Source organism: Ceratotherium simum, chromosome 12 (genome assembly GCF_057802395.1).
Source record: "Ceratotherium simum simum isolate JZ-2026a chromosome 12, ASM5780239v1, whole genome shotgun sequence".
In the NCBI taxonomy this organism is placed as follows: domain Eukaryota; kingdom Metazoa; phylum Chordata; class Mammalia; order Perissodactyla; family Rhinocerotidae; genus Ceratotherium; species Ceratotherium simum.
In genome coordinates, this window is record NC_141911.1 from 69224748 (window position 1) to 69337170 (window position 112423).

Sequence of the window (112423 nt, forward strand, 5' to 3'; positions counted from 1 at the left end):
TATAAAAACCTATTAGTGTATCTTCTTAGCTTAGTAATAAAACACACTAATATGTTGATAATTCAGAATCTCCATGGTTCAGAGATACTGATGCAAACAGCAAGTGAGCACTGTGTGCTGCTCTAGTTCAGGTGCAGGAAGTTTGAATCTTTTTTTTTTTTTTTTTTTAAGAATTTTATTTATTTATTAATTTTTATTTATTTTATTTTTTCCCCCAAAGCCCCAGTAGATAGTTGTATGTCATAGTTGCACAGCCTTCTAGTTGCTGTATGTGGGACGCGGCCTCATCGTGGCAGGAGAAGCGGTGTGTCGGTGCGGGCCCGGGATCCGAACCCAGGCCACCAGCAGCGGAGCGCGCGCACTTAACCGCTAAGCCACGGGGCCGGCCCAGGAAGTTTGAATCTGATTTGGTTCAGATATACCCTGAAATGGTGGGGGCTGTTTGTTTATTTGTTTTTAAGCAGATTAATATCAGGAGTCATCATTACCTTTTCTGTCCCACAGTTAATGAAACTGAAATCCTGGATAAGAGATTAAATACGATTAGGTGTAAATGTACAAAGATTTATGATCGCCTATGAGTAGATGCTTAAATCTTATTATAGCTATGTGCATTGGGCAAATTAACCTCTCGAAGCCTCAGTTTCCTCATTATTAAATTGGGAGTAAAAAGAGCTACCTCATAGGATTGCAGGATTACAGATAACATCTATGTAAAGTGCCTAGAACAGTACTTGACAACACAGGATAAACAGTATCTGTCTCAGCCCTACAGGTTTCGTATGGCTTTAAATATTAGTTAGTATGAAGCATTTCCAATGACATTTTATAACAACTTTAGCTATATTTAATGATAAAAATCTTCCAACTACTATGTATTAAAAAGAAATGAATGACAAGATGATTTTAAATGAAGCCTAAGAATGAAAATGAGTGCCGAGCACAGTGACCACTTCACCTCCGCATGGGAATGAACAGGACAGGCTGATGGGGACCTCAGCTGAAGTGACGAGCTGCAGCAGCAGCCACTGTGATTTTCATGGATCATCTAAGCTCTTTCCAGCATTAAACCTCAAGTCAGGAAAATCCACAAACCAAAAATCTCAAGTGAGAACTTCAAAGCATACATGTGTTTTGCAAACATTTTATTAATAAAAATGACTGAAACAGTCAAATTCAAATGAACTATGGGACTCAAAAAGTTCCAGTTTCTAGGTTGCAAAGTCAACACCTAATGGAAAAATTCAGTGACATTTAAAAATGTAAGATTAATTCTTTTCATCGAGTTCCTCTACTCGCATCCGCAAGTAGAGAGCGTGGCGCACCCGTTCCAGGGATTCGTTAGCCTGTGGAAGAGGGAAAGGCACGTGATCAGAGGAGGAGGGACACTGGCATCGTGCTCGAGAGGAATCCCATACATTTCACGTCTCCTTAGGGCAATACAGACATTTAAACCACACTAGTGGCAAAGGCCTAACATATTTCCATTCATATGGATCCTTTTTTAAAAGACGAGTTTAAGGTTTCTAATACAGCCTTATAGTTCTTGTTACATTGGTTTTCCCCTTTATAATGGTTTTTCCAGTTTATATTAAAAAAAATAAAAACACTCTCATCTATCAGTTTCCCTTTTTCCTCAACTATTAAAATAATACTTTACAGGGTGCTACTTTAAATCTTAAATGCCCAGTGCTATAAACCGGTTGGAAGAACATTCCTTAGCATTCTTGGATTGGATCATTCAAATGTAAGAATATCCACTAAATTAAAAACAAAGTATCATATTTTTCTTATGTAGTGATTATATTAAATTTTTTCAAACCCTCTATCTCCAATTTTTGGATTAAAAATTTAATTCTAGTAATACCTTTTTTTTAATTTGAGGGACGGGTAGAGTTTAGAAGGTACAGGTAACAAAAGATATGATTACTGGCTAATAAATGAGCATGCATTGAGCAATAGAAGATGTTTTTACCAAAACTTTTTTCTTATAAAATTACTGAGAAATATTCAAAATCTAGTTACGTGTTGAGAAGTCACCATCTGAACAAAGCTAACGAGTCCACTGGGAGGCCAGAGACAAAGGCTGTGGACGTGCTTAAGAGCACCGGCTCCAGGGTCCACCTCTGGGTGTCCAGCATGGTTTCCCCACTTCCTACCCCTGTATACCTGGGCAAGTGATAAGCACCCCCGTTTTCTCATCTGAAAGATGGAAAAGGTGAAGGAAGACTACCATATGGATTCTTCTATTTTTAAGGAGAAGAAACTTGAACTGCCTTTAGAAGGCTTAAAATTCTCTCCGAGTGTTCCCCTTCCTACAATTTGACTTGCTTGTCCTTTCTCACTAGTTACAAATCTGCAACTGAGCTAGCTGTTGGACTTTTCTCTCTAAAAACATACTCATGTAGAAACAGATTTCTGTTGGAAACGTTTATGGTACTCTCTCAGCCACTCACGTTTTCACATACACATTTAAAGCTAGCCCCATGTAGGAGACCGAGACAAGGATAAACTGTAGGATATGAAATTACTATCAGACGTGTCAACTATTTACTGAACAAACCACCACACACACAGGTCTATCTAGGACCAAGACTCATCCTGTCAGGATGAGCCACAACCGTTTCCTGACACAAGGTTCTGGCTCCCAAACAGGACCAGCTCTCAGATGGTGTATTGGCAACAAGGTACCTTAGCAAGATCCTCCTTTAACTTGTTGTACTGTGCCACATCGAACTGCTGCTGCTTTGACTTCTTATGGAAGAAGTGAAGACACTGCCTACTCCTAACAGCTGAGAAAGTGTAATCCTAGAAAAGAGAACAGGACGTGTTCCGAATGAACGTGATGCCTCTGCAGAAAGACACCTGCCTTCGCAACACCAAAGCAAGGGAGGGTGGGCAGTGAAATGCGTGCCACGGCCATCAGACGGCACAAGGCCACACAGGAGCACAGCCTCACTGGAGAGGAGTGGCTCCCGCCAGAGGCACGCAAGCTGGGAAGAGAAGTCACACGTACTGGGACGGAAGGGAGAAAAGGGAAATGGCGATTTTTGGCAAAGTAACCACGAGATAAAGCTAACGTTACTGGGTGTCTTGCAATACAATTCAACTTGATTTATAAGTGAGGCACAGAGAACATAAATTTGATGTATTTATCTCAGTGGAAGAATCTCTGAGTTGTACTATTTATTTCTCTATAGAGGTTATATATAGTTTCTCTGCGCTGTATATAAATCTCCCTCCAGCCTTTTGTTGTGAGAAACAACAACAAAAGTTAATCAGCTTATAAAAACCCAGAGAGCAGTAACTCAGTAAATAAAAAGGCTTGACTGCTCATTACTTGCCTTGGACAAGGTATTCTTTGCACAAGATGCTCTAACAACCCTTTTCCTAACAAACTACTCACCTGTCGAGTGACTATAAAGTATGCAAAGAAGACCATGGAGTTTGCAAACGTGATGAAGTATGTAACTGGTTCCATGATATCCCAGGAGTACACCCACCACGTGAGCCAGGCCAGCGCCCCGCCCTGGACAGACAGCAGCGCTAACCCAGCCCACAGGAGTCCGCTGGTTTTGGCTTCTGAGCGACCTTCGATTCTTGCTTTCATCTGAGGGAAAAAACCGACTGTTTTTTGCCCATCTGCATTACTTTAAAGAGCTATGATTTAAATTATAAAGGTAATACTTGCTTGTGGGAAAAAAAATTTTAATAGTATAGAAGGGTATACAATGAAAAACTCTGACATCATCCTCTGAAACCTAACTAAAGTCACAGGCCTGTTTTCTCTGGCCCGGCAAGCCCACCTCTGGGGCTGCCTCCTACAGGTACACTTGCACACATGTGATTCATTACAGATTCATTCTTAAGAGTAAAAGACCAAGAATTATCCATATATCCATCAAGCTATTATGCAGCTGTAACGAGAAAGCTCTCTGTGTACCAACGTGGGGATCCTTCCAGGACACACCGTTAGTAAGAAAAGGTGAGAAAAGTATGGAATACTGGGCACCCCTTTCTGAAAATGGGAACAAAATAATAATACTGTTGTATTTCTTTGTACCTGAAGACAATCTGAAATGATTCCTAGGGGTGGGGGGTACAGTAACTGGGGGGATAATGGGAGGAAAACTTTCCACTGGACACTTTTTTAGATTTTTAAATTTTAATAGAAATATATTACCAACTTTTTAAAAAGTAAAGAAAAAATAAAAATGTGGGTACATAATCCAGCAATTAAAAAGTCCCTCTGCCATCCACTAAGTACCCTTAGAGGCCATCACTATTAAAAGTTTTTTTTATCTCCAGAAACTTTCTATTCATATAAAAGATATACATCCACTGACCCATTTTTAAAAATCACAGGTGGGATCGCTGGCTTAAAAGATGCAGTTCTTTCCTTTAAATTAAGACAAACATACCCCTGACCCTCCTCCCAAAAGAAAGTCCTTTTCTCCTCCACCACTGACTAACTTCAGGTGTTAGGAAGCCGTGACTAACTTTCCAGCTGCAGTCGCGTTGCGCAGAGCTGGGGCCATGGGCTGCCTCTAAGAAAGACACTGGTCGTGCTCCAGCTCGTGGGTCCCAGCTCAGGCTCTGCTCATTCAGAGATGCTCCGGCCCATCCGTGCAGAGGAAGCACAGGGCCTGAGACGGCAGCTCTCGAGTCAGACCTGGAGTTCACATTTTGGCTCTACCACGTATTGTTAGCCACGTGCCTTTGCTGTCTGTTTCCTCACCTGAGGAAGGAGGAAGATAACTGGACCAAACTCATGGGCTTGCCATGAGGATTGAAGGAGAAAATGAGCATCTGTAAAACGTTCAGAAAAACGCCCCCGTGGAGTCACTCAGTAATGCTGGGTGTCACTTTCAAATGCCTCACCCGGGAAGCCCCTCACCTGTTCCAGGGGCTGCAGCTGTCCCGTCAGCCCGTCGATTTTCTCCAGTAAACAGCGCTCTCTCTTTTTCTGAAACTCTTCTAAATGCAAGGCTGTAAACAGTCTGTGCACCAAGGATTTCACGTTTTCCATCTCGGTAGTGTGCTCAGGACTCAGTTTTTCTGGGAGGAGACACAAGGGAAACGTAAGGCAGTCACCACACTTTTTCCTCCACAGTCTGGAAGTCCAGGGACCAAATCTGAGCACCTGTGGTGGCCACCTGAGCGCTCCCAACCCTCAGGGAGGCATTTGGTATTGATCTCTCTTCCTGGCCCAGATGATTCCATTAGTCTCTCTCATGTAGAGACGATCTGGAAGGATACATTACCAAACAGGTTTGAAATTCATTATGTTTTTGTCTTTTTTCTTTTGTAATATAACTATTACTGTTTCTTCAAAAATCTTCATACAAGAGAAGTGGTATCCATCTACCAGAATCCGGGTGAAGACCTCACCTTAGTTTGCAACACATTAGTTCATGGGTTCATTTTTATACCTAAGTTCAACCTAAGATCCCCTTCCCCTCCAACCATCTATCCAGAAATTATCTCAGGGACCAGAGGGGAGGGAAGCTTGCATACAAACACGTAAATCAAAGTCTGAAAAGTGACTCAAGTGTACGTTCTTCCCAACAAGGGGGATCACAGTCAACAAGATGTAGATCTGAAAGGAGGTTCCTATTGAAAGGAAGGCAGTCACGGTTTCTGAGTTTTTAACATTAAGTTCTTTTGATTATGGATTTCTCTCATCCTTCTGCCTCTGTGGATCTATAAATTCACATGAAATTGGGCTGGAATGATACCTTCCCGAGGGTTGTCACTGTTCCCCACCTGTAAGAGAACTTGACAGAGGGCCACAAGGGGAGGGAAAGAGACAACCTCCCCGCCAGGCAGCAGCAAACAACTGCGGATAAGGGAGATCTGTCATCCTAGGATCATATTGATCCCGGCTCAACACAAGGCTGACATGAGGGAAGCCATATTGTAGAAAAAGAAACCCTACTGTAACTTTGAATGACCTCTGATTAACTGACATGCTCTGTGGATTTTATGGTCCCTCCAGCTGAAATGAGTCGATAACTTGGTTCTTTTGAGTTCCTTAGAAATGTGATGACCTGGGGCAGAAAGTCTATGCCAACAGCCATCACCAATGACAACTGAAAGACCAGGGTATAGGGCGTTGCTCCAGTCTCTGATGCATATCCAGTAAAACAAAAGACTGTCAGGAACTGGGACCAGATGTCTCCGCCACCTGGGACCAGCTCCCTATATAATTGGCCTGTAGTCTTTGTTCTGTAAGATGGTTCTTTTGGACATGAGTCGACCATCTTCCCTCTTGCTAGCAGGTTGTAGTCAAGTCCTTTCCCTCCTACCTCCCTGCCTTTTGACTACTGGCGTGTCTTACGGCCGGCAGACGACCCCCCCTTTTGGGCAGTAACAGTATTAGCCCAGCGACACTCCAGTTCATGCCAGCAGCCCGGAGGTTACTTCTCCATCTCCACCCATGTCTTCAAGACTCCACTGTCTTTAACCCTTTCCACACTCTAGCTTAAAGCTGCCACAAAGAGGTGAAAACTAGAAGTTCCCTTCTAGGCTTCTCAGATTTGTACGTCAGTGCGCTTTTGTTTTGATGTAAAATGTATTGATATTTAAAAGGCCTACGTGTAGAAGAAAGGTATAGATGGGCACGATTTTGTCCAAAGCTATGGAGTGTATCACAGATAAAGCCAGACACCAGTTGATGTGGTAAGGACAGGTTTTATTCAGTAACTATGGCACTAGGGTAGGGGTTCCAGTGTGAAATGAACTCAATTCCTACTTGTTCAGAGTAGCCGAGCATTTGAAAAGGAGAATGAGGGAAGAAGAAGGGGGAACAGCAGGGCTCAAGGGCAGTCAGAGAAGTAGAAATTTACAAAAAGTGGGAATGGGGTTGGTTAATGTGACCAGGCCTTTTGGGTTTGTTAACAGAACAGAAACAAGGGGAAGTCAGCGGCACAAGTCAGAGCAAGGCCCCACCAGGCTGGGAGTGAGAGCAAGAGTTACCTCCTGGAATGTTTGCATTTCAAAGAGACAGCTCTCAGGTCCTTGAGGAGACAGTTCTGGGTGGTAGAAGATTTGCACCTCAAAGGAGTAGAGAAAGGATTTATAATTGTAAGCTTTCTAAAGTAACTGTTGGGAGCGGGTTAAGGGGGCGGGGAGGGGTGGTCAGAGACCTATCTGCCTATCACCAGGTTTTCACTGGAACAAACAGTAAACCCTCCTGGCAGTGCTGAGATTTCCCAGGCAAGCATTTTACGGGGGCTGGACTCATCATCGATGATGTTAGAAAGTATGCTGGTGTTTGTTCACATCTCTTTGCAAGGGGGTGGTGGGGAGGGCAGGGTGCTGAGAGACTGCAGGTTTTATAGGCCAGTGTTGAGGCCTAGTTGAGAAGAGGGCTCAGAGGAGCCCAACTAGAGTTTGGTCAAGGAGAGAGTCTTTGTCAAGTGACACAAAATGTTTATCTGAGTTCAATGACAAGCTATGCTCTTTCAGAGATGTGGGCCCCACAGAATTCATATGTCATATTACCAATCTGAACATTTATCTGTGGGATCTCCTAACAAAGGCCAAAAATGAGAGACAATATTCTTTTTCTTTAGAAGCTGTTTATTCCTTTTATACGTGTCTTCCATGTGGATTTCATTTTCATACCCTGAATTTTCAAGTCCAAATTTGCCAATGCTTTAGGAAAGAAATGAAGTTTAAATAAACGTTTAAAACTCCAAATTTTTAATTTTATAAATTTCATTTTCTATTAATCCTGTACAATTTCTCTGTCATCTTCCTTCCAACCATGCCTACTGTGCCCCTGTTAATTTAACTCACACTCTGAGACTGGGCAAGTCTGATCCGGTGCTCAATGAAGCACCTTGTAAAGCCTCCTGTCTCTAGGGTAGGCCCTGCCCCTGGGCTCAATCTCAGTAAACAGCCCCCCAGGCAGGCAGGGAGAGGGGTCTCCTCCTAAGGAGCTGACAGCAGCTGGAGGCTGTACTTCAGTCCACCTGGACCTAAGGCTTCAGTTACATGTTGGGGTTGGGGGAGAGGAAGGTCATGCAGAACAATGAGACGCCCTGAAAACGTTTATTTCCACTTGTTCCCTCTGATGCTCAACCCCGAGAACAGGAAGTGCAAGACCTTCCAGAGTACTGGGGACTCACTGACATGAAATGTGTATCTTAACAGGGGTCTCCATTTTCATATTTCTCAACTTCTGCCACCCTTTTCTCTTTGGGGTTAAATACTGATTGTCCTGATTTTAAAGAATTACGAAAGGAGAAAACTCATAATTATTCAAATGACTAATTCATTTTGATTTCTCTATACATGTGTTTTAAAATTCCATAAAGTTTCCAAACATACAATTATAACTCAAAACAATATATTTTTCTTTGAGATCTTCAGAGAAATGGCTGATACCAATGCTGGGGTACAAAATTAGCCTGGATCATCTGGTTATACCAGAAAATAAGAAAATGCTTTAAAAAAAGGGAGGCAGGTCATAAGGACAAAGGAGCCAATGGTATTCAAACAGTACCAGTTAAGGCTAGTGGGAGCCCCCAGAAGCTGGCTCTTGAATCCTTGTGACTTCCCATTTTTTTTTTTTTTTTAGCATTTTCTTATTTTCTTTGTCTATCTACCCACTCCACCCCATTTAATCCTTATTGATGACTCTTGCCACATCCAGAATTTGACTGCAATATGATTTTTTCAGCTCCAGCATCCCTCCCACATTTACCAGTCAAGCACTTGGCATTCTAACAGTGAACAAGAGTCTTATCTTTTTTTAATGATTTATTATTTTTTCTTTTTGGTGAGGAAGATTGGCCCTGAGCTAACATCTGTGCCAATCTTCCTCTATTTTGTATGTGGGAAACTGCCACAGCATGGCTTGACAAGCAGTGTACAGGTCTGCACCCAGGATCCAAACCCACAAACCCCAGGCCTCTGAAGCGGAGTGCACAAACTTAACCACTACGCCACCAGGCCGGCCCTGATTTATTATTTTATCACCTATTTATTAAGGCAAGGACTCATGAATTCCTTCCTCCTACCCTGACAGTCTACAGTCACAGCTTCCCGGGAGCAGAGCCTCTGGAGCCAACAGCAGCAGGAACACTTCAACTATAACTGGTGAACTGCTGGAGGCTCAGCACTGGCCAGTTTGAGAAATGAAAACTCCCACACATTCATGGGTTTTCCCTCCAGGAGCCCCAGCAGGTTCTCACAGTGCAGATCAGAGAAAAATAGGCCTCTGCTTCCAGCAGGGAGTGGGAAAAGTAACCATTTTGAAATATCCCTGAGCATTACTCTCTCCATAATAAGGAAACTACCAGAGCATTCTCTGACCTGGGGGAGGAGCAATTAGCTGACTCCAGCCCCCACTAGCCTTTGTGTCTCACATAGGGAAAAAAAGGCTAAGAAACTCTCCTGAAGGTTACAGCCCAGGAACTCTGGCCCAATAAAAAAAACTGAGATTTAATCATAAGATTATAGAATGCACCCCTCCCCTCCTGCAGTGTATTAACGTGAAATCTACAGGGCTCTGGTTCCATGCAAGACACAGACTCTATTAAAGAAATAATTTCTAGGGAAACTCAAAGACAACAGAGCAGACAAAAACAAGGACACTAGAAGAAACTGCAGCCTCGGATCTAAGCTACAGCAAACAGAAACAGCCCAACTCCTGGCGAGACACACATACAACCTCACAGTAAAGACCTATTTGCTTCAGTTTCTATTACCCAGTACATCATGTCTAGCTTTCTGCAAAAAATTACAAGGCAAGGTAAAAGGTAAGAAAGAAACTATCTGAAGAGACAAAACAAGGAACAGAACTGGAATCTGATACAGCAGAGATTTGGGAATTATCAGACCAGGAAATTAAAACAAATATTATTAATATGGTAAAGGTTCTGATGAAAAAGTTGACAGCGTGCAAGAACAGATGAGTAACATAAACAGAAAGATGGAAACTCTAAAAAAGAAGTAAAAGGAATTGCCAGAAATCAAAAACACTGTAACAGCAATGAAGGATGCCTTTGATGAGCTCATCAGTAAACTAGACACACGGGACGAAAGAATCAGTGAGCTTGAAGATATGTCAATAGAAATTTCCCAAATGAAAAGCAAAGAGAAGAATGGAAAAAGGAATATCCAAGAACCGTGGGACAATTACAAAATGTCTAACATGCATAATAGGAATACCAGAAGGAGAAGAGAGAGAGGAACAGAAGAAATATCTGAAGTAATGATGGCTGAGATGAAAGAAAAACTCTCTTTAAAAAAAGAGGTAGGGGGGCCGACCTGGTGCATAGTGGTTAAGTTTGCGCACTCTGCTTTGGTGGCCCAGGGTTCACAGGCTTGGATCCCAGGCGCAGACCTATGCACCACTCATCAAGCTATGCTGTGGCAGCGTCCCATGTACAAATCAAGGAAGATGGGCACAGATGTTAGCTCAGGGCCAATCTTCCTCAGCAAAAAGAGGAGGATTGGCAACAGATGTTAGCTCAGGGCCAACCTTCCTCACTAAAAAATACAAAAATAAAGAGTTAAAACTTCTGGTTTCAGGTCTGGCATGTAATGAGCTTGGAAGTCATCACTCCATCCTAACAAGTAAAAGGCTGGACAAACTGAAAATCAATACTCTTCTTAGATCTGTAGGAGAATTGAGGTCACAGGGCAAACCACTGCCCGCAAAACTGGAGAGAGAGACAGGTCAATACAGAGAGTCACAACCTACCAGAGCAGAAGCCCTTGAGCAGAAACTTCCGCGGGAACCAGTGCTGGGGTAAGGAAACCTGAACCGTAATTGACAAATTGCTGGAGGTCCCGTGGACAAGTCAGAGTTAAAAAATCCAGTGGGACCGTTTTGGGGGACATACCCTCTCTTTTTTGAGTTTTACCTCTAGCAGTTCTACCAGGTTCTCACAGTGAATACTGGAGAAAAATCCCCTGTGCTTCCAGCAGGGGGAGGGGAAAGGTACCCATTTTGAAATACGCCAGAGCATTCTGTTCTTCTTAACAAGGCCTGCACTCAGAAGTTACTTTACCAGAGCCTAACTTATTGGGGTTTTAAAGAGTCTAACTGACCTAGGAGAAGGAAAATACCCAACTCCAGCTCCCTCTAGCCTTCCACATTGGGGAAGGGAAATATTCAACTCCAGTATCCTCCAGCCATCCCGTCTCACCTAAGGAGGGGATTAAACTGAGAAGCACTGGTGAAGGTCACAGTCCAGGGGCACAGGCTCATTGAAGACTGAGACCTAATCACAGGATTACAGAATGCCTCCCCTCCACCCCATACCTTACAATCATATTACTTATTTACCACAGTTCCCTTTACTCAGTGTATCATCTTTAGCTTTCAACCAAAAATTATAAGGCACACTAAAGGCAAAAAACACAGTTTGAACAGCTAGAGCAAGCATGTGAACCAGAACCAGATATGGCAGGAATGCTGGAATGATAAGACCAGCAATTTGAAATAACTATAATTAATATGATAAGGGCTCTCCTGGAAAAAGTAGACAACATTGCAAGAACAGATGGGTAACATAAGCAGAGAGAGGGAAAGTCTAAGAAAGAATCTAAATGAAATGCTAGACATCAAAAACACTGTAACAGAAATGAAGCATGCCTTTGATGGGCTCATTAGTGGATGGGACACGGCTGAGGAAAGAATCTCTGAGCTTGAGGATGTCAAAAGAAATTTCTCAAGCTGAAAAGAGAAAAAAACACTGAAAAAAAAAAACAACAGAATATCCAAGAACTGTGGGACACTAAAAAGGCATAATATACACACAGTGGAAATACCAGAAGGAGAAGAAAGAGAGAAAGGAACAGAAGAGATATTTGAAGCAATAATGACCAAGAATTTCCCCAAATTAATGTCAGACACCGAACTACAAACAGATCCAGGCTCAGAGAATATCACGCATGATAAATGCAAAAAAAAAAAAAAAAAAAAAGACAGAAAACACCCTACACCTAGGCATAATATACACACAGTGGAAATACCAGAAGGAGAAGAAAGAGAGAAAGGAACAGAAGAGATATTTGAAGCAATAATGACCAAGAATTTCCCCAAATTAATGTCAGACACCGAACTACAAACAGATCCAGGCTCAGAGAATATCACGCATGATAAATGCAAAAAAAAAAAAAAAAAAAAAGACAGAAAACACCCTACACCTAGGCATATCATGTTCAAACTGCAGAAAATCAAAGAAAAAGAAAAAATCTTGAAATAGCCAGAGGAAAAAACACCTTATCTATAAGGTAAAAATTACATCCAACTTCTCAGAAACTATACAAGCAAGAAGGGAGTAGAGTGAAATATTTAAGGTGATGAGAGAAAAAAAAAACACCAACCTAGAATTCTGTATCCTACAAAATTATCCTTCAAAAGTGAAGGAGAAATACAGACTTTCTCAAACAAACAAAAATTGAGGGAATTTGTTGCCAGTAGACCTGCCTTGTAAGAAATGTTAAAAGTTCTTAAGAGAAGGAAAATGATATAGGTCAGAAACTCAGATTGATAAAAAGAAAGGACTTCCACATTAGAGAAGGAGTAAGTAAAGACAAAAATAAAACTTTTTTTTCTTATTCTTAATTGATCTAACAGTACAGTTTGTTCAAAATAATAATAGCAAAAATGTATTCAATGATTATGGCTTAGGTGTAAGTGAAATGAATGATAGAGGATGGAAAGGAAGAATTAGGAATACTTGGTTATAATAAGACACTTGCCATGCCCATGAAACAATATATATATAGTGTTATTTGAATGTGAACTTGGATTAGCTGTAAATGTATATTGCAAATGCTATGGCAACAAGTAAAAAAGTAAATAAAAGAAATATTACTAATATGCTAGGAAAGAAGAAAAAATGGAATCATATAAAATGCTCAATTAAAACCACAAAAGGCAAAGAAAAAGTGAAAGACAAAACTAGGAACAAAGAACGAGGGCAACAAATAGAAAACCATAACAAATATGATAGATATTAATCCAACTATATCAATAGTCACTTTTAAATAACAATGGTCTAAAAACACCAATTAAATGGAGATTGTCAGACTGGATCAAAAAACAAGACCCAACTACAGGTTGTCTACAAGAAACTCTCTTTAAATATAAAGACACATATAGATTAAAAGTAAAGGGATGGAAAAAGATAATACCAAGATAACACTAAGCAAAAGAAAGCTAGAGTAGCTATATTAATTTCAGACAGAGCAGAGCATACTGCAGAGCAAGGAAAGTTATCATGGATCAAGAAGGGCATTACATAATGATAAAAGAGTAAACTTTCCAAGAAGACATATCAATCATTAATGTGTTTGTATGCACCTAATGACAAAGTGTCAAAATATGAGAGGTATAACTGACAGAACTGCAAGGAGAGAGAATTGAATCTACAACTATAGTTGGAAACTTCAACACCTCTGTCAAAAACGGAGAGATCCAGCCAGCAAACAAATCAGTAAGGATACGTTGAATTCAACAGCACTATCAATCAACTGGATAGAATTGACACCTATAGACTACTTCCTCCAACAACAGCAAACTGCACATTCTTCTCAGGTTCACATGGAACATTCACCAAGCTACACTGCATTTTGGGCCATAAACCACACCCAAACAAATGCAAAAGAATAGAAATCATTCAATGTATGCTCTGAGACCACAATGGAATTAAAGTAGAAATAACAAAAATTAAACTAGTAAATAACAAAAGGATAGCTGGAAAATCTCAAAATGTTTGGAGATTAAACAATACACTTCTAAATTACAAATGGATCAAAGAAGAAATCTCAAGAGAAATTAATATTTTGAACTAAATGAAAATAAACACACAACTTACCAAAATTTGTGGGATACAGTGTAAGCAGTGCTCACAGGAAATTTATAGCATGGAATGCAGATATATTTGAAAGGAAGAAACATCTAAAATCAATAATCCAAGTTTCTATCTTACAAAACTAGAAAAAGAGCAAATTAAATTCAAAATAAGCAGAAGAAAAGAAGTAATAAAAATGAGAGCAGAAATCAATGAAATTGAGAACAGGAAATCAATAAAGAAAATCAATAAAACCAAAAGCTGGTTCTTTGAAAACAGCAACAAAATTGATAAGCCTCTAGCCAGGTTAAGAAAAAAAGAGAAGAAACAAATCACCAATATCAGAAATGAAAGCAGGGCATCACTATCGATTAAAAGGATAATAAAAGAATACTATAAATAACTCTGTGCCTCCAAATTTGGTAACCTAGATGAAATGGATTGCATTCTTTGAAAGACACAATCTGCCAAAACTCACACAAGAAAAAACAGATAAGGCCTATGCAGATTGTCTATTAAAGACATTGAATCAATAATTAATAACCTTCCAAACAGAAAGCACCAGGGCCAGATGGGTTCACTGGTGAATTCTACTAAACATTTAAGGAAGAAATTATACCCATTCTCAACAATCTCTTCCAGAAGATAGAAGCAGAGGGAATACTTCCTAACTCATTCTTTGAAGCAAGCATTACCCTAATACCAAAACCAAACAAAGACATTACAAGAAAAGAAAATTATAGACCAATATCTCTCATAAACACAGATGAAAAAATCCTCAACAAAATGTTAACAAATCGAATCCAACAATGTACAAAAAGAATTTATACACCACGACCAAGTGGGATTTGTCTCAGGTATGCAAGATTGGCTCAATATTCAAAAATCAATTAATGTAATCAATCACATCAAGAGGCTAAAGAAAAATCATATCAATAGATGCAAAAAAGCATTTGACAAAATCCAATATTCATTCACGATGAAAACTCTCATCAAACTAGGAATAGAAGAGAACTTCCTCAACTTGATAAAAACATCTACAAAAAAACCTAGAACTAACATAATATTTAACAGTGAGAAACATGAAGCTTTCCTGCTAAAATCAGGGAAAAGGCAGGGTGTCGCCTCTCACCACTCTTTTCAAAATTATACTGCAAGTCCTAGCTAATGCAATAAGACAAGAATAGGAAATAAAAGGTAAAGGGATTATGAAGGAAGAAATAAACTGTCTTTGTTCACAGATGACATGATTATGTAGACATCTGAAAGAATCAATCAAAAAAACTCTAGAATAAGGGATTATAGCAAGGTTGCAGGATACAAGGTTAATACATGAAAGTTAATTGTTTTATTACATACCAGCAATGAACAAATTGAAACACACTACCATTTACATTAGCCCAAAAAGTGGAAAGACTTAGGTATAAATCTAACAAAATATGTACAAGATCTATATGAGGAAAACTATGGAACTCTGATGAATCATATCAAAGGAGACTAAATAAATGTAGAGATATTCCATGTTCATGGATAAAAACACTCAATATTGTCAACATATCACTTCTTCTCAACTTCTTCTATGGAGTCAACACAATTCCAATCAAGATCACAGCAAGCTATTTTGTGGATATCAACAAACTGATTCTAAAATTTACATGGAGAGTCAAAAGACCCAACATAGCCAACTCAGTATTAAAGAAGAACAAAGTTGGAAGATTGACACTACCCAACTTTAAGACTTAACAGAAAGCTAGAGGGGTCAAGACTGTGTGGTATTGGTGAGAGAACAGACAAATAGATCAATGAAACACAACAGAGCGCCCAAAAATAGACCCACATAAATACAGCCAACTGATCTTTGACAAAGGAGCAAAGGCAATACAATGGAGTAAAGACAGCCTTTTCAACAAATGATGCTGCAAGAACTGGACAGCCACATGCAAAAACATGAATCTAGACCCAGGCCTTACATGCTTCACAAAAATTAACTCAAAATGGATCACGGACTTAAGTGTAAAATGCAAAACTATAAAACTCCTAGAAGATAACATAGATGACCTTGGGTACAATGATGACTTTTTAGATACAACACCAAAGGCACAATCCATGGAAGAAATAACTGATAAGCTAGACTTTATTAATATTAAAAATCTCTGCTCTGTGAAAGATATTGTCAAGAGAATGAGAAGACAAGCCACAGGTTGGGAGAAAATAATTGCAAAAGACACATCTGATAAAGGACTGTTAACTAAAGTATACAAAGAACTCTTAAAACAAACAATCCAATTAAAAAAATGGGCCGAAAACCTGGACACACACCTCACCAAGGAAGAAGGGATGAATAGGCAGAGCACAGAGGATTTTTAGAGCAGTGAAACTATTCTGTGTGATACTACAATGGTGAAGACATGTCATTATACATTGGTCAAAACTCATAAAATGTACAACACCAAGAGTGAACCCTAACATAAACTACGGGCTTTGAGGGATAATAATGTATTGATGTAAGTTTATGGATTGTAACAAATGTACCACTCAGGTGCTTGATAGTGGAGGAGGCTTGGAGGCGGGCAGGAGCATACGGGAACTCTGTACTATCTGCTCAATCTTGCTGTGAACTAAAACTGCTCTAAAAAATAAAGTCTATTTTAAAAAAACTAGTTAAGAGCTGTACAACAATGTACACCTGAGTTCATGACTTTCAGGCCCACCTCTTCTTAACCCAACAATGTCAGATTAAGCATTCAAGATCCTAAAGTGAAGAGTATATGAAACTAAAAGCTCTACCAGGCAATTTCTCCTTATCCTTTATAGCCCTGATAGAAAAGCTTAGACATTGGTTCTCCAAAGCCTTCTTGGTCATTTGGTTAATTTACAAGATTCTTAAGATAAGCCTGCTCCCTGTGAAAGTCCCACAGCTAAAGGCGAATGTTGAGATGGCTGCATAGCTGTCTTTCTTACCCTTCTTGGGGCACTGTACATCGTATGTCATTTCATTAATGACAAGTTTAAAATCATTCATTAGCAGAATTTCCATCAAGGTTGAAGCTGGAATCTCACTGCCATCTGAAAGAGAAAACATAATGCAGAAATATGTCCTTGCTTTAGAACAGTAAGAACAATTTTCCAACACACAGAAAAATACTACTAACCGAAGTCTTTACAACACAGTACAATCATGCGTTGCTTAACAATGGGGATATGTTCTGATACATGCATTGTTACGCACCATGATTGTTGTGCGAACATCGCAGAATGTACCTACACAATTCTAGGTGGTACAGCCTACTACATACCTAGGCCATACGGTACTAACCTCATGGGATCACCGTCGTATATGCGGTCTGTCATTGACCGAAACATTGTTATGCGGTACATGACTGTAGTGGCTGTTTGCCTTTTGGGGAGCTCCCCACTACCCAAGGCCATTCCCACTGGGAGGACGCCTCTCTTGCTGCTCTACTTTCCATTACACTAGACGAAGCCCAGCAGGCAGGCGCTCCCTCTCTCACCCTCTGTCAGCTGGACTGGGATCCAGACTCATGTCCCTGATGAGACTGTGTCTGCAGAGGGTCATGCAAAGACTGGGCGGGGAGATCTCCTCACAGCACAGCTAGAGAAGTGGAGGTGGAGGGTGGGGGTGTCAGCAGCAGACCAATCCTGGGCTAGCCTGGTCTTCGCTCGTGCCCTCCCTTGGTTCCAGCCCCCTTCTGAGCCTGGCTTTGTGTCAATTCCAATCTCAGAGCCTGCTGACACACTCCTCTGCTTACCAGAGTCCGCTTCTGCTGCTTACAGCCAAGCCTCTGACTGGGTATGTGTAGGCACACAGGTCGTAACATTTTTAAAAGCCTGCCTTTCTCTTATTTTTAATGACTAAAGGTTACTGATTTGCATTAGTTAAAAACTTGGTGGCCAAACACCAGAAACCACCACCACGCAGGCCTCCCTGCCTTTCTAGCTTGGGAAGGAGGAAAAGAGGCAAAATTTGAGGGGGTGGTGGTGGCAGGGACAGTAATGACATAATGAAGCCGAAGGAGTAAATCTGCATTTGTGTGGTTTATTTTGTGGAGGTGGAGAGAGGTAGGAGAGATTCTAATAGTAATTTCAAATATCCTAGGAACATTTCAGAAAAAAATCTGGAAAATTTTAACCTCCGTGTGCTTCGCACAGCTTCTCATTTGGCCTAGTTTTTGTTGTTACATTTTTGAACTAAACTTTAACGTAACCCAGGTGTTAAGAAGGCAAACTCAATGAACAATAAGCAAAAAACTGGCGCTGGGTGGGGTGTCTCGTTTTATCATTATTCCCTCAGAACAGCCCACATGTAATTACATGACACAAAGTCCAGGATGTGTACTTTCCCCCGGCCTGGCATTTGCTTGGCCACGTTCGACCAGCGCTACTTCCACTACATTAATATTTGTGATGACAGGAACACTGCTAGTAAAAGCAGGAAGAACTGGATGCTGCCTCCCGTCTGGCTCTCTGTAGTTCTTTTGTTCCAGAAGGCAGCAATCAAGTCTGCACCTGGGTCTGCTCCCAGACTCTGGCTGTTTGGGTTCCTGTTCATCAGCTGGGGCGAGATCATTTTCCCAGGAATTGCCAAATAATTCAACCCACACCACGGGCAAAACTGTGACAAGCTTAGAACACTCTTTTCAAGCCCAAATTAAATGCAGGCAAATTCCGCCCACAGAGCCTCTTTTAAAAAGATCAGCAACACACCAATCGTTTTATCTGACTTTGCAAGTGTCATTTAAAAATTTACATTTAAATGACTTCAAACCAGCTCCTTAAAATATTACTATAAAGAGAAATCAGCTGAGTGTGACTTCTCCACTAAAGCACCACATTCTCCTTTATACTAACACACGATTAGCAAAAGCCTGACGTGAGACACCAGGAGGGAGCTGCTGACACCATGCTGAATTTTTCACGTATTCTTGGGCAAGTATTGATTTAAACCCCAATAAAGTGTACTCCCTCCATCCAAAGAGCTCCTTTTCTCTAAGACTTCTAGTCTTTTTCTCTGTGCTTTACATTTCAAAGCTACTCACATTGTTTATAGAAATAAGCAGGGTAAACGTCAATCTTTGCGTTAACCTCTCTTACTTCATTCATTCAACAGACGCTTACTGAGTACACACTTCCAGGCACACACTGCGCTCAGGGCCCTCAGAGCTCCGGGTCTGCATCTGAGGCTCCCAGAAGCTTAGGAAGGCAGGCCCTGGGCCTGTGGGGAGGGCCGTGGTGTTCAGGGCTCCCGCGACTGGGGGAATGTCTGCCCAGTTCAGGGACGAAGTACTAGGTCATTGTGGCCATAGGCCTGAAACCTTCTCTGATCCTGGTTTCACCAGGAAGAAAGCTCCCTCTCCAGTTAAATCCCAAGTCCTTACAACAACCCACAACAAGGCTTTCCGCAGTCTGCCCCTCCCTCCTCCCTCCGCCCAGTCCCTCCCAGGCAGCTACAGTGCAGCCAGCTCCCACCTCAGGTCCCTGCCTGGAGACTCTTCTCCAACCACAAAGCCCCCTGAACTCTCCCAAGTCTGCCTTCAACCGCGACCTTAGCGAGCACCTCCCCCCGCAGCGCACACACTCCCACCTCCCCACTCTGCTTTACGGTTCTCCTAAGGCTTCTATCTAACAGGAGATATACTTCAGTCCTTTCTCCGCTTACACATAAGCTCCACAGGAGCAGGAGGTTTTTTTTGTTTTTTGTTTTTTTTTAATTTTATTTATTTATTTTTCCCCCAAAGCCCCAGTAGATAGTTGTATGTCATAGCTGCACATCCTTCTAGTTGCTGTATGTGGGACTCGGCCTCAGCATGGCCGGAGAAGCGGTGCGTCGGTGCGCGCCCGGACTCAATCCCGGGCCGCCAGTAGCGGAGTGCGCACACTTAACCGCTAAGCCACGGGGCCGGCCCAGGAGCAGGAGTTTTTATCCTGTTCTTCATCTCCCTCCAGCACCCAGAGCAGGGCCTGGCATATGTTAGGTGCTCGGGAAATACTTGTTGAGTAAATAAATCCTTTAATCTCCATTTTTCCAACTTCTATATCTTTCTCTTAATTGGTTCTGAGCTTGGACAGGGAAGAATGTTTATTTCCTTTTCAAAACAGCAACAGTAATCACTAACGTTTGAATAAGTTTATTCTAAGCATGTAATACTACAATAAAATAGTGCAGATTTATTCATTTATCTATATTTGTAGCCTCCATATGTTGGGCTGGGGTGAACAAGTCCTTATTCTCTTTTAGGGGCAGTAGGTCTAAGACCATTGCAGACCATAAAGACATAACAGCTATATCCTAAATTTAAAATGTCTAAATGATTAACCACCTCTGCTGGTATTAAAAAACATATACCTATTCTTCCTGAGAACTAATTCTGTCAAAAAACATACTAGGCTGTAATTGCTTTATAACTAAGTTTAATGAACTATGTGTGTATTTTATTTATTCACTGGCTATTTTAATCACTGAAACTGCATTTCATTTTCTAATTATTCAAATTTTTCTGAAAATTACATGCTAATGACTATGTTAAAATTTTCTCAGAGAAAAAATTTTGTGGCTAAGAATAAGTAACCAAAACTTGCATTAAACTTATTTCATTAATTGTTTACTCAACAGAGTTAATTTTATTATATTACTGATGTATAAAAATGAAGGACTCAGTAAGGGCCAACCATTTATTATATAATGAATTAAAGAAGAATCAACTTCTTTCTAGAAAAGTAAAGAACCAAAACAAAGGTTGAGAAGAAGAGACACAGGCACAGTTGAAAGCATGTCTATATACCTGCTGTGAGGATGGCCGCAGCCTTGACGCCCTGATCCTCATTTCGTAGGTCCTGAAGGAATGAACCGACTGTTGACAACAGTGGTTTCACTACAAACCGACAGCGCTCTTTTCTGGATGGCAGAGTAAGGGTTATCAGGGGAAGGCCATGTCTGTAATTAATTGTTATTTCTGTTAAGGAAGAAAAATATGATAATATAGGAATGGATAAAATTTACTTTTTAAAAAATAACTTTAAAATACAAAAATTCTAAAAGAAATGCTTAAACACGGAATTCATAAGCCTCTGAATTCCTATAACCATTTGCATCGCTCCTAGAGTGCCTTCAACACACTACAGCTCACAGATTCTATAGCATTGTCTTTAGCGCGTGCCACTCTTTATTATAATTATCCACTTAGAGTCTTCCTAGGGAAAGAAAGCAGAATCTCCTAATTCATCCATCACCGCTCTGATGGCTGGGGTGGGGGTTTGCCAAATGACATCAGCGACATTACGGGAGCAAAAAAGGGAGAAACTGAACTCAGCCAGGTATAAGGTGGGATGGGGTCGGGGGAATGCAAGAAAAGCCTGTTTTGCTCAAAACTCATGCTTCTCACTTTATTTGGAAGAACGGAAAAAAATTAGCATAGAGTCAAAGAAGTGCTAAGACAGCTTACCATCAGGTGGCACCAGGGTACTATAAAGGTGTGGTTGATGGTATTTCAGATTTCCACACAGCTTCACACACAAACCCTGTAAGAAAGAAAGATGATGTTTTCTTTTAGAAAAAGTAGGAAAGTTGAAATAAGTGTCTTTCCCAGAGATTCCTTTTAACCTTACATGATAAGCGTGATGAAAACTTCGGTGTCCCACACATCCTGGGGAAGCCCTAGAGACGGTCACTAAACCTCTCTGGCAGCCTGCCTGCTAAGACAACATGCCGCAGCAGCGACACTGGGACAGGAGTCTCAACCTGGGGCGAGAACTCCCGAAAATGCTAGAGCTCTATGAGAATTTTCAAATTTGGTCTTTCCTTTTAAATGATAATCTAAAATAAGTGGATACAAGCATATTAAAGATATTTGCTTCTCAAAGTGTGGTCCCTAGACCATACTTTGGGGACATCAGCATCCCTTGGAGCTGATTAGAAATGCAGAATCACACAGGCCCAGCCCAGACCTACTGATCAGAATCTGCACTTTAACAAGCTCTCCAGGTGGTTCTCACGCACATTCGACTTTGATAGAAACTGCTCTGGGTCTGTGTTGTCCAATACCGTAGCCATGTGTGGCCAGTTATTTATTTAAACAATTTACTTAAATTAAAAAAAACAGTTCACCCATTTATTCCTCCTACCCCCGCCTCTGGCAACTACCAATCTGTTCTCTGTATCTATAAGCTTGTTTTTTTGTTTTCAGATTCCACGTATGAGAGATCATATGGTCTTTGTCTTTCTCCGCCTGACTTATTTTACTTAACATAACACCCTTGAGGTCCATTTATGTTGTCATAAATGGCAAGATTTCATTGTTTTTTATGGCCAAATAATATTCCATTGTATATATACACAATAATTTCTTTATACATTCATCTATCAATGGGCACTTAGGCTGTTTCCATATCTTGGCTATTATAAATAATGCTGCAATAAACATGGGGATGGACATATTTTTTTGAGTGTTTTTGTTTTTTTCAGATAAATATCCAGAAGTGGAATGGCTGAATCATATGGTGGTTCTATTTTTAATTTTTTGAGGAACCTCCATAGTGCCTTCCATAGTGGCTGCACCAATTTACATTCTCACCAACAGCGCACAAGGGCTCTCTTTTCTCTACATCCTCGCCAACTCCTGTTATTTCTTGTCTTTTTGATAATAGCCATTCTAACAGGTGTGAGGTGATATCTCATTGTGGTTTTGATTTGCATTTCCTGGTGATTAATGACGTTGAGCATCTTTTCATGTACCTATTGGCCATCCGTATGTCTTCTTTGGAAAAATGTCTATTCAGATTTTCTGCTCATTTTTTAACTGGATTGTTTTTTTTGCTATTGAGTTGTATGAGTTCTTTATATATTTTGGATATTAGCACCTTATCAGATATATGACTCGCAAATATTTTCTCCTATTCAGTAGGCTGCCTTTTTGTGTTCCTTTGCTGTCCAGAAGCTTTTTAGTATAATCCCACATTTATTTTTGCTTTTGTTGCTTTTGCTTTTGGTGTAACGTTCAAAAAATCATCACCAAGACCCATGTCAAGGAGCTTACCACCTATGTTTTATTCTAGGACTTTTATGGTTTCAGGTCTTACGTTCAAGTCTTTAATCCATTTTGAGTTAATTTTTGTGTATGGTGTAAGATAGTGGTCCAGTTTTATTCTTTTGCCTATGGCTGTCCAGTTTTCCCAACACCATTTATTGAAGAGACTGTCCTTTCTCGATTGTATATTCATGGCTCCTTTGTTGCAAATTAATTGACCATATATGCAGCAGTTTCTCTCTAGGTTCTCAATTCTGTTCCATTGATTTCTGTCTGTTCTTATGTCAATATCATACTGTTTAATTACTATAGATTCATAATATAGTTTGAATTCAGGGAGTGTGATGCCTCAAGTTTTGTTCTTCTTTCTCAAGATTGCTTTGGCTATTTGGGTTTTTTTGTGGCTCCATACAAATTTTAGGATTATTTGTTCTATTTCTTTGACAAATGCCATTGGAATTTTGATAGCGATTGCACTGACTCTGTAGACTGCTTTGGGTAGTATGGATATTTTTAACAATATTGATTCTTTCAATTCATGAGCACAGAATATCTTTCCACTTATTTGTACCTTCTTCAATTTCTTTCATTAATGTCTTGTAGATGTCAATATACAGGTCTTTCACCTCCTTGGTTAAATTTATTCCTAAGTATTTTATTCTTTGATGTAATTGTAAATGGAATTGTTTTCTTAATTTCTCTTTCTGATAGTTTATTAGTGTATAGAAATATAATAGATTTTTGTGTATTGATTTTGTATCCTGCAACTTTACGGAATTTATTAGTTCGAACACTTTTTTGATGGACTCTTTAGGGTTTTCAATATATAATATCATGTCATCTGCAAATAGTGACAGTAATACTTCTTCCTTTCCAATTTGGATGCCTTTTATTTCTTTTTCTTGCCTAATTGCTCTAGCTAGGACTTCCAACACTATATTGAACAAAAGCGGTAACAGTGGACATCCTTGTCTTGTTCCTGATCTTAGAGGAAAGGCTTTCAGCTTTTCACCTTGAGTATGATGTTAGATGCGGGCTTGTCACATACGGCCTTTATTACGTTGAGGTACATCTTCTCTATACACACTTTCTTGAGAGTTTTTATCATAAATGGATATTGAATTCTGTCAAATGTTTTTTCTGCATCTACTGAGATGATCATATGATTTTTATTCTTCATTTTCTTAATGTGGTGTATCACACTGACTGACTGATTTGCACATGTTGAACCATCCCTGCATCCCTGGAATAAATCCCACTTGATCATGGTGTATGACCCTTTTAATGTATTGTTGAATTTGGTTTGCTAATCTTTTGTCGAAGATTTTTGCATCTATGTTCATCAGGGATATTGGCCTGTAATTTTCTTTTCTTGTGGCGTCCTTGGCTGGTTTTGATATCAGGGTAATGCTAGCCTCATAAAATGCGTTTGGAAGAGTTCCCTCCTCTTTTATTTTTTGGAAGGGTTTGAGAAGGATTGATATTAATTCTTCTTTGAAAGTTTGGTAGAATCCACCAGTGAAGCTGTCTTGTCCCGGACTTTTGTTTGTTGGGAAGTTTTTGATTACTGACTCAATCTCCTTACTAGCAATTGCTATGTTCAGATTTTCTATTTCATCATGATTCATGATGAATCATCACAATCTCATGTTTCTAGGAATTTATCCATTTCTTCTAGGTTGTCCAATTTGTTGGTGTACAATTGTTCATCGTAGTCTCTTTATGATCCTTCGTATTTCTGTGGTATGAGTTATAACATCTGCTCTTTAATTTCTGATTTTATTTAAGTCCTCTCTCTTTTTTCTTGGTGAGTCTAGCTAAAGGCTTGTCAATTTTATTTTTTCAAAGAACCAGCTCTTAGTTTCACTGATCTTCTCTATTGTCTTTTTAGTATCTATTTCATTTATTTCTGCTTTAATCTTTGTTATTTCCTTCCTTCTGGTACTTTTTGGACTTCATTTGTTCTTCATTTTCTAGTTCCTTGAGGTGTAAAGTTAGGTTGTTTGAGACTTTTCTTGTTTTCTGTTTTTTTTTCTTTTTTTGTGAGGAAGATCAGGCCTGTGCTAACATCTGCCAATCCTCCTCTTTTTTTGCTGAGGAAGACTGGCCCTGGGCTAACATCCATGCCCATCTTCCTCTACTTTATATGGACGCCGCCACAGCATGGCCTGCCAAGTGGTGTGTCGGTGCGTGCCCCGGATCTGAAGCAGCGAACCCTGGGCCACCACAGCGGAGCGCGCACACTTAACCACTTGTGCCACCAGGCTGGCCCCTCTTGTTTCTTAAGGTAGGCATTTGTTGCTATGAAGTTCCCTCTTAGAACTGCTTTTGCTACATCTGACAAATTTTGGTATGTATATTTCCATTTTCTTTGTCTCAAAGTATTTTTGATTTCTTCTTTGACCCATTGGTTGTTCAGTAGCACGTTGTTTAATCTCCACATATTTGTTAATTTTCCAGTTTTCTTCACATAATTAATTTCAAGTTTTATATCATAGTGGTCAGACAAGATGCTTGATATGACTTCAATCCTCTCAAATTTATTAAGACTTCTTTTTCAGCCTAACATATCATCCTTCCTAGAGAATGTCCCATGTGCACTTGAGAGGAATGTGTATTCTGTTGTTCTGGATGGAATATTTTATAAATATCTGTTAAGTCCATCTGGTCTAATACATTGTTTAAGGCCAATGTTTCCTTATTGATTTTCTGTCTGGATGATCTATCCATTGACATAAGTGCAGTATTCAAGTCCCCTATTATTATTGTATTCCTGCCTCTCCCTCTAGGTCTGCTAATATTTGCTTTATATATTCAGGTGTTCCTATGTTGGTTGCATAAATATTTAGAAATGTTATATCCTTTTGTTGGATTAACCCCTTTATCATTATGTAACGTTCATCTTTGTCTCTTATTACAGTCTTTGTTTTAAAGTCGACTTTGTCTCATACAAGTATAGCTATTCCAGCTTTCTTTTGGTTTCTATGTGCATGGAATATCTTTTTCCATCCCTTCATTTAAATTTAAACTCATTAAAATTAAATAACACTACAAATTCAGTCTCCCACAGTCACCTTTGCCTCATTTCAAGCACTCAATAGCTCTGTGTGCCTAGTGGCTACCGTATGGGCCAGCACAGAAATAGAACATTTCCATCAGCACAGAAAGTTCTATCGGGACAGCGCTGCTGGGTCTAGAACATCTGAATGGCTACCTTACTACAGAACATGTTTTTAGAGTTTGCATTGGTGTTTGTGTTTACACTTATATTGGCGCTTAACAAAGGCCCAATGACATCATGGTGCACTGTGCAAACAAAGATTCCACAGTGGTAGAAAGAAAGGGCACTGAAGAACTGGTTCATGGTATTTGGAACTCAAAAGATCTTGTGCCAGAGGAATTAGTGCCATAGTCACAACACAGCAGCTGTTTCATATTGATCCAGTTTTTTTAATGCATCACCTTGTAAAAGTTTATTAACAATAAGTTGCCCAATAATTATGCAATGAAGAACTCTTTTATAAATTGTATTTTTCAGGTTTTCATTTTTGTGAGGGTGTACTATTAAAATAATAAATCAGTTAAAAATGCGTTCACTGCTACAAAAAAATAATACAAATAGTGACATTGACTCAAATGGTGCTCCATCATGCTCAAAAACAAAACAATCTCATCTATAAGTGAAACAAAATATTCAAATACATATTTCTAATATTAAACACAACATAGGCAATTTGTTTCAACAAAATATCGTCACATTAATTTAAGGCTGTTGTTAATTTGAATTTTATTTCTAAAAATATAACTCACTACTAACATGAGAGGGAAAAAAGCTGATTATTTCTTTAAATAGATGCAACTCTCAATAAATAAGTATATGTAGTAAAAGTTCTCCAAGCTTGGATAATGGATATTACAATACTGTCTATTACTTTTAGTGAAAGTATACAAAACTGAGAAAAATGTATCCACTTAAAAACATGTCAGAATTAATTCTCCACCAAAATACTTCTTTTAAAATATATAATGAGGGCCGGCCCCGTGGCTTAGTGGTTAAGTGCATGCGCTCTGCTGCTGGCGGCCCGGGGTTCGGATCCCGGGCGCGCACTGACACACCGCTTCTCCGGCCACGCTGAGGCCGTGTCCCACATACAGCAACTAGAAGAATGTGCAGCTATGACATACAACTATCTACTGGGGATTTGGGGGGAAAAAATAAATAAATAAAATCTTTAAAATATATAATGATATAAATGATTCCCCATGTATAAAAGTCAAACATAAAATTGTAGGGGGTAAAAGTTAAAGCCCCTCCCTTTATTTCTCCACAGTCCCACAGTGTTTCCTAGAGGGACTCACTGTTAGTGGTGACGAAGACTCTCTCCTTGACCAAACTTCTGTCAGGCTCCTCTAGGCCTGAGTAAGCCCCATCCTTGGGCATGTCCTCCAAGAGTCCAGGTTTTAGCAAAAATCCTATCAGATTGGTTTAGCTAGAATCCCCTACCCTCGATATCTGATCAAATTCCTCATCCTCCACCATCCCCCAGGTATTATCTGATCACACTAGTCTGCTTTCAGCAAGAATCCTGTTAGGTCAGTTTAGCAAAGAATTACCCTGCTCTCTTATAATTTTCCATCCACCGATCCCCCCACTCTGCTCTTTGGATGTAAATCCCCAATTTTCCTGTTGTATCTGGAGTTGAGCTCAATCTCTCTCTCCTACTGCAAAACCCCACTGCAGCAGTCCCCTGAATGAAGCCCACCTCACCGTTCTTTAACAGGGGTCCTGAGTAAGTTTTTCTTTAACAGTGGTTTGGTGTGTATCCTTCCAGACTGTTTTCTATATATTACCACCTTTACAGACAAGTTAAATTTTATGCTAGAGTCTATATAACACTAAACACAGTTTATAAGTCAGGTTCCTCGATGCCACTGACGACAATTCCTGATCGTAAAGTACTTGTCACTTAATGTACGAATGAAGTTTCTGGTGTACCATTGAGGAAATCATTTTAGAGGCAACCACTTGACAACCAAGACATGCAGAAAGAAGGCAGAGTGGCCAGAGAAAAGTATCAGAGCTTTCTCAAGCTTCTGCACCTCTGAGAATCACCTGGACAGTACAATATTATCTATTGTTAAACAGATAGGGCTTATTAAAAACACCGATTCCTGGACTCCACCCCCAGAGATTTTTGATCCAGTAGGTCTGAGATAGGGTTGTGAGAACCCGCGTTTTTAAGAAGCCCCAGGTTATACTGAAGTCACAGGGGTGAGGACCGCTCTTGAGGAGCCGCTGGGCTCTAGCGGATCCTCCACGGCTTTCAGGGCACTATGCCAAATTTCTGCACACAATCATTTTGAATTCCAAATTTCAGTGCTGGGTCATGGGTTAATGCCTTCAAATGATACTTAGTATCAGCTCAAAAGATAACACAGGCTTCTCTTTTTTCACATATTTTTCCTAAATACAATTTTAATCACTTCACAACCTCTTAAAACCCCATAGCCTTCAACAGGCCATATACAGTACAACAGTGACCCTAGAGTTGAAAAGACTGGGGTTCTAAACTCAATTCAGCCACTTAACAGCTGGGAGACCACAGAGAAGTCACAGGACCGACCATCGGTGCTTCCAGCTTCTCGAGGGTTAGGCGGGGTAACAACATCTACCCCGCAGCACTGACAGAAGGACTAAAGGAAAGAAAGCACTAGTCAAGTATGAGGAACGGTCTGTGAGCCCAGCGCGCGCTACGAGCCGTGTGTCATCGACTTATCATTGAAGTGCCCTCTTTACTCACTTCTGCCCAACAAATCCTGTCACCCCCTCAAGGTCCAGCTCAAATGCCATTTCCTGCTGAAGTCTCCCCGAGGGTCATGCTGGTCCACTGGAAAGAGCACACGCTTTGCAGTCAGAACCAAGCTGGAATCCCAGCCTCAAGATACGTCAGCTACGGTGATCTCAGACAGGCAGAGCATTCAGGAAGACAAGGGTTGTGAGAAAAAGAAGAGGACAAGTTTGGCAGGAAAAAAAGAGGAGCCCAGGCTATAGTTAGAAGAGGGAAAATATCATTAATATGGAAAAGACCTGTTTGAGCTTCAAAGCAAAAGGGAAGTGGGCGTTAGTGGAAAGGAGATGTGGAGATGTGTAATTATCACACGGTGGGGCCAATCAACAAGATCAGGCTGCTCCTAGAGCTATGTCATATTTTAGATTTAATATCTGTATTATGATTAATGAAACAAAGATGCAATTTCTATTCAAGATGGTGGTGTAAGTTCATTCACACTTAAGGGACCCCTCTGCTCCATGTTCAACAGCAACACATGTATCTCCTTGTGGCAAAAACAAAAGAGAAACACAATGTGATAGGCAAGGCTCAGTGGAGAGTCAGCCAGGTCCTGGCTCCTGCAGAAAAGTGTTCAACGGGAAGTTATGCATGGCCTACAGCACACTTTTCAAGTTACCACATTCCAGCCCTGTTCATTGGTTTGGAGCCATTTTGCAACTACTATAAACTGTAGGTAACTGATAGGTACGTAAATTCTGTCCAATCTGGTTGTGATCTAATCAACCTTCCCACCACTGTGGAAATACCAGTTTTATCTCTATTTGCAATTCATCTTAACACTCTTTTCTCCATATAAATTTGTGCTGTTTCAATTTTTCCTTTTAACTGGATATAACATCTGCCTGGCACCTTAATATCATGAGAGTAAAATAAATTCTTTAACGTGTTCATTCTCATAAGTGTATAAGAGCGGTGCTTTTACCTTTTCCTGAAAATTAGCTTTTAATAGTCCAGAACAGAAGCAGTAACTGAGAGTTTGACTCTTCGGGGGTAGGAGAGACTAGGAGTAGCTGTGGCACGATCAAGCCACACCTTCCGGTGATCTGACGACTTGACCTGTGGTTATCTCCAGTATCACTGCAACATCCCAGGACAGGGACCTTAACGTAGCAATTTAAGAACCGATTCTGGGTTTGGGCCACAAGAGCCCAGCTGGAGGCAAAAGAAAACTACAGAAAGAGGTGAGGACAGAATGAAAGATAAACTCCTACTTACAGTCTGCAATCCAAAAATCTAACATATGAGAAATGAAATGCTAACAAGGAACCAAACAATTTATTTTGAAGATTAATTCCATTTAGGGAAAATAAAAATAAGAGAGTCATCAAAACTGACTGTAACATAAATTACATTTAGGGTCTTCAAAGAGATAAAAGGGAGAATTGGCTTCCAGGAAATGAACAAGAAATTATGATACTAAAACTGGTAGAAACAAAACAAACATCAGTTACTGTAAGCAAATTAGGATTCCTGGAAATGAAAAAAATCTATGTACATGTAAAAAACCCAGCCTAATGGACTAGATAAATTCTAGACTGGATGAAGTCAACAGAAAAGAAAACTAATGAATTAGACAACATTTCACCAGGTACAGCACAGAAAAATACAGCAACTTTAAGAATACAGAAAGCAATTAATTCTCCGTACATTGCTGGCAAGAATGTAAAATGGTACAACCAATCTGGAAAACGTCTGGCAGGGTCTTACGAAGTTAAATGAACACTTCCACGTGACCCAGCAATCCCAATCCCAGTTGTTCACTCTACAGAAACAAAAACGTCCGTTCACACAACCCGTACAAACGTTACTGCTTTCCTCCGCTACCGTGCGTCCTCATGGGGAGCAGGGAGCCACTCCGTCTGGCTCACTGCTGTGTCCCCAGCACCTGACACACAATGCAGAGGCTCAGGACATACATGTTAAATGAAGGGAGGTGCTAAGGGAAAATAGCGATCAACCTAGAACAGTATACTCACGAAAATTACTTTAGGTGGAAGGAAATGAAGAGATTTTCAGATATACAGATATCCTAGTTTCCCACAGCTCTTTGCTGAGAAACTTATTCAGGAAGAAGCGAACTAAACCCAGACAGAAGTAGAATGCAAGAGAACACTGTTATGGGCTGAACTGTGTCCCCACCAATTTATATGTTGAAGTCCTAACCCCTAGTAACTCAGAATATAACTGTATTTTAAAGAGGTAATTAAGTTAAAATGAGGTCATGAGCGTGGGCCCTAATCCAATCTGACCGATGTCCTTATAGAAAGAGGAGATTTGGACACAGACACAGCACGTGTAGAGAAGTGACCGTGTGAGGAGACAATGAGAAGATGGCCATCTACAAGCCAAGGAGAGACGCCTCACAAGAAACCAACCCTGACAACATCTCTACCTCGGCCTTCTGGCTTCCAGAATTGTGAGAAGATAAATCTGCTGGTTAAGCCACCCACCCTGTGGTACTTTGTTATGGAAGCCCTCAGAAACGAATGCAAACACTAAAGCTGTAAAATACGCTGGTAAATAAACTACTTACTGTAAGAAATTTTAAATCATTTTTTGCGTTAAAATGAGTAGAGAATGCTAAACAAGACTTGGTATGTTATATTCAGTGGGTTCTTAGAACAAGTGAAGATCCTTGTCATGTTCAGGAGGAGGGCAAAGATAACAAAAGACTTAAGACTGTTAGAAAAGTTATAACTAAGTATCTGTGTATGTTAAACACTTAAAGGAAACCACTCAATCTAGTTTCTACAGTGGTAAAAAAAGAAAAAAGAACAAACTTTTTCAAGGAAAGTAGAAAAAAAGAAACAAAAAGCCTATAGACACCAGAAAACTTAAAAAAAAAAAAATGAGAAAAAGAAATGTAATACAAGTCACTGTGGAAACTTGGTAAACAGAGAAAACAAGCACCCACAATCCCATCGACCCCGGACGTCTTTGCCAGCCTTTCTATGCATCTGTACAGGACCCCGCCCACTCCCCAGCCAGCAGATGCCTGAAACCACGGCCAGTGCTGGACCCTATATACTACATGTTTTCCTATACATACAGGTCTGTGATAAAGTTTAACTTATAAATTAGGCGCAGTAAGAGATTAACAACAATAACTAATAATAAAATAGAATAATTATAACAATATACTGTACTAACAGTTACTGTAGATCTTAGCAACCTCAGCATACAATTTTTTTCCTCTCTTTATTAAGTTGAGAACTTTCACCTTTTCACTTAAAGGAAGCACTTGACGGCTTCTCTTTGGCGTATCCGAATTGCCAGCATCACTACTCTTGTGCTTTGGGGCCATTATTAAGTAAAATAAGGGTTCCTTGAACACAAGTACTGCAATACCAGACAGTCAATCTGATAACCAAGACGGCTACCAAGTGACTAACGGGCAGGTAGTGGATACAGCGTGGATCCGCTGGACAAAGGGAGGAGTCACGCCCTGGGTGGATGGTGCAAGATTTGATTATGCCACTCAGAATGATGCAGAATTTAAAACTTATGAATGGTTTACTTCTGGAATTTCCCATTTCATATTTTTGGACCTCGGTTGACTGCAGGTAACTGACCTCAAAAAGGGAAACTGCAGACAAGAGGGGATTCCTGTATGCTCATATAATCATATAGTCCATGGAGAGCTGATCATCAATACTCTACAAGTGTCTACCTACCTCATTAATAACTTTTCATAAAGAAAACAATTAGGGGGCCGGCCCCGTGGCTTAGCAGTTAAGTGCGTGCGCTCCGCTACTGGCGGCCTGGGTTCGGATCCCAGGTGCGCACTGACGCACCGCTTCTCTGGCCATGCTGCGGCAGCGTCCCACAAACAGCAACTGGAAGGATGTGCAGCTATTACATACAACTATCTACTGGGGCTTTGGGGAAAAAAAAGGAGGAGGATTGGCAATAGATGTTAGCTCAGAGCCGGTCTTCCTCAGCAAAAAGAGGAGGATTAGCATGGATGTTAGCTCAGGGCTGATCTTCCTCACAAAAAAAAAACAATTAAATAGCTCCATAACCACTTATCCTATGGACATAACAGAATTTACTATTTACCTATTGTTGGACATTTCCGTTTCATACACTCTTTCTACATTTTTCCTTGTTAGAGAGAATGCATGCTCATTTTAGAAAATCTATAAATCACAGCCTCACAAAAAGAAGACAATAAAAGTCACTAATAATGCCACCATCTAGAATTCTCACAGTTAACACTGATGTACACCTTCCCGTTTATTTTCTAGGTATTGTATTCAATTTTTCACCATTAGGACTAAACTGATTCTAAATATCTTCGCACGTAACTCTTTGCATTTTTTTTTCTTTAGGGTAGACTGCAGAATGACTGGATCATAAGGTAGTAACAGTTTTAGGATCCTGATAATGTATTATCCAACTTCTTTGGGGAATATTTCTTTGCTTCTTGTTGTTTTACTCAGTACAACCCCAGATTAGTAGTAGTCTGAACCCAAACAAGCAAATCTTCATAAGGTTCCGAATCAAACAATAACTGACACATTGGGGCATCTCTGGAGCAACAAGCTTCCCAGTGGAGGCTCACCCCCAGACAGGCTTACCAGATGTCTTCATTGAGCCCACAGGTACCTGAGGCTCAACACCTCCTGACCGGAGCTCTTTCCTCTTCCTCCATAGACTTGATCCTCTCCTTTATTCCTTATCCTGATGAACTCCCACCACCCATTACCAGCCATTAGAACTAGAGGCCGGGGAGTCATCCTAAACAACTAATATTTCATAAAATCAACTGGTAGACCAGTAGGTACAAGTGACCTGTCACGAAGGCCTACTGGTTCTACTTCCTACGGAGCTCTCAAATCCATCCTCTGCCCTCCCCCTCCACCTCCACCTCCACCGCCCTCATTGAGAGCCTCATCGTCTCACCCAGATCACTGGGACAGCTTCCTAACTGGCTTCTACCACCAATCCACTCCAGATCCACCCCAATCTTCTAAAATCACATAAACCTATTTCTAGCTTTAAAAACTTCTGTTTGCTCTTTATTGCAAAGAGAAACAATTACAAAGAAAACTTTCCACGAGCTGATTCTTGTCCACTTCTCCAGCCTCACGTTATCATCACCAGCACCCCCCCCCCAACCCTCTATCTCAGGTAGGCAGAATGTAGGGCACTTTCCTGAATACGGCACACTGCAGCACGCTTCCTGGTCTTTGCCCTTATGCCCATCCCTGCCTGGAAAGCCCTGCCAGTGCACTTACCTCACACGCCAACTCTTACTCTTACCACTCTCATCTCCCCACCATGAAACCTACAGAACTCTCCACTGCTTCCCTCCTACTGCAGTCAAGTCACCTGCCTCCTCAGAGGCCCATCCCTCCTCAGGTGCTCTCTGTCTTACATACCTCAAGCTTTCTCAAAATCCTAACTCCCTCTCATATATCACTACCTCTCGTACTCTACAGGTTCAATACATCGGTAGGCAAATATGCTCCAATACCTCTCATCTTTAAAAAGTTCCAACCCCTCCATTCACCACATATCCCTCCAGCTACTGGCCCACTCGTACACTTTCCTCACTCAAACCGGTCCTTGTGTCTACACTGGTTCACTTGCAACATGCTATTCTCAGGCTTCTATCTCAGCCCCTCAACCCTCTAGCCAGACCTCTCCTGAGGTCCAGACCAGGACATCCAAATGCTTGACTAACATCTCCCCTCACACAATCATGTACATCTGAAACGGAATTTATCCACAACAAAACTCTTGATTTCTCCCCTGAAACCTCTTCCTCTGGTTCCACCTCCCCCACCGCAATAACTAAGCCACCATCTCCCTAGCTGCTCAAGTCAAGCCCAGGAGTCATTCTTGGCCCCATCAATTCCATCAGCCCATCCCTTCTACCCGCATAGTCTACCCTCTTCTCTCCACGTTTACCGTCCGTGCTCTGGCCTGGGCCACCATACTGATTGGACTAGTTTCCAAACTCGTTCACTCGCTTCCACCCTTGCTCTCCTCCTTGCCATCCTCCTCAATGCAGCAAAAGTGATCTTCAAATATGAATAGAATCACCCCATTCCTCTGCCCGCCTTTACACTTCAACAGAAGAAAAGCTTACTGTGGCCAATGAGACACTACATGACGTAGACACTGCTTGTCTCACCCATCTCGTCCCATTCCCCTCTCTTCCTTGCTCACGGTACTCTGATCCTAACTGGTCATCCCTCAATTCCTAGAACTTGACAAGTTTCTCGGATCTCAGGGCATAGCACATGCAGTTCCCCGTCTAAAATGTGCTTCTCCCCCTCTTTATATAGCTAAATGTTTTATATGCAGTATCTTACTGAATCTTTATAGCAACCATATGAGGCACATACTATTACTTCCCTTCTTTTTAAAATGTATTTATTTATCACCTAATTTAACAAGAAAATAGCTCAGCACTGATATAACAGGAAGTAACTAGAGAACTTGAGTTGGTAAACAACAGCCTGGGGGCTGATCCAGCATGCCCCTCCCCCACTTCTTTTTTGTAATAGACTTTTTTTAATTTTTACTTTTTTTGCTGAGGAAGATTCGTCTGGAGCTAACATCTGTTGCCAGTCTTCCTCTATTTTGTATGTGGGCCACCGCCACAGCATGGCCACTGACAAGAGGTATAGGTCTGCGCCTGGGATCCAAACCCAGACTGCTAAAGTAGAAAGTGCTGAACATAACCACTAGACCACCAGGGCTGGCCCTTAATAGACTTCATTTTTTTAGATCAGTTTTACAATAGCAATATTGAGCAGAGAGTACAGAGAGTTCTCATACACTCCCTGCCCCTCCCCCAATGTACCTGCACCAGATGGTACATCTGCTACAGTCCATGAACCTACACTGACACATCACTAGCAACCAAAGTCCATAGTTGACATTAGGGTTCACTCTTGGTGGTGCACTTTCTATGGGTTTGGACACATGTATAATGACTTGTATCCACCATTGTGCTATCATACAGAACAGTTTCACTGCCCTAAAAATCCACTGTGCCCTAATTCACCCCTCTCTCTCCTCTAACCCCCGGCAACCACTGACCCTTTTACTGTTTCCATAGTTTTGCCTTTTCCAGAATGTCATACACTTGGAATTATATAGTATGTGTGGCCTTTTCAGATTGGCTTTTTTCACTTAGTAATATGCATTTATGTTGTTCCACATCTTTTCATGGCTTAATATCTCATTTCTTTTTTTAATTTTTTTATTGAAATATATTTCACATATATATAACATTGTATAAATTTAAGGTGCACAACATGTTCATTTGATACATTTATATACTGTAATATGATCGCCATTGTAGCGACAGCCTCTCTAGCGCATCACATAATTATTTCTTTTTTTGTGGTGGGAATAATTAAGATCTAGTCTCTTGGGCCGGCCCCGTGGCTTAGCAGTTAAGTGCGTGTGCTCCGCTACTGGCGGCCGGGGTTCGGATCCCGGGCGTGCACCGACGCACCGCTTCTCTGGCCATGCTGAGGCCACGTCCCACATATAGCAACTAGAAGGATGTGCAGCTATGACATACAACTATCTACTGGGGCTTTGGGGGAAAAATAAATAAATAAAATTATAAAAAAAAAAAGATCTAGTCTCTTAGCAAGTTGGATTATTATAATACAATATTGTTGTCTATACTGCTCATTGCTTTTTAGGGTGGAACAATAGTCCATTGTCTGGATGTGTACCACAATTTATCTATCACTAACTTACCGAAGGACACCTTGGATGCATCCAAGCTTCGGCAATTATGAGTAAAGCTGCTACAAACATCCATGTGTGGGTTATTTCCCATATTTTAATTATTAGAATACTGAACACAGGGAGATTAATCTGTCTAAAGTCGCACAGCTAATAACCGAGCACAGTCAAGCAGTTAGGAGCCCCCGCTCTTCACTGTGCTGTCACCACGTGGGAAAGGGACATGGTTGGAACTGCACCTGGCTCAGGTTATCACGTGCTGTGCCCACACCTGTGGGGCGCAGTGGGCTCTGTTTCAGATGAAGAGAAAGGAAGGGGTTCTGCGAAGACAGAAACAGTAGCTGTTAATACCAGCTCCGCACTTCTGAAACCCAGGTAAAAGAAGGCTTCCAGGCACAAGTGATCCGAACTAGAGGAAAAAATATTAGGTGCTTCTATTACAAACAGATCTTAAGAAACTGCATGCACACAATGATTTTCAAACCAATTTATTAATTGTAAATAACTTATTTTTAAGCCAATATACTCTAATATTTCAATATGTTTTGTAACAGACTAGAGTGAGACAAGTAAATTAGTCTAGTATTTCTCTCTGGGTTCTAATCCTTCATTGTTCTCAAAAGCATTTCCTTGTTGAAAGGAAAGAAGGAGACAAGGGAAGGAAGGAAGAATGAAAGAAATACACACACACCCACACACACACAAGAATTTCAGGGGTCCTGCCGAGGTCAGTCCAGAGAAGGAAGGAACGACTGGCTTAAACGCCAAGTACGCAGAAGGGATATAAACGTGGCCTGGCTAGGGGGAAGAAAGCTGAGACACCACAGTCAATATGTGAAAGTTACTGCTGGTTACTAGCCAAGTGCTGCATGCTTCACTTCTGTTTCTTTTCTGTTTGAGTCATGTTCAAACCTGATGTTCAAACCAGTAGTTCATACCTACTCTTCTTGGAGTGTCCAGATCAAAAAGAAAAACTTATTTTAACAGCGATGATTCACGTAGTACCTGAGAGAGACTGAAGTATTAATTAAGCTAACTGCCTAGTGTGTGCTACAAAATCCAAGTTTTATCAGGCAGCTTTACAACATAAATCTAGAGACAAGGCTCAAAAAAGAGCCAGTATATAGCAGTTTGATTTTTTTTTTCTGGTACAGAGAAGCAAAAAGAAATCATGAAAGCTTGGCGCTCAGTGTGAGGTTCTATAAAAAATCATGATGCACCACAGGGTAGAAAACTAATGAACCTAAGGACAAGCTTCAAAGCAAAACAATTATCTAACCAAGGAGTGTACCTGCTTGCGTCACACGTTCCACAGAACTCCACATTAGGCAGTATAGAAACCACGGTTTTAAATGATTGAGTTTTATTTATTTTTTTATGGTTATATTTTACCCATTTCCTTGTTCAACATTTCTTCTGCATTCTTATTCCTTCTCTCCGTGTTAAATTTTGCTCAGTAGAGCTTCGGGCAGTGCTTTCAATGGGAGCCTACACACGGGTAGTAAACCCTCAGGCTATGTTGTTATCAATTCCAATTTCTGTCCTTTTCACTACTGAGTTTAATCTGTTTACATTTATTGTTACTTCAGATAAATCTGGATATCTGCCATCTTATTACGTGCTTTATTTATCCTGATTTTCCCTTGCTTCTCTTCTCTTTCTTGTCTTCTAATAACATAACTAATTGGTTTTTTCACTCCTTTACCCTCTCTCTATTATGTTGGAAGTATGCAGTTTCTCTATTCTTTTAGTGCTTGTTTGCCCTTTACATTCTGAGACATTCTTACTTGGCTTAGAGTGTAAAGTTAATCTCTCCACCCTACGGCTGAGCAATAATAAGGATCTTGGACTGTATCAATCACAATTAAGAAGGAATTATCTCCACTTTATTTTTTAGAACCCCCATCATTACTATTGTTTTATATAGTGTCTGTTTCTTAGATTCATCTGTCAGTTTTCCAACTACTTTGCTCTCCATTTTTGCTTACATCCTGTTTTCTTATGTGCTTAATGTTATTCCTCCTGAGAAGAACTTTTCAATAATCTTTTAGTCTCTCAGACTTTATTTTGTGGAAAATGCAAGTTTACTGGATATAAAATTCCAGGTTGATTGTTATTTCTCCTTAGAACTTTGAAGATATTCCTTTGCCTTCTGGCCTCTATTAACATATCTTCTGTCAATGTAGGATTTTCTGTAAGATTTTCTTCCGTCTTTCTGCTTCTGGGGTTCTGCAATTTCACCACAGTGCGTCAGGTACAGATCTAATTTCATGTTTTCTGCTTGGGACTCATAATATTTCTTCAGTCTAAGGATTCATTCTGAGAAGGGCACTCACGGAGAAGGAGTCTGAATCCCAGTGTGGCTGTAGGGCACCCACGCAGAGGAGCAGCTCCATGGGGGCATGGGAGCCTGAGCATGGCGAAGGGAAGGGGGATTAGTGTGGAGGGGCAGGGCCTGAACAGGGGTAAGACAGCACTGGCATGGAAGGTAGGCTCAGAACAAGGTGTTAGAGCCCAAATTGGGTAAGGGAGGTATCTGTGCAGGCGAAGGAATGGTGGGGGAGATGAGAGGCTGTCATACACAGGAAACCTGACCAAATAAGCCAATACATCAAGAACAATGGAAGCCAGGTTTATCCTGCCAAAGCAGGGAGCTACAATATGGAGAGGGAGAAAACGAGAATGAACCCTGTAGCGTTGGAATGAAGTTGGAAGTATTTTTATGAATTCATGGTTTTTAATATGTAAAAACAGAAATAAAACCAACAAAATATATAACTTTAAAAAAGATGCAAGTGTTTAATGTATATGTGTGTATATAAATATGAGATTTAAAATTTATTTATATTTTTACATTTGTGTGTGTATAGGTACACATAAATGTGTACCCTCTCTTTCTGAGGGAGACTGTGAGCAGTAACACTTCCAGTGACAAGCGTATCTAGCATCCAGATCTTGGCGTCTAAACACCCTTCTTATCCAAAAGGAACCAGGGCTCCTTGGAGGAATGGCTAATTCCAGGGCTAGGGCATGGGAAGGATAAGATGAGCCTGGAGCATCTTGCTCTACTAGAAAGCGAGGAAGTGTTCACGGAGTGATGGGAGACATATCAAAAGGAGGCAGAAGTCAGCATGAAGGGAGTCTCGATGGTCAAATCTGGGACAATCTGAGCACTAAAATAATGATAGTGACAGACTATAGTCCACCGAAGAAAACAGGAAACCATGAGTCCATTCTGATATAATTAAATGAATAAATTTAAAGTTGATAAGGAACAAGATGTTTACATAGTTTTAATATGCCTCCACACAAAAGCATTAATACCAAAGGAAAAACAGTAACCTCATAGGAAAGAAGTCTGGCAGACACCACCTTAATCCAGTGATCTAAGCGAACATTACCAGCCACGGGGCAAACTGAAATCATGCGATGAGAGAATACATGCAACACTTTTGTGACATTCCTGACAAAGATGCATAATCTGAACCAAACCACGAGGAAACACAGACTAATCCAGAGACATTCTACAAAATAACTGTAATCTTCAAGAGTCAAAATCGTTGAAAGTCAAGGAAAGAATGTGATACTGTTACAGATTGAAGGAGACAGCAACTAAATTCAACTGTGATTCTGAACTTTTTGCAATCAAGAACATTATTGGGAAAACTGGCAAAATTTGAATGGGGTCTAGGAATTAGATGGTAGGAATATATCAATGTTAATTTTCTGATTTTGCTGGTCGTTTTGTAGTTAAGTTAGAGAATGTTCTTGTGTTTGCAGGAGAATGGCATCACGTCAACAACTTATTCTCAAATAGTTCAGCAACAAAACGTTCTTCCTTCTGTATTTACAACTTTTCTGTAAGTTTGCAGTTGTTTCAAAATAAAACAATGCTAACGATAGGTTTAGACAAACACTAAAATGACCACTTAGAGAGAGAAGTGAGCTATTAACAAGGAGTCAAACGTTCAGTAAAACTTTTTTGCATGCCAGTAGGAAATTATGGTTACTTAGGGAACTGAAAATTTTTAAAAATTAAAAAATAAGAAAAAAAAGGACAAAAATTCATGTACCCTTTACAAGTTCTTATTCAGAATCTCCAAGAATACTGGCATTCTTCTGACATGTTAGTAAAGCTTAAAAGAGAAACTATCATACTTACCCCACGACAACCCTTCCTTAAAGGGATACTATCAAAAGACCATTCTGAAAACCTTACACGAACCCGCCACACATGCTGGGTTGAACTATTTCAAAGCTGACTCACCCAAACTCACTCCTTCCTTCAGTTTACAGCCCACCTGTGACCCATCTTGAGAAGCCCATCAGTTACTAACCCATCAGGGGTTCACATTTGCAGGACAGCATCAGGCACTGATAAAATAAACTTACCTACACAGTCAAACTTGACTACCACTGCTTCTCTTGGGTGTAGACAAATGATAAATTATTTTCAGTATTAAAGTCTAGTAGAGAGTATATCACAATACTCCACTACATGCCATTTAACTAAAAATAATACATCCAGGAGTGTGACAAGGAAAAATTTAGTTTTTTTAAAAAATTCAGCATTTTCATCCCTTTAAAGTAGGAATAGCAGCTTTTTGTGATCCAACCTTACATTCTAGATGCATCAGGAAGATGTCAAGTATCAAGAAATAGAAAGTATGGCCTACAAAGAAGTCTAGCTCATCTGAAAATGAAAAAGGTGCAGCAGCATGACTACTTCAAAAAGGAAATGGAACTTCTGACGGGGGGGTGAAGAGCCGCTAATGTACAAGGGACAACAGCAGGAACCAGCACAGTCTGCATCATGAACACAAAGCAGAGAGCAGCAGTTTACATTTACATTTCTTAGTTGAAAGGCAACAGTGATACAGAAAAATAAATAAAAACAGAGTACTTCTAAATATAACCCTTTTTGGGAGGACTTTAATTACCCTGCTACAAAAGTGCTCCACGTGACACCAGTCTCAGGATGAGGCCTTCACAATAATACGGTGCTGTGACTCGCCCTCTCCACACCCACGAGCGAGCGAGAACTCCCTGTGATTACTGCTCTTGGGGCTCACTCCATTGTCTTCCACAGATAGCATCAGGTCATGTAATTTACTTTAAAAGGATTTAAGACACAAGCTAGAAACTGGTTAAGAAAAAGCAACAGACTTGGTTCCTAATAACATCTGGCTGTTCAAAACTATCAAATTCCCCTTGAAAGGAGGAATTCTGATCACCATTAAGGATATTCAAAATAATGTGGCTCAAGGTCTGAAAACAATTCCAAAAACGCAGTCATCATACTTTGCAAAGTCAATACAATTACTACCTGTTTTCCCAAACCAAAGATATTTATTTAGATATGTGTGGTTTAATGTGCATATAAATATATACATATTAGAATAAATATATATACACACACATTTATTTAAATCAGTGCATATGTTTATCGTCACAACATTTATGTACTGTAGAAGTAATTAAAGGCGTTTTTGTGACAAAGGTGGTGGCTCCCCACTGGGCAACAAACGGGCACTGTATCGATAAAGGGAACACAACTGGATTTCTTTAGCAAGCACATAATCCCAAGCTATTACACACTCCGTTGTGGTGGACCTGGAAGGTGCCCCCCTGGGGAACGTAAGCTCTGCAGAGCATCCCTTTTCCCGGAGATCTGGATGTGTGGGGAACCGATAAATGGAAGAGCAATATATAGGCCGGAAAACATAAAGTCAATCAGTCAACAATTAATTCGACTAATATTTCCTGAGCACCTGCTACATGCTGACTGACCAGACTCTTTCAAACTGCTGCCACCAGCCATCCTTCCCTGCTCTCTTACTGTTACAGGGATGAAGTCTTTCTGCGTCCCCCTAAGGCTAACACATTTCCCCTGAGCTCGGGGTCGAGACCCCACTCTTCTGGACATCCTCTCCCTCAGATCTCTCCCATCAGCAGGAGAGCATGCTCCAGCCTCTCCTCCTCAGACCGCACTGTCTCTGTCTCCACCCTCTCGCCTTCCTGGCTAACCTACTTGAGAGGGTTGGCCACATTTGCTCTCTCCGCTTCCTCAGCTCTCACTCACTCTTCACCCGCGCAACCGGGCTTCTGTCCCACCATTTCACCGAAACTACTCTCAGAAGGCCACTGCCCTCCTTGTCTCTAGATCAAATGAGAACTGTCTAGTCACTGACTTCGCAGAAGCACCTGCCACTTTTGACCACTCTCTCCTTACAATATTCTCTTTCTTAGCTCCCATGACACCAAATTCGCTTGGATCTCTGGTCACATCTTCGCAGTCTCCTGTAGAGACTCCTCTCCTGCCACCCTTTAAACGCTGGTGTTTTCTCGAGTTCCACCACAGGCCACCCTTTCACCTCGCTCTGTGAATTCTCCTTGGGCAATCTCACCTGGTCACATGGCTTCAACTACATCACCCCCCTGATCACTTGAAGCTTTATGTCTCTCCAATTCAGAGCTTGTCTTTGTGCATCTAATTTGCACATATGTTGAAACCTTTTAGGATATCTACTCAGCTCAATCTCCCATTTTCTAGAAACTCTCATTACCTAGAGAGTAGCAACGGTGGGCCCCCTAAAACTATGTCTGTATTATGTGACCCCCAGTCCCCTCATTGTAATGGACCAGACATCTGCTCCAAGTTGGGCCAATCAGATTCACATCCCAGGAATCTGATCTTTACTAAATCTGTGTCAAACTGGAACTCTAGTACACTGTTGGTGAGTGTGTAAATTACCACTTTGAAAACCGGCCGTATCTCCAAATACACACATACCTAATGACCCAGCAATTCCACTCCTAGGTATAAACCAGGAGAAATAATTGCATATGTGCTCAAAAGACAGATATAAGAACATTCATAGAAGCACTCCCTATAATAAGCAAACACTGGAAACTACACAAATCTTCATCATCAGTACAACAAATAAATTGAGGTATACCCATGAGATGGAATATTATAGCAATGCAACAACATGGATGAATCTCTTCACAAACATGTGAAGCAAAAAAAGGACAAAAGACTATATGCTCTAAGATTCCATTTATCTAAATTTCAAAACCAGGTAAAAGTAATCTATGGTGTCAGAGGGCAGGATGGTGGTTATACTTCACGGTTTAGGTAGAGACTGAAAGGGAGCATAAGGGGGCTTCTACGGTGCTGGTAACATGCTGTTTCTTCTCTGGGTTCTAATATCACGGGTATGTTCACTTTGTGAAAATTCGTTAAACTTATGGACGATGCACTTCCTATATGAAAGATATTCTTCAAGATTCTCAGGGGGCCGGCCCCGTGGCTTAGCGGTTAACTGCGCGAGCTCTGCTGCTGGTGGCCCGGGGTTCGGATCCGGGGCGCGCACCGACGCACTGCTTGTCCGGCCATGCTGAGGCCGTGTCCCACATAAAGTGGAGGAAGATGGGCACGGATGTTAGCTCAGGGCCAGTCTTCCTCAGCAAAAAAGAGGAGGATTGGCATGGATGTTAGCTCAGGGCTGATCTTCCTCATAAAAAAAAAAAAAAAAGATTCTCAGCTAAATCTGAACTGGACTCGAACTGAGATTGAATTCTCCTTTATGAGAACTCTTTACAATAACAGGCTTAGGACAAGAATAATGAGACAAAGTATGAAAATGGAGAGAACAAACAAATATAACAGAACCCCAAGAAAGAAACAATTTAGGAAGGAAAACTTTATACGGGAGGTCCCTTTCAGTTAAGAACATATACCAATTTTTGCTCCTAATTATAAGCCAAATAAGCCAATTATGTCAAGAATTCTCTCAAAGGAAGATAATCGAGACTTTAGAGGTCTAGGCAGACGGTGCTAACAAAGTTGTCTTCCTTGCCGTGATGATGCCTGGGCGTCTGAGGTGACAGGTGGCTAGGGGCTACATGGGGTAGTGCAGCTGGCAACCTGCTCACGTCCTGTGAACCAACACATAAAATGCTTTAAATTTATGCCACTGCAGCCATGTTTAACGACATGCTTACAGTTTCTTCTAAAAAATTCCTTATAAAATATTATGTTCTATTCAAATAAATGCAAAACAAAAGACTTCAACTGAAAGGCAGGATGATTTATGTTTTATAACAGATATTTCTTCACTTCTGTCATTTCTAATGTTATGAATTTATAATTACATATTTCATTTTGGACTCCTTCCTAAAATACCACGTATGTATTTCTATCTTATGTCTGCGCCTTACTTCTCTACTTCCTAACCTCACACCTTGCCACCTACATTATGGTTTCACAGTCGTTATTCTGGAGGATCAGCCTCAGGGTCTGCGTTCACTTGGCCAGCACACTCTGACACACTCTGCAATGGCAGAGACTCAAAGGGACAAAAACAAAAGCCAACTCAAAAAATCATCACTACTCTGCTACCTTTGAAAATAACTATACAGCAGAACATATTTGTGAAAAGACGCTCTTTTAGGTCTACTGGCATCCAATAATTTTTTTTAGGAAAAAAAGAAAGCAAAAAGGAAACTGATACAAAGATCTAATTAAACACAGAAAAGATTATTCTTTTAAAGAAGGTGGTTCACTGTAACTATAACATGCAAACCAATGACAACTAACCCAGCACACAACGGCACAGTGAATGAGTCTAGGACCACAGTAGGAACCACAACAGGAACAGAAGGACAATGCGCCCTCAAGAAGCCAGCCCTTTGCTGTGAAGACACCACCACCTCAGACGGAAAAAAACTGTGTAACTGGTTGCTCAGGGACATGGGGCAGATCACACTTTCCTTCTCGTTCAGAGGAGAAAAAATTCTTGGACCACGTTGGAGGCCACTGTGCTGGGCCTTGAAGGCACTGGAAGTGGACAGGCAGGAAGGCAGGGGGACGATCAGCAGAGCCAAGAGATGGGAAGCCGGTGTTCACACAGGGGGGATGCAGGACAGAGTTGTGGGCTCGATGCAGGAAAAGATGAAATAAAGTAGTCAGGAAAAAATCACTGAGTTTAATTTTGATCTATCATAGGTCAAAACAGCATATTTAACAATAAAAACATTATTTTCAGTATAGTAAAAGCTCAGATTTAGATTCATTTTGAATTTAGCAAGATTCAGTTAAAGTTTATTTAAATGCAATATAAGATTAAAGAGCTTGTAAAGGAAAGAATGGCCAAAAAAAAGAATTCTCTCATAAACTATTTAATCTAGTGAGGAGACAGAGCACAGGGAAGCAGGAAGATACCGTGGGGCAACAGCTCACCGAGGCATGTATGCTGTTGGCTCTCTGACAGACTCTAGCTACGTTCTCTTGGGCAAATCCCATAACTTCTTTCAGTATCTGTTCAAGGGCATACTTAAGAAGCTGAATTAGGCAAGTGGCTTCAAGTATTCGTTTAAGTGTGAAACCCTTGAATGTCCAAATATATTCCTACCCAGAAGGAACATATAAAACAGCCCCTGAGGGCCGGCCCGGTGGCGCAAGCGGTTAAGTGTGCGCGCTCAGGCTGCCGGTTCGGATCCCGGGCGCGCATCGACGCACTACTTGGCAGGCCGTGCTGTGGCGGCATCCCAGATAAAGTGGAGAAACATGGGCATGGATGTTTCTCATCCAGGGCCCAGGGCCATAGCCAGTCTTCCTCAGCAAAAAAAGAGGAGGATTGGCAAATGTTAGCACAGGGCTGATCTTCCTCACAGAAAAAAAAAAAAACAGACCCCTGAGAAGCTGCTCTGGGAGACCACAGCTCCCATGACCAGCCTCTAACTCTCCCTACCCATCCCACCACTTCCCCTCCCCATAACACGTGACCCCAGAGATTATCTTCCAAACCCCTAGGGCCCTCTGGAACACCTGTTACAAATCCCTGGACTACACACTTTCAAAGGCCTCTCTAGTTTAAGATTGTGGGTTCCTCTTATCAAATTCAATTACGACCAATACTTAGTTGGTAATGAGAAGAAACATGCTAAGTAATACAAACATACATTAAACATTTTATTTTAACCCAAAATGTCTAAACGTTCATTCATTTGCCAATATTTTGCTGTAAGTTTAAAGTCTTCTCTTTGAGAGGGAATCCATTGATTGGTATTCTGCAAAAAACATTTCCATAAGACATCACCTGAAATCTCCAGTTTCTGTTTCTTTAGAGAAGGACCTTTAAGACATTTGAGAAGCAATCTGGGTTTAGAATTTTTCTAGATTTTCATGATTTTTGTTCCTGGCTTGCCCACATCTAATTCAACAGCAAATTTGAGTAACTCATACTTATCAAATTATCCAAAGTAGTCAACTTAATTTTCAGAAATATAACTCTTATATTCATATTTCTTTGGTTTATATACTATTTAGTTAAAGTACCTAATTACAATAACAAATACAACTAACATACAGATGCTTGAGAACAAACAGTTGATTCTTGGTAAGCCAACAATTCAACTGATGAGAACAGCCCCAGAATTCAACCTGCTGAGGTGTCGATGGATGAACGGATAAAAAAAATGTGGTGTACACACACACACACACACACACACACACACACAGGAATGTTATTCAGCCGTTAAAAAAGAAGGAAATCCCGCCATTTGCAACAACATGGATGGACCTTGAGGGCATTATGCTAAATGAGATAAGTCAGATAGAGCAAGTCAAATACCATACGATCTCACTTACATGTGGAATCTTAAAAGACAACAACAACGACAAACAAGCTCATAGATACAGAGGACAGACTGTGATTGCCAGAAGCAGGGGCTGGAAGGGGAATGGGGGAAGGAAAGCAAAAGGTACAAACTTCTAGTTCTAAAATAAATAAGTCCTGGGCAGAAAGTCTGACAGTGGGTTGAAATGGACCTGACAGACTCAGAATCAAGCAGCACTAAGCACAGGCCTTGGGCAGATAGGTAAACCTCTCCGCCTGTCAGTTTTCTCATCTGCCAAAAGGAAATTATAACTCCTTCCTCATAAAATGTGATACAGATTAAACAAGAATTCAGAAATTCTTAAACTACATGCAAAAGCAAGCTGAATGTTTTAATATGTGACCACATTTAACGAAATATGTTTTAAAAAGGAAAAGAAACAATTATGTATTAAAGGCCTACTATAAGAATAAAGAAAGAAGTCCTGGGGATGTAACGTACAGCATGGTCACTATAGTTAATAATACTGTACTGTATATTTGAAAGTTGCGAAGAGAGCAGATCCTAAAAGCTCTCATCACAAGAAAAAAAAATCTAACTATGTGTGGTGACGGAGATTAACTAGATTTGTGATCATTTCACAATATAAACATATACTGAGTCATTATGTTATACACCTGAAACTAATATGTTATATGTCCATTATATCTCAAGGAAAAAAGAAAACTAACAAGATATTTTAAAAAAAGGAATTCAGCATGGCTGTATGTTTTATAGATGGAAGGAAGAGGTTTAACTGGAATTTGGTTAAGAGGAACTTGGTTAAATGGATCAGAGAGAGCATTTTTACTGTACATAATTCTATCTAACTTAAGCATTTTAATCTTTTTTTAATTTTATTCATTTTTTTATTTTTATTTTTCCCCCCAAAGCCCCAGTAGATAGTTGTATGTCACAGCTGCACATCCTTCTAGTTGCTCCGCCAACAGCGGAGCACGCGCACTTAACCGCTAAGCCACGGAGCCGGCCCTAACTTAAGCATTTTAGAAGCTGCTGTTTATATGTAACTTTGTGTTAACTATACATTATTTCATTAGTCGAATTTCTACAGCACTGTGCTTCCAAGATTCTCTACTTGTCAACACTTGATTAACTTAGTAAGCCTCACTGAATACACTGAAAAGCAATTACGTGTAAACGTCTTGTGGCAGCCAGCTTCCCAAATGGTCCCCAACAATCCATAACTCGTAGTAGTCACACCTTGTGGAATGTCCTCCACACTGAACTAGGGCTCACCTGTGTGGCCAGCATAAAACCTGTGAAGTGATGGCGCGTGACTGGGTCATAGAAGGCGTTGTAGCTTCTGCCTAGTCTCTTGGATCACTCTCTCGGGGGGAGCCAGCAGCACATTGTGAGGATATCCAACGAACCCAGCGGAGAGGCCTCCAGCCAACAGCCGGCCATGTGAGCCTGCAGCGATGGCAGCTCTAGCAGCACCTACAGCCTCACAGCGGACACTGAGCTGGAACCGCCAGCCAGGCTGCTCCCCAATTCCTGCCGCACAGACACCATCAAGGTTAATAAATTATTACTGTTCTTTTAAACCATTAAGTTTTGGGGTGATGTGCTATGCAACAATCTATGATCAAGTCTAAATTTCAGACTTCTCACTGTTTTAGGTTAGACTTCTCTAGTTTAAAAAAGCGAGAATTTACTTTACTCACACCCTAAATCGAAGGGTCAGCAAACGACGGCCCAGGAGCTAAGAATCTTTTTTTACATTTTTAAAAGGTTATTTAAAAAATAATGAAGACTATGCAACGGACACCATATGTGGCCCACAAAGTCTAAAATATTTACTATCTGGCCCTTTATCAAAAAAGTGTGCTGACCTCTGCTCTACAGAAACGCCAGTAATGGAGGGAGGGACTGCTGCAAGTTTGTCCCTTGGATTCCTGTGGTCTGGAATCACCTTCATCCAGGCCGAGGAAGAGTGGAGGACTTAGGAGAGGTGAGATTCAGACACTTTCGAAAAGGGTGTGGCTGTCGGCTACGGGAGAAATGCACAGAAGCCTGCAGGAGCACCGGCTGGGCTGCGGGCTGCTGGTTAAGGGGTAAGTGGCCTGGAGCCCAGCTCCCACCTGGGGCGCGGCTGGAGCCCCCTCAGACACAGCCCGCCGGTGTCGGGGAGAGAGGCCTGCGAGTGCTGCGTACGCCGGTCCGTGAGGACCACTGGGCCCCGCAGAGAGGAGAACCAGAGCCGGGAAGGGGAGGATTCCCACTGTGTCACCTGGCGGCGTCTCCCCGTCCCTCTACCCACAAAGCCCAACGCTGCACCTGCTGGAAAAGGCAGACGTTTAGAGTCCAACTCCACTGTCACAGAGCACGGACGGGCAGACCTGGAGCGGAGATTTAATCAATTAATAACTGACACCACACTTCCTCTTTTCGTCTCATCCACTTGGTCCTGCCTTTCTTTTTTTTAAGGAAAAACGTGTTGTGTCCAAAGTATATGATGATATTCCATATTTATCACTATATTTAGTAACCATGCCATAGGCACTCAATTTCATTGTTATGTAACTTATTTTCTGAGTAAAAAAGACCTCGAGTGAGTTGAAGGAGTTTCCCATTCCTATCTACTTATCCAATGTTGGGAAAACAACAAAAAAGAAGTATGATAGCTGAACATCAAATTCCAAGTCCCAATGCACTGGGTGATGCTCATAAACTGGAAATGCGATGTTTCATCATCAAAAAGCACAAATCGAGTGCCTGTGGGTGGGGTGGTGTTAACACCATACACACAGAACTGTACAGACGGGGGATGTGCTCAGTCACTTCCCAAGCAGACATCATTGCTACAACTCACTTCCTCTGAAAGACTATCCTCTACGGCAAATTAGACCAGCCTGGCCCGTCTGTGAGGCCACCGACCTCCACAGAGAGTGAATATTTAGGCAGAAAGATGAAGAAGAGAACAAGCTAGTATATGAAGAATTAGGAGGAATTCTATGTGCCCTGAACTCTGTGACACGGAGAAGCTCGGGGACTCTTCAAATACAAGTCAGCTCATATAACAGGAGATCCAGGGAGGGCGGGTCACACAATGCAGGAGAAAAGGGGACCACTTTTGCAGCTGAAAATTAGATCCCCTGACTGAAAACAACTCTTAAGAAGAAAACTTTCAGAAGATTCTTCTTTAATCTGATAAAAGCAGCAGCAAAGCCATGTTCCCCAAATCTAGTCCAGGCTGGAGGAGAGCTCTAAGGTAAGTTCTTAGAAGTTCTCAGGAGGACACATTGGATTTTTATTCAGGGAGCTCAGGAGGGAAACGGGACCCAGGTCTCCGAGACCACAGATAACCCTCCTCCAGCAGCAAGGCCCAGGCTGCTGCTCTGAGTGGTCCACGCTTTGTTGGCTCCGCGCCTTTGCCCACGGGTTCCTCTGCCTGGAAGGCCCTCCTCCTGGACTCTATCCTCTTCAAATGCCAGCCACGAAGCCAAACAAGGTGCAAAGGTCAGAGCCGGTGCCTGAATTCGAGTCCCGCCTTCCTCTGCAGGACCCTGGCCCAGGCTCTTAGCCTTCTGAACCTCACTCTCCTCTCCCTCTCCCTCAAGAATACCCCAATTCAGCAGAAGTGCAGAAGTTATCTTCTCTCCCCTCCGTCTCTGCCCCGGCTCAGTAAATGGTACCACCATCCACTTAGCCCCTCAAGTCAACACAGGGACTCCCTCTTCATTCCCTTCTCTCTGTTCCCACATACATGCCTCAGCAAGTGCTGTCTGTCAGCTCTGCTTCCAAAACTAACTCCAAACTGATCAAATTCTATGTCCCCAGTCGCCGCCCTTCTCCAAGTCGCCAGCACCTCTCCCGGCCACTGTAAGCAGCTCCTCACTGCTCTCCTGCTGCCACCCCTGCCCTCTGCAATCCAGTCTCCACACAGCAGCCAGGCCATCGTCTGAGGGCGTCAATCAGATCTTGTCACCCACCCCCTACCCCGATAAACCTCAGTAGCCCACCACTGCACTCAGAATGAAATTTAAATTCCTCCTGTCTGGCCTCTGCCTGCCTCTGACTTCATCCTCTATTTCCCTTTCCTTCTTCTCTGTCCTCTCGAGGCACACTGGCCTCCTCTCTGTTCCTTAAATACATCCATCTCACTCCTGCCCGGGGACCTGGCACCTGCTGCTGCCTCTGCCTGGAACACCTTCCATCAAGTCTTTGTACCGCTGACTCCTTAGCATCAATGCCTCCTCTTCAAGCAGGCTTCCCATCACCCTGGCCAATGCTGCCCCTGCCACATGACTGCCCCAAACCCTCCCTGTTTTACTTCCTCCTAGTTCTTATCTCCATCTGCAGTTAAACCAGTTCTTGGTGTGTTCACGTCTTTACTGGCCTCTCTCCACTAAAGCTTCAAGAGGGCAGGGACCTTGACTCTTGTGTTCACCACTATATCTCCGGCACCAGGGGCCATGCCTGGCACACAGCAGACCCTCAAAAGTCTGTTGAACGAGTGAATGATTATATCCACAACTACAATACGATGTGACAGCTCTTCTAATGAAGTTAGGAAACATGCTATGGAAGCACAAGGAGAAAGTGTAGGGAGGAAAAAGTTTCCCTCGACCCTCTTAGGGTCCCTGGCTGGGTCTGAAAGTTAACTAACAAAGACAGATCAACAGGAGAAAAGAATACAAACTGTATCAAATTTTTACATGTCCATGGGAGCCTTCACAAGAGAATGAAGACCCAGAGAAGTGACCAGAGCAGGAAGTTGTTAATACCTGTTAGATAAAGAAACAATAAACTTGTGAAGAATTGACAAAACAAAGAGTTCTGGGCTAGGGTGATAATGTTAGCACTGCCTAAATAGCTATGGTAGATATAGCCAAAGGTTAGCATAAGTTAGCATAAGGGAAGCCATCTTGTAGAGGGGAACCATGTTGGAGCTATAAATAACCCAGACCCACAGGCACCCCTTTGTTGAGTCTGCAATGCTTTAGTTTACATGTAGCCTGGATAAGTCCACATCTGCTTGCGAGCAATATGCATGCTCTGCTACTTTCTCAGCCTTAGCTTACGCACAGACCTCCCTACTGTGATAAGACAGTAACTTTTTGTTCCTTAAGTTTTCCTAGGAATGTAATGACCTTCAGAAAGGAGCCCCTATGCTAGTATCCATCGCCAGTGACAAGAAAAAGGGATGATCCGGTGCCTCAAGGATTGCACCACCAGATGGTCACATTCCGAAACCCCCCCTTTCAGCCCGTTTGCCCTATATAACTGCTTCACAATTTTGTAGTTTTAAGATGGTTCTTTAAGGACACGAGCCCGCCATCTTCCCCCTTGCTGGAAAGCTATAATAAAGACCTTTTCTCTCTTACCACTTTGCCTCTGGACTGTTGGCTTGTCTTTGCGGTGAGCAGAGGACTCCTATTTGGCAGGGACAGTAATGGTGAAGAAGTCACCAGGAAGAGAAGGGTTACTTTAGTAAGGTTTGTTTGTACAGATCTCTTGCCCCCAATTCCCCGTCTCAGGTGGTAAGAACGTCCTCCGTCCTCCCTCTGGTGGTAAGAATGTCCTCTGTCCTCCCGAACAGGGAGGGCACATTTCACAGGGGAGTTCTGTGACCTGTTTCAGGGAAAAAGGGGGAGGAGAGCAGGTCAGAGTGACCTTCCTGCTTCTGCCATTTTTTTTTTTAAATTCCTTCAGCTCAAGATACTTAAGACACCAAGATGCCATATTTGGGGTAGCGTGTCCTGAATCCCATCAAAAGCTATTCATTTCCTAAATTACTTGGTGGATTCCATTTGAGGAGGCAAAGCTGGACCCTCTAATTCCCCCACATAATGCAGCACATCACCTTGTACTCAAATCATCACTGAGACGAATTTGATTCTTCCTCGACACCCTTAGGATTTGTTATTTATGTCTAATATTTCAAAGAAAAAATAAACTTCTTTTGTCATTCCTTCCAAAATGCTTCCAGATACATGCCAGTAACCAATAGTCATCTTTTATCCGTCACAGAAAAATCTGAAAAATTAAGATTTATTTGGGGATAAACAGTATCTTTTGAAGAAATTTTTTTAAATCTCAAAAAACAAAATTTGGTAATAATGGTCAGGAGATTAGAATTGAAAGCTGCAGTGCATCCTGAGCATCTTGAGTTAATTTTATTAGAAATTAAAAAAAAAAACTAATCTCCCTAAAGTGCATAATAGAATCATTCATCCATTACTCTAGCATGTAATATTAGCATTATTTTTCACAAATTAATCTCCACAGTTCTCCCTTCTTGTCTCATCTTTACTCTTCAGTGTTTAACAAATAACCCCAAATAAAAAATTTATTTCGTGGTGGAGGAAAAAAACCAGCCTGTTTTAATTGTGATATAATAAAACACAGCTAATGCACCTCAACTTGTTCAGTACATTCTCACAAGTATGAACGTTACCCAGGCTTCCTCCAAATAGAATTCTTCTTGTAAACACAAATAATTAACAGCAAATTCCTAACACTTCCGCCAGCTTCCATTTAACTTTACATTAAAACAATAAAACCCAGCTCTAACTTCCAACAGCTACAGACAACAGCATCTACCCTTTTTTTTACCTGAGCTGTTTCTTTGAAATCCAAACTAGCTTACAAAATGAAAACAAATTAGCCAAAGCACTAGACACCACCTTGGGAGCATAATTAATTCCAAATAGCTGAACTGATAACTATGCATTTGTTCGATAAACAACATAATGTCACTTATGTATTACAGCCATGATTTCTTAAAGAAAATATCAGGTATTAAGATCAAAGTTTATATTAGTAAAAAAAAAAAAATGAGGTGATCATGTAACGATAATAGCTAGGTACAGTATAAGCATTTTCCCAGAGAAACTTACATCTGCTGTAACTTCCTATTTCAGAGGCCCTTCACTTCTGCTCCACATATCTTTATCCCAAACGACAGTCACGCATTGTGATTTCATGGTTGTGTGGCCATCGTGCAGCGTCCTTACACCAACCCAGACGGCACCACCTGCTCCACACCTGGGCTATATGGTACTAATCTCACGGGCCCACTGTCGTATTCGTGGCCTGTCGTTGACGGAAATGTTGTTACGTGGTGCGTGACTATATTTGAAAATTTTCGTACATGAAGGAGAAAGGACTGGATTTCTGAAAGAGACTGGATTGAAATGAATACCAGCTTGAGCACCAATCCGGATTTTGAGGCAAAATGCATGACTTTGACAAGCCACCTACCCACTTCGGGCCTTAATCTATTCATCTGAAGAAGACAGAATGGGACAAGGTGATTTCTACCACGACTATCATCCTTGAAATTCCGTCGTGGTGAAAAATCATAAATAATTACAACAATTAATACTACAAATAGATGCAGAAAACAGAAGAAAATAAACACAGTCATCGCTTACTAGAGAAGGAGATGTAGAGTCCTACACGACAACTGGGGTGCTGGGATGGTGGGGTGCTGGGATGGTGGGGTGCTGGGATGGTGGGGTGCTGGGGTGGTGGGGTGCTGGGGTGGTGGGGGGAGTGAAGAACAGATTGTGTTGGGGGCCCATTTGCCATGAAATCAAAGTTACTCTGCTTTTGTCTCTGAAGTAAACTGCAGAACAGTCAGACTGCCACTCACCGCACGTCTCAGACCAGACCTACATCCTTACTCCTTTGTGAAATCGGGCACAAGGAGTGGCACATGGTGATGACTCAAAAACCCTCTGTGGGATGAACAGACGAGTGAACCAATAATAAACACACTTTTGCTCCCTAACTCAAGAGCCGAAGATTTATATGTTAAAATGAAAAAATATTTCAAAAATACTTCTGATGTTACACAGAGGAGACAAATTGGGCAGCAGTCCCGTCTACAGTGATTTCCCAATGGCCCGACTCTCCCGCCTTTTCAGCTGGCCGGCGCAGACAGACCCCAGCGGGGCCGATGGGCTTCTCCCAGGGATGTGAGAGCTGGAACAAGCGAGAAGTGATCAGCGCTGCTGCGTGATCTTACAGCGGGGCCTGGAGAGAGCACGAGTCCCTGATGCTGAGTTCACCGGGCTGCTCTGCCTCCCGTGCTGGGATGGTGGGGTGCTGGGGTGGTGGGGGGAGTGTCCCGCCCTCCAGGACAGGCACTCAGCTCTTCCTTCTAGAGGCTACTAAAAGGGTCTTCCCACAGATTTCTTGTTGTTTAAGATGATCCGAGTTGGATTCTTTTATTCTCAACAAAATTAACTTTAACTAATACAGGAAAAGTACAACACAATATAAACGCACTGTATTGCTTTAACAGTAGAGTTGAGAAAGGAGCTGCCACCTGTTGAAAATCTACAGAGCAGCAGTTCACAGTGCTACATGATTTAATCTCCAGTAAAGCCCGTGAGGAGGCGTTTTTCTTCCTAGTTCACTAGTGAGACCCCAAGGGTTAGGTACCTGCAGGGCGCAAGTTCACGCAGGTGAGTCTGACTTTAGAGTCACCAGGCCACGTTGCCTTTAATATTTTTTTTTGTTTTTAAACTCTTGACTTTCAAAGGACTTTTCATAAGTCTCCCTACTCAGTACTAGAATTATAATTATTTATCTGTGTAGTAACTGATACGATATCACTTACGTACTAGAGTCATGATTTCTCAATATTAAATTTCTAAGTGTTAAATTTACTAAATCTCTTCTATAAAGCCTTTATACTCTTCTTAAAAGTAGCTTATCACTGGAGAAGAATTGTGATAAAAAAATTTTTCTTGTAAATTTTCTCTGCTAGAAAAATCTTCAAATTTTACATATTTTCTGTAAGAAATTTCCAGAAAGAATTTGAGATGGGTGAGAACTGTAAAACTAGCAAGGAAGGAAGTGACGTAGGACAGAATCTAGCGCTAAGTGCAAACAGTGTTGAGAAGTCGGTATTGGCACAGTCTCAGACATCTAAATTTCATTTGGGGTGTTAGCTCAGAATGTAGGACATCGGCCAATTGGAACCCTAATCTAGGACACTCATTTGTAACAAAAGATAAAGGTTACAACTCAATCTCTTCTGAGCTTTAACACTGAGGACCGATGCATTCTTGGAAGATTATGAAGGAAATGTCTAGGGCAGAATCTGAATGGAGATTTTTCTGACCTACCCAATGGTAAAACTGTATTCTGTTCAAAATGAGGAGGTGCCTTATCTCATCCTGCATCCTCTCTCCCTTTCTTCCAAAACCATGTATTGAGCACTTATTTTATTTGCTATATAATGTACCAGACCCTGGAGATATACTGGCAAACAAGATACAATTCCTACCCTGTAAACAGACAATTATAATACTGTGTGATGAGGTCTAGGATGGATTAAGTTTAGGATGCTGTGAGTCCATCCATCAAGGCCAATATATTATTCAATCTTGCAGTGACTGGAGAATATTTTAACAAAATTAAATAATTGGTTTTAAAATGCCTCAGATGATCCTCAATTTTAAATCATACTGACATTTCTATTAAAAAATGAAACATCCTTGAAGTCATACTTTTCAAAATCCTCAAGTTCCTTTAAGATCTTTCCTAGTAGGTTTTAACTTTTTAGTTTCCATCCATTCAAAACTCCTTGCCAATAAATAATTGCCAAACCAATAAATAATTGGTTATTTCACAGATTTCATCCCAAATTTCAGAAACACTAGCTTTTATATTCCTTATTATATATTCTTTTGTTTAAAATAAATAAACATGTATTATTACGTTACTCCTGGGTGTGGGAGGGAGGGGGAATGTGGAGAATGGACTTTTGTCTCCCAATTCTTTAAGTTGTTTACAATAAGCACATACTCCTTTTGTGACTGAGAAACATATTTATTAATAATGCCATAAACTCCACACATTGTCTTATGTTCGTGTTTTCTATGGATCAACTACAGATGTGCAAGTACACCAAAGTCATTTCATTGTGATTTAATTATTCTTGGGTAATAACTCTGGTAGAGATGTTATAAATTTGTGATTTGGCATTAGGCAGCAGCAAGTATAAAATGATAATGCTCTGTTTCACGCGCTCTGCCCCTTATTTTGTTACAGCATTTACTGTAGACTCTTGAGGGACAGACTTGCTTTCTTTCCTCTGTGTGCAGCTACTCCAGAACACGTTGCTCCCTCCTCTCCGGGTTTCACAATTCAGCACTGCCAACTTCAACTCACGGATTCTTTCTTCTCAGCATTTCAAATAGCCACACAGCCTTCACTTCACCTGTCGTGCAACACCTCAGCCTGGATAACAACATAACTCGAGTAATCACCGTCTCTTCTCAGACGTGCAGGGTAAAGACGGGCAACGAGCGCACAAACCCTTCGTCCCGCCCAGACTCTAAGAAGAGCCTTCAACTGCGTAATTTGGAATGGTTATGGAATCAAAACCACTCTTTCTTTTCTCTCAATGTTTCCTCTTCATCCCATTCTTTCTTCCCAACCTATCCAGTCTATTAAGAGGGAAAAACAAAGAAAAAATTTCAACCAAACTGGTCAGATTTACTCTGGCTTACAGCCAGACAAACGCTGGCGCTCTGGCTCCTTGAGCATGTTAGTCTCCCTGAGCTCAGTCTCATCACCTGGAAAGTGGGGCTCGAGCTGCCTCATTACCACCTGGAGTTGCTCAAAAGTTGAGAGGAAGAAGGTTTGTGAATTATCAAGCATCATAAAGAATGTGTTATTAATACAATAAATGCTCTTTACTCTTAATCAACTCCCAACCTCCTTATATCAATAACAAAGAGAAAAACATACAATTACTGCCATCAAATCATTGGGGCACAGAATCAGTTATGATAAGAACTGAACGTTAATTTATGAGGGGGTGAGGTTACAACACCTGGCATTTAGAAGGCTCTCAACATTCTTTTCCTTACCATGTTCTCTTGCTACATCTAGTAAGTTATTTGAAGTTTCTTCATAAATGGCTCTCTAGGACACATGTACAATAAATCATAGAGCTGAAGGGGACCAACAAAAATCCCTCTATAACTTTGAATAAAAAGGCTAGAAAAGGAAGATAAGTCTGATGTAATAACTTACAATTAGTACTGTCCAGTGATGAACTGTTTCCTGCCCATAATGTACAATAAAGAAGGAAATTAGTAGGAGCTGTGGGCAGGCTTCACTGTTCCTGGGGTTGGTGAGCCAGAAGGAGTCCCTCTGTAAACCTCTGCTGTGTGGTTCCAGAATGTAAATTTACACCGGTGTTAAAGGTTATCAAGACATCTGTCTGGCATTTGCAGGGCCTGTGCACAAAAAGTGAAGGAACCGAATGCTTGATAGTTGACCATGAATTCACCCAGCAGGGCCTCTAACATTGTCCTCAGTGTTAATCACATCAATCCCTAGAGGGCTTGGAAACTCTCAGAAAAGAAAGGAACTGGCATGAAGTATTTAAAGGCAGAGCTGAGTTAGGCAGGCAGGGATAGGCACCCAAACTGTCACTCAACAGCCAGGTGGATCTGGGCACACTAACTTCTCAAAACTACAATGGGGATAACAGGATCTACCCCACAGGGCTGACGTAAGCATTAAGGATGAGCAGGTGTGTAAAGCACTTCAGCAGTCAGTAAGCGCATCACTATTATTCTATTATTATTATTATTATTATTATTATTATCGTAATTTCTCAGGCAGAAGCAACATGATCCCAAAACACAATTATAGACTAAACTCCACTGATGATCTAAAAGCTTGGTTAATACCAAGAGGAACAACATAACACAGAATGAGATTCCATATTCAATAACGGACTTTGAACCAACTGAAATTGCTGGTGTATCAGCCTGGGGAGGGTAAGAAGCACATCCTCTAAGAAGCTTATTATTAAAGTTGACAACTATCTTTGCTGCATGTAAGTCATAATCAATAAAGAGCCTACAGAGAAAGACCATTACTTTAAGTACATTAAACAATGCAACTATTTAAAGATTAATGGTATTTACTAGAAAATCACGCCCTCAGTCAGGCCATATAATATTCTATTTCCCCTACAGTTCCTGCTTAACTTTGGCCCAGTGGTTTTCCATCTTTGCTACTAATCATACTTTGTTACCAGACTGTTTTCTAACTTGCTATTTAATCACATAAAAGTGCAACACATGAATTTAATGAGAAACATAGTAACCAAAAAAGTCACAATCGTTAGGTGAGTCTGAGCTTGGGTTTCTCCAAAAGTAGAGCCTAAGACAAGGATTTGAGTGCAGGAATTTACCTGGGAGATGATCCTATGGAGCAGGAGTGAGAGAATGGGAGGCATGAGACAGGGGAGGAAGAAAAGCTAACCTAAGGGCATTACCGAAGTCACTGCTATAGACAACAGGGGACTAATTCTGCCAGTACCTATGAGGAGCATTTAAAATATCTCCCAGAATTGTCCATCTGAAAGACAAGAGGCCGGAGCATTTATTCAGCCTGGTTGAGGGTTGCCCCCCGTGGGGAGGGGACAGGCATTAACTCCACTGCCCTTCCAGGCTGCATTGGGTGCTTAGGCTCAGCAAACCCCCCAGTTCCTATGCTGCTAAGGAGGTACTGGGGCAGAATGCAGAAAGACTGGGTGCACGTGCGTTTGAGGTGGACACCAGCAATGGAAGGTGAGTCTGAATTTGCAAGAAACTATCCACCACAGCCACTACTGAAATCAGAGGTCGGCAAAGCGGACATGTGCAAGGACTAGAGGCATCTGCTACACGTAAAATACCAGGGAGTTTCATGTGAAAACAAGACTCCCCAGGCTTTCCCAAGGAATAAAGGGAAGTTACTCTTATCTTGACCTTCCCCAAATAGTTTTGAGAGCACCTTTTCCTAAAGTAGGTATAAAAATAGATCTAAAGTAGGAAAATAAAATCTTTGTATATTCCTTATTGTGGGCTTAATAAATATCTAATTAGATTTTCTCTCTACAAAGAGGTTAACTGCAACATTATTTATTAACAGCAAAAAACTGGAAACAATCCAACTGTCCAATAATAATGGAAGGGTTAAACAAATTATGAATCTGTAAAATACAATTATTATACATCCATTAAAGTTGTTTTCAAGAAAATACTAACATGAGGAAAGACCCATGATGATACTTTGAAAAAAGTGAGATCCAAAACTATACATAGTATTATTGCATTTGTGTACAAGTATAAACAAGGGTCTTCAAATTTCTTATATTTCAAAACCAGCACTTTCATAACTATACATTTTCACTTCTAAACTTCCTTTACACCAAATTTGGACTCCAATGCATCAGCTAACCAACTGGGGTTTGTTGCCCCCCTACCCCCTATACATGTGGAAATTTGTGGGAACCTTTTTTGGTTGCCATATTAACCGGTGGGTGGTACAAACACAGTGGGCAATGCCCGAGATGCTAAACATTCTCCAACAAGCAGAACAGAACCAACTGCCCTACCAAAATGCCAACAGTAAAAGTGACGAGCTAAGGAACAAACACTTAGAATGATCCTATGCCAGACAACAGTTCAGTTTTGCAAGCATCCGTGCCAGAAAGTTGGGGCAAATTAGGACCATCAATGTGCATGTATCACTATTATTTTATAAAATTGGCGGAGATGGGTAAATCAAAATACTGATACTAATGGTACAAAGCAGAGAGATTACAGCAATACAGTTGGGACAAACAAGGAAATCAACAGGGGTGCAAAGAATGGTTAATACTTAATATGAAATTCTATATTCAGGCCTTGGCCAAGTGAATATGTTATAAATGAATATGTATTCAGTTATAAATCAAAAGAACAAAATTAAAGCCCATGTTTTGGAAACACTTGAAATTCATAATCACAAATTGTGCCTAAAAGATGAGGTATCATTCGCAATTTTATAACATGTTCTTGCTTTGTTAGAAGAGAACAAATCCACATAAAGTATATTTTACCCTTTCGTACTTCTGACTTTAGTACATGTTTTTAAGAACATATTACGTGTGAACACAACTGCGCACAGAGAAAAGACTGGACGGAAAAATAAAAAAATATTAGTATGATTACTTAGCGGTGGAAGTATCAGAGGTTTTCATTTTCCTCTTTACTGAAATTTTAGTGCTTTAAATGCAAGACAAGTCTGCAACTCCCTCAGGAAAATCACAAAGTCAGCAAAACAGGCTAGGTCACACACGTCTAAGGTGAGGGTCAAGTCCAAACGAAAATAAAGCTAGGCAGGATGAAGGCAGGACGGCAAGATTTAGGGCCGGGTTATTTCCTCAGAGTTGGTTATCCTGCTGGGTAATAAACAGCTCAGGCCATGGACAATACAGCCCCGCTGTGTATATTCCACTCGAGCTAAGATACCATGAAACACTTTACCACAAGACTTGCAAGACCCATAGAAGCAGAAAGTACATTAGTCGGGATGCTATACATAATCAAGACCTAAAAGTTCATCCTACTACTAAGATAAAGTAGTAAAAATGATACGTAAAATTCTCCAGCAGGAGTTAGTTACACTTCAAGCAAAGCTGCTCAGCGGGAAAGGAAACAAGTTAATTAGAAAGGCAATTTAGAAATATGCACTAAAGGGGAAAGACAGACGTCAAAATATTCCTTCATTTAGTCATCTCACAAATGTCTGCTGGGTGAGAACCGCATTGGCTCTAGCACTCACTTTATATGCATCCTCTTTCAACTTAATTTTTTGGTCTCTGCCCCCTTGGTGGTAGTCAGTTTCGTAAATCACTACTCACCGCGTTGGAGGCACTTCCTTTTCTTGTCCTGAGTGGACGTGATGGGGCACAGGTGACGACACCTGTCATCACTGATTGCCAGAACGATATAACTGAGAGGTGTCCCTGGTCAAGTGTCCTCTCCCTCAGCACTACCTACAGTGACCCTTCTCATGTGTGCCCTTGGGAGAAAAAGACAGCCTTTCACAGATAAAGGAACATTATTCTTCCTTGAGGAGTACACTTGTCCTAAAATCATCTTCTTTAAATTACATCTTTGTTTTACTTTGTTGAGACCTAGCAAATAAATCCATATCTATGATAATCATCTTGTTCAAGATTTTACACAATGCTAGCATCTTCTTTTGGGTTGGCCAGATTCCCCGTAAGAGGCTCTTCTAATCTGCTTGGAGGATGTAATCCTGCAGGCTGGCATTCTGCAATATAGGTAAAGAAGATGGCTGGGATCTCAACTTCAGTAAGTTAACTTGTACTCACTCCTCCTGTTTTCCATGGCGCATGCCAGGTCTCCACTGTGCCTGATGTCCCCAGTGCAGAGATCCAGCTTTGGGATTCCTTCCAAGTGGGAAAGAGGGCACCTGCCCAGCTGTACAGAGTAGAGAGTGTGGGGTCTAACAGCTTCTTAAACAGACTTTCAACCAATCCTCATGTTTATAGACCCTGATTTACCCCATATTTCTGCAGGTACTTGTTCCATCAAATCCTAAGGTTAAATGGTATAAATTGGTAGTTTCTCGGCTTTCCCCTCTGCTGCCTAATGATCAGCTTTCTGGACTGTATATCTGTTGGAGTTCAACCCAAGAAGCAAACCAGTATGAGTGTGTGTGTGTGTGTGTGACTGTGTAGACATTTGTTACAGAGGTCTGGCCTTGTGCAACTGTGGGGGTCTTCCGCTGTCTTCAAATCTGCTGCTGGAGCTGAAGCCGACAGGGCACACGGGCGGGCAGGCAAGGAAGATGGATGGATGTGAAGTGGGGGAGGCGGGGAGAAGACAAGCTGAAAACCACAGGCACAACCTGGAGCCCACGAGGACGGACTGCAGCCTGCATCAGTTCCTGCTGCCTCTGACCTTGGTGACAGGTATTCCACAGAGGCTGGAGCCCTCCCTCAGAGCTAAATGCACACACCCAGGGCTCAGGGAACCGAGGAAGACGCAGGGGACGGATGTAGCCCCAGCAGCTGCCTCACCCCAACGGGGTGTCATCAGATCAGCACAGCACGTGTTGGGGCAGATAACCTGTCTCTCCAGGCCCACAGTCTACAGTGGAAAGGACTGTGTGCTCAAGGGCCTGGACCTGATGCAGATGACAGGATTCCGGACCCTGAGCAGACGCTGTGGTGGGGTGAGACTTCCGGGGCCCTGGGTGGGGGTGAACGTATTTCTGCATGTTGGAGTGATATAAGTCATTAGGTGGACTGTTGTACACGGTTTCAAATTCGGTCCTCTAACTCAAGGGATCCTTGACTGTGGCGGTGGCTACACAAACCTACATATGTGAGAAAACTGTGCACACTTGTATAGAGCTAAACATGGTGCCGGCCCTGATACTGGTTCCCCTACATTAAACCCAGCATATATGGGGTTAAAACCAAAAGCACTCACCCCCTTTCCCTGCTTCTCTAAGTTACATTCATATGTAAATATTGATTTTTTTAAACCTTTGTAACCCTGAACTTCACAAGGCAGACAGAAGTTACAAATTGTTCAAAGCCCAGGTGGCCTCATGTGGGGCTCACACTGAGGTTTTGGCAATTACTGGTTTGTGAGGTTGGTCACAGGGAAACTGACATCCAGAGAATATCAAGAAGCTGAAGCATCCAGACCCCAACTCCTTGGCTTCCTGGCTCCAGAACCCACCCTCCTCCACGGAGGAGACAACCAAGACACCCACCTGCGGATTCCCTCATCTCACCATCCTCCTCACTGCCAGCAGCCTCACAGGGCCAAATGCAGGCTGATGGGAAGGCACTGACCAGCAAGGCCACAGGCTTCCCCTCCCTACAAGCAGCCACATTCCTCACAACCGCTAAAATCCCTTGCCTCCCATCTTTTGGGGAGACGAGATGAATTTGAGGGCTCACTCTTGTCTCCCAGCTGACGTCACCCTTTCCTTGCCATAAGCCCGGCGTTCCAGTTTTTATTTGGCCCCTCTTGTGTGGTGGGTAAAGAACCTGTGTTTGTATCCGGTAATAAACACACACATACCTACACACAAATGAATACACACAGAACTGGAAAATATGAATAAGACTGATGGGTTATATCAATGTTAGTTCAACACCTGGTTGTGATATTATATTAGTTTTGCAAAATACTACCTTTGGGGGAAAACAGGTCAAGTGTGCACCAGATCTCTCTGTATTATTTCTCACAAACTGCCTGTGAATCTACAATTATCTCAATATTTCAATTGAAAAAAAAAAGATGGCCCTCAGTGATCCCGTATCCCGTTCCAGGCATTTCCACCCCTGATTAATCCCCTTCTCCCGGGTGTAAGCAGGACCCAGTGACTTGCTTCTAACAAATGGAATATGGCAAGTGATGGGATGTCACTTCCGTGATTAGGTTTCCAAACACTGACTTCCGTGTGCTGGACTAGCTCTGCTGCCTCTCAGCTTGTGTGCTTCAATGACGCTGCCACAGTGGAGAGGCCCACAGGGCAAAGGGCTGAGGGTAACTTCCAGCCAATAGCCAGCGAGAAACGAAGCCCGAAGCCCATTCCCCTGCGAGGAACAGAACACTATCAAAACACACTAAGTGAGCCTGGAAGCCTCGAGACAACAGCTCCAGCCAACGCTGTGATTTCAGCCTGTGCGAGACTCAAGCACGGCTGGGTTCCCGACCCACAGAATTGTGAGGTAAATGGCATTGTTCTAAGCCACTAAGCTGTGGCGTCTTTTGTTATGTAACAAGAGATAACTAATGCAGGCTTCTTATTTGTCCCTCTGCTTTCTAACACTTTGTTGCTGATGTCTCTTTTCCCAATTTCTTTACCCTTGTGTGCTCATCTCTCTTTATTATTCCTGTCTTCTTGTTTTGTTAGTTTCAGGAAGGAAACTATTGTGTATTTGTTGAAACTGCCATCTTTTACCAGAAGCCACCCTCCAATCTTCTGTTATAGACCGAATGTTTGTGTGCCCCCAATTCATATGCTGAAGCCCTAACCCCCAATGTCATGGTATTCGGTGACGGGGCCTTGGGGAGGTGATTAGGTTTTGATGAGGTCATGAGGGTGGGGCCCCCATGATGGGATCAGTGCCCTTATAGAAAAGGAAGAGACACCAGAGCTTTCTCTCTCCCCATCATGTGAGGATATGGTGAGAATGTGGCTGTCCGAAAGCCAGGAAGGGAGCCCCCACCAGACACCAAATCTGCCAGCTCCTTGATCTGGGACTTCCAGCCTCCAGAACTGTGAGAAATGAATGTCTGCTGTTTAAGCCCCCCAGTCTGTGGTCTTTTGTTATAGCAGCTGGGAAAGACTCATACACCACAAGCCCAACAAAATTAACACAAAAAGAATTGATGAGCAGTCTCTCTTAAATGATAGTCATTTAATTCTAAAATTTTCACGTCATGAGTCTAGTCAAGGAGATCAGGACAAAGTCTGTTACAAAATGCACCCTTTTCATTTTAATCACTTGATCAAAGCAGCATAATCATAGGGCTTTATTTTCTTCTTATAGTTTTAGCTAGCAGTGGAATTTAAAATGCCCCAGTTTACCATCTGCTCCATTTTCACCAGCGTGAGCGATACCAATAAAAAGAAATAGCCTTCAATCAGCCTTTTTTTAACAGAGAAAAAAAGAAATACGTCCCTAGACTGTGGGTTCTATATGATTCACAGCGAGGTTTGGCCCTAATTTCCACAAATCCTCCCTTATATGAGAAACTGAATTACCCCTTTTACTTCTCTATTAAGTCGCTACTTTAAAAAAAAAGAGAGAGAGAATGTCAGAATTGTGTAAGCATCCTCGGTGGATGTGGGGAAATAAGACTTCCCTGGATTTCTCAGTGCTCCTGTAAAATGCCCAGGCCCTCTGAGCCATGGAAAGATCTAAAATATAGATCTAAGGATCAAGCATGTTTGCTTTCACTTCCCCTGGATGCACTTTACTTTTCACGTACCCTGAGGGTCAGACCTACAGTCATTTGTCTAGTTAACTGCTCTGATCCAAAGGGGATGATAAAACGTCTCTTATCTCCACAAGAGGGCCAAATGGTTACAGCCCAGAAGAGGCCCCTCGGCTTAGTTTCCAAAGTGCTAGAAAGACTGGAGAGCCATCTCCAGAGAGCAATGGCTATCTCCCAGGTAGTTACGGAAGTCCAGACCTGGGAGACATCTCCTGGTCATAAAAACTTGAAGAGAGGATGTTTATCTGGCCCTCAAGGATACTGAAGTTCCAAAAGCTTAGGTTGGGAATCCAGGACCCTTTCCGTCCTATCTCAAAGGAGCAAAGGTTTTTCTCCCTCCTTTTGGGAGGAGAGGGGAGGAGCCACTCTTCTGTATATAAATAAAGAAAATACACAGTTCTCTGTCTCTTGTCCCTAGGGTCAACCTGCCACCTGCACAGAGAAAGTGCATGAACACTCCTCGCGCTGCCTGGGGTCCAGGTGTGGGGACTGAGGCTGCGGTGGTACTCGAGGTGTTGATCTGGTTGTATCGGTACAGAACTCTCTACCGTGACCCAGAGGCCTCATCTCTCTACAGTATTCACACACACACACGCACACACACGTGTGTATATATCAATCACATCACTGCACAACTGGGCTAACATTTCAAACCCTTCACACTTCTTGACAAAACAGTGGGGACCAGCAGACCGAAGAGCAAACAAGCTGGTTGGGCAGGGGACACCTTCCAGGAAGCAAAGGAGACCCTCAATGTATTTTAGATGAGTCTTAAGGAAAAAGCCTCCTCAGAGGTGAGAGATGCAGAAGGGACTATGAAATTAAAAGATATAACAGAAATATGTCTCAAAACTCCCCAAGGTCCCCCTGGAGAGGCTGTGGGCCTCTCAGTTCTAGCCCGTCCTAACTAGATCCTGCTCTGAGTTCAGGAATCAGGGTTTTCTCAGCCCTGCTGCTACCACCAGCTAATGGGAACCAGGGTGTCCAAGGACCTAATACAACGCTTCAGCCCCAAAAAGCGACCACTTCTAAGCCACTGTGGACTCCCCCAAGCATCAGACGGATGATCATGTTGGACTGACTTTTAAAGCAGCTTTTAGTCCATGAATCTACCCTTTTACTGTCATAGCACAGAAAGGCAGGCCGTGGAGGATGCCAGGATGCTCATGGCATTGGATGACAGCTGGGTTTTACTGCAGGCACCGAGCGCTAGTCAGGGAAGGAAATGCTGCATCTGAGGGCCGAAGGCTCCCGAGACACCAAGTCCTCTAATTCTGCCCCTTCTTTCTCAGACCAGGGCGCCAGGGGCCCAAAAGGTAAAGAGCCCCTAAGGCTGCACAGGTGGTCACAGAGCTAGAACTAGAACCCAAAGCTCTTGAATCACAAGAAAGTACTTTTGCTATTTAATGACTAAAAGTCTGCACTTGCTACAGTGGAAACAGTTGGTCATCGGAGTCCAGATAATAGATCCCTTAAGTCCTTGTCCAGCGAGCAGCCTTCTGACTGATCTGCATCTCCAAGATCCCTCAGTACCAGGAGAACACTGCCCTGCACAGGACATGCAACATTTCTAACTAAATTAATGTGAACATAATTGTAATGAGAGGGTGAGTTGGCCAGCACAGCTCAGGTCTCACTACGGCCGGACCAGTCCAGTGAACTGACAAGCCAGACTGAGTCCTCAAGACCACGCATGGGGTCCAGCAGAGAAGGACACGCTAAGCAGGAGCCTCCTCCCATAACCTTCTGGACAGCCTTCCCTTGGCGCTCCTGCACTCTGAAGACTCCTGCACTATGAACACGTGCTTTGGGGCTAAAAATTTAACTTCAGAGAAAAAGAGTAAAAGCTGCGAAGTTGTTCCCTGCAGTCTGGGCGTCTCCATGACTCCCAAGATGTTTTCTGTCATAGGAGACAGACAGACAGACAGACAGCCAAAAGAGGTCAAAGAGGATCAAACAAGGCTGGGAGGGATGGAAGGGGGTTTTAAATAGAAACTACGTAAAACAAGTTTCACCCAACTTGACATTCAATCCCAAGCGAAGCTCTGCACTTAATTAAGTGAGGCTTCAAATCCCACCATTAAGCCGAGACATCCCACCCTGCTCTGGACCGACCGGGGGGTTAATTACTTACCCATCATTAAGGAGACCTCCTGCCTTCTCTACTTCCACCTTGTTTCCCCACATGAAGTGATAGCTGGTTGGGTTTTTTTTTTTTTTAAAGGTATTAAATGTCAAGGACATTAAATGCTTTTTCATCCAGAAGTTAAAAGTTAGGAATTCTTCAGAGATGATAAATGCCCAGCCTATTTATTCTGACACCACATTTGGCTGATAGAGAAGTGTGGACGGACTATATTCTGAACAGCTGAACATATACTAGCCCATTGAAATACTTTCACAATTATTTCTGTTGATGCCAAGTCAGAGAACAAAATAAAATTAACCATTTGACTGTGGAAAGAAAACTGCACATACGTATTTTAAAAGTAAAGGAATTCAATAAGAGAAGCGTCAGTTTGAAGTTCTCAAACAAATCTCCTTTTTATCCAGGCCTCACTGGCAACATGAAAAGCCAAGGGCCCATATCATAATTAAAGGAGAATTTGACCCAATTTTCCTGAGATTCAAACTCACTCCAGAAGACCCTCTTTCACACCTGCTGCAGTAGCAGCCCTCCCCCACCACCCCCGTCTTCGTCCCAATCTGGGAAGCCCATCCTCCTGGTCTCCCCCCTCCATCCTCACTGCAGGCGGAGGGGCCCTGTCCTCCTGAGGCTTCTCTGCAGGGGCTGGCTAGTGGGCTGCCTTTCTCTCCCCCTCGGCAAGGCCAGCGTCCAGCGACCTGACGATAAGCCCCACAGCGCCCCTCCCAGTTCTCCCGGAAGGCTTAGGAAGCTCGCGCAAACAGGACGCCAGCTAGAGCGCTGTGACATTCCTGAAGAGCACGCGCAAACTGGACCCTCACAACAGAACCACGCTTTCCAACAACCCGCACCGAATCTACGAAGCGAGTTCTCAGGCAGACATTTACTGAGTGCTCAAAATCCATGACTGTATTCCAGGGCAAACACTCTGTTTTAGAAATTCTCAGGGATCCGCTGAATTCAGAAGAGAAGTGGCAGCCTACCAGGCAGCAGGTGTCATCAAATATAAATGAAAGAAGTAAGGCTGCACCTCTCCCCCTAGTGAGACTGAGCCACACTCAGCCAACAATACCAACAATCGTGTCTGGGAGTAAGTCAAGGCAACAAGCGCCTCTGGAGTGCTGACAGCACCCTCAGACAGACTAATCCATGCAAAACGCAGAGACGGAAATTCACACAGAGTGAAATTCTGCCTCTCTGACTTCTTATCTCCGATTAGATATAAGTGATCTAGAAAAAATATTTACTGTATTATATTAATAAAGGTGACAAAGGAAAAATTCAAAGTGGCTAAAACTTCTTTTTTGTGTGAGGAAGATCAGCCCTGAGCTGACACCCGATGCCAATCCTCCTCTTTTTTGCTGAGGAAGATTGGCCCTGGGCTAACATCCGCGCCCATCTTCCTCTACTTTATACGGGACGCCACCACAGCATGGCTCGACAAGTGGTGCGTCGGTGCGCACCCAGGATCCGAACCTGCGGACCCCGGGCCACCAAAGCAAAGCGCGCACTTCACCACTGCACCACCGGGCTGGCCCCTGAAATGGCTAAACCTTCTAATGTGGCATCATGAGCTTACTTTACGCCCGGATCCAAGGCAGGAGAGATAAGTGTATACACTGCATTGACAATCTTAAGATAATCAAGTTTTCTCAATAATAGAGCCAGTTTTCAAATCAGTCTTTTCCATCTTTTTGAATAAGAACATTCACTCTGTTTTAAATAAATTCTACTAAAAATAATCATTTCATACTTTGGGCACTTTACCTGATCACAACACCTGCAGACACAGAAAACAGTGGGGTGCATTTACTTCTCCGAATGCAAGGAAGTGGCCTCAAATAATCACTCAGTCTCAGTCTTAAATGTGCCCGAGAGGCAAGAGGGTGCCAAGGGGGGCTTACAGTTCTGACACCCGCTTTACCCGACCTGGAGGGAAATGGGGATAAAGGATATCCGGTACCCTCCCCGAGTTTGCTTTTCAACAGAAGACTGGGCTATAGTGTTTCATATTACCCTAGTGATTCCCTGTACACCGTCCACAATCTTTAGGGAAAACTCCCATTTCTTCTTAATTGTAGGAGAATACTGCTTAACATGAAATAAGATTCACGAAATACTGTACCGTGTTATCCACACTGCCCCTTTTGCATGCCCCCAGCCCACAAGGAAGATGTGCGTGTTTATACTTGCACACGCAGACAGAGCCCACTTGCTCTAGCCTTGGGGGAAGTGCCGGCACCTTCAGCATTGAAAGAAACACTGATCTGTTACCTAGACATAACTGAAGGAAAAAGTAAACCATGAGTGGAATCTCCCAAGAAAATGACTAAAAAGGACTGAGTTTATAACAGAACATACCTGAAAAGTGTTTCTTCCTGGCTTTCTTACTTTCAATATATCCACGTGTACATCACTGTTTCTAAATTCTTCTCATGACTGATGGAGGAAAAGCAGTGGGGCGCACTTACTTCTGGTGTGATGGAAATGTTCTGTATCTTGATAGGGGTACAGCTTACACAGGTCTCTGCATTGTCAAAACTCATAAAAGTATGCACACAGGATGTGTATTTCATTGTAAATTTTAGATAAAAAAGAACTATACACAAATATTCAACTCTAGTGAGTAGGTTTGCTTTTTGCAGCAGCACAGAATACTGATTTCAAAACTACTATTCTCTGTGTATTCCAGGCTTGAGCAAATGATTAAATATATTGAAATGCAGACAGGGTCCTCACTGTTAGAGATGTAACCTTTGGTGTTGCATTGGAATTGCTGGTATCAAATATGAACTCATGGCATATATGTGTGTTACATGAAACAGGTATAGTGTTATAAAATATACAATATTTTAAAAAATATATATACATAGTATTTTTTTTCTTCCTAGCTTGGTCTTCTGACATAGTGCTACAACTGGTAGCATGGAGCACACCCGCCACCCGATCCTGGTTTATAGACACCATTATCCACTAACAGAAACCAGAGCTCTTTGGAGAAAAAGCTAATTCCAGGGTTAGGGCAGGAAAAATACAAAATGAGCTTGGAACATCTTGTACCACAAAGTAAGGAAGTGCGCAAAGAATGACAGGGAAGACATCAAAACAATACAAAAGTCAGACTGAAGGGGCTCCCACTGGCCAAACTAGGACAAATTTAAGCATCATAATAAATTATGATAGTAAAAGATTATAACCCAATTAATAAAATAAGAATCTGTGAGTGCCTATCAATATTGGCACTCAGAACTTTTTAAGACTTTGGAGTTGCACATAAGGGATTGTGCACCTGTACCGAGGAGCACTGACCACATTAGATAAACTCCACCTAACTGCACGGATTCTACTAAGCTGTTTTAGGGCCACACGTCTAACATGAAAGAGGGAGCAGCGACAACACAAGCAGCCTGGAGCACACAGGGATGGAGACGGTAATAAAGCCTCTTGTTAATATCTGCAGAGATAAGAGAAGACATCACATCCCCAAGCAAGAACAGGATGCTATTTTTTTTAAGGGAGGAAATTCAGCAAATAAAAGAGAGTTCTTGGAAAATAAAGAATTAAATAGCAGAAAGGAAAACCTCAAAAGAACACTCAAAAGATCAAGAAAATCTCCCAGAAAGTAGAAAGAAAAGACCAAGAAATGGAAATTAAGAGAGAAAAGATTAGAACAGAAAAATAGAGGATCAATCCTAGAGGTCCAAAATCTAAATAAATAGTTTTAAAAAGCTCAATTACAGAAAAAAGAACAGAGGAAATCATCAATTAAAAAAATTCCCAGAGCTGAAGGGCGCACGTTTCCAGATAAAAAGGGCCCAGCAAGCAGCCAGCAGGATGACAAGGCATCTGCTGCAGGCCCAACTCGATGAAGTTTCTGGACACCAAACTTCTTTGTAGGGCATAGAGAAGGCCCTACCAACTTCCAAAAATAAAACACAGGTTTCATACTGAGGACAAAGAATCAGAATGGCACTGGAGTTATCACTGGAAGCTGTAATATAATGGAGAGATGCCTCCAAAAGCCGAGGAAATGCTCTCCCTTCTTGAGTTCAGTAAGCAGCCAATGCAACCAAACTACCCAACCCAAAGTCTTCAATCATCTCACTCATAGACGTAGCCCCCAAACCTACTGGAAGAGGTGTGCTACCAAAGCAGTGAGTAAACCAAGAAAGCTCTCCAGCTATCAGGATCTGACAAGAGGGAGGACGACAGCGAGGGGAGAACACACGGGGGCAGCTGAGCAGCGGACAGGGAGCAGGCAGAAGCCCCAGGAAAGATCTCCTCGTCACACAACTGAAAGGACTTCCAATGTATACGGCGATGGATGGTAAGTAGTCTCTGGGTGGTGAACACGATGTAGTCTACACAGAAATCAAAACGTAATGATGTACGCCCGAAATCTATGTAATGTTATAGACCAACATTACCTCAACGAAAAAAGAAAGAAAGGACTTCCCAAGAGTTTCAGGGCACTGAGAGGAGATTTACACAACCGAAGGGAAGTCCCAGAGTGAATTATGGAGAGGCCCAAGGAAAATTAAGCGCAAGTGTGTGTGCTTGCACATTTGTACACAGACCGACAATTTTTAACTTCGGGCAAGACACATCTCGTACAGGAGTTTTCTACGGGCCTCACCTGTGAATGGCACTATGTAGTCACAACAAGGTAAACTCCAACTACAGAGCTAGCTTATAACTTCATGGAGAGAATGAAGAGACGAAGTGCGGGGCAGGAGTGAAGACAGCTAACTCCTCGCCTTCCACAGAGGTCAACAGAAAATGCCGGAAACTCGATATCCAGGGACAGCAGTATAAGCATATCACCTAGGGTCATGAGAGTAAACAAAACCTTTCAGCTACAAAAGTGGTACGTGCTTGCTTTCAGGGAGAAAGGGAAGCTTGCTTTTCACAGCACTCTGTGTAACTATTTGACTCAATGTATGCACATATGAATCCAATAAAAACTAAATTATAAAAACAATTGGTTTTTTCCTTTACTTTCTGTATGGCCTTTCCAATAAAAAAGCTCAACTTTTAAATTCCATAAAACAGATAGATAAGATGGAAATTATATTAGATATAGTTTTCACTGTTCTAATCAGTATTTTAAAATTAGATTAGAAAGGACTTAAACTATAAGCAAATAAAAGCAAAAGGAAGCCAATTACAGAACAACAACAATTGTAAGCACCTTACTGTTCATAGAATACTTTCAAATGTACCTCTATTTTCACATATTTCCAAGGTCGTTTTATAGGTAAACAAACTCAGCATCAGAAGGTTACTAACTTTCTCTTAGAATTAAGAGAAAAAAAAAAGACTTATGATATTACTCTTAGCATAATTCTAACAGCCTTTCTATAGAAAATCTTTTAAGAATATTCCCTTGGGGCCGGCCCGGTGGCGCAAGCGGTTGGGTGCCCGCTCCACTGCGGCAGCCTGGGTTCGCCGGTTTGGGTCCTGGGCGCGCACCGACGCACTGCTTGTAGAGCCACGCTGTGATGGCGTCTCATATAAAGTAGAGCAAGATGGGCAGAGATGTTAGCCCAGGGCCAATCTTCCTCAAGAAAAAAAGGGGAGGATTGGCAACAGATGTTAGCTCAGTGCTGATCTTCCTCTCGAGGGAAAAAAAAAAAAAAAGAATATTTCCTCCTCACCAAATAACAAAAATTTGATCACTGATATGAATGCATCTTAATTGAGGAGTACTTCTACCTACTTAAAAAAAGAAACACTGTAGGGAGCCCACCACCAGATAAATTGGTTGATGGTAATTTCTTTGGATCTGTATCTAAGATATGATATGGCAGCTCTGAATAAAGGCCACGGCTAAGAAAGAAATATGAGGACTCCTGCATGATCAGGCAGATGGACGAAAGTCAGCCAGGTAAGTAATATGTACTGAGCACCCATGTGCCAGGTACTCGGCCAGGCTCTGAGGACACAAAAGGGACATAATCCCTGACCTCATAAACCCTACTGATCAGCAGAGCTGAAAGAAAAAAGAACACCATCAGAAATGTGCTGATTTCAGTAAGTGGCAAAAGTGGCAACTAAAGCTCACCCAGGAATTCATCTGAGCTACACCAGAGAAGAGACTCAATTCAATACAAGAGTCTGGGTCTATGTCTGTTTCCACCTCCCAGAACAGGAGACACTGACTAAAACGAGGGTTATTTGCAGAACTCAGCCCATGATGCCTAAACCTAAGGGCCTTCTCCACTGCTTTAAACTACAGCAAGCGAGGTGAAGGCTGTGGTCCCCAGCACAGGATCCGGGATCCGTATCTGAGGGAGGGAAGCACTTACTGAGGCTCCAAGCACTTCCTGGGCTGCAGTGACCCAAGTGTTTTCTGCAGATGGGCTGCCTTGAAAGTTATTCCTGCAGGGGAGAGACATGCCCCACACAGATAATGGGCTAGACCAAGGAGTCAGACAGCTCTGCCCTGCCTTCCGACAAACAGGGTTCTCTGGGAGCATCAACCTACGCGTTCACACAAGGAGGAACTCATTGGGCCAGGCATGGCCTTCACCTTGAGGCAAAGAAGTGACTGAAGACCTTATACTTTAGGCTCTACCTTCCAAAGAAGTTTACGAGGGCAACAGCAGCTGTCATTTGGGGGACTGTCAGAACAATGCCCACATGTACACTAAAATAACTTCAAACAGCACAATAAATTCACTTAAAGGAGGCAGCACTTAACTCCTGGGAACCTCACTGGGTCTATTTCTCTGTTCACTACACATTTCTACACTTTTCACCCCAGCACTGCTGTATCAATCAATGGTTTTCACAGCATGTTCCAAGAAACCTGTAGAGGTGCCCCACAAACCTGGTGGGGATGGCCAGAAGGAAAGAGCAGACAGGCCCGAGTCTGCAACCCCAATGCCATTTAGCACAGGTGTCCATCTTACCTGCTCTGTATTTGGGGTTCCATCCAAATACTGCCCTTGAAAACAAGATTCCACTCGTTACAGTTGAAAATCTTTTAATTCTCAGTTGTTTACACCTTGTTAGAGTCCTGATGGTTTACCACAGTGGTCACAATAAAACAGGGGAGCAAATAAGTTGGTCACAACAAAATAATTCTAAAAACTTTAAAAGAGCAATGTTAAAATGCAACTTTACAAACTCACTTTTTAAAAAGAACAGACATAAAGGGGCACTTGTTAAGCTAATCAGAAAGTCAAATGTGAAATTCTAGGACAGATAAGTATCTGGATCAAGAGAGTCTTCTAATTCAATGTTTCTCCTGGATTATCAGAACCAGGTCAGAGTATCACCTTTTAGAAAACATAAATTCACCAAGGACTTAAGGAATCTCATGTGAGAACCTGAAATGTAACTGAGAACTGTTATGTAAGCAAGGGTACAGCTGCATTATGGAATATTATGTAGCCATAAAAATTATGCTTATTAAGAGTTTTTACTAATATACTAATAACTGCACAAATCTATTAAAAACTTTGATTACTTTGGTGTAGTTTAATATGAAATTTCAGTATTTTCATTTGTACCACATATTCAAGATTATAAATATTCTCCTATATTTTCTTCTAGTACTTCCAAGTTTTTCATATTGAGTTCTTCAAATCATATGGAATTGATTTTGTGAATGTATAAAGTACAAACTTACACTTCTTTATTTCTCCAAATGGATAATCAATTATCCCAAAACCATTGACCAAATAATCTACCCTTTTGTTACTGGTCTGAAATGTCACTTTTATAATATACTAAATTGCCATTTATATACAGTCTGTTTCTCTACTCATTCTTCTATTCCGACCCCTTCAGACATTCCTGAATCAATTCTACACTGTCTTAATTACGATAGTTTTACACAAGTCCTTTCTCATTGTTCTGTTTCAATATCTTGATGATTCTATTCTTTTCCAAATGAATTTCAAAATTAGTTTATCAGGTTGCATGGAAAATCTTATTGCACTGACACTATAGGTTGGTTTATTAATCATTCTTTATATCCCATTCAGTTCCCACAAAAATAGAGAGTTACCAAACATGACACGCACAACTTAAAACAGATGTTAAACAATAAGAGCCGGGAACCGGTGGCATAGGCTATGGAAGCTACCGTGGGGAGCCATAAACCTTGGCCCTTGTCTTCAGATAGGCATGAGAGAAAAAAGGTCAGCCTGACTCACTTCACACTTATTACCTGACAGAAAGGCATCAGTTTGTCAGGAGAGGAATTTCTGCTAGTACTGAACTAAGAAATGTAACCTTTCATGAGGATGAAAATACAGACGGAATCTTCAATTTTGGGGTGTGGGGGTTAAAACAAGATTTTCCTTCACCTGGCCATTTCCAATATCAAACTTTGCTAAAAGCTGATAATTTCAGCTTCAGAGTACAAACATCAAAAACTCAACAGGTAACACAGAAATGTCAGTTTAGCTGACACAGAGTAAAACACAGCTGAGTCGAGGGACTCCCACCCCAAGTTCACACTCATCGAGTCGCACTTGGTTGCCTGGCTGCGGCCCCAGGAAACACCATGGTGACCGGGCGATTCCCATCATCACAGCAAAAGAGAAACGCACAAGCATTGGCTGCAAATCCCACCCTCACTTTGATGTGTCCTCCTTTAGCATGAACGTCTCTAAAGACGAGAAACAGACGACACATTTTTAAGAGTAGGCTTGCCAGTTCAGCCACAACTCCACCCGGCCCTTCAGTCAAGACATTAAGGTGAAAAGACCGTCACAAAGTTGTGATACGGCTTCCATGACTGCACAGGTGAAGGTCACTGCCAAACCAAGTAGGTTTTGTTTTTTTTTTGTGAGGAAGATCAGCCCTGAGCTAACATCCATGCCAATCCTCCTCTTTTTGCTGAGGAAGACCGGCTCTGAGCTAACATCTATTGCCAATCCTCCTCCTTTTTTTTCCTTCCCCAAAGCCCCAGTAGATAGCTGTATGTCGTAGGTGCACATCCTTCTAGTTGCTGCGTGTGGGACGCCCTCTCAGCATGGCTGGACAAGAGGTGCATCGGTGCGCGCCCGGGATCCTAAGCTAGGCCGCCAGTAGCGGAGCACGCACTTAACCACTAAGCCACGGGGCCGGCCCCCAAACCAAGTAGTTTTTAAAAACTAACTCCTGAAATGACAAATGAACTCTTTAGATCTGTCCCTTAGATATCAGATGTAACTCTTTAAAGTTTCTGTATTTTGGATCATAGTATAGCCATTAACCACTTAGGATTTTGCTTATAATTATTTCAAATCCACCAAATGAAAAATAGCAAACAAGTTTTCATTTCTACTGTGACAATGTCTTCAGTACAATAAATGCAGAAAAATTACTAATCACAACAACTGAGAAAGAAATACTTCTGAATTTGATTCATTAACAAAGCTTTCAGTTAGGCTTATTATATCTTTTCTTTTTTTTTTTTTTTAAGGAAGATTGGCCCTGAGCTAACGTCCGTTGCCAATCTTCCTCTTTTTTCTCCCCAAAGTCCCAGTACACAGTTGTATATCCTAGTTGTAGGTCTTTCTAGTTCCTCCATGTGGGACGCTGCCTCCGCATGGCTTGATGAGCAGCGAGTGGGTCTGCGCCCAGGATCCGAACCTGCGAACCCAAGGCCGCTGAAGCAGAACGCACCAACTTAACCACTATGCCAGGCCAGCCCCATATACCTATTATTTTCATATGCGCATTTTTCTGAGAAAAAGTTAAGATTATCGTCTCAATAATTATGCAACACTTAAAACACAGCTTTATAAATTAGTCATCTAATCACTGTTTCTTATTAAATCTAAAACTCTTGTCTTTTAAGAGGATACTCTCATTTCCCACAAACTTTTGTTTCAAGCTTCTTGTGAGAGTCATTTTTAAAAAGTTGTATGTTCTTTTATGGGGATTTGGTTATTTCTTCTCTCATCTAATTGCCATTTTCAGTCAGATTTTAAATATTTTTACTTTGACTCAATCTCTGAACAAATTTAAAGTTGACTACAATATACACATCTCTTCTAGGTGGCAGTGGTGAGGATTTTTGTACTGACTCGAAGTTGCCTTTGAGTGAATTTAAAAGTCAGCTCCCCTTCCCCAGATACCTCAGTGGCCATCTGTCAGAAAAGCATCACAAATTTACCCATCCACAGTGTCTACACGTGAACGTACCTCTCAGAGGTAGGACCCTTGAGTAAGTGCAATGCCTGCACAACTCTACGTGGTGGTCCTGCTTTGCTTTAAATGTGAGGTTTAATCAGAGTCCCAACAAATAAAATATGCTGTGGAGGAAAAACAGAAATCAAGCCCAGGGGCCGGCCCTGTGGCGTAGCGGTTAAGTGCACGTGCTCTGCTGCTGGTGGCCTGGGTTGGGATCCCGGGCGCGCAATGATGCACGGCTTGTCAGGCCGTGCTGTGGCGGCATCCCATACAAAGTAGAGGAAGATGGGCACGGATGTTAGCCCAGGGCCAATCTTCCTCAGCAAAAAGAGGAAGATTGGCATGGATGTTAACTCAGGGCTGATCTTCCTCACCAAAAAAAAAAAGAAAGAAATCAAGCCCACACTTTGAGTCTCTAATCCAGAACTACATATTTCAAAGTACAAAACGTCAGTATCGCACGTGGGCCCTGACCAGAGAGAATGCCTAGTCTAATCAACAAGCAAAGATCGTAGGGAAACCAACGCTCTGTCGAACGCAGCCCACGACAACAGGGGACTCAGCGTTGAGTGGCTGCCCACAGGGGAAAGCAGGCCAGCAAAGGGAGGGGGCTGTGAAGGAACGAGGAGGCGGGACCCCAACGGGCAGCATCTGGATACACAAACGGAGGACGTGAAACTCGGGGACCTTCAAACAGCAAGCTGCTACTTGTCTTGTTCATGTGTACCATCCAGGAATTAAGAGAATTCCCTCCTTGGAATTCATCTTGGGCTTGCCCAAGTCTAGTTGATGGTTTTCGTGCTCTGAGAGAGGAGAAGTCTGGGGCAGTGCGGTTTTCTCAAAGTGTGGGATTCATGACCAGAGGACCTGGATTTAAGTCCAGGCTCCAAACTAACTCACTGTGGGAACCATTTAGTCAGCCTTTCTGGGCCTCACTGTTCCAGGTATAAAAGAGTAAAACTCACATGACAGGGCTGTGTAGAAATTACAGGAGGTCGTGTGTACAGAAAGTACTTTGTAAACTTATAGGTAATGTTATTCTTAGTGAGTTATCAAATTTTCACACATCAACCATCTTAAATTCAGATTTCAAATTCAGATTTTATGTTATTTTAAGAGCACTTAATTTAAAAGAATAACTTTAAAATTTAAGACACTGGACTATTTTCTTTGGGGATGAGGAGAAATTGACTGGTTTTAAGTGACAGGAGACAGCTATGTACTAGTTTAACTAGAATCTTGCTACAGAATATCCTGCTGACCCAAACCGTCTTTTGAAGATCCCTGCCCAATATTTTTGGATTATACGAAGTCACACTTGACCACTGACTGACTCTGCAAAAAATTAAGGTCTCCTTTAAGTAAATGATGTTAATTAACTTAATTCTCTCTTTGAAAGACAACTGTTTCTTTCAGAGAAAAAAAGTAGTTTATTTGGAATTTACTCAGCAGTTTATTTGGAGATGTTTGAAAAAGGCTTTAGGAAACTTTATACTTGTACATCATAAACAAGTTTCCTCGTGAAACTGGTTGGCTAGGTCGTCTTCGTGGTACACTAAAATTTAATCTCATTGCTCTTACAGAACTCAAGTATCCATTTCAGACTATGAAACAATCAAGTTTTAGTAGTGTTGGAAGCTCTTCTTCAACTGAATCAGCATAATCAAAGCCTGAAAAGATACTCTCATAATTTTTTTTCAAAGTAAGAGAGCAGAAAGCTCAACAACAAAGGGGACTAGATGTTGGGGGTGCAGGCCTGAGAGGCGACAGGCCGGGTTTGAGCCTCAGCGGCTCCCTCAGTTGACCAGTGAGTAGGGTCGGGTGGGCAGCCACCTCCCAGGACTCAGTGGGGGGGACCAAGCGAGCTAAGGCACAGAGAGGCAGTGTCCAGCACGTGCTATGTATTAACTGCTATTATCAATCAAATAAAGGGAGTGCTGACCTCAGTAGCTGCTGGTATAAAGAAGAGAAGACAATACTCAGAGGCTTGACTTTGAAAAAATTAGCTTCTTCATTAAAAACGATTTAATAAAGTGCCTGAAGTCTTAACCTAGACCAGTAAGACTGAGAACTTTGCAATTTCAGTTTTGGTTTTGTTGTTGTTGTTGTTAGGAATATTAGCCCCGAGCTAACATCTGTTGCCAAGCCTCCTCTTTTTGCTGAGGAAGACTGGCCCTGGGCTAACATCAGTGCCCATCTTCTTCTACTTTATATGGGACGCTGCCACAGCATGGCTTGACAATCAGCGCGTCCGGGCCTGCGAACCCAGGGCTGCTGAAGCAGAGCTCGGGCACTTAACCACTATGCCACCGGGCAGCCCTCTGCAATTTCAGTTTTAATGAATGTTAATCCCTTGATGTGGTATATATACACAATGCAATACTACTCAGCCATAAAAAACGATGAAATCCAGCCATTTGTGACAACATGGATGGACACTGAGGGTATTATGCAAAGTGAAACAAGTCAGAGGGAGAAGGTCAAATACCACATGATCTCACTCATTAAGTAGTAGATAACAACAACAACAACCAAACACATAGAGACAAAGATTGGATTGGTGGTTACCAGAGGGGAAGTGGGGAGGGAGGAGGGCCAAAGGGATAATTAGGCACATGTGTGTCATGGATTGTAATTAATATTTGGGTGGTGAACATGAGAACATGATATAATCCATGCAGAAACAGAAGTATAATGATGTACACCTGAAATTTACACAATGTTATAAACCAATGTTACCGCAATTAAAAAAAATGAATGTTAATGCTCAAGGAACAATAAGAAAGCAACTTCTGAGTGACTATCTGGCTGGGTCCTTTGACTCAGGGTCGCTCCTCCCCTCGAGGTGGCCTTGGGTCCACCGCCCCCCAACACATACCCCCCACTACTAGCCCAGATGCAGCACCATCCCTGGCGGTCCCCCCACACACAGCTGAGAACAGTCTTTGTATATCATGTCAGCTCCCTCTAATGCCCCTCATCCAATGGAGCCGTCTGTCTCCTGTCGGCACTCTGAACCACACAGTCACTACACTCTCACCAGCGGTCAGAAGAGCGCCCACATCAGGACATACTTTGTGCTTTGAGTATTATCTTTGTTTTCCTTTGCCAATTTGATAGGTTAAAAAAAAAAAGGAGGGCCGGCCCCGTGGCTTGGTGGTTAAGTGAGCGCGCTCCACTGCTGGCGGCCCGGGTTCGGATCCCGGGCTCACACCGACGCGCTGCTTCTCTGGCCATGCTGAGGCCGCGTCCCACATACAGCAACTGGAAGGATGTGCAGCTATGACATACAACTATCTACTGGGGCTTTGGGGGGAAAAAATAAATAAATAAAATCTAAAAAAAAAAAAAAAAAAAATTAAAAAAAAAAAAAAGGAAACTAGGGGCCGGCCCGCTGGCACAAGCGGTTAAGTGTGCGCTCCGCTGCTGGCAGCCCGGGGTTCGCCGGTTCAGATCCCGGGTGCGCACCGACGCACTGCTTGTCAAGCCATGCTGTGGCGGCGTCCCATATAAAGTGGAGGAAGATGGGCACGGATGTTAGCCCAGGGCCAATCTTCCTCAGCAAAAAAAGGGGAAGATTGGCAGATGTCAGCTCAGGGCTGATCTTCCTCACAAAAAAATAAATAAATAAATAATAATTTAAGAAAAGGAAAATAATCTCTATTGCACTGCTGTTTTTGCATTTCTTTGACTTTACATGGGCGCCACCAAAAATAGTGACACTATTTTTCATATGTTTATTAGGCATATTTAATTTCCTTTTCTGAGAATCGCTGTGCCCTTTGCCCACTTCTCTACTGAGATCTTAGTCTTCTTCTTATAAGTTTGAATGATCTTCATATATATTTGTAATTTGGATGAATGAAACAAACACCTACTAGACTTAGCTTAAGCAAGAAAGAGAGCTTGCTCTAAGGACATAGGACGTCTCTCATGGAACCTCAGTGGAAGGATCCCACTAAGTCTCGGGATGGACCAGCACCAGGGACTGGCGGGTCATGTCGAGGTTGGGAAGTCCTCTTGATCCCTATTTCATTTCCCTTTTCTCCGCACATCAGCATACCTCTGCTTTATCACTACAAAATAATGTTCACTGCCTCCTGGTCCACGCGGTGGAAAACAATCATCACCAACAGCTCCAAGCGCACGACTCCACTATGCAAAAGTGCAGCCAGCAGAGTCGGCAAGCTAGACCCGATGCCAAATTCCTGGTCAGGCAACCAGCTGAACGAAGGTCACGTCCTAATGAAAGGGCCAATTCTGCAGTAGCCATGTATTTAAGAGTGGGGAAGTCACCAGAAAACGACACTAGCAGAGACCACAAAGGAATCTACTAAAGTCCCAAAGCCAAGAACATTACTGTGCTAAAATATAACAATAGCAGCTTTAATGGTCACTGTTGTGCCTATGAAAGACTTTTTCTAATGTCTAACAGCTTTAAATAAGCAAGATAACTAAAAATATTAAGCTATTCCATCCTAATTCAGTTCCAAAGGTACCATCACGTAATAGAATTTCTCTCCAAGAGAGGGTCACCTTGACATTTCCACATAATCGCAGGTGTCACAACTGCTGATGACAATGTTTAGTCACTGGCGCAAGTTCAGACTTCACTAAATGGTGGCACAATCCCACTAAATAGAATAAACTAATTAAACTAATAAACTAATTAAACAAGATGGCCTGGATTCATTATGAAGTGATTTCATATGCAAAGAAGGGCTATAAGCTGTCAGCAGAGCACCCGTGCTCAAGCCCAAATGGACAACAGTTATGAGCAGCACGCCTGTGTCACTTCCAGGCCAAACCTCACAGCACACGTCCAAACCCAAACCTTTACAGAAAGAATCTCATAGAAATAAAAGGCTAAAACACAAACCACCCCAAATAAAGAGTTATTACTCGATAAACAACGCAAAGCTTTTTCTTGGTGGGGATGGCAGACGGTAAGGTCATCAAGGGACGCACAGCAGTTGACTAAGTTTTAGCTATGGGTTTATCAATGTCCAGACTCCAGCGGTTCTGACTTTGTGATTCGTATCAAAGACTGTGTACCTAAGGGACCCGACAGAACATCAGCAATAAAAGGAAGCTTAGAGGTCACCTCAGCTGACCTCCCATTTGACCTGGACCTGAGCCAGGTCCCAACCACCCCGCTCAAGCCTACTTCCCGGCTTCTCAATAACCACCCCTTCCCATCTTCGCAGTCTAACTTCCTCCTGCACTTACAAAAATTCACATCATTTTTTGGGATCTCTCTGTCTTACCTGTTCCCTTTTGGGTTGGAGTCTCTGCTCCTGGAACAGTCAAGTGCTGCTTCCCTGACTTCTGGGATTTCTAGACTATATTCAGCACTGTATTCAAAATCAGCACTCCCTCACCAGTGCCCCAGCCCCGGTCTGGCCTCTGGCCCCCAGCCCACCCTGGCCAGACCAGGTGGCCACGCCTACGAGTGCAGCTGCCACGTCCAGGTGCTGCACAGGTGTTGCTCCATCCTTCCTCGGACAGCTCTTTACTGCCTGCCGGCTCCAAATTCACCCTTTTTGACTTCTCTGTAAAAATGGATCTGGGCCTTTTAAATATTTTTCCTTTGCTGGTTGGCATGAAAGTTTTGTTAGTTGGGGGACACTGGAGAGACACCAACAGAGGAAAAAGGGTTTTGCTTCCCAGCTCTGGTGTGTTCATTAAGCAGGTTCCTACAGCACAGCAGCCTTCTCCAGGGTCTCCTTCTCTAGCTTCTGCCTGAGTTCTTCTAGTAACCTAAGAGTCTTGTACTTTAAGAAGCAGTCTATCAGTTGGTGAACAGCCAGAACATATACAAATAATTTCTTAAACTGAGCCGGACTCTGCCTACCTATTCTGCCCAATCTTAGGAGAGATTTCCGTGCTCTGAAGCAACACAGGATGATAACTTTCTTTCATGATATCTTCTCAGATATTTGAAAACGAGTATTCTGCTTCCTCTTTGCCTTCTTTTCACCAGATTAAAAATATCCCTTTAATCATCTCCTATATAAATCCTCAACATCTTAATCGCCTTCTGGACACACCTCCCTCCCCACCAGCTCATCAGCATCCCTTCTAAAGCACTGCCCCAGTAAAAACACATAATGCCCCTGACGCAGTCTGACAGTCCTGATACAGGACCATCACGTGCTGGGATCAGGACGCTCCATTTTCCTTCAATCAGGAGCCACACCAGTGTTCTGGAAACCCAATGTTCTTAGGTGGCTTGTGGGTCAACAGAAACTCCTAGATCCTTTGCACACAACTAACTACCAAGCCGGGGATTTACTCATCCTGTACTTTTTTCCCCAATAAGGGAGACTATGCCTTCTTCTAGCACTGCTAAATTGGTTTTCTTTCACTATTCTTAAAGCAATGGTTGATACACGCTTATCAAGCCCAGATTAATCTGCTGTGGTATAAAATGAGAACAAGAAGCCTCCAGAAAAAGACAACCCCACAGGACCTAGGACAATCTTTTATGTTTCAACATAGCCAGGCACAGTTCATATCTTAATATGTTCATATCAGTGATAATAATATTATACATTTCCAATTATATTTATTATCTATTACATATTACATATATATAAAACAGCCCTTTGGACAACTCTTTCATTGAAGCCTTATTAATGTTTCATGGACAATTAAATATAGTGTCCAAGCTCAAGGAATTTATAGGTATCTGTGGTAATCTAGACATTTCATGATATAAAAAAATAATTACACTGAAATACATGAAAAGCAATGGGAAAGGAAAACATTCCTAATACCTCAAAGTCCATCACAGTAACACATTTAAGGCTGATCAATAGTGATACCCCAGCCCGACAAAGTAAAATTAAAAAGTCTATGTATAAGCCAAAAAGATGTGATTAAGTAAATCATGTGGTAAGCAGACATTACACAAGGTCATATTAACAAGTCTCTTTCTGAAGATGCCCTGAACTGCAGAGGGTCAGTCTCGGTATTACGTCATATACTAAGATATCTAGTCTAAGACACAGTTTGTTAGCATCTTTCAACCACCTTAAGTATCTACTTAAGGTTTCCTTTTTTTTAGACCATGTTTACAACAGGCTAGCCTACAAAATGCCACTAAATTCATATGCTAGATATGCATGATACTTTTATAACTCTTACTATTGCTCCTTTATCTATGAATCACCACATTCCTCTAAAGGAAGTCCTTCTCTAAAACCATCTTGTCAGCACCTTTTCTCACCTGGATTTCTTTTCCTCCTTATCAGGTGTCATCACATGAACTTGAATTCTGGCCTCAAATTCTAATTGAACCATTAGAATCTATTTTTCTCTCCTCCTCAGCGTAGAGTGTACAAGTGTGACTACCCCCTTTCTATTAAGTCATAGCCCAGAGGGCAGCTTATAATGAATCCAGCAAGGTGTCAAATGTTCCTGTTCTAGCCCTGACAAGTGCTGAATTTCCACCACTTCCTTTTTAAGTTTTCTAGGGAGAAATCAAGTTTCCTTGTTTTTTTGTTTTTTTTTTTAAAGATTTTATTTATTTTATTTTTTCCCCCCAAAGCCCCAGTAGATAGTTGTATGTCATAGCTGCACATCCTTCTAGTTGCTGTATGTGGGACTCGGCCTCAGGATGGACGGAGAAGTGGTGCCTCGATGTGCACCCGGGATCCGAACCTGGGCCACCAGCATTGCAGCGCGCGCACTTAACCACCAAGCCACAGGGCCGGCCCTCAAGTTTCCTTGTAAATACCTATTGCTGGGGAACACATATAAACAAAGCTCAACAGAGCCTGGGAAAGTCAGTGCCCACAAAAAGCAAAACTGCCCTGTTTCTGGCCAACGGGACTGCGGCAGAAACAGCTCCGTGTCCACTAACATCATTCTGCCTTCCACCACAGTAATCAGGTTTTAGCTGGAATGTGGCTCCCAGGCAAGACTACATCTCCCAGCCCCCTTGCAGCTCAACGTGGCCCTCTGATGTATTTAATAAAGCAGTCAACGGAACACAAGCACAAGTGTTCTGTGACATCTCCAGGCCTAGCCCACAACAGCCTGCAAGCCTGAAAACAACCTGCGACGTTCCTTTGACTTTGGAGACGACATGTTGACGATGACAGAGGACCTGGTCAGCTTAGGGCCCTGAATGACTGTGTGGAGCAGAGCTACCGCTGACCTGAAACGTTCACCTCAGAACCATCTCCCGAGAGAAGAAACTGGCTTAAAGAATACAGACGTTTAATCACTGTGTGGGCCTTTGTTTCAGCAACATAGCTTACTCTAAGCAACAGAGATAAAAGAAAATTCATTAAAAAAAAAAAAGGTGTGAGGAAGGAAAAGCATATACATACTTACTGTAAGGTCTAACACTGGGTTCAGATGAAAGACACACGGTACCCCTGGTTTAATAATTCCAAAGAGAAATAAACCTATGGAATAAATACCTGGGCTAGTGCATTCACTCTTGAACATCCTTACCCAAGTCTTCACGCATCACGTCACCTCTCCCATAGGAATTAGAACTCACCACTGGACTGTGCTTCTTCCCGACTTCAGACAGCAACTCATTATCTTAGTCCCAGCCGCCCCACTCTCTTCCTGCTCTCCTTCCCGCCAGGCACTGTGGCCTCATGGTTATGTACAACCCTCACTTGATGAAATCCCTCGACATCCTCACATCCGTCCTCTTGTTTCCCGTTGTACCAGTTCCTGTCAATCCAGCTCCATGTCCAGTAACCATGACTTTGCGATTGGTCCTTATTAATGTACTCACTTATCTCATCCCACTGTACACATGCCGGATTGCCACATCCAGACTCATCTTCTACAACAGCATTTCTATTACTACTGCCAAAATCTTGGCATAGAGTCTACAAACCAGGAGTTGGCAAACTACAGCCTATGAGCCAATTCTGGCCTACTGCCATTTTTGTAAATAAAGTTTACTGGGACACAGTCACGCCCATTCATTTATGTATTGTCTATAACTGTTTTCACACTACAATGCAGAGTTGAGTAGTTGTGACAGAGACAATAGGCTGCAAAGCCTAAAAAGTTTACTATGTAGACCTTTCCAGAAGGAGTTTACCAACATCTGGTATAGACCAACATCATTTCTCATAAAGACGAGGACAGCCATCCTCTCACACCACATTCATTTAGCACCACTACAAGCACCTGTACTAGCAGAATAAGAAACACAAAGATATATATGCCCAAAGATGTAAAAGATACAGTACCTGTTCTTCAGGAATTACAAAGTACAGAGAAAGAGAATATTCGTGGGGGAGGCAGGCATGCTGGTAAGATAGACAAACAAAAAGCCCTAATACCAGGGAGTATGCAAACACCAGATGAGTAGTAAAATGAGTGAACTACAGGCAGACATAGGAAGGAAAGATGATTTCTATCTAGTAATCAGGAAAGCTGTTATTTATGGAAGTGGTGAAGTCAAAGCTGGACTTGGAACCAGGAATACGATGGGTGCAGACAGCAGGAGGTAAACTGTTTTGCTTTACAAAACATTATGTCTACGTATTGGCTGTTCTTTTATTTCTGGTGCCAACCACGGGTAACCATGCTTGGGGCTTCTGGAATATTGCTTCCTGAGATTCTCCAACAGCAGCCGTCTCACACCGTCTCTGCGCTCCTGCTTTAATCTCGGCACTCAGAGACTTCAGGCTGGGCTGGTCCTCCAGCGGACACGATAGGGCACAAGCTAAGCTGCTATAACCAAGACCTAAACACACACGGGACTCAAATCAGAGAGATGTTTGCTTTTCTAGTAGGTAGGCAGGTGGGGCTGAGTAAGATGACATTAAGGTCATCCAGGGATCCAAGCCCCTTCTATCTAGTTGTTCCGCCATCATCCAGAGGGTTGCACGCCTCCCCATGGTCCAGGCTGGCTTACCCCTTCCACATGTGCATTCCAGCCCATGGGAGGGAGAAAAAGGTAGGAGAAATCAGTTTCTTAATTAAGAATGTGAAGTAGAAGTTGCATTTCCATGTCACGTGGGATATCCAGAACTTGGTCTCACGAGGGCAGTAAAGAAGGCTGAAGAATGCAGCATTTAGGAAAGGTCCAATACACCAGAGCCAGAGGGCAGGGTTAGTTATGCCTGAAGACACAGGCTAGGGAGTCATAGGATTTCATGAATCTTCAACACAATCCATCCCCAATTTAATTTTCTCATGCAGCGTTTCCCGAGTCGTATTCTGTGGACCACTATTCTGGGAGAAGTTATTAGGAAAGCTGTGGAATAAAACAGGTCTGCAACCAACCTCTATCCCACTCTCAGATAGTCTCAACGCCCATTCACAAAATAAAGGTCTCACAAATTTGTAGCAAAGGAGCTCATTTAACTTGGTATGACTTGGGCCAGAATTCTTCAAATTTATAAGAACAGAGAATTTGTTCTTCTAGAACATCTATTAACATCCTAGGAAACAATGTTCTGCAGGATATCAGTTTGCGTCAGAGTTTAATTTAATAAACATAATTCCTACAAGATTCTAATATGACGTCTAAAACTCTAACCTGAGCCACATCAAGGACCATGCCTCACAGGGATACTTCCCGCCGCCTGATCAGAGTGCTCACTAGACCCCCTAAACCCTTTCAGACCCCACTCTGCTCGTGCCCTTTCTTCCCACCCCAAATACTATATGTCTGCTAGACCCTCAGCCTGCTCAGAGCTTAGCCGAAATCTCATCTCTTCAGTCTCTAATGATGTTCCTTCTCTGAATTCTTTTAGTATTTATTGTCTCTGGTATTTATTTGTTCCTCATGAGCCAAGTGGTGAAAGAACACATCTCTCTTTTACGTGTAGGTACACCTTGTCTTCCACATAACTTTTAAGGATCTCTTGTGGGAGCTTTCAGACTTAGCATGAGCCACCCAAACTCCTCCACTGAGATCTCAGGGCTTAGAAAAAAGGCAAAACCCACTCTCGGGGCAAGGGGAATATGGGCAATCAAAATATGACAGACCAGGACTTGGCCGTGAAAGACTGAGAGCTGACAAGTGGTAAACACACCTCAGAGCAGACCAGCCTAACCAGGATGGGGGAAATGGAAGCCAACCTGTGGCTACAACATTCGTAGGAATCCAGCCAGAACCAGCTCCTGGAGTCGGTAAAGGGGGAGCATCAGAAGCAGCTACAGAGGCTCCGTAGCAGCTGGAACCCCTGTGACCATCCTGTTCATCCACCCTGCCCCAAAAGGCCAGAAATACTGGGACAAAGGCCACAGTCCCTGCACCAACCTTCCAGATTTATAAAAAGTCCCTATTCATATCAAAGACCTCAGATTCTACGCTGCACAAGTAAAACGGATGAATGACAACCACTGTACAGGGTTATGGATCCAGCATCTGAACAGATTTAGCTATGCACCCTGTGGGGCCTCCCGAGACCAGCTCGCAGCACTTGGAGAGCAACGGATGACGATCCTACTGCTGGCAACTCCAGCTCCACAGGAGAGAACGCCCGCTTCCGGAATGGCAATGAGGCCGTTACAGGAAAGGATCTGCATGTTTCCTAATGTCAAAATTCATATTCCTTTTGTGGGGTTTATTTTCCAAAAAGTTAATTTTATACTTTGCCCAGGAGCTGTATCTTATGAACATTTTCATAATCGATTTTTAAATTAATGTTTTAAATTATTTAAGTTTTAACGATTAAGCTTTTAGTACTAACACTAATCATTTTTGGCAATCACAAAACAGCACTTCACAAATCTAAAAACAACATGATCTAATACTCCGAGAATGCCATTTTAGAAGAGTCCTTGTCTACAGAGATAAGTGCTGCCTTTCCCACATGTGAAGAGCCATCCTAAATCAACACCACACTGTACAACAGCCAAGAAAATACTTATACACTAGGCTGTCCTTACAGAAGTTATGTTTCATTAAATTATGTTAATTTATATCCTTTAAAAATCCTGATGTGAAAGTGTATCTGAAATAAAGCAATTAACCAAACTATGACTTTTGACAATTGCTTTCTTTTAATAGAAAGTATAATACATATAAGATTATTTTGGTTAATTTTTTAAAAACTTCAATTATTCCAGGCTCATATCACAAAAAGTAGGTAAGAATGCTTCAGGGGTTCCCCGGCTAGATTAAGTGGAAAGGAGTAAATGGAGCAGGTAAGGCCTGAGGCGGGCACATCATTAAGGAGCTCTATATAACATCTGGTTCTTTATCACCCATCCATTCATTCATTCCTCTACCCAACAAGCATTTATTATGCACCTACTGTGGCAGGGCAGAGCCAATCAGAAAAGAGGAGAAATAGTTCTGACCTCAAAGTGCTGAGAGAATCCAGGTGGGAAAGTCACGTGAGCACAGCGAACCACAACGCAGGGGAGAAGGAAGGAAGTGCTGTAGGCACCGTGGGGCGAAAAGAAAGCGTCATGACTTCTGCTGGCAGAGACCTCATCACAACCGGGGTGGATGGGTACTGGAACTCAGGAGGGCGAAGAAGGGAGGGCGATGGGAGGGAGACAGTGCTGCCTGGGGAACACCATAAACATGGAGGGATACATGACAAGCCCAGAGAGGGGGTCCTAGTCCAGCAGGCGGGACCGCAGGGGCGTACGGCACACAGCTGGAACAGAAAGTGGGACTGGGGGGAGGAGGCCAGAGCATGGCTCCTGGATCAACTGCAGCTAATGTTCTGAAGCTTGCTTACCTTGGTATCACTAATAACAAACCCATAAAAGGGTATTTACAAGGTCAAAAGAAACCATACTTTCTCCTGAAAAGAGAAAACTGCTTTATTATACATGATCTGAAATATTCCCTAAGCAGAGTTGCAGAAATGAGTTATCAGACTATAAACTGTCACAACAAACATCCTCTGGCAAGTCTTAGAGAGCAAGTGCTATGTTGATCTGTTTGCAAAACATTCTCTAAAACAAATGCTTTTTCAGGTTTATGGTCACATTACTGTCAGTCTCTCTAATAAAAATGCACGCTTGTGTTCCAGCTGTATTACCGGTGGAAAGAGCAGCTATTCATCTCCTTTTAAAACCCCCTCTTCAAATATCCCACTCAGCCTACCAGGGAAAGTCATACAGCAAAACCAAACACAGTGTTTAACAAAAGAGAGAGAGAGAGACAGAGACAGAGACAGACACACACACACACACACACAGTCATAAAAAACAAAGAGGATCTGTCAAAAAGAATGACACCTTCTTCCTTCCTCTAGCCAGGTTCAGGGCATTTATTATTTACTAAGAGGTTGAAAATAAGCTAATTCATCTTTAGGTCCCAGAAATGTGATCTGAGCAACATATTATAAAAACACTCCCACTACAACAAAATAACTGTGAGTTCCCAGTGGAGGTGAATTTAACAGGATTACCACCTGGGTCCATGGCAGTTTTACAAACCAAACCACCTACTCAATCTAGTAAACAGCGTTAAGAGCCTCAGGTAGGACTCATCCTCGTGGGGTGTCCCTTCCCTCGAAGACTTTTTCCTCCGGAAAGGTTGCCACAATAAAGCTTTGAGCACCATCAGTTTCTTGATCTGAGGGCCGACGTCTTACGTCCCTTCTCGTTTCTGCTCACAGGCTATAGGAATTTCAACTCCAGCTCCATCTCTCGCTCTCCTTTCACTGCTACCTACTTCCCGTCCTCAGCTCTGTTCAGAGGAAGTCTCTTCAACTGACTCTGTTGACAGCGCAGATTTCATACATCATTTCTCACCAATACTGTGAACCCTAGATGGAAATCTAATTATCCCCTAAGAGAGCTGTCAGACAAACGAGCCTGGACTGCAGTGCTTCTATACCCTTTACGGTCAACCTGTATGGGAGGAAAACACGACGTAAAATCAAATAACACCATTATGAGTTAATGAAATAGGAAACTTGCAGAATAAAGAGACTGACAAGTAGTTGAGCCAAACTATATCTCAACTCAGGTGAGGCTAGCGGAGGCAGCAAGGAGGGAGGAAGACTGAGGACAGGTGAGGGTAGGAAGAAGCAAAGGGGAGGAGAGAAAACCACTCCAGTGCACCCACATTTCTTTGTCAGTTCCACGTGTCAGTTACACTCAATTAAAAAAAAGCGAGAGAACCATAGCATCAAAATTAGATTTTTACAGCAACTCAATTCACTGCAATCAATATTTATTGAGCACTTTCTATGGGTGAACCACCAAGGAGACTGAGTGAGCAAGAAAGAGACTGGTTTGCCACATTTCCACAATTAACTACTCAGAATGTTTGTTCAGGCACCAAAGAGCTGATTTTTAAAATTTCTTAAAACCTTATTTATGCCTCACTTTTTCCCATTAATAGATGATTAAAGAAAAATGGGTGATGATATGAATGGAGGAAAAAATGAAAACAGAGCAGATGAGACCATGAGTGCAGGAGGTACATAAAATGCATGTCACAAGGTCTTTCACATTTGTTAGGAAGTGGGTCGAAAACCTGACCCTAAGCTTCCTGGCAGCCAGTGCACAGAGAACACCACTGGCTATCCACTTCACCGGGCATACAATAAACCCGCATCCACTCGGGAGGAGCCCAAGTCTAACACTACCATGTTTCCGAGGGCTGTTTCTTACAAGGTATGCCAAGCGGGAAAATGCAGTAAAAATGTATTGGGGGCGGGGGTGTGTCCCACACGACACAGTCTAAACACAACCCAGAGAGCAGAGAGCTGGTATTTGTTTAAAAAAATGGGAAAATTAATACTGTGGTAAATTAAATGAGCTCAAAAAAGAAGATACTTCTAGAATATGGTTGAGATAATGCTGTTTTGTTTATTATCTGCTGGTTTACAGCCTGTAGGTTAGCTCAAGACATCTACGATATAACAGTCATAGTGTTCTAATGCTGGACACTCTTGAATAAGCAACATTTCACAGATGAAAAAGCTGGTAATGACAGAATGAAGAATTAGAGCCAGACTTAATCTATTCTATTCTGACATGCTCGTGCCATCAAATAAGTTTTCATTTCTTTTTAAAGGGAAAACCGATATTATAACGACTAGGTAAACCTGCCACTCTACCCCTGCCTAAGATCAGAGGATTTTTCAACCATTAAGACAACCACCCTGACACTGACGATATTTTACTCCATAGTATATTTACATCCCCTGGTGAATAACAAAACGGCAATTTTAAAGATGGAAAGGGCTTTTGAGACCAATTAGACAAGTCTCCTTGTTTTGAAAAGCGGTAAAACAAGCCCAAATAGACTGAATGACTGGCTAAGTTCAGGGAGTGGAGGCAGGGCCAGGTCCCACTCACACGCCCCACCCGGCCCTACCACCAGCTGACTTAGCCGCTCACAAACACGTAGTTTCTATAGCTAGTACATCAACGAATATTCAGCCTCAGGTTTTCTACCTTAGTTTCATAGGGACCTCATTCAACAAATATTTATCTGCCAAGGTACAAAATGATTTCCTAGCCTAGAGTTTGCTGTAAAACAGCACTAATACAATTTTTTTTTAAATCTAAAAAAAAACAAAACGAAAAACCCAGCACTAATACCTAAGTGCTGGGCAAGTGCTAATGTTTAATATTTAATAGACTGGTCTAGAATTACTCTGAGACCAAAGCATGAACGTCTTTTCTATAGTGTAAGTACCATCACCAACACACAAGCAGCCACTCCCCTCAGGAGAGAGCTCTGACACCAGCCTTACAGAACACAGCTCGCCAATGACAAACACCAGGGGCAGAACTGTAGGGAGGTGTCAAACAAGAATGACATGCAGATTATAGTCACAAGACGAAAACAACAATTTCTAAATTCACATTTTGAGGCAGGATTAATACATGTATATGCTTTGTTTCTAGAAGTCAAAAAAAGCACACTCAATACTTAAAGTTCTCTGCAAAGTACGCTTACTTTTTTCTAAGTTTTAAACACAGCTTATGTAGGGACTCGATGCTGTACTAGGGCCTGAAATCATATCAGGGAGTTTCTCAAACTAAGCAGCAGAAAACCCAAATTAAGAAAGGCACGAGGCACTGGGCCAAGGTTTTCTGTTGAGAGAGAACGCGCCAGGCACCATAATCACTCCAAGCTGCATCCTGGAGAACAGGAAGGCAGGCAGTAGCCACGGATCACCCTGACAACCATGCAGCCACAGGGCTGCAGACAAGCAGAGATGCTGGCACTGGACTGTGACTGTGGACACCAGGCCACGCCTCGGCCCAAGGTCATACAACGTGCTCTTGCTCCTTTATACTCCAGACCACACGTCGTCTTTGAAAACCAGTTCTGCTACACTAAACATACCCATGTTGACAAACTTGCTTCTTCCACCCACAAAACACTGGCAGACAATTACTCACCTACCACATGGAGGATGAGAACTGCCTATTTTTCAAAATTCCTGAATGCTCCTCTAAGGCCCACTCATAATTTCAGAAAAGGCCAAATATAACTGGGAACACTCACTTAAGATACTATTAATGTCAAGTCCTTGCAAGCTAGGATTTTATGAGCTGTCAGGTCGCAAACATCACTGGCTGGTTTTTTTCCTGCTGCTTTCATGGGCTCTAGGGGCCTGAAGGTTTGCAGCAAAAATATATAGAAATAATACTTGTCTTTAGTCACAGGACTTTTCATATCAAGTGGGGCAACCACAAAACAGTGAGACCTTAGAATGAAAACTGTCCCTACAGCCAGTTAATTTGATCTGCAGAAAATGGGTTAGTAGTCCTAGCTAAAACTCCTAAGCAGCCAGGATATTTGTCAGTTTTTTTATGGTACGATTTCAGAGGCATATAAAGAAGCAAACTCACAGGCCTGTCTTTATTCTTTTAGGGGTCTCTTATCAAATAAGCAAAATGGAAGCATTTCCACTTCTCAAGTCCAGCAAATTGACTTAATAGCATGGACAGTCAAGACTTAAAACACAACTCTGCAAATTAGAAACAGTCAAACGTAAGGCTTCTTAAGATGATCACCTAGAGGCAAAGGACTAACTAACCACTGTTCCCCTATGATCAGGCCTAACGAGCCCTACCGTGTAATTTTCTCCTTCTGAAGGAGCACCCACATTCCCACTGGGGCATGCAATGGCAAGACCCTGGAGAGCACCAGATAGGAGAAATGGAGACAGGGCCTTTGAGTTGATGATCAGGGAAAAGCCAGCCAGTCTTGGGATGCATAAAAATTCCACTCAAAATGTTAAATGGATTTAATACAAAACTGAATCAATCACTTATGTTTAAGTGGTGTATGGTGAAGGGGGTTCCTTCACTATTGTATTGGGTTGTTTTACTGTTTGGTGTATCTTTGACTACTCTAATAAAAGTCTAATCTCACAAAGTGGAAAAAGCCTGTCTCTAATTATTCTATTGTCTACCACTTTACATTTAGTCTGCCCCTTTTCCTAGATATTAGTAACAAAATGCCCTTCCTCATTCTCTTTCAAACATTCAGGGAAGGCATCTAAAAAACGCATTTCAACATTTCCTCCATCAGTGCCATCTCTGAAGCCCTGAGACACTCGGAGAGAGTAAAAAACAGGAAGTGAAAGTGACAAGATGATGGCATCGCTTACTTTCTGCTTTTCTTTCAAACTGCACCGCTAAAAGATAAAAAAAAAAAAAATAAGTATTTTTCTCTAACAATCTGAAACTAATCTAATGGGGGGGGGGGGCGCCAAACAAAACTCGGAATCACCACCGGAACCGCACACGCCTGGAAGGCTCTTTCCCAAGGGCCGTCTCTCCTCATCGGGCTCAGGGCAGGGCTCCGGGCTCCCGCCAGGCTCCCCCGCCGAGCCCCCTGCCCATCCCCGGCCCGGCCCCGCCGAGCCCCCTGCCCATCCCCGGCCCGGCCCCGCCGAGCCCCCCTGCCCAGCCCCGCCCCGCCGAGCCCCCCTGCCCATCCCCGGCCCGCCTCCGCCGAGCCCCCCTGCCCAGCCCCGCCCCGCCGAGCCCCCTGCCCATCCCCGCCCCGCCTCCGCCGAGCAACGGTTCGGCCGGGCCGCGCGCGAGTGCGTCGGGCAGCTGTTACTCACCAGCACACACTCGTGATCCACCCTCTCGGGTCTCGGAACAAAGCGCGAGTTTCCCTCCCTCTTCAAAGGGAGGTGCTCGCGGGTTTCGGGACGGAAATCTCCCTCCGGCGACAGCGCACCCGCGGGCAGCCTCTGCCCGGCTCCATCCTTGCCCACCCCCCGGCCACTTGGGCCGACGGCGCAGCGGCGCGGAGACCACACTCGGACCGCGGTCCGCGCGGAGACCGCCTCCCGGGTCCTCCCGCGCAGCCCGAGGGCCCCGCGCCTGCCCTGCGCCCGCCCCGGGCGCCCCGACTCCGGACCCCGCACCACGTCTGCGGCCCCCGCCACCTGGGGGCCCCCGCGCGGAGCCCGAGGCCCGCAGACGCGGGGAGCTGCCGCCGCCCCTCCCGCGCCCCCGAGGCCGCCCCTGAACTTCCCCGGCGCCCGGCCCGCGCCCGGCCGGCTGGCTCCTACCTGCGGCGTCGGCGCCCGCGGGCGCGCCCGGCCCGGGGCTCCGGGGGGCGGCAGGCGCGCGCGCCACGGCCACGGGCCCCTCGGCAGCGGCATCTTGCGGGCGCCGGGCTCCGCACCCTCGGCGGGCAGGCTCGTGGGCGCCGCGCCGCCTCCTCCCCGCGCGGGGCGGGCCGGGGCGGGCTCACGGGAGGGTGTGTCCCCGTCCCCGCGCCTACCCCGCGCGAGGCGGTTTTCTCTCCTCCGACCAAAAAAAAAAACGCGAGTGACCCGCCCTCCGGGTCTGGGGTTTCGAGGGCAGCGGCTGCTCGGCGGGCGCCCCTCTTCCCGGGAAGCCCCTTCTGGAAGGAACCAGAGCGCGCGACTCCGCCCTGCGAGCTGTGGATTCCAAGCCGCCTGTTCGTCTGGGCACTGGCGCCCCAGGGCGGTCTGCCCCAACCCACCCGCGGGCGGCGCGCGGGGGTCCGGGGAGGCGGATGGTCTCGGGACGGAGCGAAAAGGGAGACTCGCGCCGGCCGAGGCTCGCGCTTGAGCGCGGTGCCAAGCAGACGGTCACCCAGGCCTACCTCTGCGGGGGGTTGCTGTTCACTAGATGGTGGCCCACCAGGGCTCGTTGGGACAGTCCCCACCGAGAAGCCCCCAGCCGAATTGGCTTCTCTTTTAAAGCACGTTGTTAATTGAAGGCGCCAAGGAACCAGAAATGTCTTCCCAACAACTGAGAAATCCAATGCTTCGTCTTGGAGACTTTTTGCTTATAAAAACAAACACAAACCTTTTAAGAGCAACCTAATCCAAGCTTTTACTTGCTTACAACGGAGTTGCTAGATAAAATACAGGATGCCAAGTTAAATTTGGATGTTAGGTAAACAAATATTTTTTTAGTGTAAGTATGTCCCAAATATTGCATGGGTCACACTTTTTAAAAAATGAAATACTTGGAATATACTAAATTATTTGTTGTTTATCTGGAGTTCAAATTTAATTGGGCATCTCGTATTTTTATTTGCTAAATCTGCAAGAAGCTTGAGTTAATGAATGGAAGCTGGCAAGCCATGCAACAAGTGGCAAATCTCCTGATGAGGAGCTCCTTTCTTTATTGGAAACAGATGGAGGTTTCTATGATAGCAAAAACTTTGTTCACATTAAAGACTGATTCATATATGTTGACTAGTATCTGCATTTCAAAATGCAATTGCCTGGGACAGATAGTGACACATTAATATTAAGTCCACGTGAAGGTAGTTTACTTTACCCGAGTCCTTTCCTTCTATTAGCTAGTGCTCCAAATGAAAGAAGAGATTTTATTTTGGCTGTTGTGGCTACTGCTACAATGAACGTAGGAGTACAGATATCTTTTTGAGATACTGATTTCATTCCCTTTGGTTATGCACCCAGTAGTGGCTGGATCTGTGGTAGTTCTATGTGTAATTTTTTGAAGAACCTCCATAGTGTTTTCTGTAACGGCTGTGCCAGTTTACATTCCCACCAACAGTGCACAAGGGTTCCCTTTTCTCCAATAACCGCGATAATGGAAACAAACTAAGCCGCGATAATGGAAACAAAGTGTCCATCCAGGGATGAATGGATAAAGAAAATGTGATATATAATTATATATCTATTATATATGCTCTATTATGTATATTATATATAATGGAATATTATTTAACCATAAAAAGGAAAGAAATCCTGCCCCTTGTGACTATAAAATATGAACCTGGAGGACGTTATCCTAAGTGAAATAAGTCAGACAAAGAAAGACAAATACTGTATGATCTCACTTATATGTGGAATCTAAAAAACTCAAACTCATAGAACCAGAGAGTAAACCAGTGGTTACCAGGAGCTGGGGGGGTGGGGGGGGTGGGGAAAATGGGGAGCTGTTGGTCAAAGGATATAAACTTTCAGTTATGAGTAAGTTCTGGGAATCGAATGTACAGCTTGGTGACTATAGTTAATAACACTATATTGTATACTTGAAATTTGCTGAGAGAGTAGATCTTAACTGTGCTTAAAAACACCAAAAAAGAAAAAGATAACTAGGTGAGGTGATGGATGTGTTAATTACCTTGATTGTGGTAATCACAATGTATACGCATACCAAGCCATCACACTGTGCACTTTATATACACTTTTGATGTGTCAATTATACCTCAATAAAGCTGGAGAAGAAAAGAAAAAGAAAGAAAGAAAAGAGTTTTATTAGTCCATTTTGGAGCACAGAATCTGCCCCTCCACATCACTGTAATACATTTTTTTCTGACAAGTTTTTGGCTACATTCCATTTAATTGCATTTTAATAGGACAACAATTTTGTAATCCTTTCTACAGAGAGAATAGAAAAGGTAACTGTCTTTTCTCTGGTATGTTGACTTGTTTTACATCATTGATAGTTTAGAAAATTGTCCCTAAGCTTTACCACTCGCTGTTGGTAATGTCGTGTGGATTCTTAGGATTGTTCTTAAATTTGGGGAAACTTCCAGCAAGTGTTTTTCACATCTGAGCTGTACTATTTGGAAGACTATTCCACAGACTAGCTTCTGGGTCCACTCACTTCAAATGTCACTTCTTTTTCACTAGCCACGCGCTCCTGGTGCCGGCACACTGTCGGACGCATTCATGTTGCAGCACAGTCTCTGGCCCTGTGCTTCTGGGTCACAGCAAAGGGTGAGGTGGCCCAGTAGGTGACAGGGGTATTCTTGGAAGTCATTCCTCCATGGGCATGGCTAGCAATTACTTAACAATACATGGAAATGACTGTAAGTCACATAAAAATACCCCACTAGGGGCCAGGGCGGTGGCATAGCAGTTAAGTGCGCACGCTCCCATGCAGCTGCCCCAGGGTTTGGATTCCGGGTGCGCAGCGATGCACTGCTTGTCAAGCCATGCTGTGGCTGTGTCCCATATAAAGTAGAAGACAGGCATGGATGTTAGCCCAGGGCAATTCTTCCTCAGCAAAAAGAGGACTGGCAACAGATGTTAGCTCAGGGCTGATCTTCCTCACACACACAAAAAAATTCCCCACTAAATCCAAACCAAATCTATCTCCAATTCAACTTACTTTTTGCTGGATCTTGAAAATGGCCATGGCCCTCAGCCACCTGACACAGGGGATGTGTGACAGAGGGGTGGTTGGAGAGGAAAGAGACAGTGATCTTAACTGATTCCAGTTAAAATATCTTAGTTTTAGAAATATTACAAAAACATATCACAAGTGAACCCATCGCTAGGGACCCTCCCCCTCCAGTGCCTTGGAAGAGGCTTGTGGAGTGAAGAGCTCTGCAGCTTGCACTAAATCAAGTTTGCTGACACCCAGGTCCTCAGTAAATGCTGTCATTATTACTCCAGACTGTTCCCTGGCACAAGGTTCCTGCCCCTTTTGTAGCACTTACCGCACTATTCATTTGCACTCCTGTCTGGCTCTGGAGCTAGGTTATACATGCATGGGCGGGGGCCTGGTTTGATTGATCTTTGCTTCAGAGTGCCTAGCACAGTACCTGCTTCAAATTAGAGACTCAGTCAACGACGAATAAATGAAATTATGCTAATGGAAGGGAAGAGATATTGCAAGAGCAACTTATAACAGATGCAACTGGGGACAAGTCCAGGAGCTGTGGATGCAGACAGGAGGGATAACAAGATGCAGAGACAGGAAGTGCTATGTCAGGAGCTCCAGGGCAAGGATCAGAGAGCTCAGGACTGGAGAGATGCAAAACGGACAGGAAGGGCCTTTAAAACAACCCGTGTGCTTCCATTTACGTAAGCTGTCCAGAAAAGGCAAACCTATAGAGACAGAAAGTCGATTAGTCACTGCTCGGGGCTGGAGGTGGAATTGGGATTGACACAGATGAGCAAGAGGAATCTTTTTGGGGTGACGGAAATGTTCTAAATTGGATTGTGGTGATTGTTCTATAAGTCTGTAAATTTGCTAAAAAGCATTTGTATACTTTAAACAAGTGAAATCTATGGTATGTAAATTATACCTCAATAAAGCTATTTATATATTTTTTTTCCTGAAAAGGCAGATCAGAGATTCAATGTGAAAAGGCTGTATATGTAAGCGCCATTTATGAATGAGCTCACATGGAGTAATTGTTCTGTGCCACCAAGATTTCCATACTCGTAGTGAACTTTGTTGTGCACCAAAAAGATCTCTGTGTGCTGAGCTGTGGTGTGCACAGAGCAGCCCCAGGAGGCCCTTTCCATCTGCAGGGACCAGAGAGGTTCTCTCACAGTGGTTTGCTGACCCCCCCAAGTTACCAGGAGCATGTGGCTAGTGAAAAAGAAATGACATTTGAAATGAATTGGCCCAGAAGCTAGTCTGTGGAATATTCTCCCAAATAGTACGGCTCAGATGTGAAAAATATTAGATGGAAGTTTTCCCAAATTTAAGAACAATCCTAAGAATTGACACGACATTACCAATAGCGAGTGGTAAAGCTTAGAGACACTCTTCTAAACTATCAATGACGTAAAACAAATCAACATGCCAGAGAAGAGACAGTTACCTTTTCTATTCTCTCTACAGAAAGGATTATAAAATTGTTGTCTTATGAAAAGGCAATTAAAGAGAATGTAGCCAAAAAACTGTCAGAAAAAAAGTATTACAGTGATGTGGAGGGGCAACTAATTTTTAAAAATATTTTATTTTTCTAGGTGTTGTGCATTTAAAAAATCTGTTATTTGACATTTTCTCACTCTAGTCATTACCTTGCCAATTTTGTATTCCAGATGTTTTATTATTTTTCTTAAAGAGGGTCTCCCAAGTTATATAAACATCAGGCTCTGCAAAACCTGGCTGTGCCCCGTGGGTCCAGCACAAGCGCTCTGTGTTGTCCTGTTCAGTCATTACAAAACCCTAGTGGGGTAAGTACTGTTACAGCTCCCTGTTACAGACGAGCAAACTGGGGCTTAGTAGCATGAGTAACTTATCTAAGGCCATGGAGTCAGAATTCAAGCCTGGACTCGTATAACTACGTGTAACTATTGTGTAAGTAGGACTCCACGATCTTTGACTCCAAGTCCCCAAGATAACCTTGACCTTCCGTTGCCTGTCTCTTCTGACATCACCGACCCACCTGACCTTCCCATAGCCACAGCTAGGATTAGGGTGCAGAGAAGTGAGGTGAGTCGCTGTGCAGGCTCAAATCCTATCGTCATCTAAGATCTTGATAGTCTGTTCATCATGGATTTTTTGGCATTAATTTTGATTTTTAAAAATATTACATTAGGGGCCAGCCCCGTGGCTTAGCGGTTAAGTGTGTGCGCTCCGCTGCTGGCGGCCCGGGTTCGGATCCTGGGCGCGCACCGACGCACCGCTTCTCCGGCCATGCTGAGGCAGCGTCCCACATACAGCAGCTAGAAGGATGTGCAACTATGACATACAACTATGTACTGGGGTTTTAGGGGAAAATAAATAAATAAATAAAATTATAAAAAAAAAAATTACATTAAAATATTTTTTATCTTAATGACTGAGTTTTTGGTGCCCTTTAAATTTGTGCCCCTCATCTTAGCCCCATGTCATCTCCTTAATGAGGATGTCAACATTCAGATTTGTGCTTTAAGGGTCGGCCCCCAAGTTCATCCATTGTCATTCATACAGCCTGCCTTGGCAGACACTATTCACTCATGTCCTCAAACTACCTTCCATTCTCAAGACTCAGTTTTTCACAGATAAGCTGACCACTAATGATACTGGATTATCTAGTGATGGTATTGCTTGCCCGCCACGGGCAAAGGGTCCAGCCTCAGCCAAGGGGGAAGGAAAGTTTATTTACAAAAAGAAGTTTTATATTTATGTCACCTGGTCTTACTTGTAAAATCATCTAAATTGAGCAGCTTCTCAGCTGTCCTGATTGTAGGGTGGACAGGCAGACTGGCTGGGGTCCCCTCAGGTGTCTTACTTGGAGGCCCCCCTCTGACTGAATTCTGGTGGTAACTAGAGAAAGATATCCTTTCTCTATTCTGCCTCCAGGTCCTGGGCCTTCATTTTTATCAACTAGAATCATAAAGAACTTTGTACCCAAATGAGAATACATATTCTTTTCAAACACATATGGAAGATTCACAATATAATGACTGTATTTTAGGCCTCAAAGGAAATCTCAAAAAAAATTTTATACTTGCTAACATGTAAGCTATGGTCATGAAATTAGAAATTAACAAAAAGATAAAGCATCATACCATTGGAATTTTAATAACACACCTATAAATATTCACGGACTAAATAGGAAATAAGTGGAAATTGAGAACTATTTTAAAACCGATTAGCAATGAAAGCACTTAATATTAAAACCTTCACTATTCACGAAAATGTGTAGTCTTAAATGCATTTATTAGAAAACGGGAAAGTTTAAAAATGAACTAAGCTTACAATCTAAGAAGCTAGAAAAACAGCAGCAAAAATAAACCTAAAGGAAGTGATGGGAAGGCAATGAGAACGGTGAAGGCAGAAAAGAAACCAAACTGCCCCTGCACTCTCCCGAAGCCGCCTCCCCAAAATAGAGGGAGCAGTGCAACCAGAAGCTGGTTTTCCAAAAGGCACCAAGACAGGCAAATGTGCAACAAGAACGATGGAGAAAAAAGAAAGGAGGAATACACATACAACAGAAAGGATGGAAAACACTAGCCCCCAATAATAATTGCTTCTCTCAATCAAGTTAAAACTATAGAGACCAAACTTGGCTCAACAAGGAGAGCCTGAACAGATCAATAGTCACAGACTGACACAGTGGGTAACGATCTACCTGGGAAAATGTCCCAAACCCAGAGGCTTAAGGGGCCAGTTCAACCAAAACTTCGAGATTCGATAATACTGTCTTATATACCAAAATTTTAGCTAATTTAGACAAATTGTTCCAAAGCATCAAAACAGATGGGAAGCTATCCAACTCATTTCATAAAACTAGCATAATGCTGATATCAAAATTAAACAAGTAAACACTATAAAGGCAACCTACAGACCAATCTTACTTACAAAAGTAAATAAAACAGATCCTAAATAACATGTTAGCAAACAGAATGCTGTAGTGTGATAAAAGAATGATCAAGTAAGGATTAATCCAAGCTGCCAGGATCAACTCCCAAATTTCACATCCTCTTAATCCAAACACATCTTATCTAGGCTACACCCAGGGGGCTGATTTATTCCTAAACTGTTCACTGCCTCCACCCTCCCCCTCTTCAGCGACCACCGTGGGCTGGCTGGACTCCTCCTGTTAGGGTCAGGTCACATCCTCCTCTGCTCAAAGCTCTTCACAGGCTTTGCACCTCTTTTGGTGGGAAACCCAAAGGCCTCACCATCGCCTGCGGGGCCCTAAAAGATGGGCTTGGCCACACTGAGTCCTACTCCCTGCCTGCAGCCCTCACTCTGCTTTATTGCTCTTCTTAGCATTTTATCATGACCCGAGGTATATTTATTTTTTATCTGTCTCCCCGCAACTGAACGCAAGCTCCATGATGGAAGGGACCTTGTCTGTTTGTTCACTGCCCTAAAAGCATTATCTAACAGTGCCTGTCACATAGTAAGTTCTTAAATATTTGATGAATGAATGAATTAAAGGATGAAAAATAAAGCAGGACTTCTAAGTTTAAAACTGCAACCACCTTTAAGAAGAACACAAACACACATACTTCTGGTTATGTGTGCATGGGCGCAGGGTGCCAGATGTTGTTCACAGCTCTAATGATGGAGTCATGGATGAAAAAGATGAGTTTCTTGCCCATACAGAACATAGTGAGGAAGCTAAATGGAACAAGTAATTAAACAAAGTGGAATAAATGTTATAACAGGAAAAGCCCCGGGCTTATGGGCCCATATAGCAGGGAGACTCCATCTAGGCTTGGGGTGAGGGTCAAGGTGACATCAGTACACACTAGTAACTGAAGAAAGAATGGGAGCCAGCCAAACGAAGGGTGAAGATGTGTTTCTAGCAGAGGGAACAGTGTGCTCAAAGGCCCAGAGAGTAAGAGTTCATAACTCTCTACTAATAAAGAGATTCTCAAGTGGAAAGTTAAAACCTGGTATCACACAAAAAGTAGCATAATAAATGTGGCCCACTGGTGAGCATCCAGTTTTGAAGTCTGATGGTATATGGATGCAACCCAGTAAGATCACTTGCTTCTGTGTTTCCAGCAATACAGATGGTCCGAAGCAATTATAAGCATGGTTAATAAATAATCGATCATAGGAAAAACGGAGTTAGGGGGGCCGTAGTAGCACTAAAACTTTTGGTCCTTCGTCTCAAGTGGGGAAGTTTCAGTGAAGGTAGAAGCTGGTAGGCATGAGGCAAACTGAAGCTGGTGCTATGAGGGCGCAATGACCCCTCAATGGGAGGGGTCGTTACTGCTATCACTGTTGTGCTCTTCGCCAAGACATTGACTGAGTACCAGGTGTGCCAGGAGTCACAAGAGAAGCTTGACGTGTTCGTTCCATGTAATTCTCACAAAACTCTTACCATGGAATCATTATCTCTAGTACGGATATTAAGGCTCTAGTACGGATACAGAAAAGTCTAGGGACTTGCCCCAGGTCACACAGCTAGCTAGCTGAATTTTGTTCTGTTTGGCTCTCAAATCCATATTTTTTCTATTAGAGTTGGTCTAATACAATGTGACAGATCCAGGGCTAGAATTGAGTTCTTCTTCACTATCAGATTTGCTCACACTATGCCTCTCAGATCATTTTCCAGTATCTACTGAGCACAGTATAGAATGTTGGCTGGCATTTACCTAGTGGGAGACAGAAATCTTAATTTTTGAAGAGTTTGAGTCACCAGTGATTTCTTTTACTGGGTCACTGTAATATTCCATTCACTTTTAGAATTGAACATAGAAGTATTAAGAGGCACTCTGGAAAATCCTGTAGGTCCCAGATATAGTCTTCTTTGCCCCATTATATAGCAGCAAATTAATTCCTCTTCCCAATCAGGATCAATCCCTTTCTGGCTGTTGGTATAAGGAGCCCAAAATGGCCAGATGGAAGTCATAACTTCCAATTCATTGGGGACATTATTGTGCCCCCTGGTGAAAGCATCTCTCCTGTGGGAACTAAGACCCTAAAACTCTGTGAGTAGGTTAAGAGGGCATGCTCTCACTTCCAGTCTTGATTCTCAGACCTGTGTGTTCAGCTACACAAGAAAAATGTTTGTTGTGGACTCAGAGCATATACTGCATCCTTTAGGATACCAACAGTCACTATAACTGGTCTTCAGTAGGACGTTCCACCTTTCTATGAGGTCAGCTGTTCTTTGGGGTGACAAAGGGAATTCCCATTGCCACACCTGTTTTGCCATGAAGTGAGTTATTTGATCACAAGGAATGTTGTGGCGGTCCCATGGTAATGATGAAGGCATTCTGTAAGCCCGTAGGTGGTGGTGGTGTTGGCAGAAACACTGCAGGCAGGGTAGGCAAATTCATACCCAGACTATGAGTCTATTCCATTGAGGACAAATTGCTCTATGACGGAAGGGTCCAATGTAATCAACCTGCTGTCAGGTGGCTGCCTTATTTCCCCAAGGAGTGATGCCATGTTGAGAAATCAAAGTAGGTCTCAGCTGAGGACAGGTTAGGAATACAGTGGCAGTAGCCATTTCAGCCTCGGTGAGGGGACGTCCATAATATTTAGCCCATGCACACCTTCTTTCCTCTCAGGTATAGCAACTTTACGCACAGGCTATTGAGCAAATACCGGGGTGGCTGAGGAGAGAGGCTGACATTCACAGATGGGTCACTTTGCCCAGCTGATTGAGGGGGACAGTCTTTGCTGCAGAAGCCCTTTGGTGCACATTCATACGGAATACAACTATCTCCACACTCCGCATCCATTTCAGGAAATCTATCCAAATACCTGTCCTCCAAACCTCTTTGTCACCAGTTTCCAACCCTGTTCCTTCCAAGTCCCTGACCACTGAAGTAGCCATTAGCCACTGCCTACAAAGCTGTGTAGATCTGCATCTCTTGGCCATCTCACAGTCTAGCAAATGTATGGCTTCAAGTTCTGCCCACAAAGAGGATTTCCCTTCACCACCAGACTAATACTATAGCAGTCCAGTTGGTGCCAGCATTTGTCTTAAAACCAGGTTCTGGTTTTTTCTTCTTTGGTTAACTGATCATAGGGAAGTACCTCATGAGGCCACAGATGTGAATTGAGGGAAAGGTGGCAATGCAGTGGGGCAGCAGCCACAAGAGTCTGAGCTGTTGGCTCATGCAGCTTGCCACAGTACAGCTGAGCCTGATATCGCATATGCTATTTTCATTGAATGATGGACTGCTGCTGGGCACGCTGTCTTACTGCCCGGTTCACACTAGTCAGCTCAGAACACAAGGGCACTTGATATCTTGTAGTAGACAGTTTGGTAGCAATCTAGGAGCTGTTCCCAAAAAGCGAAAAGTTTTTTCCAGAACAGGATATGGCTGTGCTCCAAAACCCTAGAGAGGCCTGGACTTCTCCATTGAGCCAGCATACAGCATTCGTATTTGCATAGACACTCCACGTGGAGTCCTGCTGGGTCAATAAAGCCCAAGTGGCAGAGCGGTTTGCACTGCAGCCTGGTGACACGGGGCCTGCTCTCGCTCCGACTGCATCGCAGATTGGCAGCCTCACAGGCTACAGAGCAGCACACCGAAATGTGGTGTATGTAGCTTCCAAGGTCCAAGAAAGCCACCAAGTGTTGTGCAGTGTTGTGGAAGGTGACACAAGGAGTAGCAGCTTGTCTTACATTTTGGAGGGGATCTTGCAACATGCTCCAGACCCCTGAACCTCCAGAAACCTCAGAGGTGGTACACACCTGAATTTTCATGGGGTTTATATCCACCTTCTGGCGCAATTCCCATTCTATCTCCTAGATTTTCCTTCAGTTTCTATCTAGCATGGTATAGTATGTTTCTTCTTTCATCCAAAAGAGACTGCTCATTTTTGTTTCCAGGTCTTCAACTCATTTGATCTCTAACTTAGAATCATTTAAAATTGATTCAACATTTACTGAGTGCCTATCATGTGCCAAGCATGGGGGGCAGTAAGACAACATAGTTCTCTTGGTTTGAGGAAGAACATCGTTCCTGTGTTTAAGGGAGAATGCCGATGATAACACAGTCCGACAGGCTGTGAGAGAGCTGAGTGGAAGGTGTTACGGAATCACGCAGGACGCATATCAAACAAACCCAGATGGGGGAGGGGCCAGGATCCTTAGGCTGAGCTCTGAAGGATGAGTGGGGCTGAGTGAGTGAAGCCAAGAAGGGGTGGAAAGGGTTTTCCAAGTAAGGGGAGCAGCCTGGGCCTAGCAGATTAATCTCTGATCTATAGCCAGTTGGTCAGAAGCACAGGTGACAGATTGGCGTCTGGAGTGGGATGTGGGGAGCTGTCCTGTGGGACTGAGCCCTTCACCCGTGGAATCGGACGCTCTCTCTGGGTACACAGCATCAGAAGTGAGTCGAAATGGCAGGGAGGTGGAGGATGCCTAATTTTCTGGTTGCTACAGATTCTGTCTCTGAATTCAGAGACAAAAGATGAGGGAATCATAAAATATCTACCTACCATTTTTATTTTTTGGGAGGTCTCTGTTTCATGTGCCAAAGCTTAAGCGTCATTTTTCTTAAACTGTCTTCTTTCAGTTATTAGTGATTCCACCTAGATAATGTCTGCCGTGTTTCTAGCTGTTAGTTTTAATCTTTTTTGGCCTTTAAAAGGATTTCTAGTGTCTTCAAAAGTTACTTTGAATAGGAAGAGTCACGGTTTTCTTAACACAGCACTTTGCTAATATGTGTATTTCATAGCCTCATGAGTTGACTACAACAGATTCATATCCACAAATAGCTTTCAAATAGTTTTTAGCACACCTACATACATTAATGAATAAATACAGAATTTTTTCCATCAATGCACTTGATTTGTGCTATAGGTGTGTTCCTTAAAAGTAGTACGTAAACACCATTTTTGTAAATCAGATTGTATGTTCCTATTAAACTATGGTTCTAACAGGGGATTAGGAGGTTTTTCACATCACCTGGGACACTGTTTGGTCAACTCCCTACCCAGGTGGTGAATATCAGCTCTGAGGAGGAATAGATGTGTATCAAGAAGCTCTCCCAGGAAATCCTCACCTGTCCCCACCAAGAACACTAAGAACGGCTGACTTAACTGACAACTTCAGTTAATTGAGGGGCTCACAGAACTCCTGGTGAGCACGCCCCTTCTCTCGTCACTCCCTGCCCCAAAGAACAAAGGACCAGAGTCTTGTCCCAGGAAGCAGTGAGAACCGACTATCTGTCTCCCGTCAGGATTAATCTCCTCGTGCCTGTATGCCAGCTGACGTGTCTCCCTACACTAACGGAAACCTCGCTCTCTTCTGAAGACATTACCTCGCTTGCAAACGTCCAGGGGGCTGTTTTTGATCCCAACCCCCAGGGGGGCATTTGGAGACATCCAGCCTATCTTCTCCTTGCTGACCCCCCCTGAGTTCATGCCATAAGACCACAGATTATCCCCTGCCACCCCTTATTAACAGTCCCCATCTCTCCACTACTACTACTGTGATTTTGCTTGGCAATTTTAAGAGTCAAATAAATGATCCATCTAAAACACTGGATTCTAAGTTCTGACCTCCTCACGCCCGGTCCTCTTTTACACCACTCCACCACCCACTCCCACAGCCACACCCTAGATCATACCCAAGAGCTCAGCTTCCCCCAATCTCAATCTCAGGCATCCCAGATCCTGACTACCCATCCTACTTTCCAGCTCATTCCCTCGGGTGTCCACACTTGAATAGTGCTTTGACCTCAACGGGACCTCCAAACTACTACACCCACCATCTTTTCTCTAGCCATCACCCATTCTGCGCCCTTTTTGCTTAAATGACAGTCACTCCCTGTATACATCCCCCTGGCTCCTCTGTTCCTTGTGCCAACCCTGCCCAAACCCAACTCTCACCCAGCACTGAATGTGGTGAAGACGCAGCTACGCTCACTGGCTTCACTTTCAAGTTCATGACTCATGTCCAAGATGGGCCCTCCATCTACCACAACATGCCACTAGTCAGTTCCATCTCTCTCTCTCCTGGGAGACCATTCCACAGAACCCCTCACACTCTTCTCCCTTTCACGGCTGATAACTGCGCTGCTTCTTTCACAGAGAACAAGAGCAGTCAGAGGGAACGCCACACTCACCTCACAGACTTCCCTACTTGGAAGCCTCTTCTCCAGGAACCTACACAGCTAGAGGTCTCTGCTCAACTGGCACCTTTTCAGAAGGGCCCTCCCTGGTTACTGTCAAAACAGCATTCTTGATGCCCTCATCCAGCTTTACCTTCCTTCATCGCATTCCTCACACCTCACCTACTAACTCCATCGTCAGTCCCCAGTCCTCCACACCTTCGCTCTGGGGTCAGCTCTGCGAAAGCGGGACTGGATCTGTTTTAGACCTAGAACAGTATCTGGCAAGTATTAAGTGCTTATAAATATTTATTGAATAAATAACAAAATATCCAAAGACAAAAGATTTTTGCCTTTCTTGGGCCGGCCCCGTGGCTTAGCGGTTGAGCGCTCGCACTCCACTACTGGCGGCCCGGGTTCAGATCCCGGGTGCACACCGACACACCGCTTCTCCGGCCATGCTGAAGCCGCGTCCCACATGCAGCAACTGGAAGGATGTGCAGCTATGACATACAACTATCTACTGGGGCTTTGGGGAAAAAAAAGGAGGAAGATTGGCAATAGATGTTAGCTCAGAGCCGGTCTTCCTCAGCAAAAAGAGGAGGATTAGCATGGATGTTAGCTCAGGGCTGATCTTCCTCACAAAAAGAAAAAAAAAAAGATTTTTGTCTTTCTTAAAGTAGAACATGATACTTTCCATTGTAAAGTTACAGGCTTTAGTTGCCTTTCGAGGACTGCAGTTCTTCCTCAAGTTCAGTCAGATTCTCTCCTGCAGAGGCAGCTGGGTGTCAGGGCAGTGCAGTCCTGGGGGTGGATTAGCTCTGTCACTACTTCGTGATGTCATTTAGGGTGACTCATTTAACCTCTCATTTCCATCAGGGGATGTAAGAGTGTACTTTTTCTTTTTTTTTTTTTGTGAGGAAGATCAGCCCTGAGCTAACATCCATGCCAATCCTCCTCTTTTCGCTGAGGAGGACCGGCCCTGAGCTAACATCTATTGCTAATCCTCCACCTTTTTTTTTTCCCTTTTTCTCCCCAAAGCCCCAGTAGATAGTTGTATGTCATAGGTGCACATCCTTCTAGTTGCTGTATGTGAGACGCGGCCTCAGCATGGCTGCACAAGCAGTGCTCAGTGCGCACCCTGCATCTGAACCCGGGCTGCCAGTAGCGGAGCGCACGCACTTAACCGCCAAGCCATGGGGCCGGCCCCTGTACTTTAATTTTTATCCAAGGAAAAGAGACCTGCTAAGCACAAAACCAGTAAAAACCGCATGGTACTGGCACAAAAACAGACACACAGATCAATGGAATAGAATCGAAAGCCCAGAAATAAACCCACACATCTATGGACAGCTAATCTTTGACAAAGGAGTCAAGAACATACAATGGAGAAAAGAAAGTCTCTTCAACAAATGGTGTTGGGAAAACTGGCTAGCCACATGCAAAAAAAAAATGAAAGTAGACCCTTACCTTACACCATACACAAAAATTAACTCCAAATGGATTAAAGACTTGAATGTAAGACCTGAAACTATGAAACTTCTAGAAGAAAACACAGGCAGTACGCTCTTCGACATCAATCTTAGCAACATATTTTCAAGCACGATGTCTGACCGGGCAAGAGAAACAACAGAAAAAATAAACAAATGGGACTACATCAAACTAAAAAGCTTCTGCACAGCAAAGGAAACCATCAACAAAACAAAAAGACAACCTAACAATTGGGAGAAGATATTTGCAAACCATACATCTAATAAGGGGTTAATCTCCAAAATATATAAAGAACTCATGCATCTCAACAACAAAAAAAACCCAATTAAAAAATGGGCAAAATACCTGAACAGACATTTCTCCAAAGAAGATATACAAATGGCCAACGGACACACGAAAAGATGTTCAAAATCACTAACTATCAGGGAAATGCAAATCAAAACTACAATGAGATATCACCTCACGCCCGTCAGAATGGCTATAATTAACAAGACAGGAAACAACATGTGTTGGAGAGGATGTGGAGAGAAGGGAACTCTCATACACTGCTGGTGGGAGTGCAAACTGGTGCAGCCACTATGGAAAACAGTATGGAGATTCCTCAAAAAATCAAGGATAGAACTACCATATGATCCAGCTATTCCACTGCTGGGTGTTTATCCAAAGAACTTGAAAATACCAATGCGTAAAGATACATGCACCCCTGTGTTCATTCCAGCGTTATTCACCATCGCCAAGACTTGGAAGCAACCTAAGTGCCCATCAAGGGACGAATGGATAAAGAAGCTGTGGTATATATACACAATGGAATCCTACTCAGCCATAAGAAACGATGAAATCCAGCCATTTGTGACAACATGGATGGACATTGAGGATATTATGCAAAGTGAAATAAGTCAGAGGGAGAAGGTCAAAGACCATATGATTTCCTTCATTAAGTAGTAGATAATAACAACAATAAACAAACACATAGAGACAGAGAAGGAAAAAAAAAAAAAAACAAAACAGTAAAAACCACTTATCACACACCTCAAGAGCCTTTTTCCTTCCAGACTTCATTGGCGGGACTTTCATATGTATAAAATAAAATTTCATTCCACAATCTAATGGATCACTAACAGTTTTCACAGTAAATAAGCTATTAGTAA

General features: G+C 42.6%; 1 protein-coding gene across 2 annotated transcripts; it reads right to left on the reverse strand.

Moving 5' to 3' along the window:
- Positions 1-1128: 1128 nt before the first annotated feature.
- On the reverse strand, positions 1129-96814 carry MCUB (mitochondrial calcium uniporter dominant negative subunit beta). Of its 2 annotated transcripts, none has more exons than XM_087437744.1 (8): positions 96639-96814; positions 21281-21356; positions 20621-20791; positions 16782-16886; positions 4898-5058; positions 3407-3610; positions 2692-2808; positions 1129-1346 (listed from the first exon to the last, which is right to left on the reverse strand). In XM_087437744.1, the coding sequence occupies exons 1-8, from the start codon at positions 96729-96731 to the stop codon at positions 1269-1271; spliced, it is 1005 nt and encodes a 334-aa protein (XP_087293870.1). In that variant the 5' UTR covers positions 96732-96814; the 3' UTR covers positions 1129-1268. The 2 variants fall into 2 exon arrangements, with proteins under 2 accessions (XP_087293870.1, XP_087293871.1); XM_087437745.1 differs by lacking the exon at positions 96639-96814 and adding an exon at positions 48352-48441.
- Positions 96815-112423: the final 15609 nt, after the last annotated feature.

Coding starts and splice junctions, on each gene's coding strand:
- MCUB (XM_087437744.1), bottom strand. CDS start 96,731: ATGCCGCTGCCGAGGGGCCCGTGGCCGTGGCGCGCGCGCCTGCCGCCC. Junction 16,887..20,620: donor TGCGGCCATCCTCACAGCAG/GTATATAGACAT, acceptor TTTCTCTTTCAG/ATGGCAGTGAGATTCCAGCT. Junction 2,809..3,406: donor ACTTTATAGTCACTCGACAG/GTGAGTAGTTTG, acceptor TCTCTTTTCTAG/GATTACACTTTCTCAGCTGT.